At 39.5% G+C, this 113,968-nt stretch overlaps 1 protein-coding gene and 3 long non-coding RNA genes across 8 annotated transcripts; 3 read left to right on the forward strand and 1 right to left on the reverse strand.

Annotated features, from left to right (window-relative positions):
* Window positions 1–9,753: 9,753 nt before the first annotated feature.
* Window positions 9,754–79,224, reverse strand: SYT9 (synaptotagmin 9). Of its 5 annotated transcripts, XM_052695727.1 has the most exons (8): window positions 79,009–79,224; window positions 47,372–47,720; window positions 44,112–44,658; window positions 18,504–18,624; window positions 16,997–17,168; window positions 16,248–16,377; window positions 15,459–15,615; window positions 9,754–14,440 (listed from the first exon to the last, which is right to left on the reverse strand). In XM_052695727.1, exons 1-7 carry the CDS (start codon window positions 79,154–79,156, stop codon window positions 15,508–15,510), a joined length of 1,575 nt encoding a protein of 524 aa, XP_052551687.1. In that variant the 5' UTR covers window positions 79,157–79,224; the 3' UTR covers window positions 9,754–14,440; window positions 15,459–15,507. The 5 variants fall into 5 exon arrangements, with proteins under 5 accessions (XP_052551687.1, XP_052551688.1, XP_052551686.1 ...); XM_052695728.1 differs by lacking the exon at window positions 15,459–15,615; XM_052695726.1 differs by having other exon boundaries at window positions 9,754–15,615.
* Window positions 17,979–18,520, forward strand: LOC128086804 (uncharacterized). Its single transcript, XR_008209536.1, has 2 exons — window positions 17,979–18,095; window positions 18,136–18,520. It is a non-coding gene; the product is annotated as an uncharacterized LOC128086804 (long non-coding RNA).
* Window positions 31,706–78,202, forward strand: LOC128086802 (uncharacterized). Its single transcript, XR_008209534.1, has 3 exons — window positions 31,706–31,868; window positions 55,014–55,123; window positions 77,364–78,202. It is a non-coding gene; the product is annotated as an uncharacterized LOC128086802 (long non-coding RNA).
* A 13,732-nt stretch (window positions 79,225–92,956) lies between the features above and the next one.
* On the forward strand, window positions 92,957–106,204 carry LOC128086803 (uncharacterized). The gene is made up of 3 exons (XR_008209535.1): window positions 92,957–93,056; window positions 104,039–104,191; window positions 105,818–106,204. It is a non-coding gene; the product is annotated as an uncharacterized LOC128086803 (long non-coding RNA).
* The last annotated feature ends 7,764 nt before the right edge of the window (window positions 106,205–113,968 follow it).

The raw sequence follows: 113,968 nt of genomic DNA on the forward strand, positions 1-113,968 counted from the left end.
AATTGTATCTTTTCATAAAATGATTTTTTGTGATTTAGGTCTCAGACAGTAATTACAAACCAGCTGCTATTTTAGGCAGTCTGAAGCACGCCTGTACTGCTTCTTGTGAAGTTGAAAACAAATAGTAAAGCACTGTTGAAGCTCTTAATGCAGCAAAATGAATGAAAGTCACTTAAGGTAACATGACATCATGTATACATACAATGTATTATTTTAGTTGATATTTATATTAATGTAATAAATTGTCTGGGTTCAGAGTCATGGCTGCATTTAGTCTGGAATTATTTTTTAAGTGTTGGATTGAGTCTTCTGGGTCAAACAGCTCAGGTGTCATTTGAAGACTTGCATAAAAATCACAGAGTGCTGGGGGCCTTGGAAGGGTTGGGATGAATTGAAATTTGCTAACTTAAAAGGCCATAGTGCACCTGCATAAGACACAGTGCAGCTTAGGAAGAAGTTAACATATCTACCTCTACTACCCACTGTCCTGACGTGTTCAGAGCAGACTGGATTTTCAGGGATGTAGTGTAGTAGAAGGTTGTCTATTAGATTGCTGCGTTCTCGTCGAGGCAGCAGGAAGGCTGGCATATGCTGAGATGGGAATTCTCCAAAGAGAAAAGAGGGTTTCCTGGCTGGAGGCAAGAACTTGGATTGCTTCTTATCCAAAATGTTCTTATGCAATGCTGTTTATTCAGCACACATTGTATGCTGTCTGTTGTCAAGCATGCTTTTCTTAGAGAGAGGAAATAAAACTCAGCTTAGCATCTGAGTATATTGTTCAGAACATTATTTCAAGGAAATTACTGGCTCTAAAATGCTTGTCATTGGCCATTGTGCAAAATAACAACAATCAACTGCCTCCCACTTTGAAATTGACACCTGACACTAATGAATGCGCTAATTTTGTTTTCTCCATTCTTCTGCATTCCATGCATGAGTGGAGCTGATATACTATCTGTAGCTTGTTTTTGCATTGGTACTCTCATTCCTCCATTACAGCAGCTCTTTTTACACCTGTTGCTTTCAGTAATTAATAGGGAGAGTGAAAACTGCATTCTAGAGAGCCATGTAAAAGAATTCTCTGAGAAAGAGATAGAGAAATACATTATGAATTTTAAAAAGCAGGTTGTTCCACTAATCATTTAGTCAGCTCATGTGGAATTGTCTTTAAGTATTTCTTCCTGTGGGATTATTCTGCGTGAAAGAATGAAGCAGAAGGTAATCCCACCTGCCAGATGCTAAGGGGACATAAAGATCTTCTTCCACTCGTGTAGCTTGCTGCTGGCTCGACTGTCACCTGCTGATCCAAGCACAAATACAAGCTAGGTGGAGAATGACTTGAGAGCAGCTCTAAGGAGAAGTATTTAGGGGTGTTGGTTGATGAAAAACTCAGTATGAGCCAGCAAAATACACTTGCAGCCCAGAAGGCCAGTTGCACCCTGGTTTGTTTATTAAGAAAAGCATGGGCAGGATGTTGAGGGAGATTTTGCCCCTATAGTCTGATCTTGTGAGACCCCTCATGGAGTACTGGGGCTGCCAGCATGAAAAGGACACCGAGCTGTTGGAGTAGGACCAGAGAAGGGCCATGAAAATGATCAGAGAGCTGCAGCACCTCCCCTATGGGAATAGACTGCGAGTTGGAATTCCTCAGCTTGGAGAGAAGGCTTCAGGGGGGCGTTTATAGCAGCCTTTCAGTACCTGAAGGGGGCTTTCAGTAAAGCTGGGGACTGACTATATAGAAGGGCATGTAGAGACAGGCTGAGATTATAAAATAGAAGAGAGTGGGTTTAGACTAGATATTAGGAAATTCTTTACCATGAGGATAGTGAAACGCTGGAACAAGTTGCCCAGAGAGGCTGTGGATGCCCCTCCCCGGAGGCATTCAATGCCAGGCTGCACAGGGCTTTGAGCAACCTGGTCTAGTGGGTGGTGTCTCTGTATGGAGGTTGGAACTAGGTGATCTTAAAGGTCCTTTCCAAACCAAACCATTCTATGTTTCTATGATCTGATATACAAAGAAACTACAGAGATGCATTTTTTTCTTTATAGTATTGTGGTTCTGTATGTAAAATAGGGGACTAAATGGCAGGAGATGTGAGCAGAGACTCAATACTATATTCCTATAGGAAACAGTTAGGAGAAGAAGGCAGTGGTGGCTGTAAACTAGTTATGTTTCTCATATTCTACAGGAGCTATTTTTTCTGTTCATAGGAAAACAGACTCATAACTCTTCTGAATTAGAATTGCCCTAGTTCTCTTTCCACAGCTTGCTATGTATCAAATCTTTTATCTGAAGCACATATTGTATGCATCCTGCTTCCATGAATATTTTCAATTAGTTAATCAGAAGGATACTGCTAAAAGGAGATGCAATGGGATCTCAACAGCAGAATGGAAAAGCAGATAATTCCTTTATTTCTGTGAGAAGCTAGCAATCACTACTAAATGTGTGGTGCTCTGCATTCCTCACACAGTAAAGACTTGCTTGTTTTACTCACTGAAATGCGCCTTTCTCTTCTTTTACTCCAGTATCACAAAAAAAATGTTTTTTGTTTTCTTTTTGTTAGAATGTTCTGTATTTCTTTGCTTTGTCCCAAGTTATTACCCTTACTGAAATAGTTCTTACAAAGTACAGGATCTGGCAGGGGGATGGAGGCAATTAATACGGAGCAGTAAATCCAAATATCCTTTCTTTGGAAGTTCATCTGTTAAGAATGGTATTATTAGATATTGAAATAAAACTTCCAGAAGGCATTTCTCAATTAACTTTGGGCAGCTAGAGGGATACTTCTATTCCCCAAAATACTATGGTAACACCTTTACTAAACACAGCACTCACCTGTTCTTCACTTGCCCTATGAACCAGTATTCCTATATTCCTGAATACTTGTTTGAACAACTCTAAGGATGCTCCTGTGTTATGGCATGTAACACTTATTGAAGCACTCTTTCAAGCTTAGCATGTTAACAAATGTTTGATGTCTTTAAGGAAAGACATCAATAATTATTGATAATGTATTTTACTGAGACCTTGGATTTTGTAACATTCATCAAAAATGATTCAGGCCTGGCTACTACTGTTAACTCATTAAGTTCATTCTGGCAATTAATTCTAGTATGATCTGACATTTTGAAGCATCACTTGACATTACACTGTTGGTCTGATACCTGAAGACAAAACACACTCCTTCCTTAATGAAAACGTTCTTGCTGAGATGCAATGGCAGACTAAATATGAATAGTGGCTGGAAGAGATCGTTACCAGCCTTATCTTCTGGAACTGAACTTGCTGATGAAATTGTAAGAGAAATCAATGTGTTTGAGAAGGTTTTCTTATGTATGAAGAATAAGTATCATTGAAGCAATCTCTCTATTGAAAATAGCTAAGGAAAAGATGATGCAGAAAAGATTATGAGGAAGGAATATAAAGAGAAGAATAGGTGGATAGCAGAAAAGTATGTAATGGGGGGAAAGTGAAAACAGCACAAAATGTAAATGAATATCTATTAGGCATATAATTAGATGTGGCTTAGATAATATTTCTGCTTGGAGTGAAAGTTCTAAGGCAAAGTACCTTGGAGCTCATCCACAGGGCTCTAGAGATTTTGATTTTCCTGCCTTAAATGTCCTTATTTTAACAGGGAAAGGGAAGAGGGAGAGACTGGCATTCATATTTTCAAGCAGACTTAAGGAAACATAAAAACAATTCAACAAAGCCATAAAACTAAATCTAAAGATACTTCTGATGAAAAGAAGAAATTTATTTTATGGGGAGTGTTTGAGTTGTAGTTGGCAGCACTTGAAACTGGTTTTAATTTAAAATAGATCTAAATTGAGGGAAGGAGGAAACAGCTTCCAGCCCTCTCACTGAGAGGAGATTCAGCTCCAGTGTCACATTCAGAATTCCACCTTCCGTTTCAATGCACTTTCACTTTTGGCTCAGGTATCATAGAAGAATTCTGGGACACTTAAAAATAATTGAAAAAAGATGCAAGAAATGAATTTATTTGGAAAAATACGGATAAAAAAATATGTCAGAAAATCTTAGCTCCTGAAACCAATAGCAGGAAAACCACCTGTAGTAGTAAAATGTTTATTTCCAATTACCAACCCTGTGCCATTATAGTACTGAACAGAATACGATGGTGACCCCAGGTATGCAATAGCTTTCTGCTACATTTGTGTAGTAATGATTTCAGGAATCTTGTGCCATTTATAATGGCCTAAGCATATTTTTGTTATTGACCCCAAAAGTGAAGAACGAGCTTGTGATCCGAGACAGCCAGCACGGCTTCACCAGGTCATGCTTGACCAATCTGGTGGCCTTCTATGATGGAGTGACAGCATCGGTGGACAAGGGCAAGGTGACCAATGTCATGTACCTGGATTTGAGCAAGGCCTGTGACATGGTCCCCCACCACACCCTTATCTCCAAATTGGAGGGATGTGGATTTGAAGGGTGGACCACTCCATGGATAAGGAATTGGTTGAAAGGCTGCAGACGGAGGGTGGTCATCAATGGCTCTGTGTCCAGGTGGAGGCCGGTAACGAGTGGCGTCCCCAGGGGTCTGTCTTGGGACCGGTGCTCTTAACAACTTCAGTGGCATCGATGGAATCGAGTGCACCCTCAGCAATTTGCTGACGACACCAAGCTGAGTGGTGCGGTTGGCACGGTGGAAGCAAGGGATGCCATTCAGAGGGACCTCGAGAGGCTGGAAAGGTGGGCCTGGGGGAACCTGATGAGGTTCAACACGGCAAAGTGCAGAGTTTTGCACTTGGGCCGGAGGAATCCCAGGCATCCACGCAGACTGGAAGGAGCGGTGCTTGAGAGCAGCCCTGCGGAGAAGGACCTGGGGGTCCTGATGGATGAAAAGCTTAACATGAGCCAGCAGTGTGCTCTTGGGGCTTGGAAGGCAAATGGTATCCTGGGCTCCATCAGAAGAGGGGTGGCCAGCAGGGACAGGGAGGTGATCGTCCCCCTCTACTCTGCTCTTGTGAGGCCCCATCTGCGGTACTGCGTCCAGGTCTGGAGCCCCCAGTGCAGGAAAGACTGGGAGCTGTTGGAGAGGGTCCAGAGGAGAGCCACAAAGATGATGAGGGGACTGGAGCACCTCCCCTATGAAGACAGGCTGAGGGAGCTGGGCTTGTTCAGCCTGGAGAAAAGAAGGCTGTAGGGTGACCTCATTGCAGCCTTTCAGTACCTAAAGGGAGCCCACAAACAGGAGGGGAATCAACTCTTTGAAAGGGTTGATAAGGGCAGACAAGGGGAAATGGTTTTAAGTTGAGGGAGGGGAGATTTGGGTTGGATGTCAGGGGGAAATTCTTTACAGAGAGAGTGGTGAGGTGCTGGAACAGCTGCCCAGAGAGGCTGTGGATGCCCCTTCCCTGGAGGTGCTCAATTGGATGGGGCCCTGGGCAGCCTGGTCTGGTATTAAATGCCGAGGTTGGTGGCCCTGCATGTGGCAGGAGGGTTGGAGATTCATGATCCTTGAGGTTCCTTCCAACCCTGGCCGTTCTGTGATTCTGTATTGTTCTACTTGATGCAGCCATAAGACTTAGGGGTGTTTGCAGTTCTTGTAGCTCCCAAAGTCCTTTCCTATTAATTTAAAATATTTTTTTAGGAATTTGGTTATGAAATTCAAAATGAAGCAGAATTTCCTTTAGGGGTCAATTGAACTTTACTACTATGTTTGATGTTGCATGGCCTGGGTAAGCTAGTATCTGAGTGAGATTCCTCCTGGGCAATGGAGGAGAGTGGATCAGGCTTAGCAAAGACATATGGTATATGTTAAAAAAATTTGAACTGAAAGTAAAATGCTGTCATGTTTGGAGAGATAATGTTTTATACCAAAGAATACATGTAGTATGAGTAAAAGATTTTAGATTAGATTAGGTGAGATTAGAATTGTTTATTTTAAACTGTGAGATTATTCACCAAATTTCAGTGATTTATTTACTCATATAGGGGTATATTTGCTCAAGAAATCTTTTTTTTTTTTTTTTTAAGGTTGAAAATCATTCAGAAAGTTCAAATTGTTGCAATTTCAGTTGATGGGCTTAAAATTATATAGTTTGTTTGTTTGTTTGTTTTGGCTTTTTTTAGACCTTAACTGAACTTTTCCGTCATTCTTTAATAGGCTCCTTGGAGCAGACTTGTCTGCTCGGGCACATCTTATGCTATGGAACACAGGTTATTTTATTGGAACATAAATTCACTAATGGTTATTTGCAATTTTAAGTGGTTTAAGGCTATGACCTTTTGGACAGCATGGTGCACCAGATTACCATGTCATTAATTAATTTGGAAAAGAAACGCCTAAGCATTTCCAGCAAAGGATTTGATCCTGTTTAAATGGCAATATTAAAATACTGATCACAGTGATAAAGTGTTACTTGAAACAAGCTGTGTTCTCACAGCTGCTAAGGAACAATTTCAGTTTCCAGTTCTGAACATTACAGCTTCCTATTTGTACAAGTCATGGAAGGGTAGGATTTGACTCTGGTAGATCTGCTGATTTCTGTTTCAAGGCAGAGTGTGGCTTTTGCTTAACATTTATAGAAGTGTTTAAAAAAAAAATTAAAAAAAAAAAAGGGAAAAAGATGTTGCTTATTAGAAACAGCTTTCAGGGCCAACTGTGACAAATTTCAGTCACAGCATGGTTTATTTTCCTTTCCTGGAAAACGGCTACCTTTGGAGTCTATTCATTGACTATACAGGGATTATCAACCTTTTGCTTGTCACTTTTGGTTTATTAATAGCATTGCCCACGAAGACTGCTGCAATCAGTATTTCAGCTGTCCCTGTTTTACTGAAGTTTTGTTTAAAATATGTTGGTTATATGGAGAGTTAAATGATGACTCTGCTGGAAAAGGGTCTTGAAAAGAGGTGTGTAGGCCTGTTTTGACGGAGGAAGAGGCTTTTACTTTTAACAAAGAAACATGAAAAGAATATTTTTGACAAATATAAAAAATAAAAGACGTTTAAAAACACTTCTTAAGTTCTTAAATATTTCCTGCTATAGTCTAGTTTAGTTTATCTTCTGGGACAGAGGGGGATAGCTAACGTTGACAGTCATTGACACCTATTCACGTCTTTCCATCTCTTATGATCTTGTCAAGGAAGCTGTCTAGAGCGCATATTTCCTTTCCCTGCATCTGTATGGAATGCAGAAAGACAGGAGGCTGTTTAGGGCTGCAGGTGCTGAGACAACCAGCACGGATTCACCAAGGGCAGCTCATGCCTGACCAAGCTAGTGGCCTTCTATGATGGAGTGACAGCATCGGTGAACAAAGTGAGGGCAAGTTATATAGTCCTCCTGGATTGCAAGACCTTTAACATCCTTATCTCTAAATTGTAGAGATATGGCTTCAAAGGGTGGACTATTTGGTGGATAAGGAGTTTGTCAGAAGGTCGCAGCTAGAGTTGTGGCAAATGACTCCAGGTCCAGATGGAGGCCAGTGATGAGTGGTGTCCCCCAGGGGTCCATCTTAAGACTGGCACTTTTTAACATCACTATCACTGACATAGATGATGGGATCAAGTTCACTCTCAGCAAATTTGCAGATGACACCAACCTGAGTGGTTCAGATGGTAGTACAGAAGGAAGGGATGACATCCAAAGGGACCTTGATAAATGTGAAATGTGGGCCTTGTGTAAACCTAATGAGGTTCAACAAATCCAAGTACAGTGTGTTGCACTTGGGTTAGGGCAATTCCATATATGTATTCAAACTGGGAGATCACTTTGAGAACACTTGGCCCTCCCAAGAAGGACTTTGTGGTCCTGCTAGATAAAAACTTAACATGAGTCAGCAGTGTGCTTGTACAGTCCAGAAGGATAACGGTATCCCAGGCTGCATTAAAAGAGAGGAGTGTGGCCAGCAGAGAGAAAGAGGTGATTGTCTCTCTACTCTGCTCTTGTAAAGACCCATCTGGAGTACTGAATCCTTGTCTGGGTCCCACAACACAGGAAAGCTTTTGGAGATGGTCCAAAGGAAGACTATGAGGATAATCAAAGTGCTAGAGTACCTTTCCTACAAAGACATAATAAAGGAACTTGTCATATTCAGTCTGGAGAAGGCTTCAGGAAGACCTCATTGAGGCCTTTGAATATTTGAAGAGAGATTATGAACAGGAGGGAAATCGACTTTGAACATGGGTAGACAGTGGTAGAACAGGGTGGAATGGCTTTAAACTAAAGGAGGGAGATTTAGATTAGATGTCAGGGAAAGTTTCATCACTGAGATAGTTGCCCCAGAAAAGCTGTGGAGTATGCGGAGGTGTTAAAGGCCAGCAGGATAAGGCCCTGCACAACCTGATCTAGTGGTTAGCAGCTCTGCCCATGGCAGAGAGGTTGACCTTTGAGCTCCCTTCCAACCCAAGCTGCAATTCTACTTTTATTGGTGATAATAGTTACTTCAACATAACTGGCTTGCTATGATTTCCTTTCCCATATATCTGTGATGTCAAATACTCTAAATATGACAACACCTACATTAATTTTTTTTTCAGTTGCACGGAATTATTTTGTCACTTTTTTTATGTCACTGACCCTTCATTAATGCAGTATTTGCACATAGGCTAGATCTTCCAAATGAGAAAAAACCAAGCTTACCCCCCAAAAAGATAGAGAAACTCAAAGTTAATTAGATGTTATGCACATGTAGAAGCCTTGCTGATGCATATGTAATATTTCAGTTCATATGAAATAAAATAAGAATATAGCCCTTTTAGGTACAGTTTGTGGTCACACCACAGTGACATCTGTGCTATTTTTTCCATTTGTTTCTGGGCTCTGCCAGTGGAACCCTGGGAATTTCCCCAAGCTACATGTCAGGTTTTGACAAAAAGAATGCTAATCTTGCTAACCTGCCATGTTAAATACTAATTTTGGTAATTTACCATACTATGTGTTGGTAAAAGTACTTCTGTATCTTCTTTATTTTTATTCTTTATTATTACATATGAGATTCATGTTTGATATATTTAAAAATATTTTACATCCACAGAGGTAAACAAGAGGAAGATTCTGCATTCAAAACCCCAAATCGTGTTGGAGTGCAGTAAAGTAACTGTCATTGTTTTGTGATCTTTGGTTTTTGGTATTCCACATCATAACATCATGTAGTGCACTGGGAGTTTAACTGTTAATGCTCAAGTTCTGGGTACCTGTCTGGAAGAGAAGAAGAGCTATGTTCCCCAGGGGGCTTTGTGATCAGAGAGGAGATAGAACTCCTGGCAAGGTCACCTGATTTCCTCTTCTTTGTTGGCTCTTCTTTGTCTCCCTGCTGCTCAAGGACTGTACATCTCACCTCAGCGTTATGGTGAGGCCCATCCACCTTTCGGATACTCTCTCATTATCTTTGATTTATTAGCTTCAGTTCTAATTATATTGTATTACGGTGTGTTATCTTGCATTCCAATACTGCATTTAGCAAACTAGTTTGTTTCTCCTCAGTTGCTGCTGTTTTTAATTATTTTGGGGTCCCCTGTTTCCCATTTCTGGAGGTGCAGACTTTGTGAAATCCCTCTGCCCCGCTACTCACAGAACTGGGCCCAACCAGCCCGTAAACCATTGACAGTAACTATCATGTTAACAGTTTTTTTTTCCTCTGATCTCATTTATTTTATAGAAAAAAACCATGGAAAAAAATGGAGTTAAAACACTTTCCAAAGTGTTTTCAGTGTTTTTGAATAATGAACTGAACTTTCATTTATTAAATACAAAATAGCAATAAATTACAATTGCACAATTTCTTACAGAGTTTTTATTAAGATCAAAATTACTTGTTCAGACTAGATTTATATAAATAGATCACAGTACATTTTTACTTGTGTTTAGAAGATTGTAGTACATATTACAAAATTAAGAAATTTTTTGTCCCTCAAACCATCACTGCGAAAAGAAATCATGCATTATTTTTACTAAACAAAAAAAAAAAAAAAAAAAGAAAAAAAAAAAGTCCACTTAGTTGAGAGAGCCTCAGTACAGGAATGGCTCTGCTCTTGAAAATTAGACATGAAACAGAGATACCAAGCCTATTTATTGAACAGGAAATAATAAAGTACAGTACAATGTTCGTGTTATTAAAAATGAAAGTACACAAAAACAACACAGCTCTCTTCACACACCTTTGCAAGGGGCATTAAAAATGACAGCTGGCCAGCATGCAACTGAGTAGAACAGTCCAGTTTTACAATGTCTAAGTGAGCAATGGAAAGACTAACTAAAAATCCAGACAAAACAAACAACCCAGATGCTTACAAGTTCTCATGTCACCTTCCCTTCCGTACCATGTGTGCTGTGCTCAGTCAGCAGCTGAGTATGTCCTGGTGCTACCTCTCCTGAATGGTGTCTCTTTCTGCCACCTGGACTAGTGCATTTCATGGCCCTTCAAGGAGGCAGAGGTCCTTTGGGGACTCTGGAGGACTTCAGCCAGAGTTCCTTGCACAACTCACTGTATTAGATGGTGACTCTAAAAGCAGCTCAGCTGAGTGTGCTGTGCTCTTGCAGAGTAATTCACACCTTGCATAGCTTGATTCATGAATCATAAGGCTGTCACTTTGGAACAGAATTATGGTTGCAATCAAGGCTTTCCAGTACTTACAGCAAGTATCAAAGTGAAGTTGTTACAGAGTCTGTCCTGCTCCTATTTTCCTCAGCATGGAGGCTTATGTTAAATTCTACAGTGTGGTGGATAACTTTCTCTATATGCTTTTTTTTTTTTCTTTTGGAACAAGAAAGCCATTGTTTTCTCAATTGATACTGAGATGTAAATATTTTTAAATGCACTGTTCTAAAGGCAAGAAAACATTTTATTGATAATACTTCATGCTGACTCACCTACTGTGTGATTTTTTTTTTTAAATTCTTTCTGTTCCAATGAACCCAAAATGCATTAACAGTAATTTAATATTATAGATTTCTAAATGGGTCAAAAAGATTCTTCAAGTAAATTTCCAGTCCTTTCTCCCTTTCCCTTTATCTTTTGTTCCTTTTAGACTAGAAGAGAATAAGGAGAGCTTTTAAGAGTTTTATTATTACTATTCCTTTTTAATAGCAAAGTCCCCTTGATGCTCTAACATTGCCAGGTGATAAAATTGTCAATTTACCTTTAGGTGCCAAGTGTTGATATAGCTTTGTATAATGATTGGAGTTTAAAAAGTGAAAAAACATACCAACTACTCCTCAAACCAAACATAGGTTCAACTAAGATAATCTTTCTTCTCATTCTTTTCTGCTGCCCTTTGCTGTTGCACTAGTTCTGCTACTGGCAGCTGCATTGCCCGCCTATATAATAAGTTTGCTGCCTTATGTATCAGCTGGTACAGAATGCTGAGGTGTACTGACTGGCAGGAATAGTATGAGAGGCGGATCTTTTTTCTATGCTTGCTTTTTTTTTTTTTGTCTTCTAGTCCCTGCTTCTGCAGGTTGCAATTCGTGTATGGTTGGTGTATTGCCAGGATTATTTACAGGGGAAAATGACACACAAAACCCTCAAGTGCTTTTAATACCTTGTGACTTCAGCGAAAACAAAGGAATTTCAACATTCAGCTGCAGAAGGGTTGTGCTTGTGAGTGTTTTAGCCCTGGAATTTCACACGACAGCCCATTATAGCCTACTTAGTATCAAAACCTTGGAAAGCTCTCACTTGTTTTCATAAAAAAATCTATCTGAAATTGTGGCTTCTTATGAAAAACTAAGAGTTTAATAGAATATTGTTAATGAATAAAGTGGGATTAAAATCTTGCTGAGATGCATTTCTAGGGGATTTCCCTTTTTGCTTCAGTAACACTTGTGATACAGCATAATTGTGTCTTCACAGGAAATAAAACAAATAAAGGTTGGAGGATTGGAGTTATTCTTATGAGCTGTTCTACTAATTCACCACTGGGAATTATAGTTCAGAAAAGAGAGTGACCAGTACTGGGATCACAGTACTGCGTTTCCAACTGGTGTTCTAGCAGTAGATGCTCTGTTTTGTCCAATATTGCTATTGCCTGGCTCACCAGAATTGTAACATGGGTCTACTGAAGGTCTAGGGAGTAGCATAGATAAAGTTGAGTCAAAAGGTGAAGAGGGAGAAGCACAGAAAACAACTACTGTTCCACTTATGCACTGCTATGGAAAGGCAGATATTTTTATAAAGCACAAAATAATGCCATAGCCTGTGTAACAGCTTGTAAGTCATGAGTCAGAGAGCAAGAATTAGGAAAATTAAAAAAATGAAAAATAAGATTTTTCTTTTCTTTGTAAAAGGAATATTTCAAACTGTTTTCAAAATCATTCTCTTCATGCCAGCCCCTTGAGCATTAAATGAACTGAGTATGATAATAAAATAAAAAACATTAGCAATTACAATGACACTACTTTTCTGCTGACGCCCTTTTGAGTCACTTGAGGCAAATCTGAGAAAGATTTCTGCTCTGTTCCACGGAGACAAAATGAACTAGCTGCATAGGTCTCTTCATTCTTACAGAAGCTACTGTTCATAACATTGCCCTGGTAATAGCCATTGCAGTGGGAAAGCATGCAGCTGCCTGCTTTGCCCACGTGGGATTGCATCTATGCTGATTTATCCAGGAAATCAAAGATCTCCACTTACAAGCAAAAGGTCCTCCTCCTTTGTTCGTGCTTATCTCCCCATGTTGGCTCCTGGGAGATGTGCCTGAGTAAAGAGTGCAGAATTTTGCCTGAAGTGAAGATCATACACGAACAGTTACGAGCACTGTATTACATCACTGGTCTGCTGACATAAGGCTTCACTTGAGCATGTATTGAAATACATTTGCTAGGGCTACTTTGTATTTTTTTGTTCTGGACGTGACCTGTTACCAATCTGAAATTTTGCTCAGGCAGGCTTTGAACAGTTGTGGAGTTTGCCAGGAGTGTCCTTGTATGTGATAGCTAAATTCTTCATAGCATAGCATGACATTTTATTATTATTTTTTTATAACAACTATACTTTTAAGACTTCTGCTTTGTAGCCACACTACACATTTAGAACAGCTCTAAGATCTTCTGCAACCATTAGGCTGTGTTTTTACCTGTTAACAATTCTGGTTTTCTGGAAGATCCTCAAATAACAAGTTATACAACTTTTTTTTAATAAAAGTTGCAAATATTTTCTCGATTTTTTTACAATCACACATGTGTCAGCTCAATTAGAAACTGAAAATGGTGAGCATTTAACACATACAAGATGCAAAACAATGTTCATGTGCATAAACTTACCTGAACAGTATATACAAAGACAAGGGCTACCTACCTGTGTTTAGCAGGCAACTAGATTGTATAATACACACATAATTTGCATTTGCCCTTTTAAGGTAAAGATATTGATGTAAAAACTTGATTCAAAGTCTCTCTATGAAAAAATTAAGGAAGAGTTAACCCTATGCATGGATAAATAATGAGCAAAATTTATCCGAGGGACTGTTGTTCCAGGACCTAGAGTTCATTATGTGAAAGAATTCAGTGCTTTGCTTTGATTTTTATTTTTATTTTTAAAATGGTCAGAATTCATTAGCATTTACAATGTACAATCATTTAAGGTAGCCCTGTCAATGTTAGTTCTACTACAAATAATAGTCTTCACAGACATTATATAGGTTTGGAGTGGCATTTTAAAATGGTGTGTGTGTGTGCTTGTGTGTATGATGAAAGAAAGCCACCTGTGAGATTCTTCCAGCCCTTCACAGTGTTATGGACACAGTGAAAAGCAGTGACTGGAAAATCATCTAACAACACCGAGGGCTCCCAGTCTCCATACTACACAGATCCTTATCTTCTTTCTAAAAGAACACGCTATCATTGCAAACACTGCATGTATCTTGTTGTCACCCAACAGAACTTTTTACAGCTTTGAAGGATTTGAAGCATATCTGCAAAGGAGTGAATTAGTCTTGTTTTCATGTCAGGTGAAAGGAGACATGGAGATGAAAGATACAACTCACCATCAAAAAAGTCTGATGACAGTCATTCTTGGGAAAAAATGACTTACATAGCTTTACATTTACAATACTGCACTTCTTTTTTCCTTTGCAAATACAATAATCATATTTAAAGCTGGCTCCAATATCTGTTGTTTTCACTGCTGTCATGTTGCTTGTAAAACCTGGGTTATTCTAATGAGCAAAACATTTGACTTGAATTTGGGTAATGCTTATGACCATACAAAAAATCTATCAGTAGCAATAGTGTCAGCTGGAGAACTAATGCTACAAGTGGATAATATTGCACTACTCAAAACCAATAGCTCTTCACACAGTTGAAGACTGAGGGTTCTATTCAGCAGTTTTCAGGGTCCTATGGTTGTGGCCACAGAGGTTCCAGAACTCTCGCTGAGCCTAATCCTGATTCAGGAACCAAAATGATATGCTGTGTATATATTTCTCTGCGCAGCCTGGATGCGCTGGATACCCTCCCCCACTTGATTCCTGGGAAGGGAAAAAAAAAATTAGTCTCTCTTTAGCTCAGTGGCATGAAAAGCAATTCACAGCAATGAAATCTAAAGAAGTGAGCAAGGCATGTATGAAAAGAACAGGTTGCCTGCAAAAAAGGGAAGAGCTGTCAAAACCTGATTGTGGGCTCTGGCTGCAATAAAACTTATCAAAGAGGGAAGACAAGTTTGATTTAAGGATGTAGCCAACTTCTGCTAAGAGACACTTTTCATTTTCTGGGACATACTAACTGTTACAGTGCTCCTCATGTGTTCCCTTGGTCCGTTCCTATCAGGGTTTGGTTACAGCTGAGAGCTCAGTGATGTTTTTCTAAACTCAACTCCCAAATGCCCAGGCGGGTATTTCAATTGTGGCACTTTTGCCAGGAGCTAACTTTTCAATGAGGGCACAAAAAGCTGGGCTCCAGACTTAGCTTGATCTTCCTTCACAGCCATGCTTGTCTGTTGGTATCCCCATTCTCTCACAGTGCTTCCCTGCTGCCATGGGCTGGGAGTCTCCCTGTTGAAAATGTGCTTCTGTTGTCCCCAGGAACCAGGAAATGTAATTGATCATGGAGACAGACAAGGCTGGAGTGTTTCTGCCATTTTGTAACATCTTCCTGTTGTGTGACATTTAACTTACGGAACAACCTAATGCTGGTGCTTGCAACCAAGTCTTTAGTTGCATTCTGGTCACTAGTCTACACTGCAGAAAGTGTCTGTCAGCTGCCTGCCTCTACATATCAGGTGCTTATGGCATTGCACATGGCTTAATATGATAATTTTTCTTTTCTTTCAGCAGACAATTGTGACTGTCCATAAATATAGTAGCTTCTCCTGACTGGGATTATTGCCCGACTCCAACCAGTGAGAGTAACCATAAAAATAAACCATGGGAACTCTTAGGAAGCAATTTAGTTTGAACACTGAAGTTTTGTGTCTCATGAATCAAGATTAGCATTTCCTGTATTGGGAAGGGAGAGGATTAAACAGAGGGATTAAAAGGACATCTTTACCCCACTGGACTCTGTGGAATAGCCCCTGAGGATATGGCTAAGAAAGAGTTCAACAGGAATGCCAAATTTCTGCTGAATAGGTTAAAAGGGTGAGGAAGCCTCTTCGGCAGCCATCCAAGCGCAGAAGACCTGCATAACATTTCTGCTGAATAGGGCCCTGAAGACAAAAAACAAAACAAAACAAAACAAAACAAAACAAAAACCATAGGAACCTTGAAATTTTTTTCTAATTGCGTGGCTTCTTATTAATGCCTCAAATCTCCAGAGAAACTTACACCTTTTTTTTTTTCTTTTTTTTTCCCCTTTTCAGGATAGATAGACATTCCTTGAGATTTGCTAGATGACATAGTCTTACAATAGAAGTAATAGAAGTAATCAGATTAGGTTTTTATATAGTAAAACAATAGGTATTGGTAAACCTTAGGAAGCCCACTTCTTCATATCAATTATCATTGAAAGTTACCCTACCCTATGTCTGAAAAACAAAACAAAAACAACCGAGAAAAAAAACCCAAACAAATAAAATAAAATCTGAAACCTTTATCCACTGTACAATGTATGTGGCTTTTGTGTATTTATCAAATATATTAATTACTTTCTGTTCCCATGAAATTGAAAGGAGCAGACTTAATTTGCATGTTATCAGTATTGGTGTTTCTGAGCTCTTTTCTAGGCTTTAGGGTATACTTGTGGATCTTGTTTTTTTTTGTAAAATTTCATCCTATTTCTAATGCCATATACTAAGATTTTAACAGTTATAGTAATGGGAAAGCAAGGAAAAATTCTTACCTCTGCAAGAGGATGCCAGTGGGCAATGGGTTTCCGAGGATATGAGAGCATTTCATTCCAATGGTCACGACCTAGACTTTCTGCATCGTTGCCTACTTGACATACTCCAATGACCTCATTGTGACCTACACTGTGAAAATGTTCCATAATATGCTTTTCATAAAATATTACCTTTAGAATCATACCATTTGCATATTTCATAGAGGCAATAATCATGATTTTTTTGATATATAATGTAGTATAATATAATAAAGTATAAATTACAAGTCTTTGAATTTTCCACAAATCAAAATAATTTAGTATATTATCCATGGTAGCAAACACTGTGTTTCTAGATGCATTTATTTTATTTTTGTATGAGAAATGTAAATTGTTGTTTGTTTTCTGTAATTAGTTACAAATACAAGTAAACTGAGCCGAATTTTATAAACTGAGGCATGTGTCTGAGGGGTTAGTGCAGTTGCTCATAAACAGAAAATCAGTGTCTGAACTGATTGTATGTTCAGTTATTTCTGTTCTGGTAAACACATGCAGCTTAGTTATGTTTGTTATGGATGCAAATCTGCATTTTAAAATTTAGAAAGGAAATTCTGCCTGACAATGAGACATTTTAGTCTTCCACCTAATTCAGCATGAGAAAATATTTAATTTCCCTTCCATTGCGAGAAAAAGGATAACTTCATTCCTGGATGCAAAACTACTATACCAGATTTTGAGATAATGTTATTTTACAGCTACAGGTATCTCACCGGTCGTAATCCATCACAGCTATCGACAAGTTAATTTGGTCAATGTTTTCTGGAGGGACATCAAAGACTATGGCTTCATTGTAAACGGGATTAAGGGTGTTCCTCTTGGTGGAAGTTTTTCTTTTCTTTAGTCGCCTTCCTTCACACATTAAAGAAACCTTCACGTAGGGATCTGTGTGAATCATAAGAACAACGTTGGTTTTCTTTTGTTGTTTTTTATGAAAACATAGATGGAAAGTAAAGGCAGTATTCTTGTGTGCAGTTTGCAGTCACTTGCGTCTGGAATTTGAGCTTCTTTATTACCATGGAATGACTGGGAGACAATGGACATTGGAAAGCTTTACCTGTTGGAAATCCTATAATGAACAATTCAGCTTCAATACGTTTTTCTTTGGGTACTGACTTCTGAAAGAGTATTAAATTATCCACTGAACTATGACTGTTTTATACATCAGCCCATGTATCAGTGTATTTACAACAACGTAATTACTTTTACAAATTTATAGGTTAGACAGAAGATGACAGCATTGTACACAGTATTGATGTATGGTTAAATATAATTCCAAGTGTAAGAAATTGCAGTTTATGTTTCTGAAGAGAATTATAATTATGGATGCAGTGAAAAAGGAGGAGAGGAGAGGAGAGGAGAGGAGAGGAGAGGAGAGGAGAGGAGAGGAGAGGAGAGGAGAGGAGAGGAGAGGAGAGGAGAGGAGAGGAGAGGAGAGGAGAGGAGAGGAGAGGAGAGGAGAGGAGAGGAGAGGAGAGGAGAGGAGAGGAGAGGAGAGGAGAGGAGAGGAGAGGAGAGGAGAGGAGAGGAGAGGAGAGGAGAGGAGAGGAGAGGAGAGGAGAGGAGAGGAGAGGAGAGGAGAGGAGAGGAGAGGAGAGGAGAGGAGAGGAGAGGAGAGGAGAGGAGAGGAGAGGAGAGGAGAGGAGAGGAGAGGAGAAAGTCATTGTAGATCCTTTCTGGGAGTTCTACTTCTAGTATGAAAAATGAATCTATGAGCTCTTATTTAATTTAGCTTTTCGTGTTTTCATTAGCCAATTTTGAAACTGTTGTTGAAAGGAGTTTGGGATGACTGTTTTGTCCATATGCCCATATGTCCATATGTCCATATGTCCATATGTCCATATGCCAACAGCAGCAGAATTGGTTTGGTGTCTCTTGGAGACTGTCAAGGGTCAGTTTGCCTCTGTGCCACAACAAATAATCTGTTGTATGATCCAGTCTCTAATATGAAATCAACTTTGCCACCTCATCCTGTTTTGAATGATGGTTGCTTCAGAAGTAATAGTGTTGTTCTCTTATAGAGAGGAGATTGTTTTAAACTGTTGGTTAAACCAGAATGAACATTATTTATTTCTCAGAAATTCCTAAGGAGACTTAAGAGCTTGCAGTGTAAAAACACTTCGTTTCAAATAACATTCTGGTAAATGACAATACTGGAGTTCTGTGGCTTGGGAGGGAAATGGGACACTAATCCACACTGAGCATTAAATAAATTCTTACCTGATGCTCCTGTGATATCCATTGCCTTTAAATTTCTTGCTTTTATTATTGTAATAGTTAGTCTACCAGCTGTTGGAAGGTAGCAGAGTGAAAACATCAGGTCACCAAGATCCACATTATCCTGTTCCAAGGAAACAGAAAAAATATGAAGCAATAATAACAGTTTTCCCTAGACATAATCCGTAGGAAATAAAGGTAAATTATACCTTTGAGAATCTACATTTCTGTAAGCAGAAGCTGAATTCTCATTCACAAATGCAGCTGGAAAAACAGAAACCCATATGCACACAAGATTCTAGTCACTACATTTGTTGCTAGACCTTCAAAGCTGTGAAGTGTAGACGTAGCTACAGTTTTCTTTACTCGTACTTGGAGCTGAGACACATTGATGTAATGAGGTGTACCATGAGGTACTGGAACATCTTTGCTCTATGTTTTGTAGTGATTTGCATGTAATGTTGACAAGCTGCAGCAGATCTCTGTGCCTTCTCTTCTGCAGAATCACAGAATCACAGAACAGCCTGGGTTGGAAGGGACCTCAAGGATCATGAATCTCCAACTCCCCTGCCACATACAGGGCCACCAACCTCAACATTCAGTACCAGACCAGGCTGCCCAGGGCCCCATCCAACCTGGCCTTGAACACCTCCAGGGATGGGGCATCTACTAATCCCTAAATCTCCCCTCCCTCAACTTAAAACCATTTCCCCTTGTCTGCCCTTATCAACGCTTTCAAAGAGTTGATTCCCCTCCTGTTTGTGGGCTCCCTTTAGGTACTGAAAGGCTGCAATGAGGTCACCCTACAGCCTTCTTTTCTCCAGGCTGAACAAGCCCAGCTCCCTCAGCCTGTCCTCATAGGGGAGGTGCTCCAGTCCCCTGATCATCTTTGTGGCTCCCCTCTGGACCCTCTCCAACAGCTCCCAGTCTTTCCTGCACTGGGGGCTCCAGACCTGGACGCAGTACTGCAGATGGGGCCTCACAAGAGCAGAGTAGAGGGGGACAATCACCTCCCTGTCCCTGCTGGCCACCCCTCTTCTGATGGAACCCAGGATACCATTTGCCTTCCAAGCCCCAAGAGCACACTGCTGGCTCATGTTAAGCTTTTCATCCATCAGGACCCCCAGGTCCTTCTCTGCAGGGCTGCTCTCAAGCACCGCTCCTTCCAGTCTGCATGGATGCCTGGGATTCCTCCGGCCCAAGTGCAAAACTCTGCACTTGGCCGTGTTGAACCTCATCAGGTTCACCCAAGCCCACCTTTCCAGCCTCTCGAGGTCCCTCTGAATGGCATCCCTTGCTTCCACCGTGCCAACCGCACCACTCAGCTTGGTGTCGTCAGCAAATTGCTGAGGGTGCCCTCAAAGGATGCCTGCAGTGAGGTTCACAGGAAATTGCTTGGGCAGGACAAAGTTTTCTAAAAAACTCAATTTTCTGTGAACTCAGTTGTGGTAGAAGTGAAGTCACTATTGTACTGGGACAGATTCTATTAGGCCAAACTCTTACGAAAAAATACGGTGGATAAAGGATTGTATCAAAGGTTTTCTGAGATTTGATATGCAATTTTTTCACTGAGAAGTGAACTGGTACCTTCATAGACCTACTGCCTGCAATCCAATATTTCACTTTTCAGTAAGAAGTTCAAATATACGTTCTAGATTTTATAGGGAAGAGCAATAAAGCTCTTGTGGAACATGTCTATCTTCCTACATAGCTGTGTGGAACAGGTTTTCTCCTTTCTCAGGGCAGCTGCTCCTGTGTCACTGTGAGCATGTCTTCTGAACTGCACTCAGTATGGGGAAAGCAGCACCTACGGCACAGCTTCTGATTTACATGCCAGCCTCCCTAGAGCTTCTTGGAGAGGGGAAGGTAATGGCCCATGTGTGATTTGTACAGCTTGCCTCAGGTTTTTTACATTCATTAGGGAGTCTGTTATTTGGTATGTGGAAAACAGTTCCAGAATATCAAGTGTCAGGGAGAGATGACAACATAACATCAGCAGTCATTCCTTGGCACAAAATAACAGTAAACCAGGTTCTGAAGACAACTGCTTATTATGATTAAGTGGCATGAGAGTGAATGAATTACTGTAACCATCCAACGTAATTTTACCAATATTTTGAAACACTGCCTTTTGTTTCAAAATCACTAGTGACATGCTTTGCTTCTACTGGCAAATGCCCAAAGGATGGTTAGAAATAGTTTCCTGAATGGCAGCTTACCTGAGAATAAAATAGCAAAGGCTTATTCACCTCTCTTTTTGAAATAGTTCTACTTCAGAATACCTGGTATTTGTTGGACTTAATCAGATACTGAGTCTAGAGGCAATCACTTGGGAATAGGGAGGCCTGGGCTGCAGTCCTTGCTGTAATAAATAAATCTCAACAGGAAATAAAAAAGCTTCAGAAAAAGTTAATGAGAAAGGACATCACAGCTAGAAGCTTCTTGTCTAAACTAGAAGACATGGGGTATGAATGGAGTTCTCCCACATATATACCCCATTGAGTAATTTGTTAGTGGGAAGAGGATGACAGATTGCTTCCGACAAGTGTTTTCTGAGAACAAGTGGAAGAAGCATCCCACTGAGCACAGCACGTTGTGAAAAGACAGTTGCTGTAATTCTTAATTTTTTTTTAATCAATTTCACCTCAGATGAACTTTCTGATCCACTGAAAATATTTGCTTTCTGAATTGATTTTCCTGTAAAACCCAGTCTTGTAGTGAAGTTTGATAGAATGTAGCTGGATGGAAAAAATGATATTTTTAAATGTATCTGCATAGATTTTGCACCCTTATCCTGGCACTCTTAAACACTCCTCCATTTCTTGAATTTGACTGGAGCCTGACACAGGAAATGACTGTCAGAAGTGGGATTACTCTTCTACCTTGACTGCCTCGCTTATTTCATGAGGCCAGTGCTATGCTCTCCCCTATTTAACTAGATATCAGATATTCAGTGTTTTCTGAATAAGGACTGAGCAGAGCATTTTTTTTTTGAGAAAAGTTCAATACATCTGTAGATAAGAGTCTTTATCAGCTGTGTTTGTGCCAACTCATATGTCGCACATACATGTGCACTTAACCCCCCACCCAATGCACCCCAAATGAAGGATGGTAGAGGGCATAAAAGGTAAGTGAAAATACTTTGAAAGAACTCCTAACAAATGTTTGTCTCTGAGCTGCTGCACAGACCAGTGCCTAGAGCCTATGTGCACACAGTTTTGAGTTTGTAGGGAGATATGCAAGACAAAGAATGGTGGTCTCTATCAGAGAAAAAGGTACATCAGAAGGGATTTCAGAAAATATGTGCATTCAGTCAGAAATAGCTCCTTTCCTTCTGCTGTTATTGGAGAAAGCTGCTGTCAAAGAAGGAAAATGCTGATAATAAGGACATTTTGTCAGTAATAACTAGTTTTTAACCCTGGCTGAACTTTCTCAACTGTCATCCCTTTCATTCTAAAGACCAGTGTTTTGTGGTGGCTGTAAAGCTGATAAAGGCCATGACAGTAACAGGATAGCTGATGTGACTCATCCTGTTTAGTGTCTTGCTGGAGCGTGCTTGGAAGCAGACCTGCTACAGCACTGTTTTGCTGACTTGCTTTGTGGCAGGTATCAAAGTGCTGTTTGAAAAGATGACGTTCGGTCCTACAAGCTAAAGTGATATCACAAATCTGGGAGATGTTCCTCTTGACTGACATCTTTGCTTAACAGTAGGAAAATTTTAGAGGGGGTAGTTTTTCTTCCCATTGTGAGAAAGAAAAAAATCCATAATTTAAGTGTAGTTCCTCAGCTCCAAGGTGCTAAGATTCCTAGCTGTGGAATACTATCTTCAACTGCTAAGTATGCAACTTGAGGGAACAGAATTTCAGAAGCCACAGAAATTAATTCTGAGCAATGAGGAGAATTTGTCACTGGCAGATTTTGAGAATGGCTATTTTCCAGTATTTGGTCACAGCTCTTAGAAGAAGATAGCACCGTGAAATCATTCCATTTTTCTTCATCATAAAACCAACCCTATAAGGCACCTGTTGTTTTAACTGTGTGTTGGAATATTTAGATATTGTCAAACATGGCAGGGTCATTCTTTATGCAGCTCCAGTGCTCCACTTGGTAACTAGCTAAAAAATTTGTATTATTAAAATCATTTTCAGTGGCTTTTCCTGAAAGATTTATTGTCCCTGCCTTTCAAAGACAACTCTTCAAGTATTTCCCCCTGTAAATTTAACATATTATGTCTTTTAAAATGCTGAATTCTAGTGCTCACATTAATAGCTTGTGTGACTATTATCAGAAGCTATTTACAGTTTTAAAAATGGTTTTCAGCCAATAGCCAGAAGGAGAAGTCACTGCTTAGTAATGTGTCAGCAGCTCCATGATGGTGCTTAGGTTGTGCGTAAGTCAGCCTGACAAACAGGAGGATGTGTAATCTTAAAGGGAACTTGGTAATGGACCCCTTTTAGGGCTTCACTTCTGATTCCTTTGAGGCAGCAATAGGAAACTCAGGCTGTATCACACCTTCTCAGTGGAACCTGATAGTTACCTGACAGTTAGGGAGTTTCTGACAAATGGGAATTACGTTTGGCATCAGACTGCTCTTGTGGACTGATTCCTTTTCTTAAACACATTGGGTGCAGAGAACAGTGTGTAAAATCATTCTAAACAAGCAGCAAGAGATGGAAGGTAAAGAACAAATCATAGGTCGTAAGTTCTCCCTTTGTCTCCAGTCTAGGTGAAAACATGCTACTGCTGAGTTATACAATCATAACTTTCATGCCCATGTCTCCAGAAAACTATTTGATTTCTGTAGCAAACAATCTGTAGCGGGCTTGCTATCACATAGTGCCTGTGTCACTCTAAACTATAAGCCTCAGTTATGAAGGTTCCTCAGTACCTCATGTCTGTCTGTCTATCTATCTATCTGTCTATCTATCTGTCTATCTATCTGTTCTATTTCCAGTACATTACAAAAATAAAGTCATGCTAATGATGGGTAGTGAGGTGCTCAGATATAGTTTTATCCATCTGATCAGCTTCACCATTAAGAGGAGCACTCAGAGGGAGCAATACCCTTGATGACATCTTTTACTTGCTGAAACAGGTTTTCAAGACACTCACAATTTTAGAGATTTTACAGATTTTTTTGCTCTGTCAGAAAACTGTGATGTCACAGACTACTTCCATTAGCAGTTTTGCATGTCACTGGAAACGAGGAATAAATTAGACATATTGTTAAATGAGATTCTATCATTTGTGGACTAATTACCAGTATTACGTTTCTTTTTCTTAGTTTCTTTTCTTAGTTTTTTTTTCTACTCCTAGTGAAGGCATATCAGTCCAAATTTAATTTAAAAAAAAAAAAAATCCAGTTATTTCATAATCTTCACTGGAATTACTGAAATTATTCTTCTGTACTGCAAGATAATTTTTATTGTATATTATTCTTCATTAATATCTTTTAAGAATGAATTATCTGCTGGATAAGTAGCACAGCGAGCTGTAGGCAATTCAGGAGGCTCCTGGAAGCATTGAGGATAACTACTTGAGTCAAGTAATAGATGATCCCACCAGGGGAGATGCAGTACTGGACCTGTTGCTCACAGTGCAAATGAACTCATTGGTGACACCAGGATTGGGAGCTCCCTGGTCTGTATTGACCATGCCATGGTGAAAGTCAAAGAGTTTTGCTTAGCATCTTGGCAACTTCTAATCTTTGGATTAGTGTCATTGGGTTTTTTTCCATTTCACAAAGAAAACAAGATAAAGTTATGCTATCAGCAATCCTATGTCATCACATCACAGCCAGACAAAGATTTTTCTTTTTCCTCTCCTGAATCCATCGTCCTTGTGTCATGATTGTTTTTCTTTAGGACAGACCAGTGTATAAGGAGAATCCTTCAGACATGACTTTGTCTTATGTTAGTCAGAATATCTTAGAATGTGGGTAACAGGAGTCAAAGGGCATGAATGAAAAAGACATCTGAAGCATAATACCAAATGTGGCAACCTACAAACACTGACAGTGTGCCATATACTGAAGTGAAATATTCTGGAAGAAATGGAGAAGTGAATCTGTCCACAGCACCTCACTTGTAAACTCACGTCTTACAGGCTACGACAAATCCAGTTAATGTATCTGAGGAGACCATATGCATAACTTGGTCTTGCCACGATATCCTTAGTAAATCAAGGACAGAGGCCTTTTTCTGCAGGTGATGTACTTCTCTTTCTGAAGACTCTACATCCCCACTGTCATAATTTATATGCTGTAAATAGAATGGCAGGGATTAATTGAAATTGCCTTTCCGATCGGTTAGCTGCATGTTGTCTTCAGTTATCTGAACGCATTTGCAGAATGTTCTTACTGAGTCACTGAAGACTATTGCTAAATTATTCTCTATTAAGATCCTTACTTTAAAAAGCCTCCATTTGATAATTCAGACTCAGAATTATTTTTAAACTCATATCCTATAGCTTTTACTGGCTTTGAATTCTTTATGTAAATTTTATATTTAGTAAACCAAAAACTAAATTACTTTGTTGAATATAGGCTTAGGAGTGACCTTAATGAATTATCCTATAGCTATTGAGATAATGTCTTAATTTGTTCCAAAGTAAATTGATAAATGGCCTGAACTGAGCTGATTAAAATTAGCAGACGTGGCTGGAAGAGCTGGAATAGCTGTCCTCTTCATGTGTGTTGCTGTGTCAGAAACTGATGTCAGAAGTTAATAAAAGTAATTTTTAGCTTCCTTGTTAGTTACAGCTTTCTACAAAATACTAAGTACTCTATGAATTCAGCAATACAAAAAGTCTGCCTTCCCTTTCTCTGCCTTTTCTCTTCCAGAAATTATGTGCATCTTGTATCATTTTGACAGGGGAGGGAATGTGTCTGTTTGGTAGGGAAGCATATGGGAACACTTCAGAGCTAGAGAAGATCGTTTTATCTTTCTGATCTAATAGTTAAAAATGAAAATGTCGTAGCCTGTAAGATGTGAGTTTACAGGTGAGGTGCTGTGGGCACATTCACTTCTCCATTTCTTCCAGTATATTCCATTTCAGTACATGCCATACTATCAGTGTTTATAGGTTGCCACATTTGGTATTATGCTTCAAAAATCTTTTGAAATTGAAGCTCCTTGAAAGTGAGTTTGATTATTTCATGCTGCTGAAGTATTTTAGCATAGAGTCGACTCAAACTTTTCTCTCTGAAGAGAAAGCAGCGATGCCTTAGAAATGTTGATAAGCTTTGGAACAGCCATGAAATACAAATTGTTCTATATTGGAATAGTTGTTTGGAGAGCAACTATTTTCTTGAAAGGAAAGCTAGAGGGAACTTCAGACGGGAGATGGTAGAGTTTTGATGTTAAGCTGCTATGGTTCAAACCCAGAGGGCAATTCAGCTCAATGCATCTGCTCTCTCACTCCCCACGTGGGATAGAGAGAGAACTGGGAAGATAAAAGTGCGAGAACTCACGGGCTGAGACACAGTTTGACAGGTAAAGCAAAAGTCACACATCCAAACAAAGAGAAAGAAGGAATTCATCACTGCTTCTCATAGACATGCAGGTGTTCAGCCACATCCTGGAAACCAGGGCTCACCATGCATTTGACAAATGTCATTGTTCCAAAAGACATCCCCTTTCTCCCTCATTCCCTCAGCTTTTATTGTTGGTAATGACATCATATGGTACGGGACATCCCTTGTGCCATTTTGGGTCATCTGTCCTGGTTCTGTCCCCAGCTCCTTTGTTTGTGTGCCAGCACACTGCTGGCAAGGCAGTGTGAGAAGCTGACAAGTCCTTGACTTAGTGTAAGCACTGCTCAGCAATGACATTGGTGTGTTATCACCATTATTCTCATAAAAAGTCTATACAAGAGCATTATATGAACCTCTATAAAACAAAAATAAAAACAAAACAAACAAACAAAAAAAAAAAACCAACAAAAAGCACAACTTAACTCTATCCCAGCCAAAACCATGATACTGGTAAAGACTGTAAAAAAAATGGACAGGTAGGTTGGGCAGACAGAGAGGAGATGCCTTACAGAGGGTGGTTTCACAAAACAGTCTAACAGCACAATCTGAAAGAATGGATGGTACTTTATCAATGTGAGAACCAAAGCTTTTAATAAACATCTGTCATTATATGCCATGTCAAAACCCATCATTTTTCAACAGACTTTGGATTTGACCTCAATTGTAGGTGGAATACTGAGACTGAAAAAAAAACATAGTAAGCAGAGGTTACTGTCACTGTAGTGTACAGTAGTGTATAGTTATTACATTAGGCAAGCTAATCAGGGAGGGCCTGCCTTCCTGTTATGTAAACTCTAGATGAAAATCACGCAAGTGGAAAGAGATGAGAAAATAAACCCCCATGGTTTCAAGGCTAAATCCTGGCCATTTGTAAGGAAGAGGAGAAGGCTAAATTACATGTTAAAAGTTCACTGTCTCTAGGCAGGCATGAACTTGAAGAAAATGAAGCAGAAAATCCATCCTCACACATAAAATTATTTCTGCCGTGAGTTATTTGACAGTTACCTCTTGCTTCCATTCTGACATAAGTTGAAAGCAGTGTTTAATTTTCTCAATATCCTACTAATAATGAAGATCTCCAATGCATTCAAGAAAAATTGGAAGGGAGGAAATGGGTTTTAAAAATAAATTAACTAAGCAAAATATTTTAATCCAAAATGTCTTGCCTGTTAATATTGGGTTTTAGTGTGTTAAAATTAAAATGACAATTTAAACTAAATTTCTATGCAAATTAATGTAATAGCCTTTCATTCTACCTTGAGTTACAGAGGCTGTGTGTGAACTTACAGCTCCACTAAAACATCAAAAAATGCTCTAAGTTTATTCAATTATCTGTTCACTTACAAGGACTGAAAGCAAGCAGTATGGCAAGGATGTGCGGGCACTTGCTCAATAGACAATTTTCACCCCAGCAACAGCATAGGAAGGCCTCCTGTCCCTGCAGTACTGTAATCCCCCACTGCTCCTGGTGCCTCAGCCCCCAGGGAGCCACCAGCCTGCCTGTGCCCTGCTGTAGTCTTAATTAAGTCTTGCAGAGCAGCCGTTCCGTAGGAAAAAGCTAATATAGACATGCTGTTAAAACGAGTTGAAATTAAAGCTATAGGCCCTAACTAACAGCTCCTCACTTTTCCTTAGTGCTGAATGTCATTCTCAGTACTGGCACCTTTGTGCTGCCTAAAGCAGACGTCTTATGTCATGAATTCTAATCTGACCATCCTGAGGAGGAGACAAACTATGTGGGTAGTGTTGAAAAAAGGAGAGTCGCAGTATCAGGGAAAAAAACCATGTCCTTTTTAGTCTGTATAAGCACCTATAGTGTTTTGAGGATGTATCCATTATGCTTACATTGGGTGCTCTCTACTGACTTTCTTTCTGCTCAGTCTTAGCGCAGATTGTATTCAAAGTTGGTAATAAAGACAGTTCATTTTTATAAATCTGAATCTATTTTTACAAGTCATTTAGTTTTTGAACAAATTGAAATGAAAAAGAGAACGGTCCAAAAATGTGGTGTACTTGAAAACTAGAAAGAGAATACCAACTTTTATGTTGCAGTAGCACGTCATTCCTGCTGTTCCACAGTTTGACTCTGAGGTGCTCACATTTTTTAATCAGATGTCTTTTGTTGGGTGTGGGCATCTGCTGAGTGAATCCATCAGTAGGAAGATCCATTCAGTAAGGAAGATATGTGGGTCTGCTATATATTCTGTCCATATGCCCTGGAAAGCCAGGAGAGGACCATTTTGCTCAGGGCTCTTGTGTAATGAATCCAAGAGCCAGAGCAGCATGTGTTCATTATTAATTGTAGACAGACAGTGAAGAAGCTCTTTGCCCCCAGATTTTGCCTAGTGGAGCATAGTGCCATTTCACAGGCTACTACAATAGCTATTACTTAACAGTGCATGGCCATTGATCTAAATTCATCTAATCATTTTAAAATTATTGTGATATCTAGAAATAAAATCCAAATTCAATAAAACCTCTGGTATGCACTTTCTGTCTCTCTCTCTGATCTCTTCTGTTTTCTCATCCTCTTAAAAAGCAATAAGAGAAGTAATAACTCGGCTAATAAGGTATACATAAGGCAGAATTTTCAGAGCTTTTATAGATGAAAGGTATTTATTTGTTCCAGTAAGTAACTCTCATGGCTTTCCTCATTGTTTTAAAATCAAGCATTGAAGTTCCTCCGCAGGTTTTGTTGTTTTAAGGCAATTCTTTTCTATTGTGCTGTGTCAAGTGTTACACTCCATACCCACATCAGGAACTGCTCTGTTTTAAAACAAAGTTTATCCAGAACTTCCTGATATTTAAATCCTGTTACTTCTGAAATTTACTTGATCACTATTAAATGTTGGCTGGTGATCTGTCATCTGTATGCACCAGTCCCAGAAAATACTGCAGAAGAATTGTGATAAAGGATCCTTAAGGCTTAAAAACGTGTCTGAGAACATTTCACATAACCTGCCATTAGACTGAAAGCACAACTAAACGTAACATGCATTTAACTAGTAACACTCCTCTGTGAAATTACCCACTGTTAACAACAGTAAAGCAATTTTCACAGAAGTTTCATTTACTTCAAGTGATTTCTTTAAATGGGTAATGTAGAAAAGAAAATCACTACAAATTTCAAAGTGAAGAAGCCAAGGTAAAGAGACTATTTCACTAATAGCAATTTTCTGTTAATGGATTGGGTGGAAAGTTGTGTGGTCACACTGCTTTGGTTGTCCTAGCATTGGTATTCGTCGTAACTGCACACGAGATAGGAGATGACTGCAGTCATGGATGCAAAGGTTAATCCTACAAAACACATTTATTAAACCTGTCAAAATAACAAAATATCTAAATCATCACTACTGCAAGTTGTCTCATTTTATGCTTTAGAGCCCATCTGATTATGAAATACAAAAAGGAATTAAAATAATGGAGTAGGGAAGAAAAAGAGTGACAACAAAATTAATGATAATAAGAAACTATTATTTCAGAAGTACGGAAAACAGGACGGCTTTCATCCTTTATTTATCAAACTGTGCCACAGGAAAAAAAGTCTCCTTTGAATCAGAAGAGTATTTGAGGTTTTAGTTCTTTTTTCAGAGTGAGGGAGAACCATGGCAGAGAAGGCAAGCTGTTCTTCCTCCCAGAGATGCTGTTGACAGTTTTACAACAGACTGCTATGTAAAATTTGCCAACCACAAGATGTGCCAATATGCTGTTGGTATAAAACCCCCTCAGAGCAAACCTCCCTGACTGACCCGAACTGATGCCGTGATAATGCCTGAACTGATGTGATGATGAACAACGAGGGGTTGCTTTAACCGCTCCTCTTAGGAAATGCCAGAGATGTTACTGTTCCTCAGTCTTTGTTGCTGCCCAAAAGGTCATACAAATTCAGTGACCTTCTTTTCTTCTGAGATGGTTCTGCTCTATTGCCGTTCTGACACTAAGCTTCCCAGATGTGAAGAAGGAGAATTTACGCTGTTGCTGTGTACCATTCACCTGCCTTGCAAATAAGTAGAATATTTTAGCCTTAGAGCTCGTAAGCAGCTTACCAGTCTAGCACTGTAGCTTCTTAGAAGCTGTACAGAAAAAAAGCTGTACAGTAGAACTTAGGACTGTCAAGGAAGCTACAGGAAGGGGAAGGATAAAACACAGATCTATTTTAGAAAATGCAGACTCTGAATTTAAATGTATTCATTTAGGCATTGAGAGGCCAAAAGCACGAACAGGTGATTGTGTAGTGTGATAGCAGTTCTTTTTATGAAGTACTTATTCTCTAGATGTGCTCATGCCTTATTATATTTAGACAACATATACTGCTAGCAATTCTAGGACTTTAAGTGAGCATGTTTTCTCTCTTAAAGAATGCGTGAAAGGTAGTGTAAGATACAAGATAAAAAGAGTACTAAAGGTATGTAAGAGCACTAAATACATATAGACGTGCTTTAATGCTAAAAGCTCATTAAAGTGAGTCAATAGAACTTCCTTTTACTTGCATGCTCCACATTTAAAATGTACAGAGAAAAAAAAAGGGATATTTTCTCTGATTTGTTTTACTCTATTCGTATGTCCATTTGTCTGACATGGGTTAGGTTGAGGTGCCCAGACTTCTACATAGCTCTGTTTATAACAAGAAGACCCAGTGTTATTTTTGCATACTACTATATCGGAAGAAAGAAATGGTTGCATTTTTAGTATCTGAGTGACTTGGTCTCTTGCTCAAATTTTCTCTTTAGTTGCTTATAATTTAATAATCGCAGAATCACAAAACAGTTGAGGTCAGAAGGGACCTCTGAAGGTCATCTAATCCAACCCCCCTGCTCAAGAGGAAACACCCACAACAGATTGCTTAGGACTATGAATCATCTCCATATTCAAAATATAGTGTGAGGGGTGTTGCTGACCAACTGTTCAGTTGGGAAATTAAACAATCTGATAGTTTAGAAATGATGAAATTGCCTTGTCCTAAATGATGAGTTCACTTTAGAACTCTTTGTTACTTTGATCAATGATGTTTGACTATATATTTGGACACCTTAAAAGGGCCTGCCTTCAATGTTCTGAAAGTGTGATTTTGAAAGAACTTAGTGTATTTATCTCTGTGCATCACTGCTTGTAACTTCTGGAGTAAGACTGAATGGAAGGATTGTCCATGGTGTGTGTGCATATGTCTGTGTGTGCTTCTTTAGCACTGTAGTTTCCTGAAATAAAAAAATCATGAGAAGAACAAGAGTGACAGGATGGAGATGAGGAGAGTGAGCATCTATGGCTTCATCTACTTATCTGTTTTTAAACGAAGGTATTTTTGTGGGGGAAAAAAAAAAGGAAGTATTTTAGAGATTGCATGAGAATCTTTTCATGTGTTGTTTTATGGTAAAAACGTTATGTTGGGTTTGCTTATTTTGCAAATTGTTGCTTATGACTTTCCCAAGAATGTTGATATTAAGTAAACTGAAGAATTTAGAAAAGGAGCTGGCAAATAGGAAACATTTCTGAGCTGCTGAAAACAAACCCTGAAGAAAAATAATCTGTTCTTTTTTTGTTCTATTAAAGCTGCTGCCTACCAGTCAAATGTTGATGATGTGGATGTATCAGGTTATTCCTGATACAGGGATGTATGGGAACTGCTGAATCACGGCCTGAACCTCTGACTGATCACCTGAGGTGAGCACTGAGTCAGCCCTGGGATCACAGGTGAAGACAATTCCCCTGTGCTACTGGAAGGGGGGGAGCCTGGCTGCACTGCTCCTAGACCCCATGTAAGAATTGACTACCAGTGGGGAAGGATCTCTTTTGGAGATTGCTCCTCTTGGAGTCTTCTCAGTGAGCCCAGGACAAAGGTAAGCATTCCATCCATTCTTCTTTAGCGTGATAACCTGTTTAGCCTAACTTTCCTGTATATTTCTTAATTATAGCATCTGTATATTCACTGATTACACAAGGGATTGCTGTCTGATTTCTCCAGATTTGATTGCTGATTGATACACGTTTTAGTTAGCCATCTAATAGAGGAGGAGGAGGATGTAGGGATTTCTTCGTTGACCAGGACACTGTCATGTATTTATTTTAAAGAAAGGAAAAAATGCCTTGTTCTGCTGTTCTAAGTGAAATTTTTGAGGTACATCTTAGGAAGTTTATTTACATTATTCAATGTAGACTTGTATGCTGTTTAAAAGGTACTATTTTCTAACTAAGAGGGCATCCATGAAACGTGAGATACCGTGAGAATATTTTCCCTGAATTCAGGAGAGTTGAGATCTCATCCTGAGTGCCACTCATTTTTTACCCATGTAAAATGGTGCATTCCTGATTGACTGAAGCTTATTGTTAGGTAAGCATTTATTGTAAGATTCTGTGACCAATGAGGTAATGATATGAAGTTTTCAAAATGATTCCTTTCTTCCTGATGCTCTTAAACAACACCTTAAAGGGCTTGGAGACAAAGTCTGCTGTTGTCTTCCTATTCTTCTTGTATAGATTTTTTTTTTCCCCCTATCCCACATATGTTTTTACTGTTGATGTTGTTCAAGAGAGTTATTGTAAAGTGGATCAAATGATTGATTAAGCCACAGCTGGTTTTTAAAAAATATTTCTAAAAACTAAGCATGCTTTTAAAATAAAACAGGTGAAGAGCTCTATGAACCTTGAAAACAAATGTACGAATTAGTGAAAAAATGATTATTTTGCTCTTCCATATTAACTTTCATAGTGTTTGGGTAGTATTTCCTAGTTTAACAGAAAATAATAGATATTGCGTGTACTGCTAATCACCTGGTCACTGCTCCTTTTAAAATGTTTTGACTGCAAGAAATGAACAGAAGATGTGTGCTAGGAGTGATGGGCTCTAGGTTCTTGTGCTGTGGCTATTAGCAACTGGTTGTCTGACAAGCAAGCTTACGTTTTGTGATGTTGTGATAAACTGTTATTTTTAAGGTGCCAGATTTGGCCCAAGAACATGAGTGGGCAATTTATCCCAATAGTTCCCATAATCAACTGTGAAAACCTCCAACTGTCAGGCTTTTTCTCTACTTCCCTGCTCATCACAAGCAAGATGCCGTCACTAGTCAGAAATCTTCCAGATGGTACGTGCAGCTTTTTGGGGTCTGCCTGATGAGAGTAGTAAATGATTAAGCACTCATGAAGGTAAGCATCAGCTTGTGACTACTGCTCTCTTGAATAATAGAGCAAGGTGTGTTATCAAGCCAACAAAGTGCCAGAAAAAATGTAGGTATGTGAATCTCAAACACCACTTTACCTCAAATATCATTTGAGCCTGCCACTTTACCACACTACACCATGGGAAGTACTCCCAATGCTCTGCAAAGGGCCATGGGAAGACTCGGGCACCACGAATGACTGTACACATCATTAACTCACCTGAGGAGTTCCAGGGGTTTTGGTGGGACTAAGGGCAGAAGGTCGTGTATCCCTAAGCTTTGCGTCCTCCAATTTACCTTCATGTTTGTGAGGACCAGGGAAGGATTCTGAGGCTTGAGAGTGTCATTTGATCTTATCCAGGCAAGCACAAAGTGCTGTAGCCAGTGAACTGTTGAGTTTCTTCTGGAAATGCTATGCTTCATAAGTTGTTCCTTTCTGAATAATCAGAGAAATGTATGTGCATGATGAAGAATTAAATATTAACTTTTTAAAAATCTCTGCTGTAAATAGGCAGTGTCTCTGGAGCTGATATATCCAGGCTATAAAGCTTCTGGTTAGGACATGGGTTATCAGTTTTGCCATTTTTTTTCTCTAGCTCTGCTTCCAGAGATGTAGCTCATGGGGGAGGGGGAGGAAGATGCCTTTGTGTCCATCTTATCTGTTCTAACAAAGTGAAAGAATTGAAGAGCATAGCTGTCCACCTTTGCAGTGACCTCAGAGAGGTTCTCTACAGAGTGGGTCTGTAGGAGCAGCCCTAGAGCTTTGAAAGGCTGATGACCAAAGAGGTAAAAGCTGTCATGTGCATACATGAGGCCTTTCAGGAACAGTCAGACCGAAACAATGGTGGTATTATCCTTCCAGACAGCACAACCAAATCTTAGCAAAATACATTGTTTTAAAATTTCTGCTCTCCTTTATGTCAGGCCAATTGTTAAATGTTTCATTTCTTTCATACTGTTGGATCAGCTGTTGAAAGCCTCCTAGGTGAGTGGTACCTGACCAAAAGTCTTTAACACGTGGCTGGGAACATGCACACATAATCTCTAGCTTGTTCCTCTCCTGATGTCAATCTCTCTCTCTTACATTTGTTATTAATTACACTGCCTATTTAAGTAATAGTACAGGGCTATTTTTTTTTAATTTTTTTTTTTTCAGGATTCCTGACAAAGGCTTCATCTGAGTGTTTCACAGAATCACAGAAATACCAAGGTTGGAAAAAACCTACAAGATCATCCACCTATCACTAATAGTTCTCACTAAACCACGTCCCCAGCACAAAATCCAAATGTTCCTTGAACACCTCCAGGGTCAGTGACTCCCACTTCCCTGGGCACCCGTTCCAGTGCCTGATCATTCTTTCAGAAAAGTAGTATTTCCTAACGTCCAGCCTGAATCTCCCCTGCCGTAGCTTGAAGCCATTCCCTCTGGTCCTATCACTAATGACACGAGAGAAGAGGCCGACCCCCAGCTCACTACAGCCTCCCTTCAGGAAGTTATAGAGAGCAATGAGGTCTCCCCTGAGCCTCCTCTTCTCCAGGCTGAACATTCCCAGCTCCTTCAGCTGCTCCTCATGAGCCCTGTGTTCCAGACCCCTCACCAGCTTTGTTGCCCTGCTTTGAACACGTTCCAGGGCCTCAACATCTTTCTTGCAGTGAGGGGCCCAATACTGGACACAGCACTTGAAGTGGCCTCACCAGAGCTGAGTACAGGGGGATGATCACTTCCCTGTTCTTGCTGGCAATGCTGTTTCTGATGCAAGCCAGGATGCCATTGGCTTTCTTGGCCACCTGGCTGAGAGTGTTCCTGTCCAAGCCACCGGCTGCCAGCTTCTACAGGAGAATGCTGTGGGAGACAGTGCCAAAGGCTTTGCTGAAGTCTAGGTAGACCACATCAACTGCCTTTCCCTTGTCATTAGCTCCTAGAAGGAGATCAGGTTGGTCAAGCAGGAACCCTTTGTGAACCATGCTGGCTAGGCCTGATCCCCCAGTTGTCCTGTACGTGCCAGTGATCTCCCTCAAGACAATCTGCTCCATTTCTGAATTCCTGATGTAAACATATATTAGAATATATTAGCGTATAATGTACATAGATATATTCCTATATAAATATAATATATACATAAGGAACGGTGTTTTTCTATTAAAAAACTGGAGAAAATTGACTGTACAGGCAAAAAATGTAAAATTGAAGCATGATATCTGGTGGAGAAAGATACCTGATAGGTCTTGTGGAGTTTAAAGGCTAAAAATGGCTTGAGGCTTTCTACATAAGCACAGTATGTGCAGTTCAGAAAGAAGAATATTTTCAAGTTTGGCTCCAAATATTGAAACTAAATTTAGAGTGGGATTTTTCAGAAATCCTGGTGGATTTATAAACTACTTAAATGCTATCCATAACCTCTGATAGAAAGAAAGAAAGACAAAGTAAGATTCCCTGAGCTGATCAATAATTAAATGTATGTTTGAAGGAATTTTTTCCTCTGCCTGGCTAAATACACATTTAAGTTGAAAGTTACATTATCTTGTATAACAAAAGGCTGTGGTTCAGTCTAATCTCAAATTATGTGCAGGATGGCTGCAGCATAGGTCACCTTAATACAGCTGGTTTATAGGCAGTGATGTGTGAGTGCTCTTTGCTCACCTTGAAGAAATGCTGCCTATGAATTGTAAAATACTAGAGCACTCTTCTTATTTGCTGATTCCACTAACAAAATTGCATGGTATAATTGAAGGACAGGATTGGTTGATTGGGATCACATTTTTCCTTTGCTTTATACACAAGATATATGCCATCATGAGCTGCTTCACTGAGGGCTATCTTGGAGTATTGTTTAGACAGTGATGTCTGGATGCAAGAATTGGCAGAGGGGGGCTGAGAAGAAAAAGAGGTGTATACTACAGGGATGATTATGCACTTTTGCTGTTATCTAGAGGAACAGAAATTGAGAATCGTGTCTAGCCTTTTCTAATATGTGGCTAATATATGGAGGAGAGCATTCTTCACATTGCTACTGTGGTCAGCACATCCAGTGTTGTGGGGTGGGAGAAAAATCAGTGTGGATACCAGGATTTTCTTTTCTTAAGGCATTTTGATTTATTTCAATTTTGAAGCAGAATATCCGTAACTGGACTTGAAAAGTTTCGCTTTGGAAAAAAAACCACCATCATCCCTTGTTCCTATTGCCCCTTTCAAAATACTTGAAAATATTGTGGTAGGAGGCCATTCCAAATGAGAAATTAAAACACCTTATTTTGGAATCTCAGTCTTCCCATAGTACTGAGTTTAAAATTATTTTTTCTCTAAAATCATTTCATTGAAAAGGCCTTATTTCTACTTATTTACTCGTTTGATAGATAAACCTTAATGTCCGCACTGTTCCCTGAATTAATTTTGTTTTAAGTTATTCTCAAAGCCCCAGTAAATATTATCTGAGGTTTCAGTGATATTGCAAGACTCATCCTGTTTCTGACCACATCTGTGGAGCTAAAAGGCTTCACTTGCACCAAATTATCACCATTACTGACTATGCAGCCAAGCTTGCAGTGCTTGTACCAGTAGCCACACTGGCTGTATTTCAGACCATTGCTCTTTGAAGCATTTGACTTTTTTTAAGACTTTAAATCATTCCTAAATTTTCTTGAGTCTAATTCTCAGTTACCCAATTGCTCCAAGAAGGATTAGGCTTTACATTTTTCTGAAAACATTTCAATACTTTAACCCACGCAGTTTTAAGTAAATGTACCTATCGTTCCTTTTGCTTTGTTGAGTGTTCCAATCACTTACATTTGTCATATCTGACAAATCTCCTGCAAAATGATCACCACTAAATGATGAAAGTAAAAAAAAAAAAAAAAAAAAAAAAGAAAAAAAACCAAAACAAAACAGTTTTGAAAAGGAACCCATTTAAATATAGATACTATAAAATATAAAAAACCAAGCACTGGCTAAAGCAGTGTTTTGATGTACTTCTGTAACTGCTGATGCTGAAAGCCTGCTGATTTATTTATTTATTTTTTATTCTTACTGTGGTGGTCTTTAGAAGAACTAAACATCTGTGGTTTTTTAGCATCATTTCATAAAAAAGTATTCATGAAAAAGACAACTTAATTTTTTTTAATGTAGATTTGATTAGGTAAAGATAAATACTTTAAAAAAAAAAAAAGTGAGAAAAAATCATTAAAAACTGATCTTTATGCCTTATGAGAACACAAATACTCACTTTCTGCCGCCTCTTCTGATTTTGATTTAGTGGTATTTTGATTGTTTTAATACATGTAAAATGTAAGTGTGGTGAATCTTTTCTTGTCTGCTGCCTTCATTTGCATAGCCAAGAAATAGCTGTTGTTTCTCCTTAAGCTTCTGGCATGCTCTCGTGTAGGCAAGATATATGGATTTGTGAATCTCTCTTCCAGTGACACTTGCATTTGTATACGAAGTAGATAAGTACACTTCCACAACAGCAACTGATTATTTCCCTGGTGCCAAAGCCTACCTGATTTTAAGTAAATGGAATGCAAGATTAATGCTTGGATATGTCTTATTATGTATTATTAAAAAACAAAAAACGCAGTGTTTCTTGTTTGCTGTTACAGTTCTACTAAGTACTTATAGCACTTGGAATAACAGACTCACAGAATCACCAAGGTTGGAAAAGATCTGAGATCATGCAGTCCAACCACCCATCTATCACCAGTATCTTCCCACTCATCTCAGTACAGCATCTAGATGTTCCTTGAATACCTCCAGTGTCAGTGACTCCACCGCCTCCCTGTGCAGCCCATTCCAGTGCCTGATTGCTCTTTCAGAGAAGTTTTGTCTAACATCCTGAATCTCCCTTCCATGCGACTTGAGGCCATTCCCTCTAGCCCTGTTGCCAGTTACACAGGAGATCAGAACTAATAGTTTGGATTTGAGTTCATATCTAGAGCCAGAGATTTGGGTTGCTTCTCTTCCTTCAACTGTTGACTCTAAAATTTGTTAACTGTTGTCAGCATGCTAAATGCTTTCTTGAGATCTTGCTTAATGCCATCACTTCTTAAAATCCTACAACTTGCTAGAACTGGAATTTCAGAAATACTGGCTAAAACATCTCAACAAGTTAAACATTTATTAAAATCAGAGTAGGTGGACATAGTTGACTTACTGCCAGCTGCAGTGACTGTTAAATGTTGAAGATGAGCAGTACAGTAGGTGCCAGGAATCTGTGGAGTCTGAACAGTTTTATTTCAGCTATTCAGTAGTGCCATGTCCTCTGTGTCTGTATGTGCACATTAGGACAGTATTTACTTCTTTCAAAGAAGATGATTTATTTTCTTTGAGTTTGGGGATTGTAAACATGAAGGATGATGAGCTGCACCTATGCATGTGCACATTAAATTGCTCACAGCCACTTAACAGGGGTTGTTTTGAGTGATGCAACCTTTGGGAAAGTATTTTTCAGTTTGTGAACAGAGTAGAATTTTGAACCACCAAAAATCCAGTATTCTTGCTCAGATTTCAAAATCGTACTCTTACTATGCTTTTCATGAACAACTGTCTCTCCCTCCTCCTCTCTTCTGCACAGACTGCGGTTGGCATTGACATCTCTGAAACAGGGAACTTGAAACTTCCTTCTGGTAATGTTATGATTCCAATTACATCTGTTACACAACATAAATGCCTAAAAATACCAATTCTCAAATCGTTTTTTCTCAGGCAAACTTGAGAACATCAGCAGTGAACGATGAGCGCTTCTAGAATGCGAAGTTCAAATGCTTATACTATCCTACTTTTTAATTATCTCCTTTTCAAAGCCTGAGTGTGTGTACCAAGATACCGTCTGAATTCTTTTTTAAACTCAGTGGTTTTATGTACTGCTTTTCTTTAAAGAGGATAACATTATCTATCCGAGGCACTGTTGTGTTCTTGACCACTATATTCAATAAAAAACTCAATGACTCTTAAAAATTAACTTTCTTCCTTTGCACTTTTTAGCATATGCTGGCTCTTCCTGGATGTTAGAGCAAACAACTTTATGTACATTTTTATAGCTTTGAGCTCTCCATAACCCTCCTTCAGATTCTCATTTAGCCATCCATGTTCTCCATAGCCTGTGATGATACTTCTTAGATTCCACAGGTATTGCCAAGCTTTTCTTTCTGTAATTTTTCTTTCTTGAATATTTTTCTTCTATATTTTTACCATCCTTTAATACTTAAAAATTGTTTGCTTTCAAATGAAAGTTTGTTTCTTTTTTTGCTGTAATTTTTTCTCCTAGACTACTGTTCTTTGCGGGAAAAGAACAAACTGCTGTTTGAATCTGACCAACTGCCTTCAGCTTTATAAGTTTCAATTCACTTTCTACCTTCAGAAGAGGAGGGTGGAGCTAAAATTCTCAAGAGAACTGCAAGCTGAAGAGAAAGTGGTACTAGTAAACTGTGACTTACAAAATACTGGGTGCGTAATCACTGTGAAGTCCTGCTGTAAGGACCTTTTGAGAATAGAATGCTATAGAAAAACTCATGAAAACAGTTTAGGATGTTCAACCAGAGGATGAGATGAGACTCCAGTGCCAATGGGGTTTTATGAATAGAAGTTTTTGTGAAGGTGTTTGTTTTTATCAAAGTAAATACTCAGTAAAAAAACGTTTTCATTCTAATATTCCTGATCAATATATTTTTGACAGCAGAAAACACTGTGCTGGTGTCAAAAAACTATATGGATTGTAATATCAGTTAGAAATTTGCCTCCTAAAATGAGTAGTCATTTCAGAAAACATTGTCCTAGTTAAGAATTAAAGTCTTCATTATTCATTCTTACTTTCATTCCTTCCTCACTCCAAGTGGAGGCTAATTTTAAATATTCCTTTTTCTAAAAAGATGACCTGCTTAGAAAGTGATACAGGCCAGGCACTTTGAGAATCCAAACAAACAGTGTGAATGAGAGCTAGATTTTTAATTCACAGAAATTCTTCTCAGTGCCCTATAGCTGCCTGGCGATGTTCAAAGATATATATATATACACACACACACATACATGTACATATATATATATATATATATATATACACACACATTTGTAAATAAATCAGGATTAAAAAGGAGCAAAGGCTATGATAGACTGAGGGACTCGCAGAGCTTGGATTAGATTAATAAATTATCATTCTTACACAACAACAGCATTGCTTTCTATCTTCAATAATGCATAACAGATATCTAGGGTCAGATGCATTTGTAACTGTAAGGCTCAAAAGCTTGAAACAAAGATGTATCTCAGCCTTTGTGTTTAGTACCAAAATAGAATAAAAATACTGCTTTTATTAAAAAAAAAAAAGGAGTAAATGACATTAATTCCATAAAATACATCTGCATTTATATAGCCTTTTCTCCCTGACAAAGGATCTGAAAGAGATTTCCTTATAGTCATATAAATTTCCTATTACGAACTCTATTTCTGATTATTTCTGCTTAAACGCGTCCTTTAATCACCAGAACTCCAGGCTACTTTGTGTTCACTATGCCCTATTCCAATCTCCAGCCTTACAAATTATGAACTACATTTGTTGCCTCCCTACTGTGCTGAACTGAATCCTACTCAAAAGAGTAATCTCCCCAGATTCAGAGGAGCTACTCACGTAACTCTTCAGCAGCACATTAAAATATTGTAGAGCTTGCACCTACGCATCTGAGACGATCCACGCCAGTTATTCTGCCTCTATGGCTTCTTCCTGTAAATTCAGGACACCATAATGCCATCCTACCAGAAGAATATTTACTCGTTTGGCATCTGCAACCTAGCAGGAAAATTAAACAACTCACTAAGAGGGATGCCTCCCTGAAAGAGGGAGGTCTGTCTCAGGAGCGTGTGTCAGTCCTCATGCTTTGTGAAGAGCATCTTGTTTTCTTTCCTTGATGAGCCAGAGAACAGCGTAATCTGCCTGGTAGCTGTATGAAAAGCTTATCTAGTTCATTCTGTATTCATCTGAAGTTGATCCGCTTAATTATTTCTTCCATTAAACAGCCCAGTGCTGCCTTTTCCTGTTGGAATAAGCGTCTGTATTACAGGAGGAAGATTTTATGCTCAGAGGAGCTGGGATTAGAAGAACAATCACTCTGCTATCAGAGATTTGTGTTTGGAGGCCGATTGCTTTGGAGCACATAGGAAAATTTCTGCGTTGATGCGCATCTGTGTTGTGACATAATTTCAAGCTGTGGCATGGCAGCAGATATTCTAGTCCACAGAATGAGAACTGCTGGTTTGGGATAAAGAAGACACGTAGCGCTATTAAAAATCACAAGGAAGCACACGGCAAAGTAGGCCAATGTAACTGCTTACAGCTGACTTCATGGGCTGTGGTGTGCAGCGCTCTCTTGAAACAGAGCATTTTGGGGCAGAGGAGGGATTGATGCATTCTTTTCTGGTACTGCAGCGAATTCCATTAGACCATAACAAAACGGAGAATCAGGGAAAGGAAAGGCTTTGAGATCTCTGGCTCTCCAATGTACCGAGATACAAGCACTCTTCACAAGTATGGCAAACTTGTCACGGGTAGTCGTGCGGAGCTTCCCTCTCTCCAGTGCTACCTTGGTTTTTCTCTCCTGCGCTCTACTCTCCATTCATCTGCACCTCGTGAAATTGCCTAGCATTTGTCTGCTTTGTAGTTATGATCATCTGAAACAAGGCACTCACACATTAAATGACGGAGAACTCGCTAGAGTTGATGCAGTTTCTGTTTGCAACCACAAACTGCCCAGTGGTGCTCAGAACTTTGCTAAACGTTACTTCAAAAATGCACGAGTCCTGCCCAGTACTGCTTTGGAGCACAGCCACGTCAGTATTTACTTCAGCAGCTTCACTGAGCAGCCAGTTGGATTCAGTGCTGTCAGTCTGGAGATATCCTAGCTGCACAGACAAGGAAATGTGCTGAAAGCTGGTTTCTTATGTGACGCTCAGAAGGTTTCCCATCATTTTTACTTGGCTATAACCTTTGACACTTTGGAAATATTAATTAGCAAGCTGAGTTCTCCATACTTTTTTTTTTTCCAAGACTGTTATCTCAAAATTCAGATCAGCCAAAATTGGATCGTGTCTCCTTGTGTGACTCGGTTGCTTCAGAAAGTTCTCTGTTAACTGAAAACCCAGTGACAAGTCAGCTTATGTGTTTTGTTTGGATAAATACGTTTATGCTTCCTGTGAGAATTCATATTAGTAGGCACTAATAAATGCTTCCTGGTTCAGGCCTGAAGCCTTTAATTTCAGACACTACAGAGAACCTGAGCCCAAAGTACATGCTGTATCCATTTTGTGGGAAAATGAGTAAAAAACCAAATGACATAGAACTTATCTTTTGTACAGTTAAAGCACTGACTAGGAGCACCTCATATCATGGCAACTCCACTGTGAAGGTACATTCAAGGTCCAGGTGATTATAAACTGGAAACACTGAACTTGGTTGTGACACTCAATGCTGTTGAAAGCCAAGTTTCATTTGGGGTGTCTGTGACTTGCTTTGTCAGATTCTTACTTTTCCCTTTTCATTGGAGAGCGGTAAGCTTCCATAGCAAAGTCAGTCTCAGCCTTCTCTGCCACCAATGTTCATCCCCCTGCCTGTTATCCTCAGGTGAGTGAGCTGCTAATGCTGCTGCTGAAGTTCCCTCCTAGAGTGAAGAGGTTTATGTGGTGGGTGCACAGCACACCCCATATAAAGATAGGCAGTGCCGAGTAAGAAAACTGTAAGTAGGCTTAAAACAAGAGCAATATCTAATTTCAAAAAGACATCACAAAGAACAACAACAAAATAATTTAATCCTCTCAATCTGAAATATGCCAGGAGACCACAGAGATGCGAGGTGAGAGTCTCAGTTCAGGACTGTAATTCCGTCAGGACATACTGAACTTTTAAACAGTGTCTTACCATCAGTTATATATAGGCTTAAATGCTTTCCTGAAGTGAAGTCTAAGAAACATACACCTTGATCTTACTAGTAGTAATGTTGGGTTTGTTTGGCTCTCAGTGATGCTCTCCATTTGAGTACGATTTGATCTTTCAAAAGATCAAATGAAATTGGATCAAATTTCAAACCAATTTTCAAATGAAATATGTACTGACCCTTGGCATCAGCAGCTTTCCCTTTGTGGATTTCTGTAGTGTATCATTCTTGCTGAAGGTTTGTTCTCCATAGGGTCTGCATTATTAATTTCTATTTGCATTACTAAGAGGCTGGCTCATGCATTGAGAAGAATGCTTTTTTCTCCAGGAGTAAAATTTGTGGTCTTGTACCTAATCCCAAGTGGGATTCCTTCATTGAACTTCAAGATGTAATACAGACATATTTCACAAGTTTCCCTTTTCCCTACATAAGAAATCTGTGCCAATCAAGGACTTAATCCAATCAATTACATTTTTTTCTTCTATGGAATGTGTACAGAGGTGTGGTTGTAATTTATTTTTTTCTGTCTCTTGAGTTTTGTAAGTCGCTTCTGTTTTGGACAGTATTGTCTGAACTCAGCTTGCCTGGATTATAGATGAGCTGTTATCTGACTTTATATGAAAGCACCCTTTTAAAGCACTAAAGAATGCTACACGAGAAAATCTAAATCTGTAGTTCTGATATGTATACTGTAATTTGTGGGGAAATAATGAAAAACAAAGAAAAACAAGCAAGGTAAGAAAAGCAGTGTTTCCTCAGTAAATTTTAGATTGAGTGAGACTTAGAGGAAGGCTTTCTATTATTCTATGACTTTTCTATCCTATTAGAAGAAAAATATAAGGCATTCTTTTAATATAGCACTGTCAGCTTCTGTGGATTAAGGTCAAATCTCAAGTAAAATAGAGAACAGACTATCTTCATTCATAAACTTATAAGTGAATTTTAGTTATAATCAAGTCATGGAAATAAAATAAGAAAACAAGAATTTAAATTAAAGAACAAAAAGATTGTACTTACATTGGTGACATATTCAATATCCTTCCAAATATTACATTCCCTGGGAAAATCTGCCAATTCTAAAAAATTATCCACTACCACTTGGCCAATCAAGTCATGCCTGGAGAATCTGTCAAAATCATAGACAGAGAAATGGAGCTTCCGTGCATTCAGATCATTGTATGGAACAGTAAATAAAAAAACTTCATCAAAAACTGGATTTAGGGTTTTTCTGTGCACTTTAGTCTGGTGTTTTGTTTTCCTATCAGGAAGGAGATATATCTTCACATATGGATCTGAAGTTCCCGAGAAGTCTTTTGCTGGCAGGTTGATGGCCTTGTGTATCTTCACTATCAGCTGCTCTAAATCACAGTCATATTTCAGAATAAAGTTCAGCTTTCCACATGCCTTGCTATTACTCCTCCGGCCATCATCTGTGTCCACGGATCTCTGTTTATACAGCTCTGGCTTAATGCGGCCAATTCCAGTCAGTTGCTCCTGTTTCTGAACCTGCTGAATGTTGAAGTCGGGATTGGAGAGGTTGAGCTGTCTTCGGATTGAGTTATGCCTTAAGTGAAAACAAGAGAAATAGGTTGGGTTGGCGATCGTAAGAATCTGTGCACACAGTGAAGATGCTCTTTTCACTTAACGTGTTTTCTCAACATACAACATCCGCAGTGTCAGACTTTTACTTGCATAATGTTATAAAACACAATAATTAATTTTCTCAATCTAGTGGTATAAACTCTCCAAATTTGGCTGAAGAATGTAACAAACTCAAATTCACTCCATTGCAAATCTACTGTATTACAGTCTATTGCCAGTAACTGTTATCAGTTACCATTTTCTGCAGAATCTTCTGGATTAATGCCTATGAAAATAGGTCTTTACAGGCTAGATCCTATTACAACTGACATACCCACTGAGCTTGGTGATTTCTGGTGTCAAGATAAAGATGAACAAAGAAGATACTTCTTCATAGCTCTGCGTTTCAGTGACTTGTTGATCTCCACTACTACCCCATTGCTAAGTGAACTATTCTGGCCTGAAGTTATTTGTTGATCCTCCCATTAGTTGTTTCTTTTTGTTTTTCACTCATGACTGATGTAATGAGCTCTGAAGTACTTAGGCTGCAAAGCTCCTTTAATTTCATTACTCCAAGGAGAGAAAGTTGTTTTATCTTCAGTCCAGTGAGATTTATTACCTGGATTCGCTCTTTTATTGTGATTGAAATTTCCACTTCATGAGATAACAGAAATCAAATCTGCAATCACTGCAGGGGTGAATCACTTTCAGGGATGTGAAAGCTGGATTAGGTAAAATCCTAATCTTATGAGTTGGTTTCTACTTTATTGTCCTATTCATATGCAGCAATTGTTCAGTGTATTGGAGTACGATGAACTGTGGTTGAATATGAAAGGATAACGTGGAAAATGCTGACATAGGGTTAAGTCAAAACTATTTATATTGAATGTAATCAACAATAGTTACTTTGCTTCTGCTGTTCTTTTATTCCTTCTAAATGTGTGTTTATGGATGTGCAAATCCCCTTACAAACTACCCTCATATTTATTTTTTTCTGTTGGTGTACAATAAATACATAATTTTATAGGTATACATAGGTAACTGACATGAAAAAATATTATCAAGTCACAGAAGAAGACGTATACTGTTCAACTGTAAGTTCCTCGGAGCAGTGGGAGGTGCAGAATATCCTTGGAGCAGTAAAAAGGAGGGAATGCTTCCTTGCCGAAGTCTTAATAAGGATTATAGCAGAGGCAGGTGCCTGGTCTCTGTGGCCACACAGGAGACTTATGCAAGGAAGGAGAGGAAGGAGCAGAGACAAAGGTGAACAAACAAAAGGTGTGGTACAATAAAGATGGGCCCCTCCTTTTGAAAAAGACCTGGGCAAACATATGAGGTAATGAATGAGGTTGCAATGAGCGATCCTACTATCAGCGAACAGAATAGTGAGAAGACCTGGGCAAGTCATTTCCTTGTGGGCATAGAGACAGACTAGGAACAGCTGGCAGAAGAACAAACTGCAGAAATTCACAGAAGTGAAGACGTAATTGTGGCTGTTTCTTGTGAGATGACTACATGGTGGTGATGCTGCGCATTTGTGGTCATATGACCACGTGTGAGAATTGCTAGCCTGTTGTAGAAGAGTTCCTATATTTGATTCCATGATTTCATGACACCAAAGACACATAAACATGTGAGAGTTCTTGGTGTTAGACATTCGATATGAATCTTCTGTTGTTAATGAATCTCACATCATGCTTATTTCCTAGCACTTTGTAAACAGAGCAGCACCAGCCCTGTAGTTCTGGGGTATCAGTTTTGGGTCAGAATTCAGCCTTGCATGCGGTAGAGTGCAAACCTGAGCATCTGTAATTACGGTTTGACCTCCTCAGCGATTCCTACATCAAAATGAGCCCATTCTTACACTAATCTAAAGAGAAAAAGTACTTGGAGATTTTGCTTCACAGCATTAATGTTGTTTTGGGATCTTCTCAAATTCTGCAACGTATGTTTTGCACTACTGGCAATTCCTGAACTGGCTGAGAGCTGCTGTCCTTTTACCCAGGTGACCAGAAAAGAGGCTACCAGGAAACTCTTGGATGACTGCTGTTCCTTCCCCAGCTAGACTCAGAAATTTACTGACTGACTCTCTGCACATTGATCCTTTCTCTTACTGTGTGAAGCTTAATCCTTTTATCATCTGTCCCCACACGGTCACACCCTGCTTGTTTCCTGTTCCCTCCTGGGTTAGTTCTCCTGTTCCCCTGGAGTCTTCACTGACTCTTGTTCAGTCACTGTCACCCCCACAGTTATGATTGTGGCTAAAATCTATGACTTTAAGTCCTATCCCTAACTCTTGCAAGTGTTTCATTAGCCTGCCCTACTTTTCTTCGTTAGCTGTTTTAAAAATGTTCGAGGAGACATTACTGAGTGCTCAGCATCACTGCTTAGTGCAAATGGATATGCTTTACAAGCTAAATGTAGGCTGTTATGGTGCTTTAAGGCACCCACTTCTCTCGCTGCTGACAGAGAGGAACAAATGAGGCAATAGCTGACACAATGGTGGAATGTCATTGTGATCCTGTGCTTTTAATCTAAGAGACTTGTGCACCTTGATAATTTTACATATTTTTTTAAAAAAAGAACACGACCAGTAATTATGAATTCGTAATAGACCAGCATACCAGATAATCAAGCTGTAATTCTTTGTCTATGTCCATATTCATTAATACTAGAGATAAATGGAAGTTACTGACCGTGCAGAAGAGGTTGGTTCAGTGATCTGACGATGCATTCGTGCATTGTGTACACAGTTCTCCTTTGTCCCCTCCTGAGCATCCACTGGGATATCAGGAGAGGTGTGGCTGATCTTCATGGAGGACTCTGGGTAGGTTGTTGGCTGACCAAGATAATCCTCGCTGTAGTCATGGTCATTGGTCTCTGTATCTGTGTAGTTCAGGGACTCTTGTTTCTCTTTGTTCCCAAATGGCAGGCCACGCTCTCGCCAAGGAATCCAGCAAAGCTTCCAGGACACGAACAGGGACACACCAAACAGAGCAAGACCACAGGCTGTGACAACTAGGGAAAGCAAGCTTATTGAGATATCTGCAAACAAGAACACATGTATGGCACGTTTAGTGCTTTTTGTTAGGAAGTCTGTATCTCTAAGGCATAGAATGTGGGAAGTAAATGTCTCTAGATTGCAGGTCTTCTAAATTCTGATTGGTGCAGCAGTCACAAAATGGGAACATATTAAATTTTCTATTCTTTTTTAAAATCTTTTTTTTTTTTCCAATAAGAAAAGAACAAACTTATTTTGAACTTCAGTGTAAGACTCATTTTGATAGAACTGAGTTTATATTTTCCTTTCAAAAGGTAAGTGTATTGAAGGGCCTTTCTAAATATAAAAAAAAAAGGCTGTCTATTTGATCACTCAGTTTTCAATTGGTGACAAAGTAACACCTGCAATACATTTTTTCCCTTTATTTTCCTTTTGAGTAGTGCAGTTTCCTTCATAGTTTGCCAGTTCTTACTCCCTTCTCTTCTAGAGACTGTTAGATACTTTCACAATCAAAAACATTTGCACATGCATACATGGATTTTTTAATGTATTCAACTGAAGTATCTTCTGTTATTATTAGTTATTTTCCTCCCAATCCTAGACTCATACTTGCAAACAGTTATTGACTATGAATACATGTCCTGCTGTTCATCATTAGTTTAGATACTAATATCTCTTCAAAACTGAGATTTTTAACTTTGAAGGCTCTTTACTCCGCTTCCAAACTTCTGGTATAAAAGGAATGCAGAGATGACTCTCGAGTTGTTTTTCTCCACATTCCTAGCATTATCCTACTCCATAATCACATGAACAGACTTAATTTACAACTAGGAGAGACTTTTCTGTTTTGTTTTGTTTTTAGTTGCATGTTAGGAAAATGACTCAGTGGAGCAGCTGCTTTTATGGTTACAGTGTTTTTGAAATTAGTTTCTCTGCAGATTACAGAACAGATCACGCCTTAAACACAGTGTGAATTCTATTTTACAGCCTCAAATTATAAGCAACCTTATCAAGGCCATTTTTCATACTGCTTTATGTATTTAGAATATCAGCCTGCATCTCTATAGGTAAGAGCTAGCCTAGATTTTAAAAGGGTGGCATGAGGTTGAAAGGTTGCTCTTAGTGGGACAGTTATTTAAGGATGGCAATTCAGATGAAACAGCCTCAGTTAATTTGAACAAAGAATATTTTTTATAAGTGAAAAAGCCAGTAGACTCAGCCCCTGATGCGAGTCATTCTCACTGGCCAGACAGATTAAATTTCTGCAGAGTGGAGAGTGACACTCCAATCAGCTTCATGCAGGAACTGTCTGGTTTATTTTGCATGCTGAAAACCAATTTTAAACATTTTTAGCCAGAATCATCTCTTCTGTCCTTCTCCCAGTGTGAAGACAAAGTTCATTAGCAGTGGGGACAGCCTAGCATCTACCTACAGTTACGGCAAAGCGTTTCAGAGCTAAAATTAATTAAAGAAATTCTTCCCATGCATAAAAGGCAATGTGGGAGAAAGTAGAACAGTGGTTCTTGATATTTTTGGAATATTCACCGGTAAACAAGCCTGGCAGTGGAGGCAGAGACAACTTCTCCGTGTGATTAAAAGGCAGAAGAACTGGGATGCAGTCATGAAGGAGGACCTTGAGAGTAAAATAATTTGTCTTAGATTCCCTGGAGGACATACACTAGATGTCTGCCAAAAGGTTGCTTTTTCAAAGAACTAATTGGTATAAATGATCCGGCATTGAAGGAAATGAAAAACTGGGAGCTGTCAGAACGAGGCAAAAGATCACAAGGTGAGAACTGAACAAGAGACTGCAGAATGCAGAATGCAATGTGTGAAGGTGAGGAACAATTTGAAAGGCAGACCACCAGTTCCCAACCTTGAGAATGATGTTAGCAGCAAACACAGCCATCTAGAGAACTGACATCATGAGTAAAAAAAATAAAAAACGATTGCAGTATAAACTACATTTCATTCAGAGAGTTTGAAAAGCTTTACTAATATGATTCCTCATTTAACAGAGTAACAGTGAGAACCCTCATCTCATCACTTTCAGAGAAGATGGTTGATAAACAGTTTAGGTGACTTGCCAAGATACAAAATAAGAAGTGATAAATCTTCATCATCTTGGTTTTACTTCTGACTCTTTAGGTAGAAACCATGTTTTTTTGGTGTGGCTGTTTTATTTCTGTGGGTGGAAAAGGGACGATCACGTACCCATCTTACGGCTATGAAGGAGAGTGGGACTGAGCAGCTCTAAACTGTTGCCTTTCACTGGCCAGTAATTTTCAGCTATTACCCTCCTGGCTATCAATTTGCAGTAGCAGGCCAAGTTCGGTTTAGATAGCTGAGGTCAGTGCAGTGTTAAGCAAGTGTCTTTACTGTATTCTGGAGCTGCTTTTACACATAAATTCTTCATAGACACTCATAAGAAGGGAAAAAGAGATTCAAAATGTAAATATATATATATATATTTTGTTTTGTAGTAACAGCATTTGTGGGACAACCAGGGGATCGGGCTTAGCCAGAATGGGTTCATGAAAGGCAGGTCCTGCTTGACCAACCTGATCTCCTTGTACGATCTGGCAGATGAGGGAAAGGCTGTTGATGTGCTCTACCTAGACTTCAGCAAAGCCTTTGACACTGTCTCCCACAGTATTCTCCTGCAGAAGGTGGCAGCCCGAGGCTTGGACAGGTACTCTCTTTGCTGTGTAAAGAACTGACTGGATGGCTGGGTCCAGAGAGTGGTGATGAATGGAGTTAAATCCAGCTGGTTACCAGTTACAAGTGGTGTTCCCCAGGGGTCGTTATTAGGGCATGTCTTATTCAGTGTCTTTATTGATGACCTGGATGAGGGCATTGAGTGCACCCTCAGTAAGTTTGCAGATGACACCAAGTTGGCTGGAAGTTGATCTGCCTGGGGGTAGCGAAGCCCTACAGAGAAAGCTGGATAGCCTGGATAGCTGAGCTGAGGCCAATGGGGTGAAGATCAACAAGTACCAAGACCTGCATTTTGGCCACAACAACTACAGGCTTGGGGCAGAATGTCTGGAAGACCGTGTAGAGGAAATGGACCTGGGGCTATTGATCAGTGCTCAGCTAAACATGAGCCAGCAGTGTGCCCAGGTGGCCAAGAAGGCCAATGGCATCCTGGCTTGCGTCAGAAACAGTGCTGGCAGCAGGAGCAGGGAAGTGGTGAGGCTGCACCTTGAGTACTGTGTTCAGTTTTGGGCCCTTCATTAAAAGAAAGACACTGAGGCCCTGGAGTGTGTTCACAGAAAACAACAAAGCTGGTGAGGGGTCTGGAGCACAAGTCTCATGAGGAGCAGCTGAGGGAACTAGGATTATTTATTCTGGAGAAGAGGAGGCTCTGGGAGAGACCGTATAGCTCTCTACAAGTTCCTGAAAGGAGATCGTGGTGAGGTGAGAGTCAGCGTGTTCCCATGTGACTAGCAATAGGACTGGAGGGAATGGCCTCACGTTGTGCCAGGGGAAACTCAGTTTGGATGTTTGGGAATTTTACTTCCTCTCCAAAAGAGTGGTCAGGCACTGGAATGGTCTGCACAGGGATGTGGTGGTGTCACCGTCCCTGGAGGTGTTCAAGAAACATTTAAATGTTCTACTGAGGGATGTGGTTTAGTGGGAAATATTGGTGATAGGTGGATAGATCTTTTCCAACCTTGGTGATTCTACGATTCTGTGATTCTGTGACAGAAACATTTTAGCTTTAATTATTAAGAAATGCTCTTATGTAAGCAGAATATTTTGTTTGTAATTCAGGTAAATTGGCTTCATATTGAGATGATTTATTAAGTGCAATCAAAATAACATGTGAGCACAACACTCAAAAGTATACCTGATGAATGAAACTGATCAGTTTCTATGATAATCTTGACTTTCTTCCTCCTAAGTTAAATTTGTTTTGTAAAATTTCTTCTTGCTTGCCTGCACATCTATTTCCTCAAAAAAGACTTGGTCTGCATTAACACAAAATTCCTTGGCAATTTAGCTGACATATCACAATCATGGGCCTGGGTTGAAAAGGACCACAATGCTCATCCAGTTCCAGCCCCCTGCTGTGTGCAGGGTCACCAACCAGCAGACCAGGCTGCCCAGAGCCACATCCAGCCTGGCCTTGAATGCTTCCAGGGATGGGGCATCCACAGCCTCCTTGGGCAACCTGTTCCAGTGCGTCACTACCCTCTGTGTGAAAAACTCCTAATATCTAACCTAGACCTCCCCTGCCTCAGTTTAAAACCATTCCCCCTTCTCCTATCACTATCTATCCTCGTAAACAGCCATTTCCTCTCCTGTTTATATGCTCCCTTCAAGTATTGGAAGGCTGCAATGAGGTCTCCTCAGAGCCTTCTCCAAGCTAAACAAGCCCAGTTCCCCCAACCTTTCCTCACAGCACAGCTGCTCCAGCCCTCTGATCATCTCAGCGCCCTCCTCTGGACCCGCTCCCAGAGCTCCACGTTCTTCCTGTACTGGGGGGCCCAGGCCTGGACGCAGTACTGCAGATGGGTTCTCACAAGAGCTGAGTAGAGGGGGACGATCACCTCCCTCTCCCTGCTGGTCACCCCTCTTTTAATGCAGCCCAGAACACAGTTGGCCTTCTGGGATGCAGGCGCACACTGCTGGCTCATGTCCAGCTTCTCATCCACCAGGACCCCCAAGTCCTTCTCCACTGGGGCTGCTCTCAAGGGCTAAAGCCTTGCACTTGGCTTTACTGAACCTCATTAGGTTTTCATGGGCCTCTGCATGGCTTCCCTTCCTTCCAGTGTATCGTCTGCAACGCTCAATTTGGTGCTGTCTCCAAAAATGTCTTCACTGATCTAAGAGCTGGCCAAGTGAGCTGCAAGTTAGCATTCCAGAGATTCTTAGACAGAATTGAGAGGAGTCATATCTTCAAGGATTTGCATGTTTCTTTCTGACTTTTATGGTTGCAACTGTCTAGGAATTATATACATTATGTTCTTCTTGTGACAATGAACACTTCCATTTTTTAAGAAATAAGAATACAAATAAAACAAAACAATAAAAGTTGTCGTGACGGCATATACACAACCGTAGTTGCACGCATACAGGAGAGTACCCAAACTACACACTGGGTTATAGAAATGAGCATTGAAGGTCTGATGTCAGTACATACTGAAGTTTTATACTGGTTGTACTAAAGTTGACCGCAGAGATAAATTCAACACTTTACAACCACTGATCTAAACAGTTCTACAAATAAAGTTTGAAAAAAAATTGTAACAAATGTTACAGTACTTAAAAAAAATTTAAAAAATCAGGAAAATCAAAACAGTGCATTTCAACATTCATTTACTGCCCTATCAGTGAAGTAACCACAGGCATGCTGCTCTCTGAATCTGAGGCGTCAGCCTGAGTTCACAGAAGTGATGTAAATTGCTGCTAGTGACTGCTGAAAATGAACCTGTTACATGCTCTTACATTTCTGGAGTAAAATTGCACAGAATTATACCTGGAGAAATGTGGCCACATCAAAGGGCTAAAGGGGGGCACTGAATAAATCAATGAATGGGAAAGGTGAGATGTTACTGAGAACTTGTTGGATTCGGAGAGAAAACAAATCTTCAGTGGGTGACAGATGGGGGACAAAAGACAAAGATAACAGCTATATATCATCTTATGTATTGTTATCTTCCAGCTTGGCAAATCCCTTGTACCTTCCTGTCAGCAGTACCCATAGCTGTTTACTCTGGAAAAGATAAACAACCAACAGATTATGATGATAAATGATAAAGAGCCATATCAATAACTAGCTCATTAAGGCTAGAAATTCTGGCAGCTGCCAAGGTTAAGATGTTCCAGCTTTTATGGAAAAAAAAAAAAGGCTTATTTTTGCCTGTACAAATAACAAATTAACCTGTACATAGTAAGAGAAACATTTCTTAACTAACACATTTCTTCAAAAAGGTCTGCTCAGTCAGAATTTAATTTGTTTTTCATTCATTTTGACATGAAGGGTCAAAATACATTGTAGCATTTCAGGATTTTAATGCTGGTAGTAACTTAACTGAAGACTTTAGCTTTCCATGTGTCTAGAAGTATTACAAGCTGCAAGAGACATCACAGTGCATTTAACACCTAAGAAAAGCAGGATTATATTTTAGATGTTTAAGAAATCTTTTGCACAGAGACTTTATGCACAAGAAAGGAAGCATCCACTTTTGAGCTCCAGAGAATCTGTGGTTAGCAAAAGTATCAGAAACTCTTATATATCATACAAAAAGCCACCTATTGCAATGACTGCTTGTTCAAATCTATTTACCACTATCAAGCACTGTGAAGAAAATGTATTATTATTTTAACGTACCTAAGAAAAATGTTCAGCAGTTAAGAAATTAGCACTTAATATTTTAAAAGGGAATTCAGCACAGTGACCTCAGGCATACAGAAAGAAATCCTCTGTGCACCTTGAATAGCCTGAGTTTGACTAGCAGCTAGATGCAAGCTTAGTGTACTCCCAGGATTGGGATTATTCAGGAATAAGTGATTAAGATTAGGTGTCTTCTAACACCTTTCTTGTCAAAATCTTCAGAGTGCTTCTTTGGTGCAAAATGCATTCATCATTACTGTTAATCAGCTGGCAACATCAATTAATTTCAAATATCGTACAACTATGGAAAGTAATGCAACCCTAGATAGAGAAAAATGTAATTTAAAAGAATCTTGAGAGAAATCTGTAAGCTACTGTTTTTCAGATTTTCTGTCTGAACAGCTTAGTGATGTTGTATCTGAGACATTCACTCCTTCTGTGCTGCTGTGTGGGCATGTAATTCTTAGTCTCTGAAAGCCACATTTACATACAAGAGTTTTTGTCCCAACATTGCAGATGTTTCTGTTGGTGATAATGTTCTAGTATGCTTTTTTTTTCCCTGAAGAGACATTTTTAAAGGCAACACTTGGATAACACCAAGACCCATTTGTTTTAGTAAGGGAAAAAATATTTTTTTGTATGTTTACAGACATCTTCCTTGTAGTTGTAAGTTTATCGTACACAACCAGAATAAATTCTTTCTAATAGACAGCTGCAAAATAGAATGGAAACAGGTTAAATTCCATTCTGGGTATCAGCTGAAGCTGAAGCTGAAGCTTCTTTCCACACCTGAATGGGTAAACTCCCTCAGACTAGGTCAGCTCATCCAATTTTCTTCAAGAAGAAACTTGTTTCAACTCACTGTTTTCTGACTTTTCAAACAGTATAAATCTCGTAGGGATTTCATTGATAGGGACCACTTCAGACATTTTACTGATGATACAAAAAATAAAGTGCAGACTATGATTATGCTTGCATTCTATATTTGCTCCAGGTCTCAGCTCAAGGAACCACCTTGCTCACCACTGCTGTGCCTGGATTAGGTCTGTTAGTCTGCGTGGAACACGCCTCAGCTCAGAGATGTGGACCAGCTGCTGAGATACAGTAAGGCACTGCTTTTTAGATGCTTACCCGTTGGGTTGTTACTGTGTGACTCATACTACAGCTCAATTGCATGGAAGATGGGGAGACCGTACCATTAATGGTGTTCTAAGGTAACACTGTTATTACGTAACAGATCAGATGAAATGATGACTACTTCAGCTCCAATAAAGTTCTGGTAGTTGTTACTTCCCAGATGCAACCTGTGTTTCACTCCTACTGCTCCTTCTTATTTCCACTGGTAAATGAATCAGGATTGCATCAATGCTAGCCACAAACCTGACTCCACAATGATAGGGAAGGAAAGCACTAATGCTTTCTCAAATGAGATGCATTGTAACTTTTGTTTTACTGTCCCTATTTCTTAACTGTTATCCTTTAGCTTCCTGTTACAGTGTCCCTTGTTCTCTCCACACTGCCTGTGAGAAAGAGCTCAGATGTGTCTAAGCTGGTTGCTGTTCCATGGGCGTGGGTGCTCACTGCCTCTCCTGAACTCAACATCCTCTCCCCTGAAAAAACTGATTGCAGTTATTGTGATACTAGTTACTTTGCAGTTAGCATGAATTGAAGAAGAGATGTTTTGCTTTTTGCTTTGTTAGTTTGATCCTTCTGAAGGCACCGCTGGCCCCACAGTTCTGGTTACTTCAGGTCTCTTAGATTCCTGAAGCTCGATTAAGCTCTGTAAGAACAGAACACGCTGCTCTTTGAAAGCAGTGTGTGCAGAGAGCAAGAAAAATCCCACTGAAATGCCCCTGCTCCAGATCTTTGCCCTGAATTCCCAGACACTTTAGAGCTTTGCCATAGTAAGCTTTCTGGAGGACAATTATAACTACCTTTGTTTTGGCACTCAGTACCAAATGTACTGGATATAATCTTTAGTAACCAGCCTGCCAGGAAAAGAGCTCTTGATTTTTTAAAGCTAATTCTTGTTTTCAACAACAGATCCTTAGCCTAGAAAAGAAAACAATTCACTCATTGAACATTGAGGTGATCTTCTCATACACCTGTTTTTGTCAAATAATACCAAAACATGTTGTTTAGGCATTCTTCTTCTAAGAAAAATCTACAACTATGCAATGGTCCTAAGTTTCTTTATTAGGTAATTGTAGGAGCTTGAAAGATGCAAATGTCAGGAAAAGATATAAGGAATTTGATAGTCATTCCAGTCAAGGAGAAACTATACCCTAATAATCATATATTTCCACCCTGAAAGGAAATCTTTAATCCTCCTAGGAGCAAGAAGAGAAAAGAAGAAAAAGAGATTTTGACATTAACTAGAGAAACTGCAATTGTGTATGTCGTTTACTCAAGAAGTAATTTCTATATTCTAGTTTTCTTATTATTAAAAAAAAAAAAAAAAAACTGGGAAATAATATAAACGAGGCTAAGAACTGGAATAAGTTTGTAATTTATTAACTTTTGGCTGTCCTCTGAATGTACTCTGAGTGCTCCCCTGAAGTCATATGTGTACATTTTATGAAATGTCCCTTATTAGAAAAGACAGAATAAATTGAAATAAGTAATTGAATTTCTTTCTGCTTGTGGAATACAAGCAGTTGTATGAAACGTCCTTGTGAATTAAAATTATCAAATTGGCAATTTTTATGGAAAATTTCTTCAAGACCTCAGGTTATCTTAGTGAAAAAGAAAATGTCAGCTGTCTGCCTTAGAACAGTGTTGCCATTGTTTGTTTAAGAAAATCAAAGAACGCTCTTGAAATTTGCTAGGAAGCATTAAAATTTTGCATGCACTCCCTACAAGCATCCAAACACACACAGTTGAAGCCACTGGGGATAAACCTGAATCTGGCAAACGTTAATCAAATGTAAACAGACCAAAAATGTGTTTGAAAACCCTAATGGTTCTTTGAAGAATTGCCTGTAATGTTTTTCTATCCACATTACCAAGTAGCAGGTAGCACAAAGCTGTTAAATTATCAGTGTTAAACTGTTTATCACTAAGCAGCTTTTTTCATCCTTCCATAAATATCAAAGTTATTGAAATGCCTTTTTACAAATGGACAAGGGAAACCAATATGGAGCGCAGTTGTTCAAGGTGAAGTTGGGTGAATCAGTTAAAAAGTTAAAGATGGAATTGGGATCTTCTGATTTTTAGTCCACTGACCTTTCCAGCTGCTTCTAGTAAAACAGCCTGCAGCTTGGTAGAAAGAGATGCACAGTTTAGTGAATGTTGCTTAGTGCAAAAGGGGGATTATGACCAGTAAGCAGGTGATACATCTTTTCCAAATAATCTAGTTATAAATTAGTGAAATAATTGAGTTCTGGGGAAGCTGTTATCTCTGCAAATGCACCTGCCTTCTGTTAGACAGTAGGCGTAGTGCCGCTGCATCTAGAGTGCCACTGACAAAATGAACAGGTTTGAGAAGCTGTCATGATATTCTGGACCGCTGCAGACTGGAGGATTGCTTACTGTAAATTCTTAAGTTGAAAACCAAGAGACACCTAGTAGGTCCTAAGATGCCTGAAATACAGCACAAAGCAATAAATCTCTATGTCTATGATGATGTTAAAACAAACAAACAAAACAATAACAAAGCAAACAAAAAATCAGAAGTTTTAATAAATGTAGTAATGTTAGAAGATCCAGGCAGAAAATCTAAATACTGTTCATCTTCAATCTTATATTATTCTGATAGTAAAGATTTATAGTGGATTCATACTCTGTGTAATAACAGGGCACATAGTATGTAGGTGGAACTGCTATTGAATTTAATTGTCTCTTTTAACTTAGAATTTTGTAGATGTCAATATTGCTATACTTTCTTCTAAAGCAAAATCTGAAGTAATCTTTTCTTATCGAAAGTCCATTTTACATAACAACTTTAATCTGATAATTGAATGGAAAATATCAAAATAATTAACTACAATAAATGCAATCTCCAAGATAAGCCAGAAATCCACCCGTGGTATTTAAGCTTGTCTTTTCACTTGCACTAAGTGAAAGTCATACAAATAAATTAGTTTCTGTTTACATCCTGCATTATGATAGAAGATATTTCTAATACTTTATGTACTTCTAGTGGCAGTAATCATCATATCCAAACTCTTGCAGAGATTTTTGACTGGTGCTCACAGCAAAGAGAATCTAATGGATTTACATTTTCATTAATTAAGTGAATTTAGCTAGATTTGTATCTTTTCCCCTAAAATTACTTCCTCCAGAAAAAATTAGAACAGCTAGTTCCTTAAATATGAGGAACTAAATAGTACCCTCTGCTTAACTTAATACAGCAGAAAAGCTTATATGATGAATAGTTCTTTGAACTACCCTACTAGGAAATGAAGGGAGCAAGTGCTGTCAGTCTAAACCTCAAAATCAGACCAACATGCAAACCTCTGCTAGTATCAGGAGGCAGCATAGCTCCCCATTCCTGGGAAGGAAAATTTTGCATGCTGCTGTCTTCTTTTGCATGCTCCTGTCTGTAAGAACGGCTTCATGTCTGCTGTCCTAGAATGCTTCTTGGCAAAAGTCTTCCTTTTATTGAGGTTTCGAGACAGACCATGTTAATTCTGGAGCTTGGGCTATCAAAATAAAAAATACTGCCAGGCTAAGCTCATAGATGAATTCACATGTGCAATTCAGTGCACACCACAGAATTCCATATTTTGACCTTGGATGTGCAGAGGTAATACATTCCTTTCAAGGACTGCTATCAATTTCATATGCAGAAAACAATCGTCTCTTCATTGGATGGCTACAAGCTTTTCAGAAGGGACAGAGGAGGAAAGAGGGGTGGCGGTGTGGCCCTTTGTATTAAAGACTGTCCTGATGTTGAAGAGCTTGGAGTTCGGAATGACAAAGTTGAGAGTCTATGGGTAAGGATCAGGGGAAGGCCTGTAGGAGCAACATCTTGGTGGGGGTCTTTTATAGACCACCTAATCAGGATGAAGCGATGGATGAGGCATTCCATGAGCAGCTCATGGAAGTCCCACGATCGCCAGCACTTGTTCTCTTGGCAGACTTCAACTTCCCTGATATCTGTTGGAAATATAATACAGCACAGAGGAAGCAGTCCAGGAGGTTTCTAGATTGCATGGAAGATTGCTTCCTTATGCAACTGGTAGGAGAGCCTACCAGGGGTGTTGCCCTGCTAGACCTGGTTTTCACTAACAGAGAAGGACTGGTGGGAGAAGTGAAGGTTGGGGACTGTCTTGGGCAGAGCGACCATGGAATTGTAGAATTCTGTGTTCCTGGAGATGTCAAAAGATTGACCAGCAAAACTACTATCTTGAACTTCCAGAGAGCGGACTTTTATCTGTTCAGGACACTTGTAGCACAGGTCTCTTGGGAGTCACTTCTTAAGGGTAAAGGGGCCCAGGAAGCCTGGACATTCCTCAAGATGGAAATCTTAAAGACACAAGAACAGGCTGTCCCTGAGTGCCGTAAGGTGAGCCATAGGGGAAGATGACCGGAGTGGATGAGCCGGGAACTACTGTTGAGACTCAGGGAGGAAAAAGAGAGTTTATGTCCTCTGGAAGAAGGGACAGGCTGCTTGGGGGGATTACAAGGAAGTTGATAAGGTATGCAGGGAGGAAGTTAAGAGGGCAAAAGCCCAACTTGAACTCAGATTGACCACTGCAGTAAAAGAGAATAAGAAATCCTTTTATAAATATATCAACATTAAAAGAAGAACCAAGGAGAATTTTCATCCTATACTTGATGCAGCAGGGAATGTGGCCACTGAGGACAAGGAGAAAGCTGAGGGCCTCAACGCCTTCTTTACATCTGCCTTTAATAGCCAGACCAGTTATCCAGTTATCAGGGCATTTTACGCCCTGATCTGGAAGTCTGGGATGCTACTCAGAATATACCTCCATCCTTCAGGTGGAGACAGACAGAGAGCTCCTTCTCCACCTGGACTGTCACAAGTCCATGGGACCGGATGGGCTGTACCCTCAGTGCTGAGGGAGCTGGCGGGGTGATTGCCGAGCTGCTCTCGGCCATCTATCAGCGTTTCTGGTTAACTGGAGAGGTCCTGGAGGATTGGAGGCTCGCTGATGTGACTCCCATCTTCAAGAACAGCCATAAAGAGGGTCCAGGGAATGACAGGCCTGTCAGCCTGACCTCGGTACCAGGGAAAGTCATGGAGCAAATCATCTTAGGTGCAATCACATGGCACATGTGTGCAGTGTCCAGGGGATCAGGCCCAGCCAGCATGGCTTCATGAAAGGCAGGTCGTGCTTGACCAACCTCATCTCCTTCTATGACTGGGTGACCAGACTGGTAGATGAGGGAAAGGCTGTTGATGCAGTCTACCTAGACTTCAGCAAAGCCTTTGACATGGTTTCTCACAGGCTTCTCCTGGGGAAACTGGCTGCCCGTGGCCTGGACAGGTACACCCTTCTTTGGGTAAGGAACTGGATAGAGGGCTGTGCCCAGCGGGTAGAGGTGAATGGAGTGAAGTCCAGCTGGTGACCCGTTTCAAGTGGTGTCCCCCAGGGCTCGGTACTGCAGCCCATCTTGTTTAATATCTTTATTGATGACCTAGATGAGGGGATTGAGTGTATCCTCAGTGAGTTTGCAGATGACACCAAGCTGGGAGGTGGTGTTGATCTGCCTGAGGGTAGGGAGGCCCTTCAGAGGGATCTGGATAAGCTGGATCGCTGGGCTGAGGTGACTATGAGGTTCAACAGGGCCAAGTGTTGGGTCCTGCACTTTGGCCACAACAACCCCATGCAGCGCTACAGGCTTGGGGATGAGTGGCTGGATGATTGTGAAGAGGAAAGGGACCTGGGGGTGTTGGTTGATGCTCAGCTGAACATGTCCAGAGAAGGGCAGCGAAACTGGTGAGGGGTCTGGAGCACAAGTCTTATGAGGAGCTGCTGAGGGAGCTGGGATTGTTCAGTCTGGAGAAGAGGAGGCTCAGGGGAGACCTCATTGCACTGTACAACTTCCTGAAGGGAGGTTGTGATGAGGAGGGGTTTGGCCTCTTCTCCCAGGCAACAAACAGGACCAGAGGAAATGGCCACAGGGTGTACTAGAGGAGGTTTAGGTTAGACATGAGGAAAAATTTTTCTCTCAGAGAGTGGTCAGGCACTGGAATGGCTGCCCAGGGAGGTGGTGGAGTCACCATCCCTGGCAATGTGTTCCAGAGGCACCTGGATGAGGAGCTACGAGATGTGGCTTAGTAGCTTGTGGTGGCAATGGTAATGAGAAGAAGGTTGGACTAGATGATCTTACCGGTTGTTTCCAACCTTGTGAATCTATGATTCTGTGATTCTATACAGATAGAATGAATAACTTGTTTCTGCATCCTTAGCCCTGGTCTTCCTAAATAATATAGGATTACCCACATAAGCAATTTAGTATTCAAGTGAGAAGGGAGAAGGATTCTTTTTGGTGCAGACCTGCCTTGTGTATACCTAGAGTCTGGCAGCACTCACTTGAATGAGACACAGAGCTGAGGGGTGTCTTTGGTGTAGCTAGTCCTCCAGGTTGGGCCGAGGCTGCAGCCAGGCTCCTGCTACAGCCCTGGGGGTGTAGGTTCTTCCTGAAGCCCACACTGATGTGTGCCATGGTCTGGCAGCCAGCCCAAACTTTACAGCTAGTAATTGCACCATGGAGATACTCAGTCCTATAAGCACAGTGGTGCACAGCATGTCAAACTCCTCACTTGGGACCACGCAAGCTGGTAATGGTGATTTATCTGTAGTATCTTTTAAGTTACTCTCCCAGAAGTCAGTGAGGTTTTCCATACAGAAGAACTATGAGTTTCAACATGAGTTATGTTAAAATCCTCCTATTTTTCCACTCTGAAAAGAACCAAACCACCTCACTACAAGATTGCCTTATTTTGAATTGTATTTTTCTAAGCAATTAACTCCACACTTTTGAAATCCAAATAACAAAATAATAATGCATTATACACTTTAGAATAAATACACTATAGCAATTACAGTTAATTGCATGAGTTTCTCAGTGAGGCCTAGGATAAAACAGAGGTGACAAGCAATTTAGCAGACTGTACTTTCAGTGCCAAAATCAATTAAGACATTCCAAATCCGGTAAACATTAATAGTAATTAGTAAACTGCTTGCTATTGTACGTCTTTGACTGATGTCCAGCATGTACTGCCTTGTGTTTAACTACAGTGAATACTTACTAGCAAGTATTTTACAGAGTTTGTATAGCATGTGTTTGAAGAGAGGGAACAAAATATCTGTATGTCTATATGCTGCTGCTGCTGCCGGGGGCTCAAGACTATTTAGACCAGCCCCTGGATGTCATCTACAGCATAAATACTTAATAATGATACTAGGAAATGCAAACTAAAACCAAATGAGGCTGAATGTGAAGCAGCGTTCATAGTATTATTATTCATTTTGGCTCACTATTACATGATGTTAGTAGCAGGGGATTACAAATCCCTTCAGGGGTTATTCTGCAGTGGAATACCACCAGTTGCATAGTATCTTTCTTCTTCTGAAACATAATTTCAAATGTATTAGGTTCATTCAAGCAATAAATAAGAAAAAGAGTATAAATAACGTAACCACAGAGAGCAATAATAATCACGGCATACAGAATAGCTTTCTTAGAGACTAGTACAATTAGAATCTTTCTCCAGTAGCCAGATGCCTTAATATACCCTCTGTGTTAACTGCCAGCATCTCCAGGTGGGTGTACAGAAAGAAATGGGATGTAGAGAAGGAGCCATCAGTTTTGCAACATTGTCCTCTCAAAACCACGGCCAAGGGAAATCTTTACGTGTGGCAGAATAACTTCTCTCAGCACTCTCAGAATTACACACTGTGAAGAAGAAAATGCTGTTAGCAGCCCAACGTCCCCCAGAATCATCATCCATAGCAGTGGGATATTTAAGAAAACAGTGAAAACCCTAAGCTGCTGTTTCCATGTCTTCTCTCTTTTCTCAAGCATTGATCTGCTGGATTGCTCTTAGACCTGGGGATTTCCTTGGTTTTTGAAGAACTCCAGGAATTCTATTTATTCTGAATGGGAAAATTAAATGGATGTAACAGAGGAAACTGATGATAAATTTCTAGGCACTGTTTTTTTTCCATCCTCTGGTCTCTATGCTTTTTATCCTTGCCTAGAAAAAAAAACAAGAACGCAACTAGCAAATAGCAATACAAGTTTCTCCTCAGCTCCCCAGAGACAGTTACAGCCCACTTTCCTTGCTATCTGCAATGCTGATGATAGGATTTGCTAATTTTTCACAACTTCAGCTGAATGGCACTGGGATAAGTTTCATTAACACTTGGTCCTTATTTATTGTTCAACATTCCTGTGTAGATTAGGTATCCATCAATTTCAAATACTTATACTGGCCCCATATGGCCAAAAAAATGATGAAACCAAAATTTAAGGAACATCACTTCCTGAGCCTTAATTACATTATGAAAAAAAAAAAAAAGTACACAAAACTGTGCTATATTAACATTATTTTAAGTTTCTTTAGAATCAAGTTCTTGTATATATTCTTCTCTCTGGAAGTATCTGTGATCCTATGTCCTTTAAATTAACAGTATTCTCACCCTTGGGTAGGCACTTAGCAACCTATTTTTGCCTTACTATGTTCACAGAGATCACCTTTCTCACTGTAGATTTCTAATTTCTGCTAACAGTGCGTGGCATTGAAGGTAAAAGTTGATCACGTTCTTGTATTTTAAAGGAAGAATTTGTGAATTTCTTGTGGCAGCATACTTTTTTTATCCAAGTGAAACAAAAGGGAATAAATGAAGTAAAGAAGATAAGGTGATTCAGAATAGATCGGTGTAACCCTAAGATCAGAGAATCACAGAATGATTTGGGTTGGAAGCAACCTTCAAGATCATCCAGTTCCAATTCCAGAAAAGCAATTTGGATAGAAGCAGTCGTTTCTTCTTTTATGGAAACACAAGTCATATGGCTTAGATTTTCAAAAATATGTGAAGGACTTACATAACAAATTCTCACTAAGTTATCAGTTTCATTCACATGCATTTCTTTGAAAATGTTGCTCTCAAAGATTATTTTGAGTTAAAGTAGTACAGGAGTAAAGAGGTTGGATTTAGTGCCTCTGGCTTGCGAGCTTTTGAAATCTGATTTAAATAGAATTAAGTCGTACCCTAAAATGCATGAAGTCAGATGAATGTAGGGGAAGGGAATAATTTTTGAATGACCTAAATATGAAATTAAAAAAAAAAATAATCACTTGTGAAAGTGAGATTATTTTCACTTAAATAAAAAGAAAGGAAAGGAAAAAGGCAGCAGAAGAGAAAAGAACTGCACACTTCAAAGAGCTGTTTGTTCCAAATTTGCAGACTGATGGAGATCTGACTGTCAGCAGATTGCTCAATAGAGTTACAGAACTGTTCAGACAGTTTCTTTAGAGAACTTTCACATAAGGGATGGATGGCTCATTTTATGAACTGCTTACACATCAGATACACTACAGAAATTGATAAACAAAGATACATCTTTGATAACAAGTAAGTGGAGACAGTAAAAAATACACTGTTTAATACCCAGCATGTGCCTGGTGGGCGGTATATTGGAGAACGGGGACAAGTAAAAAATGCCCCTCCCTCCAAGAAACATGCTTTGTATCATGTGTTTCTGCTACTAAAAATGTGAGAAGGATTACCATTATACTGATCCTTTCAGTTTTCCTTTCAAATGGTATCATGCCGAGATGTGCATTTGCAAACCTAACCAGGCCAGGAAAGTATATGTTTGAAAATGTATTGCTGAGAGGCAGAGAACTAGAATGTGCTGGGATATGCAAAAGATAACTACAAGTTCCCCTGTCAGTTGCACAGAGAGATACAGGCTGGAGTCTGGGGTGGGATTTAGATCTGAAGACAGAAAATCAAGCTCACAAACAGCTATCGTGAATAAATTCCATATCTGAACATTCAGATTAACCCTGGCACAGAAACAGAGGTTTTGAAATCCTGTTTATGCTTTTATTTATTCCTGTTTGAATGTGTATTCCATCAAATCTCCACATCTCAATTTCTGCTTCCTTGCTGGTAAGAGAGGCACATTTCTATTTGCTAACCTACACAGGAGGAGAATATATTCTGTCCATTATTTATAATAGTAAAGTGCTGAGGGGCCTTATCAAAACACAGGCTCTTCTCCATTCACTGAAAATACACAGAGACATATTCAAGCACTTTTACCTAAGTCAGAAGACCAAACATTTTCTCTTGGTTGCTTTTTGGCCAGTTTTTTGCCTGGTGCTTTACTGAAATCACATTTGAGACATGCCCTGCTCTCTCTCCACTGATAGCAAGCAGGGGATTAAGTGGAATTTTAGCTGCATATCTGTACTGAAAAGGCAACTGGAAGGGCAGAGAAAAAGCAGCACCAAGAGATTTCTCCAAATGAAACACCAAGTGGCTGGCACAGCTCAGCGAAGAGTAGTAGATTCAGTTCCCAAGTAGCAATTTATCCAGCCAGCTGAACTGTGTCTCTAACAACACTGGTTCAAAAAGGTTTGTATTAATGTATAGTGGAATAATATTTGATTCACACAGATTAACACTCGGACGTGTCCTATACCCTTTTGTATGTTTGTAGTCCTTGATACTCTGTTTGTCTTTCCATTACTTTGAACTGACCACATCAGTATGATTCCTATAATGAATTTGTCAAAAAACAAAGTCTTTCCCCAAAAGAAAGACCCCTCCAAAGATTAACCAATAGATAAAATAATAAGCAGCATTTGAGTTATTCAATTCATTGTTAATACACATCTTAGAAACACATAAAGGCTTGGCGTGTGTTTACTGTAACTTATGGAAACAGATCTGCTTGAAACATTCCAAAAGCGGGGGCTCTCCTAGTGATCTGAAAGCTGTTGATCAGCTAACTAGAGCTCTGCACCTAACATCTTCTCTATTCCCATCTTGAGCAAATAAATCTTTATTTAGTGTTAGCATTTCCAGATTAACAACCCTGGCACGTGCCGTATTACTCACAACGAATTTAAGATCTTCTGCACATACAGGCACAGCGGTGATGTTTCTTTTTTGGCAGGCCTTTCAATGTACTTAATGCAACCATGTTTCAGAATGCTGGGGCTGCAATAGAAAAGTAAAAATTGCTCCCCTTTTATAGCTTTGGATGCTTTATACTGTTGGAATCTTGGACCTGTGTGTTTCGTGGATGCAGATGACTGTTCTTACTGCTATGTGTTTCACTGCACCCCTCTGCTGATTGGTTTATCACGTCTAATTTGGTCATACATCGTCAAGATAGCATTTTAAGGCACTAATTTTACAGCTTTCTGCACAGTTTTGCTTACTGAGAAAATGAAAAGGGAATGCTAAACACACCAGGCCTGGATGCAGCACTGATAAAAGAAAAAAAGAAAATATCAGAGGCTAGAAGGACTGTACAGCTTCTTTATAGCTCTGTCTCCTGTACAGCATACATCATGCTGTTCACGGGGCTAGGGAGAGAGTAAGGAGAGTGGAGAGGAAAAAGCAAAGGGAAGAGAGAGGGCTGAAAGCCTTTCTGTACACTGATAATTTTAACCTTTGCAAAAATACCTCATGAAGCCAGCAAGACTGTCCTGAGAGTAAATCCAGGTGGGAGATGGTTAGGGATACTGCTTAAGATAAAAGAGCCCAGTGAAATACAATGCAGCAAGGTTTGTGCATTTAAATTCCCCAACTCCACTCCTCTTCAACTCTCACGATTTTGAATGAAACATTAATACTGCTTCAGATACTTCTTCCCTCCAAGGCCAATCAGCTGCTCGGCAGGGCGTGAAGCGGTTGTTCATCTGAGCAGCTAACGAGGAAGTGGAAGGACAGAGCTAATTCTCAGGCTTTTCCTGCACTGCTGAAGCTGCATTTGCCTTGACGCATGGGGAATGACCTGAAGAGCCTCTCCCCACTTTGGAATAAGAGAAATGGTACTGTATTAATTCTGAGTAAACAAGCCTGACTTGTCAGAAGGGATAATTATTCACTACACAACCACAAACATAGTTTTCAGATTGGAGTAGACACCTTGTCCTTCGTAGTACCATGGCAACAACTGCCACTGGAATTCTTCCTTTTAAGGGGGGGGACAGAAAAACGAGGTATAGTAGCCAAGCCAAATTAACATTTAACCAAACTGCTGTTTTAACAATATTTCCGTTCCTTCTCTCTGTGTACACATCCTTCAGAACAAGAAGTAAATCCTGAGATTGTATTTTAGATGTTGCTGAAGGTAACAAATTACTTTTCTCCCCTGTTTGGGAAGGAAAAAAAAAGTTGAGGAGGCTGAAGCTGTTCCTGGTTTTGTTGTTTGTAAGGTCTGTACTGGTTTCTAGCTCCCAAGAAAAATAGGAAAGAAAGAAAAATGCATCAAAAGAAGCAAGTGCAGTTTTTGTTCACAGTGCTGGGTCTCACATGTAACACAGAAGGACAGATGCAGTAATTACTGTCAAGTTGCTCTGGCAAACCCATACCTTTACACTGCTATTTTGGGCACTGCTTTAACTATTTTGTCATCACTTGCTATAGGAGTAGTAGGAAAAAAAATCAGCCTGACTAGTCAAACCCCTCATTATAACATAACATCAGAACAAGAGACAGGTAGAGAATGAGTAAGGTAGGCATGAACAAGACATTAACTTGAGAATGAGAGCACAGATGAAAATGTTACACCTTCTATATCTAACAGAAGCTGGCAGGAACAATGATGCTGCTGTGCAGGAAGGAGCTGAAGTGACAGTTTTCCCTTATTACGTGAAGTCATGGTGGTGATGTTTCCTCTTTCTTGATTAACCACATCTCTAGTATCCTGGTCAAATAATGGTACTCAGGCAGGCTTGCCAACCTATGAACTCTTTTAAAATGGCAAATTTTAGTGTAATAAAAAATAGAAATATAACTTCTTGCAACAGAAGAATAATGAAGTTTATCTACAACTTTTCCTGTCTACTATGACTCTGTAGGCAGGACTTCAAAGTCCCAGGCTTCAGTTCAATTAACTCTATTGCCAAGTGACAGCAAATCTGCTCAGAGTTCATTGGCCCCTCAGGAACATTAATGAAGCCCATCCCTTCTGAGACCTGGCTGCCACCTCTGGTCCTTGCATCCATCTCTGGAGCTGAACAAGAGACAATCTTCCTGCTCAGGTTTGTCGCACTGTGGGGTTTCTACACTTGCAGCACAGCGGACTTGGTGGCTGTGTAAGGAACAGAACTTAGTCCCAGCAAGGGGTCCCTTTTACTTATTTTAGTTTCTAGAAAGCTAGAAACTTGGAACAAACAAATCAAAGGAAAATAAAGTTCAACACCGCACCTTTCAGTTTACCAGCTAAACTTCATTTCTCCATGTTCTAGTCCCATACTTTTCTTCATTAAGCCTCATCATCTCTCTCTCTTGGCTTAGATGGGAATAATGTTTAGTTTGAGTCATTCAACCCGTCGCTACCATTTATCACTTAGAAACAACAACAACAACAACAACAAGCTAGATTAAGTAAGTTGTACTTTTGCTACCATGGATGCCTTAGGGGCACGTGCAGAAGGAGGAGTCATTCCTGACAGCTCCAGACAATCTGCTCCAGAATCGCAGACCATCACAGAATTAAACAAAGCTGGAGTGATTAGATTAGATTTGTCGTTTACATAATCCCAAGCAAATTGGCAAAATTTGAAAAAAATAGTGTCGTTAAGAGGAGGATTTTCTGTTCAAAACTTGCCTTTTTTAAAGCAATATCAGATCTCTTTTCTCTTGTGTTCGTTTGCTAGTTGAACGAAAAGCTCTTTTCAGCAGGTAGGAATTGTCATAATGCCATTGCTACATACCCTACGTCACTTCTATTACAGGGGATAGAATAGCACTCAGGAAGAACCAACTCCTAGCTGTTTGATTTCCCTGGAGCCAGCCTCATGAAACATTCTGCTCCTTTACGCTGTGCAGAGAGACCTTAACATAATAAATACTTGAGATCAGCCTATTTATGGTAAGCTTCCCACAAAAGATGAAGTGACTGGTCATTAATTTTTATCCGTTGATCTGTAGGGGAAAAAAAAATGAAGGAAACTTCTCCTTTGAAGGAGCAAAACATATGCCACAAGTGGAAACAGAAGATTGTGAAACTTGGTCTCACTGATAATTTTCTAATCAGCATTGCACATTATTTTGTGTATATACTATATACTAGGATAATTCTACTGAATTACAGTCTGTAATAATTTACAAAACTTGATAGATGTCAGAAACATCCTCTATCTTAGCCTATGTTAATAAAATCATTAACTGTATGGGCATGAACCTCTTGCAAATTACAAAGTAGGTAGAAAGTTTTAAAAGAGAACTCTAACAAGTACTTTATGTGGCTTTGGCTAGATGGCTCATGAGATAATGTATGTGTGAGATAGGTTAAATACTGTATTTTTTTTATTAAATAGTGACACAACTGCATTCTCAAATCATGCTAAATTTGGGGAGAAAACAAGATACTTATGAAGTCAAGGAATTAAAACATAGATGAATTAAGATTAGATTTTCCTGAAAGATTACATGCTCCTGGATTCTTCCAATGTTCATCTCAACAGACACAAATGAGCTGTACATTGGCTTAAGACATATCTATGTGTATGCCAGTTTCCACAGAATACAATGTATTTTTCAATTCCAAATAACCATAGGGAGTATAGAAGAGAAAATCCTGTAGTGTGTCTGCCAAAGGAAGCCAAACTGATTTGACTTGGCTAATGAATGTTGAAAATCCAAAACACACACAGCTAAAAATATTGAGCAACATAAAATACACAAGATTCAGTGTGGCCATGGTAATGCACCAACTGTGCAAGCCATCAGTTGTGTATAACGTTTTCTTTGTGTCACAGAATTTTTTGTATTTTCCAGATAAATGAATCAAGAGCTCACTACTTCACAGTACTACAGAAGATACAAAAAAGGTTTCACTTGTAAGATGATGATCTTTGAGAACTGAAGATTGTAGAAGTTGTAAAATTGCAACTACCAGCTTTTTTTTTTCATCCAAGACATCCTTTCATCTGTAATTATTCTAAATTCTTATCACTTGATCTAAAATTTTGTTAACAGTATAAGAGGGACATAAAGCTTTAGACCAAAATTATGGCTCTATATATCTTTAGTGTAAATAGAGCCACAAAAGAGCTTAAGTTAATGACAAAATATAGGGGAAAAAATGCACAATACATGTTCTTAAGTACAGCTTTGCTCTAAACCATCCAGGATCTTTATTTTCAATGTGGGAAGCACTAAAACCTACGAATGTGTTTATTAACATAAGTATAAACTGAAAAATGAATTGCAAAAATATGATGGGCCCATGCTAAATAAGGGAAAAGCCAGGAATTACAGCTTTCAGTTACAAACCTGTTTTCACTGCTTATTAAATATATCGTTGTGACCATATTGCTTGATGATCTGCATCATTCACCTGCCTGGGGAACTCTTCTTCCCAGACCATGGCAGAGAAAGGGATGGAGGAGAAGCAAAGAACTGCAGCAGCTTCTTTCTGCCCCTGACTCTTGTAGATGAAAGGGTAACAGGGAATGCTTTGGCTCCAAGCCTCTCTGCTAAGATGACCTGTAAATACTGCAGACTGCTCTATCTTATTTCTTACTGAAGTAAGAGGTAGGGAACACCTTTTTTCTGATTCAGTTTAACCTGAAAGCAGAACATGAGCTGCCACTGAGCAGCACCACTATGAGCCTTCTAAGACAAAGTTATTGCCAAGCACTGAATAATAAATGCCAGATCTATACTCACTCAGTTCAAAACACCATTCAGATCTGTGCCCTGAATGGTTCAAAACAACAGGAAAAATAGAAGGTCTTCCTAAAGGAAGATTTTATACTACCTAGAAAATGCAAAGCCTGCAAACATTTCCTGTTCCTTTTTCCCAGCACAGAAGCAATTTGAGAAAACAATGTTTAATTCCCAAGCAATCCTCTAGGTCTGCACTGCCAGCACAGCTGCCTACATGCAATGTCCTGGCAGACCACTGGGACACAGAGGAATCATGGAATAGAATTCCAGTGGGAATAATATAAGGAAACATACTACACAGTGGCAAAAATGCACTTGCAGTCTCATGTATCATATGAGTAACTCCTGCATCTATTCATCAGCATCAGTCAAATCTGTGGTAAGGGCAGAGGCTTCCAATAAGTTTAGGTCTTGATTATGTTCAAGGAACCAGAGTTCTACCCAAGGAAAAAATGCAGTTCAAACTCTACATGTTGCACACCAAAGACACTACACTGGTCTGCAGCCTCAAGACTCAATTTAACTGTATCTGCTGTTCACAGAACTGCTTGTGACAGCAGTCTTTTCAGAGTTACATCTCTAGGTTTCTGAATTGTCAATGTAATTAAACTCTGACAAATTAGTTTGGAAAGGAAGTTTCCAGAAAGCTATCAGGGAGGGGGTGAAAATGTGGCAGAGCACTTGGACTTGGATCACACAAAAAATGTAACAGTGCAGAACTGCAGCACTTCAGAATAACACCATTCTTGTAACACATGTTCATGTTTTTGATGAATTAATGACCCATAAATCCATTACAGTTACACCTCTACTTAAAGGATCAGAGTTCTTTCTCTCCAAACAGAAATTGTTGCCTGCAGAAATTAAGCTTTCAGATGTTTCTTAGGAAACTGCAATTAACAAATTCTTCCCATTCCCCCCGCTGTCTAAAGGAAACATGCAAAACCTATTGAAATAAGAGTTATGACAAATGCAGTGATAAAGTTTTAGTGGTGAGAACAGTCATATGTGCAAGGGCTAAATTTAGCCTCCTGTTTTTCACCAGCAAAATTGGCATTAAGAGGAAAATTCAGGTATAAGACAGACTGTGTGCTATTTAACCAGCCTACTTTTTAAAAGGTTGTTGTTTCTGTCGTTACTCTCTAAGCTCTTTTCAATTATATATATTTTTGTTACCATTCAAACTACTGGTTTTCTTCAATATTCATCGCACGTTTGGAGGAGACTTAACCTGTGGGATGGCTATAGACATAACTGGCTTCTGAGTTAATTGATGTGTTATTCTGACTTTCAGGATGACTTGACAAATGTGATTGCAATGACTTCAGTAAATACATACTCTTGATATACATACATATAAAGTGAATTTAGTATATAAGAAAATACACTTAAAAATGTATACAAAAGAGGATAGTTGACATTAATCTAAGACAAGCATTATACAGTGTTTATGGCATAGTTTTGGTGTGTGAATGCATACTGTGAACAGCATAAGTTAAATATAATTCCTATGTAAGTGAGAAGTAAAAACACAATGGGAATGGAAGCCCTAGAAATCTCTTGCTTTCCATAACTATTTTGGATGTAGATGCAGAGGTCAGGAAGGGCTAGAAAGCCACCTTTCTCCTTTCTATCATACAGCTCCTCCCCAAAGCAATCCAAGGGCAGCCACAGGAGAGCAATGGCACAAATATTTGTCAGAGCACTACAGAACACCTCAACAGATTTCCATCCTCATGTTAAGAGCAAAGGGACACCTTGAGCTAGTTTTGCACCATTAAAAAAGGAAAATGACTTTGGTTATGAAGGGGGTCTTTCATATTTGAACAGTGTATGATTTGACTATGTTCCAACCCCACTGAAATTCAAGATCATACTTAATAATGTAGATGATCTTTGTAGTCTTCCTTCTCCTGTTTCTGGAACATAAATTGTAAGTGAAGTATCTACACATCTCCAGGTTACCTGAGGAAGTAACAAAATTATTTATCTCTAAGTAGTTGTATTAAAGTAAAACCTTTATCTTGAACTGTAGTAATTTATCCGTTCTTCATTTTCATTCACGTTCTCCATACTTTCTTTTTTATTTTGCAAAGAAACAATTAAAGCTATCAGGCCATTAGTAAGCACACAGTTCCTTTTCTCTCAACGTAAGATTTGCTCTTTTCTGCACTATGTTTCAAATTTCAGAGTTACCTGTTTCAAACAAATTTCCCAGGATATCCAGGTACGAAGCTTTTCCAGTAGCACAGGAAAATCTTTGATTGCTTATTTCTTTACATGGAATTAAACTAGCAGAGAATCTCAATATGATCAACAGGAAAGAGTTACATTTACCTTCTGCAAACTTGCTCGTGACTTTTCAGAAAAGAAAAAGAGTTCATGCTTTCAGTTTAAAGTACACAAATGCATTGCACTGCTTTTTTAAAAAAAATCCTGAAACTGTACTTTGCTTCTTGAAATTCAAAGAACTTGGACTTCGCTGTTCATTTGACATTGTCAGTGGCTGTTTTGTACTGACAGAACATACAGAATATGATCAATTTTGAATGGCAGCATTTTATATTCATTTTTCAGGGTGAAAATAAGATAAAAAACATGGCAAACAATGCCTCACAATGAGTAAAATCAAAAACATTGGAAGTTTTACTCATGAGTTTGTCTCATTACAACTCTGTAAAGTTTTATGCATTTATCTACATAAACCTATACGTACTTACTATCTTGATGAAACCCTGCTACTTTCTATGTTCCTGAAATATAGTTCCATATAAAGAATCTTGCTTTATTTGGTGAACTACACATCCTGTTTGCATTCTCTTCTCTTCTGAAGAGCAGAAATACACGAAGGATCAGCTTCCAGTGGAGGAATCAGTCCCCTAGAATGATCTCCACAAAAAAAACTTCCTCACATTCCACTGGAAGCTGGGAGGCCACAGTTCATCCTGTGAGGCCCTTTTGTTTCTTTGCCCTTTTGTCCTTCCTGAAGTTGATAGCATCAATCGCTACGTTATTTGTAGAAGTATGAGATTCTTAAATTCCTCTACAAGAACATAACAGCATCCTCGTAAGCTGCACCTTAAATATCCACCACGTTTCAAAGCTCACATTTTAGTTTCTTGATTGTCAACTATTTTTAAGTCAAAGAGCGAATTCTGACTTTCTGACATGGTGCAGAACTGACCTCCTTCTTATGACCCATGGCATACATTATGCCTAATGGCCATGGTTATATTCACAGTATTCACCACTTTTCTGTTTCAGCATCTATTAGCCAACTTTCAAGTAGGAAGGATAGAAAACTTTTTAGATAGGAAAATTTACTTTCTATTTATTATTCCACTCACTGTGACATTAAAGAAAATTCATTATGATTAATGGCCCAGACTTTTTATATATTTCTTATCTTTATAAATGTCTTTTTTTTTTTTTCTCTCAATCCTTAAGCTCATAACAGCTTTCTCTGACCTTTTCAAACTTTTTACTTTAATTTTTCAAAGGTTGCATCTGTCTGTATCTTAACTAGGGGAAGAAAAACTCAGTCTGTAGAATATTCTCAGGCCATGTATTTTTATGTAAGGCAGCTTTTATACTTTGCATTTATGTGACTGAATTTTAGTGATACTCAGTATCAGCAAACATGAGGTAACTATGTATTAAGCACTTTGTTGCTGCATCTAGCAGTCAGTAGAAGGTAGGCAGCCAGCACATCATTGCTAAGTTGGCAAAACACTGTAACAAAAGGCAGTGCAGAAATTCATCAGGTCTGTGCAGAACACTGGCAGCCTATCACTGCACTGCTCTGCAAAGTTGTCCTTGCTTAAAAAACAAAAACCCCACCACACAAAAAACTCACCTATACAGGAGAAAAGCAACAACAACAAAGCTTTAAGGTTGATTTCAACACTGACACGGTCAAACTAATGAGAATGAAATGCTAATGCAAACTCATGCAGCCGATTCATGTTGGCAGACCAAGGGCAGAACATTAGTTCAAACCAGCAATAACGGTTCGTTTTCTGTCTCTTTTCTGTGCCATATCTATTCTATCCTAAATTGAAGCAATGTATCTATTCCTCTTGAATTTTTTTTTTTTCCCAAAGCATCCATCTTTTTAAAAAGTCCAGCTGTGTACAAAGACATACATGACCTTTTTGGCCGTTCTGACTCATGCTCCACCATGTTTTTCAGTTAAGAAGTTGCAAGGGAAATCTATTAGAGAAGCAGTCCAGAAAGAGGTGCAACTTTTGTGGTCTTAACTTCTATTTTAATAATTACTGGTGCCATCATTCAGATTTCCTGCCTTCCTGTTTTTGTTACAAATTGCTATAATTATTATATAAAATATAAAATATAAAATATAAAATATTATATAAAATATAAAGTCACGCAATTTTTATTCCAATGTTTGCTCCATTCTTTGAGCAACCTGGTCTTGTGGGAGGTGTCCCTCCTATAGCAGGGAGATTGGAACAAGATGACCTTAAAGGTCCCTTCAAACCCAAGCCATTCTATGATTCTATGATTCCTCATCTGCAGCAATTGCTGTTGGCTTTACCTGGTGTCATGAAGTGACCTTGAGGAGCTGTTCTCAAATGTCCATATGACAAACAAGGTTTTCATTTGACTATTTATATGAGGTCCATATGAATTCTCTTTATGATTATATTACATATTTGGTATGCTTAGCCTTTTTACAGCAATTTATCCTCATAAAACACTTCGTGCTCTAGAAATACTATCAACATTTTACAAATACAGAGCAGAACAATGAAAAAGATGAAGATGCAGCTTATTAAGGTATCCAAATGCTTAAGGATGCCTATTGGGATCTTTAAGAGTGGTCTGACATATAACTCCTATTGAACTAACTGAAGATTTTTTACTAAATGCCTAATTTGCATTTTTACTTTTCTGAAAACCTTTAAAATCTGACTCACCCATGTCACCCTTCAAATCCAGACCAGTGCATTACGTCTAAAACTCATTAGCCCTTAAACTTATGTTCTAAGCAGTGCAGTGCTTCCCAAAATAGAGCAAATTAAGTGAAAAATAAAGATGTGTCACCAGCACCCAGTCGCTGACCTGCCCCTCTCTGCTGCACACCAGTCCATTGCTGGGATGGTGGCAGGCCACGGACACAGCTGCACGGCATTATGTATGAAATGAGAGATTTCCATGGGGACTTTGCTGCTGAGTGTGTCGGAGGGTCTGTGAGACCAAGTTTGCTGACAGACCCTCGTGTTGGGCTCAGCATTCCCACAGTTCAGTTTGGCTTTGCAGTAACTACTGCAGCTGTCCAGCCCTGCTGCAATACACATGGTAAAGCCAAGCACATTAATGGGTCAAACTGAGTGTGGTGCTGCGTGTCAGCTGTACCCTTCATGTGGCTGGGGCTAAGCAAGTAGTTGCTTCATTAGAGAAAAACACACACAAGCCAGGGGAAATGCCTTCATTTCTGCACAAAAGCTAATTATGTATATTCTCCAGCTACGCTTTTCTCAACTGAGAGAACTGTGGAGAGGTGACGGCCTCGGGATGTGCCAGGGGAGGTTCACAATGGATATTGAGAAAAACTTCTCAGAAAAAGTGGTGAGGCATTGGGATGCACTTGCCCAGGAAGGTGATGGAGACACCATCCCTGGAGGTGTTAAGAGTCACGGAGTCATGGCACTGACAGACATGGTGGGGATGGATTGCAGTTGAATCTTTAGAGGTCTTTTCCAACCTTTATGATTCTATGATAACATGACATCATTAGACAGGTCTATTGCCTGGCCAAAGAGGAGATTGCTAAATTTGTCTAACGCACATCACCTTCACACAGCTAAGAAACATAGGTTATAAAAATCACAACTTCATCTTTTGCCAAATTCTGCCACAAAGATATCCTTTTTCAGCACAGGCTTTCTTCACCTCTCTGTTCAGGCCCCCAGTTGCTGGACAGTGACTGGATCTGCTATCAGGGCTTTTCCACCATTATTAAGTCAACAAAATCCACAACTTAAATCAAGCCAGCATACTATTATATGATTGCAAATCATGTTATTTATTTTTGGAAGCCAGGTAGACTGTCTTCTTACCATGATATCCAAGGATTGGCTGAAAAAGCCTTGTGGGCAGCCAGTTTAGTGGGATACCATATGTATTTTAATCAAAGAAATGGGAGGTAAGGTAAATTTGTATATTCTTGACATAATACTGGAACTCTACAGAAGTGGTTTCTGAGTCAGGGCTCATGGGTAATGCGTTCCCTGCCAGACCCTCTGAGATTGCCTGCAGCTTCAGAAAATAAAAATGTTAAAACTGAGGCCAATACAAAGATGCTGCCTGCAGCATAATTGCTCACTGTTGTTGCGCATCGGCTGGCGAAGGTTAGGGAGCACTGCTCTGTGTAACTGAGCAGGTTTGCAACGATATCAGAAGTCTGTTGTGTAATAATGCTTTAAGCAAGTCAGGTAGAAATAAATGCAATTTTATTTATTTATTTATTTTATCTTTAGGTAGTGGTAATGAATTTTTACTGAGCACACCGTGTTTGAAGAACGCTCCCAGATCGATGCCAGGTACTCTCTGCCTCAGGCTGATGGAAAAACAGGTACTTTAAAGAAATCTGGAAAGCTGTTATTCAAGTTAGATGAGGCTGAAGTCCTCCTATGCATTTCAAGTAATTTAGTATTCAATGTGGGCACTGATTCAAGTAGACGTTTTAGGAATAATCACCTGATATACAAATATGTGATTGATCCCTTGGTAAATGAAAATTACAGAAAATCACAGGTCTCACCAAAATTGCTGCTTGTGTGAACAAATTAAATTGGATTATAAGAACAAAATGGATTTGTCTAATTTTAAAGAATCCTTATCCAATGATTGCATGAATTACTTTAATTTGAATGTTTTTTAGTAAGAGAGAAGCCAGAATGGCTGCAACTAATACTGGATACAAGCGAACTTAGTATTGTATCCAGTGTTTGCTTGTATATCCTTATTCATTTATAGAAGAGCTTCCCTTCTTCCTTCTCTGAATATTTTCGTATTTTTCCTGGTTTCCTCCAGACTTTTTGGCATATCCAAACATTTATCAGTAAGCTGCACTTTGAGTTGTACTTCAGACTTTGCAAATGACAGAAAATGTTTAAGAATATACTGAAATAAGACTGCCCTGTGCTAAATGAGCTAATGTATGTCAGAGAATATTAAGGAAAACAATGTGAGGCTGTGATGATAGCCAATCTAGCACCAAGGCTTCGCAGTACGACAAACGTTTCAACTTCTATTTTAAGTCTTTAAATGTCTCCTTCTCATACTAAGCAAACTCCACTTGATGATGTAAACATATTAGGCTCCTACTTCAAACCGTACTCTGCCTTTCCCTTATGATCAGAGATGTACAGAAAGAACATCATTAATCTTTCAGCATTTCCGAGCAGCTGGAGCACAGCTTCTTCATTAAGAAGCTTCCTGACGTGAAAGTTTTAAAATCGGTGCTATTGCCAAGATACGAAAAGGCAACCATAATCCTGAAACACGCAGACACAAACACTCAGTTTGCATCTTGTCAGACCTACAACCCCTACACCTGCTACAGTCATACGAGAAACAGCCGGTTTGCCTTGTGAAAACGCACAGCTGAAAAGTTAGAATCGTAGAATCATAGAACGGCCTGGGTTCAAACTGTGTCGTACGTATGCTGCAGCGCAAACCCTACGTCTCCACAATTAAGGCCACAGGAGCACAGCAGGAGCCCCGTAGCCCCGCGACACGGCGGCGAGGCATCGGCCGCGCTGGGCAAGGTCGCTCCGAGCCGGGCCGTCCTCCGAGGCCGCGGGCCAGCCGCCGCCTGCCGGCCAGGAAAGTTGCCCGCGACCCTGCCCGCAGCTCGCAGGCAGCCGGCGCCGAGCTGCACCGCGGACGCTCGCTAGGCGAGCGGGATCGAGAGCGATCGGGGGGCTTCGCCCGCCTTCCGGGGATGCACCCAGCGCCGGGGCTGCGGGGAGCTCCCGCTCCCGCCGCCGGCATCCCCGCGGGCCAGCAGGCCTCGCTCCACCGTTCCCGGCCTCCGCCTGGGGAACTCGCCGTCCGCCCGCAGCCGGGAACGGCGCCGGCCGCCGCGCCCGGCCCGCCGAGCCGCCCCGCCGGCCATACCTGAGTCGGTGAGGCGGGGCCGGGCTCTGTCCCGCAGGTAGTAGATAAAATCCCGGCAATTCTCGTTCTCCACCGCGCCGACGGAGCACAGCTCGGCCAGCAGCTGCAGCGCTTTCTGGCAGATCTCGTCCTCCCTGTCGCCGGGCATCGCCCCCCAAGCATCCTCGGGAGCGGAGCGGAGCTGTGCGGTCAGGCGCCGCGCCGCTGCCCGCCGCCCGCCAGCAGCCCCCCGCGCCGCCGGGCCGCCGCCCGCATCCTCCGCCAGCGCCGCCGGCCGCCTGCCGCACCCCCCGCCGCTAGCCGCGCCGCCGGGGGCCGACCCGGCGCCGCTGCCCGCCGGCCGCGCCGCGCCTCGGTGGCGGAGGAGGATGATGGAGAGGAGGAGGGTCCCACCAGTTGAACGCGGGAGCCGGGAGGGCGGGCGTGCGCCCCGCCGCGCCTCGGCAGCCCTCCCCGGCGGGGAGCGCCCGTCCAGCCGCTGCCCTGCCCGCCGCTGCCGGCGCCTCTGCCGGTGGGCTGCGCCTTTCCGCTGGGGCGGCGCGACCGGGCCGGGAAACCGGGGAGAGGCTCGACAGGCGGCAAACCTCGGGGAAGTCTTCCTCCTCCTCTTCATCCCCAGCCAGGCCCCAGGCCCCTCTTTGCTGGTCTCCGTTTGGTCTTCATTTAGTTAAACACCGTGAGGTTTTGTGCACCGCTGCCTACTCGTTTTCAGAAAGAATTACATTCGCTCAACTAGTTGTCTTGAAATTATTTTTCTATACGTAATGTGTGCCCTCACTCTTGGGAACCTAGTGGAGGGGAGAACCTTTATAATGTCATGGCCTTGTAGCAAATGGTACGCTCCAGCTGTTTGGTGTGGTGGGTTCAAAAGAGTTAAAGCACTGGTGACAAATCCCGGGCACCTTAGACTTGGACATGGCTTGAGAGGCAGGCATAGCACCGGAGGCAGGCGTGAGAGCCTCCTGCCCCCTGAGGAGGCAGCTGTGGAAACGTAGGGGTGGCACAGCCTTCTTCCATCACACGTGGTTATCACAAGAAATAAGCTGTAAGGTGCTGCTTCCCTTTTAGGACTTGTAGGCAGGGTGGCTGGTTGATGTAGGGAGAAGTAGCCACCACGTTTAACCTTATGTTTGTGTCTCTGTATTGGGATGGTTTGACCAAATCTCAGAGGCCAGAATGATCTGGGAAAGTTCAAACTGGCATAGATGTTCAGCCTACTGTTTAAAGACTGGTGATAATGGTTCTAGAAATAGTGTGTACAGCAACATCTTATGTAGAAGTTCTTTTGAAGAACTGAAGTAAGTTAAATTGTGTTCTGTTAATGGAGATATTAACAGCAGGAATTGTTTAGTAGTGTAATGATTTCTAGTGCTTTGGCAGCATTGCTTTTAGCATGACTTTTTTCTCATTTACAATAGAAAAAGGATGTCTCTAAAGTGTGATTGTATAAGCCAAGTATAACTTCCACAACAAACAGGCATTTTTTTCACTCTGGTTTTTCTTAGAAATTACTAAATGATAAAATGGTCTGCAGCTGTTATAGTTGCTGAAGTCATATTTTTAAAGCCCAGAGATGTTCATGCCATAAGTTTACGTTTTCACATCTAAGCAAGAGGAAACTTCCTACTAGCCTCAATAAATGCTGCACAGATACTTATGTTAGTGCTGCCAATAGCAGTGGGGTTGACTTGCTTCTCCAAGCATTGGAGAAGAGAGGGAAAAGAGAATTTGGAAGAGTTGCTGTGAAACACAGTGTTCTTGGAAACCAAGTAGCAGGCAGTAGGAGTACTGCTGCTGCTCTTGTGCTACAGTGAAGAAGGGCTTCACTGCAGCACAAGAAGAGATTTATAAAACATAGGAGAACTCTGATATACCAGAGTCTCTTTGGGGGAAAACTGACTTCAGAAGGCTAAATGAATTATTCACGTCTGTAAGCTCTCTGTAAGGGAGCAACTCTTTCATCTCTAACACCAAATTGAGTACCGCTCCATGCTGGGGATAAAGAGGACGAAAGACAGAGAAGCTGTCAAAGGCCACTGTTGGAGACATCTGTCAAGTACAATCTGAGGAGTCCAGTGATCATGCTGGTGTTCCATTGCTTGCACTGTGTCCAGGATGGTTGAATGTATCAATTGAAAGGAATATTAATGTATTTACTCAAGTGTGGTTTTGATCCTGTAGCACCATAAGCCCATCATTAACCTGGAATTCTAGCTCACTGCAGAATGAACTCTGGACAGCTGGGTGATGGAGTGGTAAATTCTTTTTCTTTCTCCTCTAATTAAAGTATCTTGTTTCATTTTTGAATGGTAACAATTTGAAGGTGCTGAGATGTTTGTAATGCAGGTGATGGCAGGAAATTTCTCACAGCCTAGTAGAGGAAAGACCATGAAATTGCTTGGATGTCATTCATAATAAACAAAGACATATATTCTCAAAAGCACTGAGCATATACTAAGTGCATTATCCAAGAAAATACCCATGTCTTTTTCTAGAGATAACTGCAGTAAATGTAATCTGCTATGTCTAAAAGCAGATGCAATCTCTCCTTCCTATGCACATTTGTGAAAACTGGATTACCTCTCCATTTGTTGCCATCACGTATGTGTTTTTGTACTTGCAGTCATCCCTAGTTTTGATGAGTTTACTCTTGTCTCAGCTGCAGATTTTGCCCATTCAGGGCAGGTGTTCTGCTGAAGATCACCAGTGAATGCTGCCCTAATTAACTGTTGTCCTGAAAGGGCATTGCATGCAGCAGAGGGCCACTCCTTTTAACCATATGTTGAATGTTAGAGTTTGTAATTACTGACCATAAGGGAGGTTGTGATGAGGAGAGTTTGGCCTCTTCTCTCAGGCAACAAACAGGACCAGAGGAAATGGCTCCAGGTTGAACCAGAGGAGGTTTGGATTAGATATAAGGAAGAAGTTTTTCTCTCAGAGAGTGGTCAGGCACTGGAATGGCTGCCCAGGGAGGTGGTGGAGTTGCTGTCCCTGGCAGTGTTCAAGAGGCGTCTGGATGAGGAGCTATGAGATACGATTTAATAGCTTGTGGTAGCAATGGTAGTGGGAGGACAGTAGGACTAGATGATCTTGCAGGTTGTTTCCAACCTTGCGATTCTATAATTCTATGATTCTATGGATGGACAACAGGCCAGAGGCTGAGTAATCTGCACCATGATCAAAGAACTCAAAGTTTCTGGCTGGATACCAGTCATTGCTTGTGCTTTCCAAGCCCACTCCGTGTCCTTCACGGCCCCAGAAGGTATAGAACAAAAAATCACTTGAGCTCCCACTCCTTGAACTAAATGCCCCGAACCCATGAAATCTCTTTTCATAGTTCATAGGTTTCTCTGAACAATTTCATCACTGCAATTTCATCTCCAATCACAAGGGAAAAGTAAGAATCTGACAAAGCAAGTCACAGACACCCCAAATGAAACCTGGCTTTCAACAGCATTGAGTGTCACAACCAAGTTCAGTGTTTGCAGTTTATAATCACCTGGACCTTGAATGTACCTTCACAGTGGAGTTGCCATGATATGAGGTGCTCCTAGTCAGTGCTTTAACTGTACAAAAGATAAGTTTTATGTCATTTGGTTTTTTACTCATTTTCCTCCAAAATGGGTGGAGTACAACATGTACTCAGGTTCTCTGTAGTGTCTGAAATTAAAGGCTTCAGGCCTGAACCAGGAAGCATTTATTAGTGCCTACTAATATGAATTCTCACAGGAAGCATAAACGTATTTATCCAAACAAAACACATAAGCTGACTTGTCACTGGGTTTTCAGTTAACAGAGAACTTTCTGAAGCAACCGAGTCACACAAGGAGACACGATCCAATTTTGGCTGATCTGAATTTTGAGATAACAGTCTTGGAAAAAAAAAAGTATGGAGAACTCAGCTTGCTAATTAATATTTCCAAAGTGTCAAAGGTTATAGCCAAGTAAAAATGATGGGAAACCTTCTGAGCGTCACATAAGAAACCAGCTTTCAGCACATTTCCTTGTCTGTGCAGCTAGGATATCTCCAGACTGACAGCACTGAATCCAACTGGCTGCTCAGTGAAGCTGCTGAAGTAAATACTGACGTGGCTGTGCTCCAAAGCAGTACTGGGCAGGACTCGTGCATTTTTGAAGTAACGTTTAGCAAAGTTCTGAGCACCACTGGGCAGTTTGTGGTTGCAAACAGAAACTGCATCAACTCTAGCGAGTTCTCCGTCATTTAATGTGTGAGTGCCTTGTTTCAGATGATCATAACTACAAAGCAGACAAATGCTAGGCAATTTCACGAGGTGCAGATGAATGGAGAGTAGAGCGCAGGAGAGAAAAACCAAGGTAGCACTGGAGAGAGGGAAGCTCTGCACGACTACCCGTGGCAAGTTTGCCATACTTGTGAAGAGTGCTTGTATCTCGGTACATTGGAGAGCCAGAGATCTCAAAGCCTTTCCTTTCCCTGATTCTCCGTTTTATTATGGTCTAATGGAATTCGCTGCAGTACCAGAAAAGAATGCATCAATCCCTCCTCTGCCCCAAAATGCTCTGTTTCAAGAGAGCGCTGCACACCACAGCCCATGAAGTCAGCTGTAAGCAGTTACATTGGCCTACTTTGCCGTGTGCTTCCTTGTGATTTTTAATAGCGCTACGTGTCTTCTTTATCCCAAACCAGCAGTTCTCATTCTGTGGACTAGAATCTCTGCTGCCATGCCACAGCTTGAAATTATGTCACAACACAGATGCGCATCAACGCAGAAATTTTCCTATGTGCTCCAAAGCAATCGGCCTCCAAACACAAATCTCTGATAGCAGAGTGATTGTTCTTCTAATCCCAGCTCCTCTGAGCATAAAATCTTCCTCCTGTAATACAGACGCTTATTCCAACAGGAAAAGGCAGCACTGGGCTGTTTAATGGAAGAAATAATTAAGCGGATCAACTTCAGATGAATACAGAATGAACTAGATAAGCTTTTCATACAGCTACCAGGCAGATTACGCTGTTCTCTGGCTCATCAAGGAAAGAAAACAAGATGCTCTTCACAAAGCATGAGGACTGACACACGCTCCTGAGACAGACCTCCCTCTTTCAGGAAGGCATCCCTCTTAGTGAGTTGTTTAATTTTCCTGCTAGGTTGCAGATGCCAAACGAGTAAATATTCTTCTGGTAGGATGGCATTATGGTGTCCTGAATTTACAGGAAGAAGCCATAGAGGCAGAATAACTGGCGTGGATCGTCTCAGATGCGTAGGTGCAAGCTCTACAATATTTTAATGTGCTGCTGAAGAGTTACGTGAGTAGCTCCTCTGAATCTGGGGAGATTACTCTTTTGAGTAGGATTCAGTTCAGCACAGTAGGGAGGCAACAAATGTAGTTCATAATTTGTAAGGCTGGAGATTGGAATAGGGCATAGTGAACACAAAGTAGCCTGGAGTTCTGGTGATTAAAGGACGCGTTTAAGCAGAAATAATCAGAAATAGAGTTTGTAATAGGAAATTTATATGACTATAAGGAAATCTCTTTCAGATCCTTTGTCAGTGAGAAAAGGCTATATAAATGCAGATGTATTTTATGGAATTAATGTCATTTACTCATTTTATGTTATAAAAACAGTATTTTTACTCTATTTTGGTATCACAGAACCACAGAGTGGCCAGGGTTGGAAGGGACCTCAAGGATCATGAATCTCCAACCCCCTGCCACATGCAGGACCACCAACCTCCTCATTTAATACCAGACCAGGCTGTCCAGGGCCCCATCCAATCTGGCCTTGAGCACCTCCAGGGATGGGGCATCCACAGCCTCTCTGGGCAGCTGTTTCAGCACCTCACCACTCTCTCTGTAAAGAATTTCCCCCTGATATCCAACCCAAATCTCCCCTCCCTCAACTTAAAGCCATTTCCCCTAGTCCTGCAGTTATCAACCCTTTCAAAGAGTTGATTCCCCTCCTGTTTGTGGGCTCCCTTTAGGTACTGAAAGGCTGCAATGAGGTCACCCTACAGCCTTCTTTTCTCCAGGCTGAACAAGCTCAGATCCCTCAGCTCCCCTTCATAGGGGAGGTGCTCCAGTCCCCTGATCATCTTTGTGGCTCTCCTCTGGACCCTCTCCAACAGCTCCCAGTCTTTCTTGCACTGGGGTCTCCAGACCTGGACACAGTACTGCAGATGGGGCCTCACAAGAGCAGAGTAGAGGGGACAATCAGCTCAAAGTGTTATAGCAAATGGCATTGCATCAGGCTGGTGACCAGTCACTAGTGGGGTTCTGCTAATCTCCATTATGGGGCCAGTTCTCTTCAATGTTCTTAGAAATGTTCTGAATGCAGGACTTGAATAAACAAAAAGTAAGTTTGCAGCTTATACTAAAATAGGAAGAGCTGTTTAGTCCCACAAGAGTAGGGAGGTACTAAGGCTGTTCAAGTTCAAGAAGCATTTAGACAACACACTCTGGTACAGGGTTTTATTCATAGCTTAATGACAATTTACTTTCAGTCTTCTTAGAGTTCTTTTTAATGTGCACTTGCTGATGTATTTCCACATATTACTGGGGAAATCTGGAAAAAGGAGAGATGAAGTTAAGAATTCAGATGCTGGGAGTAAATGTCTGTGTAACACTGTATGTACAGTTTGTATATGGTATGTGTGCTTTGAACAACCATTGGAATAAATACTTGAGTATCACTTGCAACAATCCTGAGGGCAATGGCACCAACCCCAGCTCGACAGCTGTTGGGAGAAAATGGTGGCACATGCTGCAGGCAGGGTGGCGTGCTGAGGTGGGGATGACATACTGCTCTAAGTTAATAAATCCCCACCATCTCACAAAATATCCCACCCTTGGGGGATATTTTGTGAGAAATTCCTTCTTCCTGGATATTCAGTGAACGCTTGCAAAAGGTGTGTGGTGATGAGGTGATAAGGCAACTGTGTGTATGGAAGGATAAGGCCTTAAAAGCTCTTTTCACTTTTGATATGATCTTATGCTTGTTCTTAGGGAAGGCTTCACATTTCATGTCCAGTTTTCTTTATTTCTGGGGTTACCTTAGCTTGTCGTTTTCTGTAAACACTCTAGAGCTTGTGTTGAGTCCATCACTGCCCTGGCCTCAAGGCAGAGTTTGGACGTGTAACCCCGTTTTCCACAAATGTGAATTCAGTCAAGCTTGCACCTCGCTTCAAGCACCATAATACTTCTGTGCTTAATTAAATGAGACAATCCATGTCTCTTAAGTTTAGACACTTCCCCAGTATCTCTCTGAATTAGGGCTGCTTGCAGTTAATGCTCCTGGACTGCTTGTTTGAGCAATAAATGATGAAAATAACGTTGTTTAATTTCCATTTCTCTTTTGCTTAATTCACTAGAGGAAAAGAGAGAAATGAATCCCATATGATGTTTTGGTTGCTGTGTAACTTGCTATATCTAAATGCAAAGGCTGCTGCTGCTGACCTGCTCCTGCACAGAATGCAGTGCTTGGCATAAATTCGTAAGGCAGAAAGAGTAAAGGGGGACGTCCAGGTCATCTACAAAACAAGAAAGAAACCAATAAGTGATTTATTTTCCTATTGCAGTTGGAATAGAGAGCGAGTAGATGAGCTGTGCTGCTGTATGAGGTATTTTTGAGGAAAAGAAAGGAAAGCTGTTTCTTTAGTGCAATCATAACAAATTTATGACTGAAGCCCCAAGTATAAATGAGTTTCTTGGAGACCTACCGGTAATACAGCAATACACGCTGACAAGTACTTTATCACAGTAGAAATGTGAGCAAACTAAGGAATATATTATGATTAATAATTTTATTGTTAATTCTCCTCATTAAACTCTCCAAGGTGACAAATTGTTTAATGAAGTTATTATTGGTAATAACTTTGGTCTTTCTTGACAGACATACAATCTGTTTTGTTGCTATCAATAGTAAGATTAAATTTCTGTAGCATCAATTAATTAATAATTAAATTTTAAGGCATTCATCAAAAGAATCTTTGAACTTTTTTGGGGGGTTCAACATCATAATACTTAAAATCAGGGAGAAATGCTTATAAAATGTGACAGCATGGCTTTTTTTTGTTTCCAAGTGGACATTTATCTGTCACTGGAGTTGTCTAACATTTGATCAAAGTATTTAAAACTATACTGTAAATACTTAATAATTAACAGGTCAGGACTTGCATTCAGTTATGTCTCAGAACATAACCTATATTTGCTTGAATATAGAAAGAAAATCTTCTGAGTTTATTTTCTGCTTCTCACATTAGGAACTAACATTGCCTAGTAAATGTTATTTAACTGACTGTTGCCTAATGTAATCACAGTGTAACTTCTTAAGCTGACAATCTCTGATATTAAAGTCATATTTATGGTTTGTATCTGAATCCAAGCTTCCGTTAATCACAATACAATTAGAGTTGGATGGGAAATGCCGTTCCAGTTCCTTGAAATTTTGAGGAACACCGTATCTTCCGTTCCACAGTGTGGGCAGAAGATCCTTCAAAGTATTTTTTTTTGTTTTGTTTTTATTTCAGTTTTGTTTGCTTGGTTGGTTGGTTTTAGTTTTGCTGATAAAGTAAGTGTCTTCATTTAGCCAAAGGTTTTGTATCTGAGTCAAATGTTTTCTACATGAGCTTCCTGACAGCTAATTTTGCTAAATGAAACTGAGAGGAAGAAAGGAAGTTGTTTGTCATTCTGCCTGTCTTTCTGTCTTGTCTATATTTGCAGGTATCTCATTCCACCCCAACCCTCTCTCCCATGAAAGTCTGCTATTCCTATTAACATAACAAAGCAAACAGATTGAAATTTACTTACAGAAACTTCCTGAGCTAAAAGATCCCTGGCAATTAGTATTGAAGCTTATGAAAGGGTGTTTGTTTGACTAACAAGATTCTTCTTTCTCCCTTGAGACTGAAGAGACTTCCCATTTCTCTTTTTTTTTTTTTTCCTTTAAATCTGTGCAGCTCATAAAATCTTCACTTAAAAACATTATTTGCTTTCCCCAGGAGTCTGAGCTCTTCAGTCCTAGACTTCTTACTGCCATTAGGTCAGTGGAGCTGATATGAGCTTACTGTGGATTGGCTTCACTCTGCGCATCCAGCTATTTTTCCCTCAAACCATGTGGAGAAGAAGAAATGATCCATAGCCAGCTGTAGCCTTTGCTTTTCCCCACTGTTATGTTTCTGTTCACACACAGGCCTTTAAATTTTATCACAGAATCACAGAATCACAGAATTGTAGAGGTTGGAAGGGACCTCCAGAGATCATCGAGTCCAACCCCCCTGCCAAAGCAGGTTCCCTACAGCAGGTCGCACAGGTCGGCATCCAGGCAGGTCTTGAACATCTCCAGAGAAGGAGACTCCACCACCTCCCTGGGCAGCCTGTTCCAGTGCTCCGTCACCTCACTGTAAAGAAGTTCCTTCGCACATTGGTGCAGAACTTCCTGTGCTGCAGTTTCCAGCCGTTTCCCCTTGTCCTGTCTCCACTCACCTCAAAACAGTCTGGCCTCTCCATTCTGCCCCCCACAGCTTAGATATTTATGACGCCAGCTTTACATGAAAACTGAGATTTAATTGCATCCTCCTGAATAAAATGGATAATTCCAGTGCCAATCGCACTTTTAAAGACAAAGATTACAGCTTCCACTCTACTGCCTGCATTCTTTGCCTATAAATCCCTCTGCTGATATAAAGGGATTAAATATTCTGAAATGCTAGCTGGACCAAGTCATTGTAATTTCATAAAAGCAATGAATAACACCTACATTACTTATTATTGTCTTAGGAAGAAACAAAACATGACAGGTATGCTTCTTTCAGTACACTTTGTTTTACTTTACCAAACACCATGAGGACTCAATTCAGCATACATCATGCTTATTGTCCAAATCAACTTTAACTTCAACCTCTGTCATACCTCATCGATCTAAGGCAACCTGCTAAATACTGTGCAAATGGCAGCTTTATGTGCTGAAATGAAGAACTTAAATATGATAATATTTATGTCATGGGGAAAAGAAGTTAATAAAATTGTACGGTTGCACACAAATTACTTTCAAATATCTTTTTTTTTTTTTAATTGTTTCTAGCATTCTTTGTAGGTTTTGTAATACCTTAGCAAAGACCTTGGAAATTGATGACTTTTACAGACCTGAATTTAGATACAGCATTTTATATTTCATTGATCCCATTTTATAAGCTTCCCAGGCTTACTCACGCATTTTATGCTAGCCTATACTCAGTCATAGAATACTTTACTTATAATTATTGTGAGCATAAAAATGCCAATACAGCTCACTTTCTTTTAACAGTGTACACAGACTTCTCCTCTCCCAGCCAAATGATGCTCTATAATTCCCTGAAAGAGTAACTGATAGCAAGGTCAAGTAATGTAGTTCTTATTCTTAAAAATGTGCTTCTCTGTCTCAAGTCAGCACAACCTTTCCTCAACACTGGAATTTATTGTTTGGAATTCATCTCTAATGTCCCACAGAACTGTCAAAAAAAACTCAACCAAGCCTACCAAGAGGAGGATAGAAGAAAGAGTCCTTCAGAAGGTTTCTAGGCTCAGAAAGACATGAACTCAAGAGACTGGGGTATTTGGGATAAAATGATATTTGGACACCTGAGGAGAGACATGATCATCAGAAGGACTGTAAACACCAATACTGATCTATAACCGTATTACTATTCAGTCCAGCTGCTCCTGTCCTCATCCTAATCTTGAAGCAGTTTGTGTATTTAGTATTGATTTTAGTTGTTTATCATATTTTGCAGAATTCAGACATTTTCCTTGACTACTCTCAGTAGACACGTGTGAGCTTATTATAAAAACTGTATACATATCATGATTTTTCATATACACTGAATTCAATTTGAGCCCAGTTTCATTGATGTATTTAATAATACCTCCTAAGAAGGAATATTTTAGGCAGCTGTTTACGTATGTTTCTTCAACCACTCGAACGTTAAAATCTGTAATTTAAATTTCACTATTCTGTTAAAAGAATTGAAATACATTTCATCTTGCTGATTTTGCTGTGAGCTCCTTACAATACCCTAGTGGTAGACAGTTGAATTTAACTGGAAGGTTAGTGTTCTCAGAGTAGTTTGGGAGTGGAAACCCCAGATCAGAATTCATCTATAAATGCAGTTTGTTAATACAACTACTGTAATGGGATTTTAGATATTGAATTTTCAAACTGAATCAGACTCCACTGCACTTGTATAACTTGCCATTAAATTAGTTTCATGGAGAGATTTCTGAAAATGCTCTGTACCAAGCGTCCATGCAGTAGGCTAACTGCATAAACACGGTTATTGTGTTATCAACTTTTAATATTTCCATATGGGGAATGATGAGAAGCACAAAAAATGAATGGACATCGCTAAGTTTCCTACACTGCCACAAATAGGAAAGCCTGAGTGCTAAGGTCTTGTTTGCCAGCATTCTGCTGTCTTCCAGGGTCATCAGACTGGTGAAAACAAGGTTGTACAGCAATGTTAAGCTAAGGAGTTGTACTCAGCAGCCATGTATCCATGGAAGAGTTTCTGCTCCATAGATCCTCTACTATCCCAGGAACAGCATACAAAATTCCATAATAGAACGTGCTACACAAAAAGAAAATCCTTTACTTGCCTTGGATTGAAACTATCACGCAGCACCAAATGTATCTCGCCTGCTTATTGTTAAGTTGTAAAGGGTATAGAAGTGAAGGCCTTTGGTTATGTAACAGTACTCTTAGTTAAATTATTCTGTAGCTTTTTAAATTAGCAGTTTTACGGTCTGCTTGTGTTTTGAGTTTGTTACTGTTTTTAGTTTGAGGAGTTTTGAACATGGATATTTAATTGTTTGCTGCTAGGAAAGAGAAGCCTTTCATATAAGGAGTTTTGTTTTCAGTGAGAATTCTGTGGCTCAGTTTCACACTAGTCTGACCTGAGTTTAAGCTATAAGCAGCAGTATCGTTTATTTTCTGTGGAATCAAAAGGATTGAAAACCTTACTTAGCCTTCCTCTGTGTTCTGTGCTTTACCTTAATAAAACACCATTTTGCCTTGGGCTTCCTGCTGACTGTGCTGTAATAGCTGCATCCCAAAACATGTCTGTCAGTGCATACCACATCTCTTTCTATCTAGCTTGGTATAGCTGCCTATTGAGTAACCTTCTGTAGCATCAAATGCTTACCAACACAGGAATGCTGGAGAATACCTCATCACAGAGATATCAGTGCAAGGATCCTATATTTCTCATCTTGTTTCTGTAATGATGCAACACACCTGTGTCGGGCTGTACCACACAGCTGTGGATGTTAGTGATCTTGTAATTAGGTGAGGCTGTGCTTGCAGGAAGAGATAAGAGTGAGCACATGGCTGCAAACACTCAACAGCAGATTTCTTTCATTTTTCTTTCTATCTGTAGAATGAGAGAGCTCACAGTATCAAGGAAATGTTGTATGATGAGCTATATAAATACCCCAGAGAGCCTTGGTAATAGGGAAATGTGAAAGTGTTTGCTGCAGCACTTTTTATTTAAAATTAATATTGCTTTGAATAGAGATTATCCTATATGAAATGAAAGACTATGCTTTGCACAAACAAGTTTGAAAGGAGAGGATTACTATCAAAATAAAAGCATAAAGCATGCTTGGCTGGTCAAGACAATAGAGATAGAATAGGATACAGGAATATGTGTATGTATACAAAATGGCATAAACACGGAGAAATAGAAAGAAATCACATTATAGCTGGCTGTCCAGAAAACATTTTATGCATAGTGAAAGATGTGTAATACAGATCCAAATAATAGCAAGCAAAAGAGTCTGAGTGACTGTTAAATTCATCAGAGATCAAAGCACATTTGATATTGGAGGTAGAGGAACTGCAAGGATTCTCCATGCTACCTCAACATTTTTCATTTCCTGCTACTTTCCCTTTCCTCTTAATTTTAGCTGTGGTTGGCGTGTGACATCCTAGCTCTTTTAAACTAACCTTACTGTTAAGCAAAACAGATACTGAATGCTTTTGGTTTTGTTTTTTTTTTTTTTGCAGGGGTCTTATACTCAAGTTTTTCCAGGTCTTGTTCTTTTGTTTCTTATTGCTGTTTGTGTCTTTTTGCTAATCCATTGTGCCCTTCAATCTCCAGTTCTGGTGTTACATACTCATAGTTTTCTCTTGTGTTTGTTACACTTGCACTCCATTTAATTCATCTGTGAGTTTAATGTTTAATTCACTTGTAGCTGCTCAGCTTCTCCCACTTTTCTCAGGATAATGGTCTCTCCCTTCCATGAGACTGTTAAAAATACCTGCACGTATCTGTACTTTGTAATGCTTAATTAGCCAGGTCCAACATATTTGTCTCCTTCAACTTCTTGTTTTGTCTTCTGAAATAAAACTTTTTCTCAGCATCTTTCATTAACCTGTTGCTTAACCTGTACCAAATACATGTTTCAGGTGCAGGAATTTCTCACTAACAGCTGTAAGTCTCTTAAAGCTAGAGTTCCCATTCTACAACACAGGGAGTAAAGATAACATTAACGGTATGGGGTTCTAAAGTAAATTGTGAAAATATCACAAATAACTTCTTCATCTACTACCTGATTACAAACTGGAACTGGTATCCAGGGCTTTCTAGGTTTTGGTGATTCCACAGAATCGTAGAGGGTTGGAAGGGACCTTCAGAGATCATAGAGTCGAACCCTCCTACAAGGTCACACAAGTAGGTGTTCAGGTGGGTCTTGAACATCTCCAGAGAAGGAGACTCCACAACCTCCCTAGGCAGCCTGTTCCAGTGCTCCATCACCCTCACCGTAAAGAAGTTCTGCACAAATGTATGCAAGAACTTCCTATGCTCCAGCTTCTGACCATTTTCCCCTTATCCTGTCTCCACACATTTCTTGGTTTCCTTTAACACTGCCAGCTGAAATGGATTAGACAAGGCTGAAATTAATCCTAATGCAGTCCAGGTGTGCTATTTGTGTGCTCCTTGCTCACAGTAGTGCACTGGAGTCCAGCAGCTCGCTCTTACTCTCTGAAGTTTTTTACTTGGAAGATTTCATGAAGGGAAGACAGCAGGAAAAGCAGGGTAATGGACTTTTGAATATAAAAATGTATGCGTTCAATGTTGCCTTAGAGGAGATAGTAAATTATCAGAGGAGAAACTTGAAATGGTTTTCTAAGACAAAAGTAGTATTTGTTTGTTTGTTTTTTAAATCTAAGGTGGTATAAACGTGTATGATGCTCCCTAGGAAAGTAGGGGAAGACAGATAATCTCTTCTACTGCGTGCTTGGATAAAACAAATCTGCTTTTCGTAGATTAGGAGAACACTGAATATATGATTACAAGTGCTATGGTCTCTGGTATGTTTCTTGACCTTGGCTTGGGAAGAAAGCACAATCCTCCTGAGATTCTGGAAGACTGAAATAGAGAATTGCTGATACAACAGAAGTGCTTGCTTCAAAGAACTGCTGATTGAGTGCAATGGGATAGATTTCATCTGATAGGAAGATTTTGCCCCACATGTGCTAAAACTAGATTTATTGATTGTCATATGTATTTTCATGGTAGGGCAGCCTTTGTTGCCTATGTTTCTCTCCCTGTAAAATAAGGACTGACAATACCTAATTACAGTGAATTCTCTGTTAAAAAGAAGCTTGTGAAAAACAGTTATGAAACTGTCTTGGTAAATGAGCTACCCAAGTTCTTATTTTTTTCAGGCTGACTTCAGCTTTGAGGAGATGATAATCTCTGTAGCAATTAGCTTTCATTTTATTTTCTTGTGGCTTCCCTTACACATGTTAGTGGAAGGGAATGCAGGTCACTCATCTCCTTGGAAACCAGAAGATAAAACTATTTTAGTTGTATCTGTTGCCTGCATTTTGTTAAAAATAATTTTTTGTTTTCCAAAGGATAACAGCCTAGGTAGTGAAGTATTAACCAATTTGTAATGATTTTCCATCTTACAGTAAAGTAAGGGGTCTTGCAGTGTAAGAACAATAAGAGTCTTCTTAATTGGCCAGTTCTGATATGCTTCTTTCCTCAAGCATCTTATATTCTAATTAGAAATCAAAGCATTACAAGGTGTTCCCTTTGACTCGTACTCCTGAGAGTTTATGGAGTTCCTCTCCCTCTTCTACAGCCTTTCCAGTGCAAGCTTATTTCTATGCAAATATTTTAAGTAAGTCTTGTAGAATATGTTCCTTCTGTAAAACTTAAACTGCTAATGGTAAAGAGCTCATCTATAATATATGTCACATAGTTTTTATTCCCATGGAGGTACTAAAACTGAAATGCAAGGAGAATGAACATGAGAATGTGCTAAGAATCTGGTAACGGTAGGTCAGAAGCACTTTAGCAGGCGTAACCGAAGTGCAGTGCTCTCCTCAAAAGATAGATATAATGTGACAGGTGGTTTTTACTGATAGCAGTGTGGTAACAAATAGACAGAGGCAGTCTGGGGAGTTGTATTTTTTTTTTTTTTTAAACCTCTAAGTATTTTGTTTTCTTGACTGTTTCTTGTTTATTGCAGTGTTTAACACAAGGAAAGATGGCCACATTCAGTGAGACTACTTGAGTTTGATCTATATCGTGACTGTTGACCCCGTGACTTGTTTTTGTATTTTTTAGCATACTGGGGACGTTTTCCAGTGTAATACATTCATAAGCATGCAGTGGAGTAGTACACCTACTTTGAGATAATAGAGTTGTTCCTGCAATGCAGAAAAAAATAATTCATCTTTTGATCTATCCTTGATTCTTCTCTATGTGCCACCTGTGAGAGTCTGCATAGTTAGCAGCAAAGAGCCAAGCTCTTTAACTCCCATGTGTGTTTCATACCATCCTTTGCTTATAAAGGAAAACTACAGGCTTTATTTCAGTGCTGGAATTCTATGAGGACTAAAGCAAATCTGTTTCCAAGACTGAACAGAGCAGTGAACTGGTATGGTGTCCAGCTCTGCTGGCAGATCTAAAGACTGGAAGACTGCTGGCAGATCTGGAAGTGGAATTGGGTATTTGAGAAAACTACGGAGCAAATCGTGTCAGGTGGAAAGGCATTGTAATGATATTGGAATAGTTTACATGTATTTTGTTTTTGTGACTTACTTTCCAGATCAGGATGTGGTTTGGGTTACTTCTATGTCTATATGCCCAAAAAACAACGTCTGGAGTTCAGCTTTGAGTTGTAGCCCAACACTCCTGAAGGGAAGCTTGCTGCAATCTGAAGGAAAAATACAAAGTAAGCTACTTAGCATCAATGCAAGGCTTGCTGAGGGATTTCTAGGTATTCAAACTGAGTTATCCATTGAGAAATAGGTACCAGTTCCCGTTAGCATTTAATGTTCTTCACTATTTTTCTGTGGTTAAACATTAGTAACTTTGACAGTGACAGGAATGTGCATGACAAATAAATTGTGCACAGTGGTGGTCTTTTATCCCTTACATGAAAATGTTCTGCTGTTTTGTGGGGTTTTTTTCCTGACTGATAATATGCCAAGGAATAACAAATTGTGTAGCATTACATGCAGAAAGAGATAAGCCTGTCTAAAAAATTTCCTTACTTCTGGTTTTCTAGCCTCATAATGCCAGGAAATTTTATAGAAGGACAAGACATTTTGATACACTTGTTTACAAAGCTCTCTTATTTAACTGTGTTTTCTACTAGCCATTATAAATATTTGTCCAGATAACTTTTAAAAAAAATTTATTTATTAAAACAAGGCTGCTGCAAATAGAGGAATCTAATGATAAGGGTGCAGTTCTGATGTCAACATTTAACTTAGTTCTTAAGTAAACAAAAAAAAGCTCAAATCCTAAGGCTTAAGGGAGTGTGGGGATGAGTGTTTTAAAGTAATATAACAGATTTAATGGTTTTAGTATGACAGATAATTCTTGAGAAGGGAAAATGGTCCTGCATTATGAATGACTGCAGAAGGTATCTACAAATGTTACTCAATGTCTGTAACACATGTCCCATTCATTTAAAGTTTTTCTGGCTAAATCACAGCCTTGTAGCATTAACTGAAGGAAAAACTGTTTAATGTGGAAAACAGTTAATCTCTGTTCAAGGGCTAATGCAGCTTAATGTTTGTATTACAAGTGGAAAACTAATGCTATATTGTAATGCAGTGGACTTGCAGTAAGTCAAAATTGCAAAAGATATTACCATTTCAGAGAATTATGTTCTGTTCAATTGAATGTTGATATGGCTCCTGTGGCGTGCAGCAAATCTCAAATGCGTCACTGTGTCTCAGTTGAGACTTTCAGTGAATTAATGACAAATCTCAGTAGTGTATCGTGTGTGCAAAACTGAAATAATGAACAGAGTGATCTAACGCAGAATTCTTTCATTTCTGGACATCCAGTCTCATCTGAATTGGTTAACATGGCAATACAAAGCCCAGCTTTGTATGGCTGGACTCAGGAAAACTGATAAACTGTCTTTAGAAGTTAGCCTATTCCATAACATGAGAAAGGCTTACTTTTGCGTCCTTGTAGCTAATACAGGGTTTTATTTGTATGTCCTGGCTCTTAGGAAACCATTGTTACTTGTAAAATGATATTGAGGTGCTCATCTCTGAGGAGATGTTATAGAGCTGTTAGCAAAGGCAACAAATCCAAAGACAGCTGAATAGAAATGCTGTGGAAGCTTATGAAAATAATGCAGTAACAGGTGTAAGCAGCGTGTTATTAGTTCACAGTGTTCCAGATAAAGCTGCAGCTGCCACACATTGAACTCCTCTATGCAGCAATTACAGATCCCATGGTAGAGTCTGTCTTTTCAGGTATATCCAAAAGATCAAAAGCCTGAAAGGTTTTTCTATTTTTGCAAGTGTCTGTTTTGTTTATTTATAAGTCAGTTTACAAGCTATAGTAAAGACATTTATATACTGGTGTCAATTAGATTTTTCTCTATGAAAACTGGAGAAGGCAATCGTAGAAGTGGAAATGATAGAAATCTCTTTCTCTAAGAAGTGCATAGCATGGACTTGTTGCTGCCTTTTCTGAATCAGTTGTATAATGCCATGCAATTTAATCCTGCTTCCAAAGAAATCATTTTGAACCCTTCCCTGGTTACCACTAAAACAGTTGAGTTTTTCAGGATTTATCTAATGAACCCTCCCTAGGATAACTAGTGTCAAAGTGGTTCAGCAAAGACTAAATTAATTTTTGCTGATGGCTACTGTCAGTTGTTCAGTCCTGTTAGCCATAATCACCAGAGCTCAGTGAGTGTAGTAAAAGTAGTTGCCAAAACAAAGCCTTTCTGCCTGTAGGTGATCTGATGTGTCCTTCATTTCTAGATGAAACCCTAGTTTATAGACATGCAGCTAAGAACTTTGCCTACTTTCAGTTTGTGTTTACAGCAGAAAGCAAGTGGAATTAATGATGGAATTAAAAAATGCTACATAATAGAAGTATGTTGAAATGATGATTTGAATTTCAGTTGAAGATGAATCTTGTGTACTGCATGCAGATGCAATATGCTGCAAATTGGTAGTAAGAGCTCTGAGAGTCATCGGATTAAAGTGATGCTGTGCAAGGAAATCAGAGCTTTTCATTGTTGTTGTTGTTGAGCCACACAGCAGTGCCTGCCCTCAGACATTTGGAAAACAATATTTAAGCATAGGATAGCTGTTGTTTACAAAATGCAGCAGGTCCTTGCAAAAATTTCTTACCTAATTCCCTGGCAGCATCTTGTGTGGGACACAAGTTGTAAAACTCTACTGGGAGATACTTAGAGTTTAGCTAAGAGAAATTTCATTTTCTCTATCTTGCTATCACTTTCATCCTTTGCAATCAGTGTTCAACATACTGAAGACAGAGTGAGAAGAGCAGCTAGTGTTCTTAGCTGTTAGTTTCTAACTGTGTCAGGTTTATTGAAGTTATTTCATCAGTTACTTCAGAACAGAACAATGCTCTGTTGGATGCTGCTGTTATGTATTTCAAGAACATATCTAGTTTGAGTGCATGTGAACAAGAAATTGTATTGATATTAAAATTAAAAAAAGAGGGGGATGTTTTGGACCCTACCTATAAACTTTACGCTTCTAATTAAAGAAATTTATTAAGAGCTGGAAGGAGCCTTTTGACTTTGATGTAAGAAGTACTTCAAGAGTTCTGAGAGGAAGCTGTTCCTCCAGGACAAACCACTTCTTTCCTCCTTGTCCTCCAGAGTTCCTGTGCTAAGTGTCTGCTCTGATGAAAAGGGGTAACTTCCCAGGTGCTGCAGGTCTTATCGTTGTGCTTAGCCATGTTTTCTTCCATTCCTTGCCACATCTTCAGCAAACCTGAATGTAATCAGGTCTCTGCTGTCCACATATGCTCAGTCAAGCAGATCCCACATGGCAGCAATCAATACATTATTCTTGACCTGTGGGAATTAGTTGTATAAAAGCACAGCTCAACAGGTATCAGCTGCACCCAGAGCAGAGTTGGGACAAGAAAGCCATCTTCTCCTGTTCATATGAGGGAAAGGGGAAGTCCCAGACAAATCTGGGTCTCAGCTAGCTGGAGGAAGCTTGCTGGGAACAAGTTGATTTGGAAACTGAATTTTTCTTGCTATCTGTTTTGTCTAGATTAACACCTCCAGCACCATATGTCTTCTGTGCAATGCTCTGTTAAAACTGAACTGTATAGATGTGCAGTGTTAATGTGGAACATAACTTCTGTTTGTAATCATTTTTCTGTTTGTCTGTGCTGTTTTTCTTGGGTTCAGTACTTGACACTGGGAAGTTGTGGCGTTTTTTAGTATCTGGAAGCCTTAAAAGATTCAGGAACTCATGCTTCTTGAATATGTTGTAATGAGAACGCAAATATTGAATAGACTATTGATTGCAAGATCTTCTGTAGCTATGGTTGAGAATATACTGGAAGTAGTGTATTAAGTTTACTTGATTCATTATTTCTGAACAGTTAGCTAAGTTTGAGTCTTGAATTCTGAATGAACTTAAACTACAAATACACACAAATACTGAAGAAGATTAATCAGCAGTTGTTCAAGAAATACTGATATTTGGTATCTTTTTTCTTCTGTTAGAGGATGAAAAAAACACATCAAACAAGAAAACTCCACATAACTGAAACCTCTGCTATCATTTCTGCAAGTTACTTTGCAGTCATCTTGGTTTTTTAAAAGTAAAATCTCACACACAGAATGCCTTGTGGGGAAAAAAAATGTGGTAGGAACTGTTAAGACTCCAAAAGAAACTTGCAATTAACCACAATTTTATGCAGCACATTTTTCAATATTTTTATCAAAGTAAAATGATGAAGTCTCTACAGGTAGTTGAAATCAAACCAGAGAAGTGGACATGTGATGGGAACTATGCTTAGTAACATGAATGAATTTGTAGATGCTGATGAACTATTGTGTTGTTTTTTGGGGTTTTTTTTTTTTTAAGAGAGAGAGAAAAATTAACAATATATGGCTTGTGTTTTTAATATTGTGGTTACACTTCAAATCAGGTCTGGATAGGTCATTTGAAATACCAGTTTAGTGCACAATGAGGGTCTTAAATGTGAACATGTTATTAGGAATTGCATGAAAGAATAGGGAGCGTGGTATTGAACCACTACAGTCATCTGTTATGTTTGTGCCAAATACTGTGCAGTTTTAGCAGTCTTTCAGAGAAGTTATAGAGGTGATCGGGAGCATAAAATAGTTTTATGTGAAGAAAGATAAATGATTGAGGACTATCAAATTTGCAAATCAAATGATGAAGGGGAGATAATAGGCATATGTTAGACACTTAAACTCATAACTGAAATAAAAAGATTAGGAAGCCCTTTCCAGTACAGGAGGTAACGCTTTGGTACAGCGTTCCTGAGCAGTACAGCAGTGCTCTGGAACTTCTGAGGATTACACTTTTTTTTGTTCTTTTCCCTCTCTAAGATAATAAACCCCACAATTTAACCATTGCAGAGTGTAATAGAGGACAAAATCAAGAATTCAGAAAGGAATTTGATATACTTCAGGAGAAAAAAAAAAAACAGAGCCACAGAGTTGGTTCACATGAAGTACAAGAAGTTTGTCAACAGTTGATTTCTAGGAGCTGGTAGGGCATGGAAGAAGATACACCATGTTTATTGTACTTACATTTTCCAAAAGTGTTTATGGCTTTTCTTGGGTAGCAGCTGTTGGGGATGGATATGCCTCTGTACTGATTAATTTGTGTGTTCTTACATCCAGTCTCAGCTGGGCTGTCAGGGTGCATTTGGATGTCCGTTTTTCAGCAGCAAATTTGAGACTTGACTCTGCTGGATTTAGATGTGGAAGAAGCAATTGTCAGAGGAGAATGAGCATGAAGAAATAAAAATAACAGTTATTGAGTAATGAGCATCCTCTTTGCCGTGCATTTCAGGACTGTCCTTTCTAGATGAAGCCATCTATCTAGACATTCTACATCCTGCCATCTGCCGCAACGGGTAAAGTTAGAACAGTTTGTCATCTTTGGAAACGTTGTGATGTATTTATGAGATAATTTGCATGGAAAGATACCCTTGTACAAAACGTGGTAGCTCTGAGCCAAATTTTCGAAATTATTTACATAATATTTTCTGAATGATTTTGGCAAAGAAATTCTGTGTGACCTGCTTGTAAGTAACTCCAGACAATACTTCTTTAAAATTTAAACTATCCGGATTATATGAAAGTAAAAATCAGGTATTGCTTCTTCTTGATAGGTCTAAGCATAATTCTTAAAAATTGCAAACCTGAGCTTGATTCCTTCCATTTTAAAAACACTGCTTGCGATTTGCACAGCATTTCTAGGTTGTTGGCACTTAGTTCATGGTTTTCCACCCTCTCCCTTCAGTATGTGGTGATGTTCTTTCAGAACATGAATTATTAACACTGTAATGGGTACAGAAACATTTTTTATAATGTACGTTGCCTTTCTGGTTTTATTACTATCACTTTGGATATAAATCCCTTTATTGTTTCTAAACAAATACAATTTGTTTAGAAATAGCATGCAATGGAGTCTTATTAGGAAAAACAATCCTGCTATGCTTTTTCCTACTCTTCGGTGTCAGCTTCTTCCCTTACCTCACCAGTTCTGAAACTACTTTCTCTTCTGATGCTGCACTTGCAAGAAAGATTTCCTTAATGTCTGTGTTTCAGGCTGATTCACACAGGAATCTTCAGTGTCTGTCTGTAGGGTTCTGGTTCATCAAAAGCTGTCAAAATGTGCTTCCATGTGAGCAATGCTATGCCAGTTGTCTAGGAATAACTTGTAATCCATATTCTCTGTAAACTTTTCTTTAGCTTTTATATAGGCTGCTTTCAGCACTGGAAGTGGTGACGGTGCACGCATCTCCAAAATGTCAGTCTGGGGGGGAAAAAAGGAGAAACTGTTGTTGTCGTCAGCAAACACTAATTGCTATTAATAAAACAGCATTATAAGCTCCTTCTATCTTAAGGTGGCAAAACATCCTCTGAGGAATATAAGAAAAAACAAGATATATAAGAATTCCTTTTTAGGTTGAGTAACTTCTATAAAAACTATAATCATGTTTCAAACCACTTAGTCAGTCTCAAACCACTGAGTCAGTGATGATGCTAGAAATATGCAAGATGCTACTGACGTAAACACAGGCAGGAATTTTATCAGGAGAGATGAGAAAATAAAGCATGGAGTGTTTTGTTACAGTCATTGATTCTGGTTCTCTTGTGATTTCTAATGGCATCTGTTGATCTGTTCATCTTGTGATTTCTAATGGCATCTGTTAACTAGTGGATGGAGAGATTGAATGCTTTGGAAATGCTCTTTCCCTTGATTCTGAGGTACTGTCATCTTAAATTTCCTGGACGTGTTCTGTTTATCCTAATGGCAAAATTTTGGGGGCTGAATCTGTTGGTGAGGGTTACGTCTGAGGGATAAACACTGATCAATCTTTAGTTTGGACTTCATTAATTTCCTGATATATGTGTTTGTAATTTTTATCAGCAATTAACAATTTGTAGTTATATTTCAAATATTAATTTCCTCAAGATTTAACAACAATTGTGTTATGCAGTAAAACCTTAGGATCCTAAATACAGGTCTTAATTTCTTTTGTGCAAACATATACTTGGCTGTAATATTGAGTGAAACTGGTGCTCATCTTTCTCCTCTGTTCATTTCTCATAAGATGTATGGAGCACTGTATCCAACATAGGACTCCCCAGTGCAAGAAGGACATTGGCATGTTGCAGTGAGGCCACCAATAAGCCACTTATGGTCAGGAGGCTGGAAAACTCACTGTACAAGAAGCTGAGAGACCTCAGCCTATTCAGCTTGGAGAAGAGGCAGTTTTTGGTTTCTTCAGAAGTTACCAAAGAGATGGAACTAGGATCTTTTTGGAGATGCATGGTGATAGAATTAAAATAATGATAAATTGGAATCTGTAAAACTGTAAGTACTAGGGGGAAAAAAATATTTTCATAATGTTGGTTAGTTGCTGGAGGTTACCCAGAGGGGGTGGGGTCTGTCCTTGGAGGTGCTCAAGACTTAGACAAAGTCCCAAGCAGCCTGATCTAATTAGACCTGCTTTCTGGAAGGAGATAGGCTGGATGACTTTGGAGGTCCCTTCCAATCTGGATTATGATTCTATATGGCTGAGATTCTAAAAACTGTCCAGAAAGGTTTTACTCCTAAAACTTGTTGCCATTCTTCCTTGAATGTAACGGAACATGGAGTTGAGAGTATTTTCCATGTCCTTACATGCAGGATCTCAGATTAATTTGGTCTTAGGAAAATGGCCAGGATCATGCTAAGTGTGCACCATGATACAGTAAACTGAACACCTTTGGGACTTAAGTCATCTGAGCTGGATCATACTAGGCCTCATGACTGAAACAAGTCATTTGGAAGAAATCACAGCCCCGCTGCAAATCTCTCCTATCGTCTGTGCTTTGAAAGCAGATTTGTCTCATTAGAATGAATTAGTAATACAGTTGTCTATTGCTATGTTTAAAGAAGTATGGCACAGTAACAGAAGGATCATCTGATTCTTAACCTGAATTGCTTAAAAATAGATGCGGGTGACTGATTTTATTGTAGTAAAATAATGTCACAATATATTAGTTGAAGTAAATAACCTAAAATGTTGACTGCATCCTGTTAAACTGTCTTGGTGGAACTCTGATGGCTTATTCAGTGCAAGTTTAGTTTAGCTTAATGTTATCTAAAATACAGACATGCTCTCAAGTAGGCCTGTCATCTTGAACATGTGTTATTGTGCAAGCTCTCAGAAGAAAGAGTCAAACATGGCAAAAATGTTTACCAGCAGTCTTGCTAAAGAAATGTTGTGCTCTAGCTCTATAGGCAGACTCTAAAGCCTTCCAGGTCACTCACAATAAAATTTATCTTATTAGATTGTGAACAAATATTTCTCAAAGGTAGGTGCTGGAACTTGGAAGGTCCCAAAATGTTTTGATAGGTGACTTTTAAGGCATTCTAAAGAAAGAAAATTAAGAAAGCTTAAGAAAATTCTAAAGCTAGCAAAGGAGGCATAGCCATTAAACTAAGAACAAAGCTGTGTTACTGCAGTTCATGTTTATACAAATAGTACATCTATGCTACAGTACACGAAAATGATTAATATTTAAATGATTCACAAAATATTGCAAAATATTATTTTGCAAGATTGCTGTATAGAATTAATCATGCAGATACAGTAGTGGTTTAGGAGACAATACATATTTACTGTAAAGTTGTTATTAAAAAGCAATAAACACAAAAGCCACCCACACATTCAAAAAGGAAAAAACGGGGTGGGGGAGGTGAATCCCTGCCTAATAATGATTGCTGTGCTTTAACCTGTTAGTCAGCTAAGCAGTGTACAGCTAGCTGTTTGTTCCAAACCAAAGTGGGGTGGGGGAGAGAATCAGAAAAAGATAAAACTCGTGGGTTGAGATGAAGACAGTTTAATAGGACAGAAAAGGGATGGATGATAATAACAGTAATAACAATGAAATAATACACTGAATGAGTGATACACAATGTAATTGCTCACCACCTGCCAGCTGATGCCTGGCCAGTCCTTGAGCAGTGGCAAATTCCTGTCCAACTCTCCCTCTTTTATAGATTAGCATGATGCCATATGGCGTGGAACAGCCCCTTGGCCATTTTGGGTCAGCTGTCCTGATCGTATCCATTCGCTGCCCTTGCTGGCAGGGCAATATGAGAAGCTGAAAAGTCCCTAACTTGGTGTAAGGACAGCTCAGCAACAATTAAAATGTAAGTATGTTAATGACATTGTTCTCATCCTAAATCTAAAACACAGCAACATATCAGCTGCTGGAAAGAAGACCAACACTATCCCAGCCCAAACCAGGATAAAGAATCAGAATCTTTGGAATACAAATATTCATATTTATTTCTTTCCTGCTTCTTTTTGTCTCAAGACTTCGTACAGTAAAAATGCTCAAAGGAAAGTTAAGAGCCTGTGAGGCTGCTAAGAGGTTGGTGAGAGATAAACGAAAATAACGTTTTGGAAAATTAACTGTGGTGGACCCGAGAGAATCCGTACGTGAACTGGGAGCAATGGGAAGCAAGTTTGTTTTGAAACTGCCACATTTGGAATCTGCTCAAGTACAAGCAGATTGCTTTATTTCATAAGAATCTCTTTAGCTACTCCCAGCTCCTTCTCTTAACAGCCAGTGGTGTTACGTTATCAGAGGTTGGGACTGTTACATTGATGTCCTGTGACAGCGCTTATTTCAAAGATGGAGTATGTTTTTAACTGCAAACCTTGCTCAGCACTTTCTCTCAAAGGACCTGTTTTGCTTCAAGATATTGTAAGTTGTTAGACAGTTAACTGACTGTTAAGAACAAGCAAGTAAAGTAGGTTTTTCTACCTACACCCTGCTGCTTTCATGTGTGTGGCTTTTATTATTTATATCCCATGAATATTCCAATGCATGCTTCTCAGACAGCTGGGGAAAGTAAGATATAAAAATAAAGATTTTATAGTTAAAACATGAAATAACACATTCCAAGGTCAATGCTTTTGCGTAGGAGAGGTTTTAGTAAAGATTTTAAAGCTGAGCTGAATAATATGTGAAACTTAACAAGTAACAACCAGATGACTGTCTTTGTCAGCTGTTTTTTAAACAAAACACAATGTAAAAAAGTTCAGAAGATCAGGATGTCAGGCCTCGCTCTTCTCAGCAGAACTCTCAGAACCGTCCACCAAAAGGTTTTGCTTAATGTGGAAATCTTCTAAAAAGAAAAAATCGGATAATATTTTCACTGGAAATGCTACAAGTGCACTATAGCTGTCTTGATATTTAACTCAGGGTGGATATAATCCATCCTATCAGCCACTTTTTTCTTTCTGGGTCAGAGCCCATCAGCTGATGTGCAGTTGTGTAACTCTTTAGCACAGCATGTTCTGATTACGGAGCTGTGTGCTGTGGGGAATGTCATCCCTTGAGGTGGCTGGGGACGAGGGAAGCCTGCAGGAGTCAAACCCTTGCTGCTAAGAGGTGCTTGCTCTTAAGACATCACAAATCTGGATTTTTATAGTTTCCAAACTGGGCGTACTGCATAAGTAAAATACAAGTCACTTCATGTATCTCATAACGACTGTAAAGGCTGAAAGTGTTGTGACTAACATCATATTAAAAAAGCAGATTTTTGTCTTTAAAAATCTTATGACTTTGAAGTCCTGTTTCAGACTTGTCTTACACACATCAATGTTCTCAGTCTTAGGAAAGATAGAGTTGGGCTGAAAATTTTACTGCCTGTTGAGGGGGTTCTAACTCACAAGTTGTTTGAAACCCAACTACTTGTGCAATACAGGCTGCAACATAGAGGTTTAAAATATAGCCAGCTTCAGGGGCTTTTTTTTTTCCCTGACAGAAATACTGCAGTTTCTCCAGAATGAACCAAATTTTGCATTCCCTTGAGACCCTTGATATCTGTTCCTGACAGCCCTGTGGAGCAGGGTGCTTCATAGTGCTTCCATGAGAGCTGGAAGCTGCAGATTACTCATAAACAAGTCATCTAACATCCATCAGCAAGCAAAGCCACTTACTGGGATATTTTACCTAATAATACAAATGACTTATTTGAGAATTACAAACCCAGTTCAAAATAAAATCAAACTAGCTCTGCTGCAGGTCATACTCTGAGATTCTTAGCTTGCTAAATCATGGCTTTTACACAGAATTCTGCAGCTCCACATCTAATTCTTTCACTGCCTTACTACCTGTGAGTGTCCAGCTGAAGATACTTGTGAATGATCATCTGTCCAGATATATTTGAAAAAGGGTTTTTAAAAAATGACTGTCCTTTGGCTACAGGGTGTTTTGGTTTTTTTCTTTTTATGTAGTCTCCATTCCACTGTTTTAATTTCTCTGCCACTGCTGGAATCAAGAATTTTATGAAGTTGAGTACAGGTGGGTTGTTACCAGCGATTTTGCCTGCAAGACTCATTTATCTTGTTAAGCTGCCCTGCGAAAGCACTGCCTGGTTAGATTCATCTGTAAGAAAGGAGCTGTGAAGCTAGCTCCTTTCTCGTGCTGCGCAGACGGGTGTGCACTTTGTGCTTCATGTGATTCATCATCCCAGGAACTGTCTGAGTGTGTCAGCTGCGGCCAGCGCATGGGGAATCCTTCAATGAAAATGGCTCTCAGTGATTTCTGGAGTTAGGAGTGTCATATGAGAATGCGTCAGAGCAAAGCAATTGGTACCATTTGCACAATGCTATCAGTGTTTTGGAAGTAATATTCCTTGGATCGAGACAGAGAGAACAAGATTACTTGTTCTTTATTGTCTCTTCGTCTGTCGAGTTGCCATTTGATTGTTGGAAAGCATATTAAAACAGGGAAAATATATAAGAAACACCATAGAAATTGATAACGCTACAAAATATTTTTTACTTGGGTTAGTTGAAGTGAAAGCAGTATCATGTTTGAAACCTCTTGGAAACCTCAGTGTTCACAAGTGCTCTTGTCTGTGTTTATGATAGTGCAAAACCGTACTTCATACTAAGCTGCCCAAGATGCTGATTTGAGTGACTTTTAGTATTCCTTACCTAGAAAGGAAGGAGTTGGGACAGAAAAACAATTGCAGAGGGGAAAGTCTGCTTCACGTTTACTCAGAATCCAGGAAAAAATTCGGAGGGATTTCAGAGAAAGTGTTTCCCTAAAAGGAAAGGGAAGACTCTGTGTCATTGGAGACATTTGTTTTCTTTGTTCTTCAGTCCCAGATTAGGGGACCGATAGATAGATGGTGTCTGCTTTGGCTCCCCTCTGTCCATGTCACCATACTGCAAGAAGGCTTTGTTCCTTGCTCTGTGGAGGAGCTGCTGTTTAATGATTCTTGTTTTGAGATACCCGTTGCCAGTATCAACTAATCTACAAATGCTGAACAGATTTTTAGCTGTCGTTAGAATGGCAGTGTAATAAATATCAGACCAACGGTAGTTAAATATCTTAATTCCTTTTTTATACAGTTGAAAATTATTGGCTTCAAATGCTTATACTGGGATGCTGGCTATTTTTCATCTCACAGGGATTTTAGCAAACAGACCACACTTCAATATCGTGCAAGAATGTACTACTTTTCCTTATGTTATTCTGGACTCAGAAGTCCCATTCACTTGTTCTACTTTTCATTAAAATCATGCCTCTCTGAGAGATTGCTATGTACAGATAGACAAGCCCTTTTTGCATGATCATGGTTTTATCTTGGGTAAGCTGTTCAGTGCTACAGACAAAAAAGAACGGAGGTAAAATAACTTTTATTCTTATGATTTGCTACTTCCTGTATTAACGCTTCTGCCATGCTGTGCTGAAAGTCAAAGCCCTGTAGTTATAAGCTTTGGGAAGCATCTCCTCTCTTAGATAAATAGACCTAATGGGTATCTGACACTGTTCCAAAAAGAAATAAGTATCAGCAAATCACTGATTGCTTGCATTCTGATCCTATGGCACACTGGGATGTGCAGCTCTTTAAGTCATTCATGTACACAGCTGAACTAGAAAGCATCCAAACTAGTGTGCAGTGATTCTGGGGAAAACAAACAAACAAACAACAAAAAACTTCTGATGCTATACCTCTCTACAGTATTCTTTTCTTGTGAGAATCCTAAAACAATTTAATGTGCCTGCTGATGTAAGGAACCTGAAGATTTCTGGGACACTGTTGTAACCTTGAATCTATGCAACAGGAAGTATTATCAGAATGTGCTTTATGCACATCTTTTGTGTGGTTTCTTTTATACAATCAAACAGTATTGATATGAGGTTAAATAAGGATGGCTGTAATAATAATTAAAAATTTATTAGTATCTGTCAATAGTTTCAAGTGGTGAAATTTTGGTAGCTGTTCGTGCCCTTAGAGAAACTGGAGCTTGTAGATTTGATATTCCATCTTGACTGACACATGTGTTACTTTGCGATAGGAGGAGAAAAGGGCATCATAAAACCAATGGCCAGTCATAGACTTGAAGTATTGTGCTGCTGGTTGGTTGGGTTTTTTTGGACAGTAAATAAACAATTTCATTTTTTCAGTGTCTGTATTTTGTTAAATCTAAAATTTATAGTAAGCAAACTTTAAAAGTGGATTATAAAAAAAAAAAAAAAAAAAAAGTAAATAATCAAGACTAGTTCTTCTCCAACTTTAGTATTTAGGGAAGCATTATAAAAAGTGAAGTCAAGATGCTTTCCTCTCCAGACCTATAAACACAGGTATCTTTTTGTTGGATAAAGTCAATCTGATACAGTCTTATTACTACTTTTTGCTAAGTATCCCTGTTTTCAAGTATGTGTTTTGGTGCAGGAAGACACCTGCTTGCATTCAATGTCCCAGGAAGCGCAGAGCTCTGCTCTCTGCTGTGTCTTGTTCTATGACTTTTCCTCTGCTTCAGCCAAATCTTTGCCTGCCTGGGCTGCTTTTGCCTTTAAATCTCTTGAACTGTGTGTCTCTGGCAGTTGCAGATGAGTTGGGTTCTTTCAGAAGGGCACTGTTTGTTTGGTCTGCTGTCTTTATTGCAGTTGTGCAGCTTACATTTAGTCTTGCGTACGTTGCCTCTCTACAGTGTAGTTTATGAAGTACAATTTGGTGCTAGCTTAGAAGAACATTTTAAATTTTCACTCTTGAACCTGAGAGTTTGTTGAAAATTAATGTAACCTTGTTAGATTCTGCATGTTTTGGACTTAATAAACTAGTTAAGTTAACAAGTGGATTGAGCTTCCCTCTTGTGGCCACACTGTGTAACTAAATACATTTGATAAAATACATGAGTTTAATCTTGATACTCTTTCATAGAGATATTTCTCTGACATCTCTTGAGCTGATTGCTTGGGATTTGCTGGTTTTGGAGGCTTTAATTTTTGCCCTTTTGTAGGCATATCTTAAAATGACAGCATGAAAGGAAAAGATGAAACAAAACAATAAGATCAACTAAAGAAGATTTAAGGGAGGCAATGAGCAATAGATTGTAATAAGTAGGAATCTTTTTCTGCTTCTGCCACCTGGGGGAAAAGTCCCACTTCTTTTGTCTTGGAACTCCTTCTCTCAAGTAGGCAATTTGCGTGTATAAACTGTTGACCATTTCTATATTGGTTAACATTTTCTGTCCCTAATTTTTCAAGGTTGATGTTATTTCTTAAGTAGGTAGGTGGGGATTTCATTGTTTTCTTAAAAATACTGCCTCTTAAATTAACTGTGTTATTAACTCTGCTTATAGTAGTCACCAAAATGTCATATTTGGACAACCTTCCAGGCTGTCATTTGTTTAGCTTTCTGAACATCTCCGTGTCTTCTCAGCATTTATACCTCCTTTTGGAGAGAGCTTGAAAATCAAAAGTCACACTCATGGTTTGAACTGAGATATGCAGTGAGACCAGCTATAAGGTGTGTTACTGATCAGCTGAGTGCCTGTTCTCTGTTTGGGAAGCTGCCATTATCTGTTAGGGAGGAAGGGACTGGCAGTAGGCATCGTAAGCAACTCGTAACTGCACACGTTACTCAAGTCTCATGTACATGGAGTTGAGGTGATATTATGGAAGATAAAGCAATAACTTTGAGTCTATATTTACTGCTGTTCTAGGTATTGTGTTGAAAACCAGACTATATGCAACTTCTTCTTCTTGTCACTTTGCTGTTGCCTAGAGTTCTGCCAGCCTTTGCAGTACCAAGTGCCCCTGCTCCACTAAATGAAAGGAAACCTTTGCAAATTTTCAGGAGACAACTGTACTTGCTATACTTTTGCAGCCTTTCCTGCTCTGTTGTATCTGATCATTTGATCAGGACCATGCTACTTGCACTTGGAGGATTTTAATAATACATACATTTTATAGGATATTTTGAATAATTTAAAAAAAAAAATCCTTCCAATGTACCTGTGACAGTGAGTCCAAATTGAAGGTTAAAAGCCTCTTGACAATACAGTATATAGGAATATTTTGTGGAGTCTGAATGTAAACAGAAAAAGAAGTATGATTTTCCTCTCACTCATCATTAAGTATCAAGGTGATTTTTTTTCTACTGACTGTTGCTTTCCTGGTTTAGCTGTAATAGAGGGGATAAAGTCAAATCCACCTTAAAGAGAGATGCTTAGATAAAATTGTACAGTGGGGAAGTTATGTCACAAGTTCACACGATCAAATATTATAATAACCTAATAAATGCCTATTGTAATAACCTAATAACCAATATTGCCTATTGTAATAACCTAATGAATAGATGGCAGTTAAAGGACTTTATTGCTTACCTGGTAAAGTTTTTTTTAGAAAAGTAGCTACAGTATATAGAGTATCTGAATCACTAAATACCATAAAGCAAAACTTAATTACATGGAGATAGAATGTTCTCCATGTTGTTCTACCTCCTTCACTAACCTTTTTCTAAAGCTTTATGCATAATCAATAGGAAAATCAACATATGAACTTAACCAATATTAGTGAGCAGGTGTAATTTACTGGTTAGTAAAGACTTTACCTCTGGGGGGTATTTTGGATAATTATTCACGAATCAAAGGTAGTCTCTGTAGCATTAACTATTTTTATCCTTTTGAAAGCACTCTCAATTTACAGGGCATTTAAAAAGATGGCGCAGCCTGAAAGGAGCAAAGTCTGAATCACAGTATGGATCCTGGGGGCAGAGTTACAGTGACAAGTCTCGAAATAAGCCTTCTCTGTGTTCATGGTAAGATGTTGACACTACATCCTGAAATACTCACCATGTTAGCTTGGAGTTGCACATTTTCAGAAAAAATTTGATTATAAAAGGTTTAAGTAATTTCTTTGTATGCAGGATTAAATTCATGCATTTTCTCACATTGGTGTCTTTAGGACAAACTGTTGTGTCAGTAGTCAGTATTTACAAACATTGACAACTCTGTTAAGTTAACATAATGTAGTATGCATAACTTCCCTTATTCCCACTGTGGTATAGACTGGAAGGTCTGTGTTAGTCTTTGAAGTGACTAAGAATGATGTTTGTAGGACAGAGGAAGCGCCAGTATTTGTTAAGCTTGACAATTCAATTAGAGAAAGCCATGCTAGTGGTATTGTGTTTTGTGTATTTGGTATTGTGTGCTGTATAATAGTGTGAGAAGAGGTGCATATATGTCAACATGGTTAAAACTCTATCTACTGCTTTTTCGGGTAAGTTTGATGTATTTCTGACTGTATGACTGCGAGTGACATTGCTTTCTCTGAGGAATTGTATTTTTTCTTTCTAATGTATCAGAGTGCATGATGTAGGTCCAAAGGCAAGGTTACACTGAAAGACTCCCTATTATATCTGTTTGCAGTGGTGGGAGATGTAAAGGTTCCTTTGCAAGTGGTGTCTTTGAGTGTAGTGAAAGATTCTTCCTCAGTATGTGTCAGTTGATAGTGGTAAAATGAACTTCTTTTCATTTTTAGTACTCTTAGATTACTTCCTGTAGTAAAAAGTTATGTTTGGGTTTTTGTTGGTTTTGGTTTTGTGTTTTTTTGGTTTTTTTTTTTTGTAAGTGCACAGTGCACTTCCTTAATAACCAAATGGTACTTGAAGTCCTGAAATAAACATTATCTTGGTACCAACAGCTGGTGGGTGACTTTTTATGAAAATACTGTGGCATATTAACATAACAAATAGCCAGATGATAAAATAAAAGGATTAGATTCTTAGCTTTTGTGCCCCATAAAATAGAGGGGAAAGTGAGTAAGCCGACTGAGGTGCAACCATGTTTAGTACTCAAGTGGAAATATTTAAGAACATAAAAACTCTGATCAAGTATGTGTTTGTGATTTTTTTTTTCCCTTTGATACTTCAGACTTCAATATAGAAAGATGTCACAACACTGTGATTAACAGCTGAACTGCTGAAGTTACAGCAAGAATTAAGAACAATTTTTCTTTCAGTGTGAAAAATATCTCTTCAGAATTGCAGCACTGATTTGGTGGATATTAAATGTATTTTCTGAAAAACGTTATAGTACATTTCTATTTTAATGTATATCTCAGTCATCAGAAGAGGTTCTCTTTGTACTTCAGACATAAGCACCAGTCAGTGATCTCATAAATCACATTTCTGTGGAATCTTGAACTTTGTGGTAACTGAGAATACATTTCACGTGACCATATACTGCCCTTCTATCCTCTGGTTAATTTATAAAGATCGTCAGTTTCACTTGACAGGTTTTTACATCTTGTTGTTCGCGGATTCCTAGACAACCTTTCAGTTTCTATTACTAGGTTCTTTTAGCCTCTTGTGGTTCTCTGTTGTGCTGTGGTAGGTTAGTAATTCACCTCTCAACATTGAGTTTCTTAGATTTGAGGTAATGAAGGATCTTTAAAGTCCTGATTTTCCCCAGAAGAATACAAAATGCGTAACTACAGCATAACTAAAGCGTACTCCTGGTAGTAATGTGTAATAAGTTCTGCAAAAGTGTGGAGCCTTGAAATAGGATCTCTTTAGATGTCAAGAACTGTAATACATTGCTTTCCTCCAGACACTGAAGATCTTCAGGGTATCTCCCTCAGTTTTGTAAAATCTCTCAGGTGTCATTTTTGAGAGAAAAGAAAGAGAAAGGAGTGATGGTAATGGCAGATAAGAAGGTCAGGCAGCATCACAGAAAGAAAAGAAAAAAAAAAAAGTCTAGAGAAAATCAGTAGATTTAAGGATGGAAAGCTAAATTCCATGATACAGGAGATCATGTGGGCATCTGGGAGAAGAGTAAATACAGAGGTGTGGTATTAGAGTGAAAATGAAGAGAAAATAAAACAGAAATGAAGTTGGTATGAGAGATGTTTAAAGAAATCACTTGGAAGTGGGGAGAAGAAAACTGAAAGAAGGTGGTGTAGAGCTAGGCACCAAATGAGTAGTAGGAACCCAGGTCAACAAATGAATTGGTTTTATTCCTTTAAAAGGAAGAATAATTTTTAAAAAGCAAACAAATAAGAAACCTGGGGGGATGTGAATAATGCTCTGAAGAGAAGAGTGAAAAACAGGTAGCCCTCAATCTGAACTGCAAGCTTTCTTGAAATAGTGACCTCACAGCTTATGCTTTCCTGTAAGCTCTTTGCTTAATGCTATTAGGTTTACAATTCGCCTCAACAAGGATGACCTCTTTTGTAATATATTGCATTGTTTTTTACAAGTTCTGTGTTGCTGCAGTTTTTGTCCCTTGTCAGTTGGTTCTTTTTAATTTCTAAATATAGCTTTTCTTAGCATTTCTTCTCCTGAACATACATTACTGGTCTGACATACTGTCAATAGTAAGAAATATATTGACACAAAAAGCAACCATCAAGACATTAAAACCACTAATGTTTCCCAGGTTAATTGTAAGAAAGAGAGCACAAAATACATTGGCTAGTCTAAAGGAGTGTTTTGTGGAGTCCATTTTCATTTCACATTCTGAATAACCCTGCAGTAAATGTTCTTGGTTTCAGATACGGTGGTCTTTTGTTTGTTAACTCTTTGCTGCTGATGAATATTTTTGTGTTACTTAAAAACAGTTGTCTGTTCATATAATGAGATATCTTTGAGTCAGTTAATTCAGATCAAACGTTA

This window comes from Tympanuchus pallidicinctus, unplaced genomic scaffold, assembly GCF_026119805.1.
Source record: "Tympanuchus pallidicinctus isolate F22 unplaced genomic scaffold, pur_lepc_1.0 scaffold3, whole genome shotgun sequence".
Classification (NCBI taxonomy): domain Eukaryota; kingdom Metazoa; phylum Chordata; class Aves; order Galliformes; family Phasianidae; genus Tympanuchus; species Tympanuchus pallidicinctus.

Bases quoted from the DNA above. Each gene is read 5' to 3' on its own strand.
- SYT9 (XM_052695725.1), bottom strand. From the start codon at position 79,156: ATGCCCGGCGACAGGGAGGACGAGATCTGCCAGAAAGCGCTGCAGCTG. The intron at 17,169-18,503 runs GTAAGAATTTAT...TGATTCACACAG, and splicing joins GGATATCACAGGAGCATCAG to ATCCCTACGTGAAGGTTTCT. The intron at 16,378-16,996 runs GTGAGATACCTG...ACATTTTCACAG, and splicing joins GCTGTGATGGATTACGACCG to TGTAGGTCACAATGAGGTCA.